This window comes from Rhinolophus ferrumequinum, chromosome 22 (assembly GCF_004115265.2).
Source record: "Rhinolophus ferrumequinum isolate MPI-CBG mRhiFer1 chromosome 22, mRhiFer1_v1.p, whole genome shotgun sequence".
Taxonomy (NCBI): Eukaryota; Metazoa; Chordata; class Mammalia; order Chiroptera; family Rhinolophidae; genus Rhinolophus; species Rhinolophus ferrumequinum.
This window is the reverse complement of record NC_046305.1, coordinates 5,605,874-5,749,226: the sequence shown is the minus strand read 5'-3', so window position 1 is coordinate 5,749,226 and position 143,353 is coordinate 5,605,874. Positions and strand designations below refer to the sequence as shown.

Sequence of the window (143,353 nt, the reverse complement as noted above, 5' to 3'; positions counted from 1 at the left end):
CCCAGCCAAGAGTCACTACCATCTAAGAACTGACTTCTTGCTGGATCTGAAGGCTTTTTTTTTTTTTTTTTGAGGTTGGGTTCTCATTTTTTTTTTTTATTAGTTTCAGGTGCACAAGACAAAGTAATACTTAGACGTTTATCATTTATATCCTTCACACTGTGTGAACCCCCCTGAAGGCATTTTTGAGGCTGTATGTCTGGGGGCTCTGTAAGCCCGACTCCCCTTTTATATCAATACAGGTTACCGGGGTTATGAATAGCTTAGGGAGGAAGCTCCACAGCTCAATGACAGACCAGGACAGAACTAATTGGTTAAAATGCTGCGTCTCCTACTATCAAGCTGCACAGAAAGTTTGTTCTCAGGCCAAGTGCCATCATTTGCAGGGGTTTCTCTTTTTCTGAAATAATGAGACCATCTGGTGACAGCTTATTACAGGAGAGATCCCCCCGACCCTGAACTCTCACACTAGTGGCGTACGACACGGAATATAAATATGGGCCCACTGGCTTTACAGAAGGGAAGTAGAGAGGTTATTTCCTCTCGCTTGTTTAACTTGTCCGAGGCTAATCCCACAAAAAGCAGGACCCAACGGTCCTGAATCTGATTTATATTCCGCATGTGTCACCACCAGGGTATCTCTTTGTTCTGACAAAGAACTTCTCATCTTCCCAGAAAGAAAACAGCACATAAAGGATTAGGTTCACTTACGGCGCATGGAATTCTTTACATCTGAACGTGCGGTCCCCAACCATTGCATTGTAACAGGCGGGGCAATCATCAAGGTCAACCAGGTCATCTCTTCCTCGCTAGCCACCAACACGGCCCCCAGTTTCTCCCCACCTCTCAGGGCACTGCTGGCAGGTAGGAGTCCCTGCCGCTGCGGTACATCCATCATCTTCGCTCCCACCCACCTCTTCTCATAAGTTTCTAGTTACACAGCATCCCTTCTTAGTCATTCAATTCCTGAGAAGAATGAAGCAAAACGATCTCTCGGGAAATGCCTGACCTGTAAAGCTAAGACGCTGAGGAGGACCCAGGCCCGACCCAGACAGGATGCTGACCTGTTGTCACCCATTGTACACCCTTCTGCTGAAGTACCAAGTATGGCAGTGGCGTATCCACAAGGCTACTACCACCTCTGATTCCTGTATGTAGTCTCAAAATGCTTATTAAACAGCGACGACTAAATGGCAGGTGCTGGGCTAGGTGCTAAGGAGTTAACAGTGAGAAAACTCGATGCTTTCCCTGCCCTCACAGAACTGATGGCCAGATCTCTCCCTATTTCCTCCCCCATCTCAGCACCCCACCCCTGCTGCCTAAAAGGTTACCGTCTAGTCTGAAACAGGGGCCTGGATCAAATGTCTCTGGAGGTCCTTCTGCACTGTGACAACCTATTATCTTGCATCTGACACAAAAAGGAAATGGGTTAGATAGGTGCATAGGCACAATTTAGGACACAACTGATTAATGACTAAATTCAGTCTCTCGGATACTTGGAGACTCTTCCTGCTCTGGAAAGATGATCTCTGGGGCTTCTCTGAACCTTGTGATCCTGAGCCAGTAGGTAAGATCCAATTAATCCCCCGCGTGTTTCTTTTCAGAACATACTATTCTTGCGAACTTCGCCAAGGCCGAGAAGCACACTCTGGATATTCTTCCCACGATGGCACCCAGCAGCAATGCTATTAGGCTTCTGGCTTTTTTCCCTTATGAAAGGTTTCTGCAGAGCTAAACTGCAAACAAGTCTGACGCCTCGGGATTAGGAAGACCGAATCATGCTTAAGAAGATGTGTAAGAGGGCTGGAACCTGAATCTTTGATCTTCTCGAAGGCTGCAAGATTGACCTGAATGACCTTCATGGAGGTGGCTGGGCCCTCCCCTCTCTGCCCGGAAAAATCCCACGGCACGTAGAGCTGACCTTCTCTGCACAGAGCCAGGCCCAAGCAGGTTTCTAAAGCTGGAAAAGCTGACTGCTCTACACCCAACCCTCAAATTCTCTTTTCTAAAATTTACTCCCGCCGTCAATCACTGACCCATTGCCCAGATTTCGTGTAACTAAATGGAGGCACACCATCCACTATGCGGCCGCTAAAAATCACATTGTGGAAAAATAGTCAGCAGCATGGAAAATGTTCAGGTATTTCCTCCAACTCCCCAACGCTCAATCAGAGTATAAAACTTACCAAATATTTCACTCTGGTCACTGTTTCCTGAGCACACAAACCATACCATTTCCTGTACTAAGTCAAAGCTTCGGGTCTTAGTTCTAAGAACTGGTACACAGGCAATGAACCAGAGTGCTTCCTGTTATAACAGCAATAAATAGACTATAATAGTTCATTTCTTTGAGACACAGGGAAATAGATGTTTACCTAGTCTGGCAAGCTCAGGAGGGGCAAACTTCTCCCTGAGGTTTAAAAGGTATCTATTGGGAGGTGACTGTTAGTTAAAACTATTGTTTTGGAGCGAGATCTAAACCCGGGCCCATCACTTTGTAGCTGGGATATCGTGGACATGTAACAATTTCTCTGGGGCTCCATTTCTGCACTGCTAAGATGGGGCCACAGTAATACCTACCTCCTAGGGTTAGTGGGAAAGTAAAACAGAACGTAAAGAACTTAGTATACGGTTTGGTGCTCCGTCAGTTCTCGATAAATGTCAGCCATTTTTGCATCAACTATGTCAGGAATTGCAGGCCAGCCTTGTATGATCCTCTGACTTTGTTGCCCCAGTCTTTCTCCCCCAGAAAAGGCAGTCAGAGGGGGTGTCCCTCCTCTGGGAGAGGTAGTAAGGAAGGGACATCTGGACGGGGCGGGGGATATTACCTGCTCAGGGTCCAGTCTTAGGGGGCTTTTAAATATACAGAACACCAACAGGTGAAATGAAAGGGAATAAAAGAAGACAGACAAGCCAGCTGAGCGCAGGGGGCCTTGGCAATCGCTGAAAGATGTGAGCGATTTGGAGAAGCAAAGGCGGGCCTGAGAGGGTGTCTGGGGAGTGGGTGGTAGGAAGGCCCCAGTGGGAAACCTGGTACCAGAGGGCGCTTCCCAGTGGGGAGCCAAAACTCCGCTAGGACTCGGTGGGGTTCCCCACCCACCTGGCACGTTGGCCAAAAGGACAAATTTAACTCCAGAAAGTAAAAATATTTAGAGAGAGAGTCCTTACAATGAGGAAAGTTGTCTGCAAGCACAGATACAGAAACGCAGACGAGTGAGAAATTCCAATACATCTGCTTTGAGAGCAGAAGGCAGCTACCCCTGCCAGTTCTCTCAGTCAGAGTGACCCCTGCTCGGCGGGAGGCACAGAGCCTGCAGGGGCACAGGGCAGGCAGGCCCGGTGCTTCCCCAGACATGTGAGCCTGGAAGAGGCTTCTGCAGGGACGACATGATGCCATGGAGCAGGGGGGTGTGGAAAAGGAGGGGATTTACAGCAAGGACGTCACCTTTCCAGTGCGGCTGCCACATCCTGGGCTTCCTGCCAGCTCCAACCATCACCTGTGCAAAAACCAGAGCGAAAAGCAATTTCCCTCCCTCGGACTCATGTTCACTTGTTCTTCCTTCTCTACCCTATTAGGTTCGGCCTCCCTTTGTACTTTCTGAGAAATTACTACCCTGGGCTCCAGTGGAACATGAGGACCCTCTGATTTCAGCGTGTTTACGAGGATTTTGGAGAATCTGAATGATGCACGTGCACTGTGGCCTTACGGCGTGTGGAGTCCCTTTCTGCCCTGCTCGGTGATTGGAAACTCTGCACCCACTGTGAGGGGTACAGAATTCCATTTCCTCCCAGCTGCTTTCAGATCACACTTCTCCTGGAAAAGCCTATACTCCTAGTCTTGAGGTCAGACTTCTTTGGGGTCACAAAGATAAGGCACTGTCTCGTCATGGCCCAATTACGTATGGATTCTGAGCATGGAGTGGGGGAAGGTTCTGCAGGCGCTGCCTGGACTCTATGCCAACTGTCACCCTGGACACCAGGGAAGAGTGTCCTGGGGACATGAGCCAGGAGATGGGGTTGAAGGGGTGCCGGGTTCCATCCGACAGGATTCAGTCCTTCATTCAACAGTCAACATACAGCAACAACAGGAGTGGCCGCTACCTGCCGAAGGCTACAACGAGGAAAGAGACAAGGGTCCCTGTCCCCAAGGAGACCACAGTCCACTGAGAGGGTAAGCCACCCAAAAGGCAAACATAGTGCAGTGCGAAGACCACTGCAGTGGAGAAAGCCAAGGTGGGGTAAAGACACAGGACGAGGAAGTAGCTCCCAGATGGGGGCAGAGAGAGGCCTTTGGAAAGAAGGCAGAGCCAGAAGTAAGAGGCCCATGGCCATACACGGCTTTCCCTGGGCTGGGTGGCAGGGAAGGGAGCAGAAGGGGTGGAGAGTAATACCTAAGACAGCCAGGACTTTATTTGCATTGCACCGAGAACATTCCATCTCTTTCTTTGCTTTTCTCTCCCTTCCAACTGCCTTTGATCTGCCTCCTTCCACCTGATTCGTACATCAAAGACCTTATAGACCTCCAGAAGAAAGGACCAACAGGCAATCTCAGTAAAATGGGCCGTTGCGTCTGCGTGACCTTGAACAAGTCCGCGGGAAGAGGGCGGTGTTCCCCGTAGACCAGCACCCACGAGGGAACCAGACACAACCACACATACACACTTCCCTCCACTTCTCTGCCTTCTCTCATCCTTGAACTTGGAAGGGAAGAGGAAGAAAACTGAGCAGAGAGAAGTACAGAAAAGGATGTGGGGATGAAAATGAAGGAAAAAGAATAGTAAGACACAGGCAGCCAGATGGCTCAGTTGGTTAGAGCGCCAGCTCTCAACAACAAGGTTGCCGGTTCAATTCCCACAAGGGATGGTGGGCTGCACCCCCTGCAACTAAGATTGAAAACGGCAACTGGACTTGGAGCTGAGCTGTGCCCTCCACAACTAGATCGAAGGACAACGACTTGGAGCTGATGGGCCCTGGAGAAACACACTGTTCCCCAATATTCCCCAATATAAAAATTAAAAAAAAAACATGAAAACTATAAAATAAAAGAATGGTGAGACAGGAGGCGTCCTGCCAATGGGCTCACTGGAAACTAGCCTCGGAAGACCGTTTTGAACAGGAATTTTCTCCCATCCTCTTGGACGGGGCAGCGTGAGAAAGGAAGGTCAACATAAGACACTTGGCTCAGAGACACTGAAGGTGGAGGTGGCTGGGCGAGGGGGTGGCCAAGGCCAGCTCTCGCCCACACTCCCCACCCCACCCCCAGCCCCCAACCCTTGTCCAGCACCTCAGAGGCCTGGAGTCCTCTAGCCTTTTGCCTCCCTGGGGGCTGGATGTAGAATCTCGGGGAAGGCCCGCTCCTCAGGCTCCAGGCTCTCCGTTATAACAACAGCGGCGAAAACTTCACAAAGGAGGCAGGTCGGTGTCACATGACACAGAGAACTAAATGGAGACACACATGTTCTCCTTCCTCGTCACAACAGTCCCTGTGGGTGGGGCCTTTCCTGCCGGCCTCCGCCTCCTCTGCTTCTGCCTTTCCCCAGCGCTGTGGGCCCACGTCTCACAGACACCCTTGTAATACCACCTTTGAAACATAACAACCATGGCTACAAGAGGGCCAACCTCTACATCTCATATTTCTGTATCTCAAAACCACTCTGCAAGGTAAAGGTTGTCACCTCCCCTTTACAGAGGGTAAAACTGAGGCCCCGTTTGTCAAACCGCGAAGCGTGCGCTCTTTCTTCTGCTCCGAATGGCTGATTTCCCCCCGTCAGCACACTGATGGTTGGGACTGTTGTCCTCCACTTTTTTGAACCCTGTGTAGCCTTCAGTAGCGCCCAGGACATAGGAGGTCTTCACAGATTTCTGCAGCTGATGAAAAAGCAGCTTGGTGGTGGAGGGCGGTGGGAGAAGGTGTTAAGGGCAGACACACAGCTGCCTGAGTCTCCGCAAAGCCAGCCTCCCCTGCCACGTAACAGTCGTTAGTAAGAGGCTACCTTTAAAGCCACGATACAACAGCCAGTTGCTAAACGAAGGCAACTTGGATACATCTCAGTCTATCTGCATTCTGTGCTGACAAGGCATCGAACAGCCCCAGACAGGTAGGAGGGAGAAAGGAAACGAGCTGGTGTCAAAGCAGAGCTGTGTTTCCCAGGCCTTCTCAGACAATGACATCCCCATGACCTTGCAGGGACACGGAAGTCACCAATTCATGGAATGGGCCTTATACACTGTCCCTATGCGGCAAACAAGCCTCAGGCTGAAGGGTACGAGGTGAAATTTGAAAAGGAGCTGTTTCTTATGTCTTTCAAAGTCTCTTCAGTAACATTTGAAGAGAAACATGTCAAATATAAATAAAGATGAAGGTCGGGCAAATTACCAGGCCACAGAAAAAGGGCACCATTCCCTGCGTCCTGACGCTGGCTGGCTTCCTGTGGCCGGCCAGCATGTCCTCTTGTATGCAGACATCGTGAGGAGCGGAGGACCAGGTGCCCTAACGGGCCCTGACCTTGACACTGGCCCTGCGCCCACGGGGTCCTCCCTGCACACCGGTCCACTGCCCTCCTGGTCTTCAGCGGCCACCATAGGCCTGAGCACTCCCTTAGTTGCCGTGTCGGAATCCCACCCAGCAGCGTCCAGCTCCAAGTGCTCCAAGTGCTCCAAGTCCGTCCAAAGGGCAGACGGGGGAGGGACTCAGAACCGGGGAGCGTGTGAAACCCAACTCAGCACACCCAGCACGGAGGGCATCCAGACAAGGTCAGGGTGAGGAGTCCTCTAGCCTCCAGATTCACAACCAAGATTTACCTCCCTTACTTAGGAGAAACCACATTTGAAATAGTCGGTGAGATTATTTTCCCTACGCGTTGCCCAACAGATGAAGCTGCGACCTTTTTCCAACCCCGGAATGGGCACACAACTCCCAAGCTGACATCCCAGGAAGTGGAGACAGGACGTGCCTTCCACGAGTTGGAGTGAAAGAAGGACGAAAGGCTGACAAGAGAAAGGGTGGGGACAGAGGGGGGCTCACAGCTCTTGTGCGGCCAAGTCCTGACTGCTCACCACGGGCATCACTGCTGGTGACCACAGAGACGCCCCACGACCCACACGGGACCCCTCTGGCACCGGCACACGAGGCTGAGACCGCCTCCTCGTGCACCATTTCACTGCGCTGTCCCGGAGTTTCTCCGAAACACCCTTCATGGCCCAGATTCCAATCCCACGTTCATGCATTTTTATTTACCCCTTTCACGACATGTTAAAATCTGTCTCGACACCTTGTCTTGCTTGACATGAGCTTCAAGGTAATATTTCTGGGACTAGAAGCCCTGAGGTTTTAAATTTTGCTGATAGAATAATGACTTAAACAAATATATCTTTCTTGTTCTGAAGCCTGTATAACTCAGACTCCCAATGTGCTAAGAGGATTTGCTCCTAGTCATCATTTAAAGCAGGGGTGTCCAAACTGCGGCCCGCAGGCCAACTGTGGTCCGTGATCCATTTTTTATTGGCCCGCAGCAAATTCCAACAATATATTCAGTTTACTTAAATAAACCATGTGAGGCAATACGTACTTCACCTCGAGTGAGTGGCCCAGCTATTTGTGTATTTTACCACATATGGTCCTTGGTGAAAAACGTTGAAAAAAGTTTGGACACCCCTGGTTTAGATCATCCAAACTTTTTTGACCTCCCGCCCCCATGAGTAAAAAATTGTGAGCATGTGTCTCCAAAATACCGCGGATGCCAAAACAATGTAGTACACATTTTAAGAGATGGTACCTACTTGTATGTATTACTTTTCGAAGTTGAATCACGGTAGCAATGTGTAATACGACGTCCGCTCAAAAGAGGGCGTTCATCAAATGAATGCCGGCGTCATTCGTTGTAGTAACAATTTTAATACAGTCTTTTCCTTTCTTAAAATGTGTATCCATTTTTCGGGACCCTGCATATCTACACTGACTTATAAATTTTACATATAAATCATTGTCGATCCATATAGTGTATATTTTAGAGCTCAATTTCTTTCTTATTTTAGATACGAATAAATAGAAATAGAAATTTGAATACATTTCTCCTGAACCACAACAGGTTATCACGCCAGAGGAGAGCTGATACCCACCTTGGAGGCTACAGGTAAAAGGACAGGGGACATACGTGTGAGGCCATCGTCATCTTCGCAGTGACAGCCCCACCTCTCCCACCTCGGTGGGGTCGTGTTCTGACAGACACATGTACAAGGTCCTCTGAACCAATAAACACACGGCTTCTTCAGCCTAATGTAATGGAAAGTCCTGTGCCACAACTCATGGCAAATTGTTCTCCTGGCCATTAATTTCATGCCCCGCCCCCTTTATTACACGTTTTCTGGAACAATCAAATTGCAGCAAACTGGCCTTGTTGGCTCCCCCAACCCCACCCCCGGCTTTAGCCCTTTACGGAAATGCTAACGAGCAGCGAAACAGTCCCACCGTCGCATGAGGGAGCAAGGAGGATGTCCATGAGCTGGGGAGCAGTGTTTGAATCACCCCAAGGCGAGGGTACAGCCAGTGTTACCCTCAGACCACACAGGGAGTGGACTCTGTCACCACAGCTCACCCCTGTCACTTGCAGGCCTGTCTGTTCATAAAAAGAGAAAGTAGATGAAAAGGCCTGTTTAGATCAGAAACGGGGAAGAGTGAGTCCGCACTGAACTATGATCTAGCCTTCTGTAAGTGGCAGATGCTGAAATGAAACAGACATGCCCTTTGAAGCAGCACTCTCCCTGCCGGTTCTCAACAAACATTAAATAAAGAACATTCTAGAGCGATCCACCCAACCACTCTGACTTCATGCTTCTCCAGTGCAGTGCATTAGACAAGACGCAAAGCGAATGGAGCAAATCACAGGCAGGGGCGTCCTGCTGCCAAATTTGGACCCTCCCTGTTAAAACTGTCATTAGGCCAAGGTCAGCCAAGTTGACCATTCAGTGTAGACCAACCATACCTCCTGGGGTACAGGAGGATTGACCTCGGTTTATGGGGCCACAAGGTGGACAGACCTTAGCCTGCCCTCCAGGTGCTCATAGCCTGTAAAGCAGCTATATACTTAAGAGGGAAAGGACACCGGAAAGGTCTCGTGGGCAGGCTCTTCCCGCCTAGCTCGTCATTCCCCAGGGAGCCGCCACCACACGTGCCCTACCACAGCTGGGCGGGCAGCAGCCATACACACTTAGGTAAGCTACACAAACTCAGCCTCTTCCAATGTCACCATGGGAACTCCTCTTATAATTATCAGGGTGAGAAAGAGATGATACCAAACCCATACTCGGAAGCCCTCCTTATCCGAGTGGGGAGAAGAGCCACTCCCAAAACGAGAGCCCGTGGCAACCCCACGCGAGAGAGCAAACCTCCCTTGCCGAAAAGCCTGCAGGAAAAATGGCTAAATGCCGTGAAAGACGAGGTATCGCGTGAAACTTGTCATTTAACTACTCTGTTAAGAAGCTCCCCACGGGGTCTTTCGGGTCTAAGGAAACAGAGCTGGCGGGTGGCAGGAAACACGGTCCCCTTGCCCACGGAGGCTCCTGAAAATGTCTTCTGTTTCTCAGGCCCCAGCCCGCTCAGATCAGGCCTTCTCCTCCCCAGGGAACCGTGCGTAACCTTGTAGCACATACTCCGTAAACAGGGTTTTGTCACTGTCCTGTACCCTGAGAACACAGGCGTGAGCAACACAGACACCCCCCCCGCCCCGCGTGGGGCTCACGTGAGCATATTATACAAATGGCAGGTGCTGCAAGCTGTGGAGAATGACGGAGTGGGAAAGTAGGATGGGCCAGAGCTGCCCGGAGGGAGGGTCGCCACAGCCTGCAGGGACGAGAGTCTAGGCTGAGTGGTGGTGACCTGGGAGTCCAGGAATTCATGCCAGGTGGGATCGAGGACCCAGTGAGGTCACACCTGGGGGTTGGTAGCTGTGGGAGGCTGAGTGAGGAAGAAGTGGAGACTTGCCAGGATACACAGAGTCCTGGGCCCCCTTTCACTTCTCCCCTTGCTCATGTGGCTGTTGCGGGGGTGTGGGGAGGGGTCTTATCCAGAGCACACAGAGACCTAAGCTCCCTCTGTATTCCTGAAAAAAGCTATAGGAGCCAGGGAGGAACCATTAGTGTCACTGAAACAACATAGGAACATGTGGATTAGTCACAGTGATCACAGTCTTCTATCGGAGGGTCCTTATTATTCGTCATTTCAGCAAGTGACAAGTGTCTGCTCAGAAGCACGGACAGACTTCCTCAGTCCAAGCCAATTCCTGATTGCTGTTTCCTCCCCACCCTTAGCTGTGCCTGGACAGCAACCCAGCTGCCCTGGGCTCAACGCGCCACCTGGTGGTCAGTGCCGGAAATGCCCCCCTTAGCATCTGCTCATGCGGGGGTATGACAGGCAGGATCTCCACCTATTACCAGTAAGAGTGCAGCGAGGTCTCCACAAAATGTCACATGCATTTTCAACTCGGGGTCTCCTTCTCTTGTGTACAATTCTTTCTCCGTTCTCTTGGGAGAAACAGAATTCACACTGAAAAACCACAGAGAAAGACTCCAAGTCCTTCCCCTGGCCTTTCTGCCTCTCTAACCTCACTCACACTGCATCTCTGCTGTTCCCTGAACGTGCCCAAGCACTTCCCTGCCTCAGGGCCTTTGCACTGGCAGTTCCCCAGGGGGGGATGCCCTCCCCCCACACACATCGACATTGGCTGTCCCCTTGCTTCTTCGAGGAATTCTGTCAGCAGCTCCTTTAAAGTGATTTTCCTTGACCTTGTATCTAAAATACAATCCCTTACCCATTTTTTTCTTCAAAGCACTGATCACTACTTGATAGTTTACATTAAATGTGTAAATATCCCGTACCCCATATAGAGATATATATCTGCCCTTCATTAGTTTATTGTCTGAACACCCCCATAAGAAAGGAATTCCTCAAAGGCAGAAACTTTGTTTTGTCCCCGGATGTGTATCCAGGGCCTAGGTCAGGGCGCGTAAGAGAAATTCTTCCCAATCTCCCTTCCCCACCCCCAATACTGTAAAATCTATTATCATAACCAATATACGCATAATATTGATGCTGGCGACAGCAGTACCAAGAGAAGGGAAATTTGTAGACTTTCAAGTGAAAATCAGATTTACAAAGAGCCAGTGAGTCCCTGCAAATCGCTGAGAAATCCTCTTCAGAACCTTCATACACCTCTTATCCCTTTTTAATTAAACGTATTTTCCCTCAAGCACTAGCATTCAAAATGAACACAGTTGAATTTCTTTTTTTCTGTTCTGCTTAATCTTTGGCATTGTGCTAATATGGTCTTAACTCTTTATTTCAAATATACTGTATTTCGGTTGCATTTTGAGTTACACCCGTCTAGGAACCTAATCATGGATAAGTGGACCGTTTTTATGTGAAAACCAGCCCCTTCTGAGTTCCAGACCTCCAATCTGCACGTTATCATCTGTCTGCAAACTGGGAACAGTGGTAAGGATGCCCTAGATTGGGGGACCCCAGGTTAATTTTGACGTGAACATTTCCTCTATACAGCAGAGGAAGAAATAATGCTCACCTTATAATCACGGCTGACACTCCACCAGCATCCCCTGTATTTTCTCCATTAGTCATGTGCACCTCGTGGTTCTGCCTCCCTAACACAGCAAAGCACGATGGTAACAGCTCTGGCTCCGAACTGACGTGGGTTCAAATCCCAGCCCCTCAACTTACAGAACAGGTAAAAGCACAGAACAATCGTACAGGGTGCTGTGAGGTTACACAAGCTGGCGCCCAGCCCGGAGGAAAGCTCTCGAAGTGTCAGCCACAGAATCCCGTGTTTCCCCGAAAAGAAGACCTAGCGGACCCTTAGCTCTAATGTGTCTTTTGGAGCAAACATTCATATAAGACCCAGTCTTACATTATATTAAGGAATCAGAGCACGTTCCTGCCAAACAGAACCCTCAACGGGCCGGCCGGGGGAGGCCATCTGGATACCGGAACAAAACACATGCAAAGACACTCCCTCAGTCTGAAAAGCATCCTTCCACTCCTGACCGCGTCCAGCCGTGAGCAGGGGGAGGGGGTGCCTTCTGCGCAGGCCTAGGCACCCTCTGTAAGCCCCGTAGCACCTACATATGCTTGTTTGAGCTGAAGGGGAAATGCAGACTCTGTTTTCTCTTGGCAAATAGCCGAGCTCCTTGAGAGCAAGGACTGGGTAGGGCTCCAGCTGCACCCCAGTGCCTGCCCACACACAGTAGATGCCCAATTAATGGTTGATGACCGAAGACGGTTGATGCCAAGCCAGGTAGGTAGGGGTGTAACTCTGCACTCCCCGCCCACCTGTCACCTGCCATGTCACCTCTCTCCTCAGCTCTAGCAAATGTTTCCAGGGCCCCAGGAGTAAAGGCAGACCTCGCTCTCTCTCCATGGGAACATGGTATGTTGAAGTTGCCCCCAGAAGCCAGAAGATCTGGGCTCTGCTGGAAGGTACATGGGTGTTCAAGCCACTAAATGAAGATCCCAGCGCGTGTCTTATATGTTGGTCACGGCCGTTCTGAGGGGAGGACCTCAGTTCCCAGAGGATGAAGGTGGCGTGGCCTCTTTCCCTGGGTATGGTCGCCGTGAGCTTTAATGACTGAAATGGAAATCCAAGTGGAGGGGTTTCCTCAGCGCCTTCTCCTGCCTTACATGGCGCTGGCCACTCTTTTCTTTCTCTGTCTCTCTTTCTCACTATTTAATGCGGTGCTAAATACATGCTATTTAATGCGGTGCTAAAAAACAAAACAAACAAACAAAAACAAACAAACAACAAAAAAAACACATTAGCAATTAATTACTGCTGCTGATGGAAGTGAGACTACCTAGAGGGCATAGGTCACACCACTAGTTACTGTCCCTGCTGGATTCCCAAATTACAGTCTGTGATCTTGTCACTTCCTCACTTGGTTAGTGTTTTCTTTTCCTTCATTTTGCTCACTTCTGTTTGATGTGTCTTCAAAGAGGATGCAATTTCTGACATGTCTTCAAAGGGAACACAATTTCAGGGTTTTCCTCTCTGAGAAGTTGCAGCATTTCCCAGGTAAAGCCCGGCTCCTCCAGGTAAGGGGCTCTTCCCGAATCCTGCCTCCCTCACATTCCGCAGGGGACACAGGCTCAGCCAACATGGCAGGAGAACCCGGACCATTCACCTACCCCTGTGATAAGTGATAAGTATGCTTGTCACACCCAGAGATGATGTGACTCATCTCTGTCACGGTCTAAAGCCCAGACATGTGCAGTCAGGGTTTGGGACACAAGCAGCTGCCCTAAGGTCATGGAGAGGGACCATGACCTTCTCCTCAGTCAGTGCTGCAGCCCCGAGCGTCCAGCGCGTGTCCAGGGGAGGGGACAGTCATGCCTGGGGAGCAGTCCTGACCAGCCATTTTGCCGCGGTGCCTTGGATGCCGCAGACCGCAGAGCTCTCGCTCTGCTTGCATCCCCTGCGCTGTCTGCCAGCCGGGCTGCGGACACCATCCTGTCAGGAGCAAGAGCGCCACCTGCTGTCTCTGGGCGCTCCCTGCCTGCAGTAATGATGTTTCACGAAAGGCGCAGTGCTGTTCTAAGGGATCAGATCACCCCCAGTGAGCGGAAAACTGGCACCTACACCCCAAGTCAGCCACGAACCAGCGGCCTCTCCTGGGATGTCCTGGCAGAGCCCTTGCAGCACCTGTCTTTCTCCTTCCCTGCTGTTTGGGTTCTCCCCTTGGACACAGAATGCAAAGCCTAGAGATTCCTCGTTCAGCTGAGTGTCCGAATGATAAGGCGACATGTACACAGTCAGAGTGGCCCCAACACAGACTTCTTCACACCAAGTATAGGTTGGGCTGAATGCATGCAGTTCAGATTTCTTTCTCTCTGCCTGCTGTAGAAATTGTGCGGAATTGTCTTCACTTAGGCCTGGCTGGTCTCACCAGGGCCGGCCCGGGCCACACCTCTCCCCTCCTGCATTATGCTTTGTAGGGCAGCTGGGCTGTTCCGAGTGTTATCTCCCCCAGCAGATCCCAGGGCCCCAGAAACGAGGTTCCACGTCTGAGTCCTTGCAGCCAGGAGGGCTTCCTGCCAGTTAAACATCAGGGGACCAGCTCCCCCAGGGCCACCTTCTTCCCTGGGCCTCAGGAACAGAACCCACTCTCCTGGCCTCTTAAAAGCTTAGACAGTAATCATGTTGCAATGCATAAATGTATCAAACCAACATGAGTACACTCTAAGCTTGCATAATGTTATATGTCAATTACCTCTCGGAAATAAAAATTTAAGCTGTCACCATCCACTTGTCTCCTTGGAGGTCCTTTACCCCCAGACTGACTGGTAAGGACACAGGCTCCCCAGGTTGTCTCTTACTCTCTTATTATTCACTGTGCTCTCCAATCACGTCAGCCCTTGTTAGGGGTTTTATTTCTAATCGCTCCAATACACAGATGAGAAAAAAATATGATTTTGCAACAGACAAAGTTGCCCCAAGATTTTTCTGCATGTTCACGTCTTGAAATAAAAGAACAAAAGATCCTGTTGTGAAGTCTACTTGTCTTTGCTCTCATCCCACCCCCAATAAGGACCTTGGAAGCAGAGCTGCCACTTCGCAGCCCCAAGAGAGGAAAAAAGCAAAATGCCACGATTTCTATCAAAGGAGGCTCCACAGCCCCGAACCTGCCCCGCCCAGCAGAAACGTAATGTGGGCCACACATGTCATTTTAAATGTTCTAATAGCAACATTGGAGAGAGTACAAAGAAACAGGTAAAACTAATTTTAGTAACGCAGCTTATTTAACCCAAGAGATCCCAACGATCAGTATCCCAACATGGATTACTGAACATCAGTGAGATGCTCTCCATTCTTTTTGTCACACTACGTCTTTGAAATCCAGCACGCATTGAGGGCGCGTCTCTGTTTGAACCAGCCACACCTCGAGGGCTCTGTAGCCACACGTGGCTGGTGGCAACTGTCACGGAAGCCACACCTCTAGGCGTGACCCACGCCTCCCTGAATCCTCCTTCCCAATTGGCAGGCTCAGGAGCCTGGGACGGAGATGTTTGGGCAGTAATCCCGCCTGTGGTGGAAATCTACGTCCTTGACATTTAGGAAGCTTCTAGAACCCCCACTCCTTTGGCACAGCGTGCTGCTGCCACTTGCTGGGAAGGTTCAGTTTGAAAATAAAAGAAATAAAAGCAACGGTAGACACATGTTTAACTCCATCTCTGCGCATACCCTGTAATTTCATGCTAAATCCAGCTCCATTGGGTTTCTGTGGCAACCGAGAGAACCAGCTCTCTGCAGCTCACATGCGAGATTTCTAAACACGGGGTGCCTGCGACACACTCAACCTCCCAAATGTCTGAACTCTGATGTGCCCAGAAGCCTCTGATTCTGAGCCTGGTGCAGTATTAAAATCTTTGCCCAACACAGAACATGTAAGAAGGGTGGGACTTGGGAGCTTTCGATCCTAGAAATCCTCCGTCGTGGGACAGCTCTGCATTGGTCTGGGAAAAGCTGAGAGGGTCTCTGTAGAGACAGAAGGAGGCCTTTGACCCATGTAGTCATTGGCAGCCCACGAAGCCTTAGCCGAGGTACCCATTCTGCCTAGGTGGGCCCCAGCAGCAGTCGCGAGCCCCCAAAAGCAAACCTGTTTTATTTGTCTCCCTCCTTTCAGCCAGTAGCATGCACAGGGGGCAGTGGGCTTATATCGCAGCTCCAGCAATGACAGAGATTCTTAAGATGCTTCTTCACCTCTAGGCCCAGAGATGCAGCACTATGCTAGAAAACCCTCTGTCATCGCTGGTCCCCCAAGCTTGGAGTGAATGATTTAAAGCCCCTCCTGCTTTAGCACTGAGCTTCTTCCCACTGGCTCAGAACCCCAGAACAGAGGTTTCCTTAGGCACCTCCAGACCAGTGATTTCCAGACTTTTTAACTACAACCCACAGTACAAAGAACGTGGTCCAGGGCACTGGTCTTCCCACATTCCCGAGTTCCTCCAATCAATTCTCCACACTCACTCTGTCCAGAACCATCTTTTCAAAACACACGCTGTAGCTACATGGAAGGCTTTGGTTGCCCCCTCGTTACTCTCAGAATAAAAACAACACCCCATTAACCTGGCTGAGGAAACCCCACCCCACCTGCCTCTCGAGCCTCGTCTGGCACTGTTTTCTCCGCGCCCTCACCTGTTCCTTCCCACTGCAGGCTCTGCAGGCTCCTCCCTCTTCCTGAAGGGCTCTCCCTACACACACACCTGGTTAACCCCTATTCATCCTTCAGATCTCAGCTCAGCCATCACTTCTTCCCCGATTTCCGGGCCAGATGCGATCTCTTGTTTATGAGAGCTAGATGTTTCTCCCTGGACACACAGGTCAGCGTTGCAATTTTGCATTTGTTGGCATGAGTATCTGAGTTAACGTCCAGCTCTCCCACTGAACTTTAAGCTTTGGAAAACAGGAGTATTTCCTGGTTTTCCCCAGCATCCTATCCTAGTGTCTATTACATTGCTTGGCATAAAGTAAAAGCTCAATAAGGATTTGTCACGTGAATGAATGAAGTTCAAGTGACAGCTCCTGACAACTGGTCAATTTTCGTGGAGAATTCTCTCTGCTGCAAAGAATTCTAATGCCAAGGAGACAGGGCTGTTTCAAGGAGTGTTGTAATCACTTGACAATGGCTCCCACAGGCCCCTGCCTAGTGGCGTGGGTCCTGCTCGTTTGCCCTCCGTATTCTAGAGTCTGATTTTCTTGGCTAGGACGACTCAGCAGTTTCCTTAGGGTGGCTACGTGCTGGAACGGAACACCCAAACCCACCCAAATCCTCTTGGCATTCCCTGGAGCCCCTCTGATGACTTTAGTTTTCAAGTTCTGAGCCTGAAGCATCTTTGCCTCATGAGCCCCAACCCTCTCTCCCAAGGAGATCAAGGCAAAACGGTCTGATCTGTACAAGACACGCTCCTGACATCTGCAGGACCAAGCACAGCAGGTCAACCCAGCTCTAAGGCAGGAACTCCACCCAGAGCGAAGAACAGGCCCAGGGGTGACCTCCCCACCCTCCATCTACCTCAGGCTGGACCAGAAACAGGGTCCCCACAGCCGATTGACAGGTCAGGTGTGTGTTCCAGCTACAGACGCAGCCATTGCATTATTTCGCTTGGGCTTGGTGGAGGGGGAGCCAAGGCTCTAGGGAACCTCTGCTATTTCCTGGTTGGACCGCGTTTCATAGGTTTTTCCTTCTTTCTTTACTGCTCTTCTCTGCTACCAGCTTGGCTCTGTCTTTGGGCTTCTGCAAAGCCCGAGTAAAGACAGGAAATGCCACCAGCAGCCCCCCGCTGGGACGATGACCAAGGACAAACATGCAAGTGCTGCCTGAGCCGCAGTCCCCCACAGAGGCCTGAGGGAGGTTGCTGTCACGTGGGACCACGGGCCTCCCTCCCTCTGTGGGGCCCAGTGAGGCCAGGCTCCCAGCTCCTCCACCCAGGTTGGGGTCCCCTTGCAGCCAACAGCTTTCTGAGGGCCATTTCATGGCTTTTACATATAACGGCCAGCCTTTTCTCTCCTACTCGGCCAATGTAGTCATGGGCCTTTTTTCCATGAGAATTTTTTAAAACTACACATTAGAAAAACACACTACAGGTCATCTCGAAGGTTGCCCGGCCTGGGGCCCGATACGCTCTGCAAATTCACCTCACTCTCTCAACACCTGGGAAGCACGTGCTACAATTAGTCCCGTTTTCAGGCCTGGATGGTTCGGTGACGGGACAGTAAAGGGAAGAATGGGAACTGGGACCCAGGCCCTACAATGCTGCATCCCTTCCCTTTGCAGCTCGGCACGTCTCCTCTGGCTGCAACAGTCCTCCCCGAAGGAAGCACACCGTCTGGGGACCTCAGTGGCCGGGAGGTCCAGCTGCGTCCCTGACCTGGGAGGGGGCTGGCTGTTACTTGTCGCTTGTTTTTGCTACGCAAAGAGCTGCCAGACTGGACCACAGAGAGCAGCAAAGTGGCAGCGGTGCTTCTCAGCGCCTGCTTGCTAACCCTTCCCCGTCACCCTGTCTTGCTCCAGTTTGTCACTTACTGTTTCTACCAGGAGTTCTGGGTCCCTACTGCGAGGTTATGTCAGGACGGTATCAGGGAAAGCGCTACGTTTCTGGAGCATTCTGTGAGATGCACTGGAGCACAGCCAAAGGAGCACTGGTTTCTATGGTCAGAAAGGCCGGAGTTTGCATCCTGACCCTGACTGTGTGACAGCCTCGGTCTCTTCACCTGCAAACTGGGGCCGACGCGGCCACCTTCGTCGGGTTCCAGTAAAGATTAAGGGGCTACCGAGCCTAGTTCAGTGCCTACAACCAAAGAATGCCAAACAAGTGCGGGCTTTGATTCTCCCCTCTCAGTTTTTCTAAACCTGTTTAGTTCAGCCCACGGTGCTCCTGCCACAGAGATGCCGTCACCTTGTGCTGCCCGGACAGAAACACCAGCCTTTCGAAGCCAGGATGTCGCCGCCCTCCATGTGCTGTGCAGCAGAGGCCACGCCTGGAGCGCGTGGAGTGTCTGTCTGAGCGTCCGTGTTTCCAGTCTGCCGAGTGTCAGCGTGACCTTCCCTTTCATGTTATCAACCCTTCGGGCAGGGGTCCTGTTTTCAACAGCTCGGAGACTTACTCACTGCTCCTCCCCACAGGTGGGCACAGGTGGGCACCCCACACAGGCAGCTAGTACTGTCTGCATAGGGCTCCCCCATGAGGATGGCACACAGGCCTTCGTCCCCTCCTGACAAAGTCTCTGAAGGGTCCTCGGCCAAGTCTCACCTGATCCCATGACATTCACCTGGCACAGACCCTTAGGCGTGTTGCTGGTGCCACCTTAGAAGGAACACCACGACGAAAACACACAAACAAATTCTGCAGGTGCCAGGCCTGAGACATGGCCCTGGGGACAGGACTAAAACTGCTGGAGTATCTCCTACAGATCAAGAACGTGACAGGTGCCCGTTTTATTTCATCTTCACGGCACTTGGACGAGTTACCCCAATTCTCCAACAAGTAAATTGAGTCCAACATGGGGTGAGTAGCTCATCAACGTGGCGGAGCCAGGGTTCAAACTGGGTTGATCTCACTCCCAACAGTGCTCTGCCAACTTCACTCTGCCTCCCCCTGGGCTCCAAAGGGGCCAGAGGCCTCGACTGTACCAGAAAAACACACAGAGTTCAGTTCACTCCTGTCCACTGAGCGAGCCCCTTGGGGAGGCCTCGTGGGGGAGGTAGGTGAGAATGGCTATTCTGGGTCCTTTGGTGCTGCCGCCGCTCTGCAAAGCCCCGGGTGACCAGGGACACTTTGCGGCAGTGCCCTCACCCCTGCCTGCAGACAAGAACTTGTCTGACAGCTGGCTACATCTGGCCTCTTGTCTGAAGAGTTCAGACGAACTTGTCTGCAACAACTCGTCTGGAGGTGCAGGCCTGTTCCTGGGACCCGTCAGGATGAGGGAAGTCAGGAGGCCACTGTCACGCCTGCAGGCTCATTAGGTCCCCTGCAATTTGCTTTCAGGCTTACCGCCTCTTCCACATGTGTCCTTCCCTCTCCACTTGGCATGCTCCTGATGTCGCCTGTAAGGCAATAGGATTTGCCACTCTGGCTCTCCAAACAGAATTCTGAGCTAGAGTTCCTTTCTTTGCAACTGCAGGGCTGCCAAGGCTCGCAGTGGTCTGTCAGCAAGCAGAACACATAAACATCTGCTGAAGAATTTATTTCTAAAAAGAATTAGGCAGAGATGATTAGGGAGTTGGGAGAGAGAGTGAGTTTATTTCGTGCCCGGCACTGAACTAGGCCCGGTAGCTCCTTAATCTTTACTGGAACCCGACGAGGGTGAGCGTTGTCCGCCCGTTTGCAGGTGAAGAGACCGAGGCTGTCACACAGGCAGGGTCAGCATGCAAACCCCGGCCATTCCGACCGTAAAAACCAGTGCTCCTTTGGCTGTGCTCCAGTGCTTCTCACAGAATGCTCCAGAAACTCAGCACTTTCCCTGAGCACGTTACATAATGGAAAATGAAACAGACACAAGATGGTATGTGAAAGGTATCAAGAAGACATATCTGGGATGGTATACAGAAGACGATGAATGGATTAACTGAGGTGGTGACAAAACATGCCCAGATCAAACCGACCCAAACGACTCTCCCTGCTGGTTTTGCCACCACTTGGATGACTGTCCCCTGCTTCTGTCGAGGGCAGTGAGCATTCCTCTTTCAAAAGCTTTGCTCCTGGAATTGGGACTTCCTCCCCGATTACAGATTCGATCCACCATAAATAAACCTACTGTACCATGTGAGAGTCTCAGGACACAACGTATGTGCAGATTAAGCAAAAGGCACGTGACTGCACATTTCTCAGTGGCCCCTGGTGCTGGTACATAAATGGGGCTTGAAGCTGGTGCCTGTTCCCTAGTTTAAATCAGAGCTCCTGGGTTAACATTGCTTGACATTTTTCAAAAACAGAAATTAAAGAACAAAGCTTACAGCTTGCTGTCTAGGCCTCGGGTTCACACACTGTCCTCAGAAGGAAGCTCCCTCCCTGCAACCAGCCAAGTCAGGCTGGGCCTTCCCTGTCCCTTTGGCATCTCTTCTCCTGGGGTCTTGGCTCCCAAAGCCAGGCCTGGAATGCCTCCTGTTCACAGACTGTTTTTTTGACCATTACACCATCTTTAAAAAAATCTCCTACATGGCCTGGCCATCACCCATGTTCCTTTGTAGAACAAGTCCCAACCTTCCTGCTCAGGGGATTCTCAAATCTGGTCTCATTCCAGGGCCGGCCTTAGCAGGCTTTTCCAACAACCACTCCAGAAGTACACACATTCTCTAACTATGTCATAGGATCGAAATACAATTTCAGTGGAATTAAACTTAGGAGTTTTCTGTCTATGGCATGAGTCTTTCCAGTCTGACAACTTTCTGCAATCCAAATTACTCCTGCAGCTGGAATCAGGGTGTCTGACGAGAGGCAGCTGTCACTTCACCTCCTGCAAAACGTTTCCACAAAAACAGCCCCCACATGCTAAACTCTTTAGAGAGAGCTGATTCATGGAATTTAAAATAGGATTTCTGTACAGCTGAATAATTCTGTTGAGGAAAACAGAAAAAGAAAAAACTGAGTCTTGACTTCTTCAAGTCTTTCCATTTGACGTCAGGGCACCGAGCCTCGTGGTCCCTGCATGACCAGTTTGGATAAAGGGGATGCTGGAGGTAAACTTTCCCAAGAAGAAACCCTCGTGGGTCCTGAAAGTGTGTCTCCAAAAATGTCCAGTTCCTACGTGTTCACTGAGGCATCTCCTCCCCAGGCAAGAAGTGTCAAGTTGGAAGCCAAAACCATAGCAGACCAGCCCATCAGAGACCAAAAGCTCTGTGAAACCCCAGATACTATCTGCTTCCGGCCATAACTTCAACAAAACATTTGGTGACAATGTCACCAGAGTCTCTTTGGGACACAGGTGCCTGGATCCCATCTATTCCTGCCTCCCCAGGCACTTTCCTTATGGGACACTCAAGGCCACCCTTCACTGACTGGCTTCCTGGCTGACTATGAGCCCTCTGCAAAGCACAAAGCAGCAGACCAGGTGGCACAGCTGTGCTGCAGGGGTGCCAGGGCTCACTGTCTGCTCACAGATGTACAACAGATGGTTTCCGGGCTCTTGTGAATCCTGTTGGAATGACCGCATGTCCTGGGGAGGCTGCGTACAGATTACCCTCCGTGCATTGAATCCAGCGTTCCCACTATTTACACTGTTTCCCAGAGCTGCTTTTTCTCTTTTGTATATTTCATTTGGAAGAACTTGTACCACTCTTGTTTTCATCTTCTTCACATCACCTCAGACCCGTTATCACTAATCCTCTAACCCTCCCGAACGCACCAAGAGGAGGGGCCACAACTGAATGGTCCTCAACGGACCCCAGAAAAAAAATGTGAGTCATGAACTGCTGTGAATCATTTATCTGCTGGAGTTTGCACAGTGAGTTAGCAGGCAGCGTGTTCCTCTCCTGACGCATTGGAGGAATTTCAAGGCTGCTGACTGGCAAACAGGGGAACCAGGCCGGCCCCTGACGTGGGCACAGTCCCCTAGGGAGAAGAAGCTGCTGTCTGGATCTTGTTTGAATAAACCTGCTGCGAAAGACATTTGGAAACCACTGGGGAATATGAATATAGACTGAGTATTTGCTGATGTGGGGAAATCAGTACTAACATGGTTAGATTAAAAGAGCATTGTAGTTACAGGAGAATATCATCTCTGAGATACATACGAAGTAAAGGATGAAATGAAATAAAATAAATTTAGGGATGACATAAAATCGTCTGTAATTTACTTCAAATTCTTCAGCAAAAAAGAGAAGAATTTGAGAGATTAAGCAAATACGACTAAATGTTAACAGTTGTTTCATTTCGATGACAGACAGATGGATGTTAATGTACTATTCTCTTTCCACTTTTCTGTAGGTTCAAACATTTCTTATACCAAAGCTTTTAGGAAAAGTTACATCATCTTTCTGTGGTAGGCTCTTCATAGACCCTTTCTCTTACCTTACTCAATATAACAGTAACGTGAAATATTAACCTGTTTTACAGATGAAGATTATGAGGCTTAAAAAACATTCATTCCGTCATCCAACAAACATTAAACAGACACAATTCCTGCCCTGAAAAGTCTTATTTATAATCTAGCAGGAACAAACAGCTAAGTCCTAACAACAACTACAGTGACCTGGTGTGACCAACACGGTGACGAGCAATGCACACGGCTTCACTGATGTAATCTTCCCAACTACCCTCTGAGATCAGTGATATTATCGTTCCCATTTTATAGACGAGAAGGCTGAGGCCCAGAGAAGTAAATCAAGTTCATTGCCAAAGGCCACACAGAGAGTACAAACAAGTGTCATGGGTGCTACGACAGGCACACACGCAGGACTCAAGAGGACACAAAGGAAGAAGTGGTCCTTCTTCCTGAAAAGGAAGCCTTCAGGGGAGGCAACACAGAAAGACTAAGTAACAGTCCGTGTCACGCCCAGGGACAGAAGTGGAGTGTGAGCCGTGTACACCTAACTCAGGGTGTCTAACTTCACATCACTCACCCTGGGGTCAGATAACGTGCTCTGGAGGCTGTCCTGGCTGTTGGAGTGTGTATAGTAGTGTCCCTGGCCACTACCCACTAGACGCCAGTGACAGCCTCTTGCTGTGACATGCAGAAATGCTTCAGACATCGCCAAATATCCCCGGGGGGACAAAATAGCCCCCCACTGAGAAATACTGATCTGTGTTACACCGAAAACTCCCAGTAGTCAACCCATAAACTACACTTTTTAGCTAAATATAAATGGGACCCCCCCCCCCACCAAAGAATATCTTATCAGGAAGCCCTCCAAAAGGACCCGTGACTTTTCTAACAGAAAAGATGAATGTTTAGCCTTGAATTAAATTAATCTCAATCTTTGTCTATAAAGTTATCTCTAGAGCTAGAGAAAAAAATCATTTCTACACAAAAGCTGCCCTTTGCCAGACTCCATTCCGGAACTAAGTTTAGTTTTAGTCGAATGAGAAGGTTCCAAAGGCATTTTGTCCCTTTTCCCTCCTGAGTTGTTATGATTCTGAGTGTTTCCCGAATGTGACAGGAAGATTCGAGTTGTCTTCTCACTACAATGTTGAAGAGGCCCTTTGGATTTAATCAAGAAGCCCTGACAAATTGTTTTCTGTGGATTCGGAAGGACTTTCCCATGGAATCAGACACCTTTTCAACAACCAGAAAAGGAAGAGGACCGAGAGATCCAGTTATCACTCCAGACATTGAAATCACGAGGATCAAATACACCCAGGCTCCCATCCTTTGTGTCACAACTCGTATTTACAGGGTACATACTCTTCAGACAAGCCAATGACCTTGAAAGCATCTTTCAGACAAGTTTGCAGATGACGTGATTGATAACGACAGTTCTGCAGGCAGGAAGCCAACATGACGCCCAGCGTCCCAGCCCCACCCCACTAGCCAAGCAAGTCAAACACTGGTCAGTCCTACTGTATTAATACTCAGGAGACCCTACTCAGTCCTTCGGAAAATATGGCAGGCAGGTAAAGATCTAGGAGAATTGTAAACGGTAGCCAGCCCATGGTGACTCACATCAAGGATTTTATCATCATTATTAGAAATACAGGTAAGTAGAAATAGGGCTAGAGAATATTTTTTGCAAGCCATCTGTCTCTGGAGGTGGACTTCATTTTTAACTAGCATATCTTTCATCCAGAGGCCTTATCAAAGCTGACACTGGGCACAGATAAGAAAGGAAGTGTCTGGGGAGGGTGATATCCACAGTGCTAATAAAGGACTTTGAAAACTACTTTTTCATCCCCTGACTGATCCCTGAACTTCCCTTAAAGCGTGATGATTCCTTTGGAGGAAGACGTTGGTCTCTGGCAAAAGGAAACCTAGAGGAAAACTTTCGAAGTGGTGACTGGGTGTTTCCACTAGAGTGTGACTAAGTTGCAGACGTTGACAGCACGTTTTGCTAAAAGGAGATACAGCAATAAGACTACATATGATTTGGGGAGGAAATACGTAAACCTGGCTCAGGACATTTTGCAATCCATTGTTTCCACCTCAGAGAAAACTACAATTACATACCAAAATAAAAAGTATATTCCAGATCATTGAAAAAAGAGATGTTGCTATCACTGTGATGGCTGGCGAGAGAAAAGCAAGGGAAAGAGGGAAAATGGTGAAGCACGCATCTCCTCAACAGTTTCTAGAACCTACTCCACGTCGCATAGCACCCTTCAGAGGCAACTTTCACCAAGAATAAACATCATCCCATGTTTAATAGGACGGGGATTTAAGACACACACCAAGAGTCATAATACACATTTTTTAAATCTTTTTTTTCCTCTCCTAGTCCAGACCCATTTGGTGCAGAAAGTATAATTTAAGTAATGATACTTTGCTATGGGCTAAATTGTACCTTCCTCAAAATTCGTACATCAAAGTCCTAACCCCCAGTAACTCAGAATGTTACTCTGTTTAGAGAGGGGTCTTTAAAGAAGTAATTAAGGTCAAATGAGGTCGCTAGGGTGTGTGCTCATGGCTGGGGTCCTGTAAAAAAAAGATCAGCACACAGATACACACAGAGGGAGGAGTGAGTAGAGAATCAAGGAAAATCAGCCATTTACCCTCCAGGAAGAGAAGCCTCAGAAGGAACCAACCCTGTGGACGACTGGATCTCAGACTTGTACCTTCCAGAACTAGGAGGAAATACGTTTCTGTTGTTTATGGCACCCAGTCTGTGGCATTTTCTTATGGCAGCCGTAGCAAGCTAATACAAACTGCAAAATGCTCGTCACCGTGAATTGACTTTATTTTTAACTAAGAATAATGGCCCAAGTTTATTTACAGGGGCACGTAATCCTGCCCCATTGTGTTGTGGTCTGAGAAGTTCATCTGAGGCGTCGGTCAGCAGAATTTCTCAAAAATTAATCAAATGAAATGCACAGAAACCAAACAGGCTAAAACCATCAAGAGAATTTATTGTAGCCAGTTGCTTGTGGAATTTAGCCAAAATGAATTATTTTTCAGAGGAAAAAAAATATCCAGTATTACTCAAGAGTTCCCAGACAAACTCTCTGAGCAGCCAAGTTTTTTGTTTGTATGTTTGTTTGTTTTGGGAGGGTTGGTTTTTTTTGTTTGTTTCTGATGCTGTTTTACTTCTAGAAGTATCCAGGCCACTGTTTCTCATCCATACTTTGCATTCTGTGTCCTTTATACTTTGTGACGTGAGCAAGAATTTCTCCCAATGATGCTTTCTCACACATCGCTGGGGGGAAAGTAAAATGGTATACAGCTGCTTTGGAAAACAGTGTGGCAGTTCCTCAAAGAGTTAAACGTAGAGTTACCATTTGACCTAGCAATCTCACTCCTAGGTAGATAGTCATGAGAAATGAAAACATACTTGTACATCTGCACAAAAACTTGTACACAAATGTTCACAGCAAGCAGTATTATTTATGATATCCAAAAGGGCAAACAACCCAAATGTCCATCAATTGATGAATGGATACACGAAATGTAGTCCATCCGTGCAGTGGAATATTATACTGCAGTGAAAAGGAATGGAGTACTAATACACGCTACCACATAGGTGAACCTTGAAAACAGGAGGCTACCTGAAAGAGGCCAGACATTACAGGCCACATATTGTGTGCTTTCATGTATATAAAATATCCAGAATGGGCAAATCCACAGAAACAGGAAGTCGGTCGGGGTAGCAGGGAAAGGAGAGTAATGACTAGTGGCTGCAGGGTTTCTTTCTGGGGTGATGAAATGTTCTGAAATCAACTGTGGTGAGGGATGTACAACTCCGTGAATATCCTAAAAACCATGGAGTCATACTCTTTGTGGGTGGAGGGTGTGTTATATAAATTGTATCTCCAAAAAGCTGTTCTGAGTAAACAATGTTTTCTCGTTCCCGGTCCCTCTGGCTGCTCTCGTCTTCCCAGACCAGCACATACAGCACAGGCTTCCCCTTTAACAGAGGCAACCCTAGGTAGAGACTGTGGAAGAGAGAAAGCAGGGTAAGCTGGTCCTCCACGGAGCGAAGGGCTGCAGAGACCACAGACCCGGTTCAAGCCCACCCCGGGTACACGGTCGGCCCCCTTTGCTTGTTTCCTTTATGGATTTCAGCAAACAATCAACACAGACGGTTTCCATTTTCCCAAAGGAGAGAAGGAAAACTCCACAGCTTTGGAATGGCTCTTGAAGGAACTTTATTGGTTCCTAGAAAAGTCAGCAGTGTTCCCCGCGAGCGAACACCAGTTCACAAAGATCAGGACCCGACCATTTCCCCTCCCTTTTTCCCTGAGAGGAGGACACCCCAATCCGGGAAATGTGGAGATGCAGCAAATCCGTCCTACCCCAAAGTTATCAACGTGGCCTTTTATGACACCCCCAGAGGCAGAACGGAGAAACAGGGGCCACAACGTAAGGCCGTTCTCTACATGCAGAATTGGCTACGTCTTCTCTGCGGAAACAATACAGATGCGCTGCCGTCTGGTGAGCCTTGCAGTGGGGCCGCCAGGCTCAGGTTTCACATTCTCATCGGTGACTTAGATTAACGACGATCACGCTTGTGGATGATGGACACTCAGAAGGGACATCATGCCAGGTGCACACATGCAAATACACTCAGAGGGGACCGTGGGGGGACGTGGGGGACGAACGACGCTGGGAAGCCAGGTTGTGGCCTGACCATCAGGGGAAGTGATGTGCTTGGAGCTTTGCTTTAGATCATCCATGACACTGTGAAAGGAAAAGACAATGAAATGGGGAAAATCAAAAAATATGAAAATACCAAAGTTAGAAAAGGGCACTGGACAGCGCCCAACACTGATAAGAGAAGAGACGCACCTGCTTACCTGATGGATGGAGGCGCGGCGCAAGGGCCAGTGGAAAAGAGGAGGCGTGACTGAGAGGTGAAATCTCAGGGAAGCTACGAAAGGGCAGGTGTATAGGTGACAAGAGTATAGGTGACAAACCGAAAAGCCAGACAATAGGAGAATGACTTAACATATGAAAGCAAATCATATACTAAAAGGTAATACAGTTACTGAAATGAGGGCTTCAAAAATATTTAATGGCATGGAAAGTGCTCTTCGTATAATGTTAATTTTTTAAAGTGGTATTCCAACTAATGGACAATAGAATCCCAATTTTCAGATTTTTTTTTTTAAAGCGTGCCTAGAAGAAAAATCAGAAAGACCTCAAAATCTTGACAGCAACTGTCTCTAGGTGGTAGGCTTGTGAGTAATTTTATTTTCTTCTTTTAGAGCTCCAGACTTTCCAAATTCCCCACAATGGATACAAATCACTTTGAAAATCAGAAAAACAATTTCGGAGACTAGATGGACGGGTTTGTACTTAGAAAGCACAAAGTATCGGTAAAGTATCAGCATTTTTTTCTTTTTTAAATGATCGGGAGTATACATTTTGTGACATAATTATTATTTCTAAGGTGGAAAGAATGGATTGCAAAATGTTCTCACATCAGACATGGGAGCGAGGGAAGAAAGGAGGGAAGAAAGGGGGGGAGGAAGGAGGGGCAGGAGTAGAAATACTTGGAGGAAGAAAGGAAAGCAGGGTCAGTGAGGGAAGTCATGCTAGACAAACATCTCAGTCAAACCAAGAAGTTGCTGTTCCTCAGAAAGCATTTCTGTAAAGAGGCAACTTTCCCCTTGAGGAAAGCAGATCTTTCATTGTTCATTTTAAATTTCGGCACCTTTGAAATGAGGAAGGTCAGGAGGAAACAGGCTGAAATTAACCTGCAGTCTGATTTGTCTCCAAACTTAACAGAAATTGTGAGGAGCCTCAGTGTCCTCTGTGGGGGCCAACAACCTGCCAATAAAGCAACGAGGGGTGGACCTCTCCGTTTTGCTGGTGACTAATCCCAGCCACCGTGACATGGGCTGTCCCTCATGGACGTGTGTCTGCCCTGCATAGTAAGCAATCAGCAGTATGAATAATAGTCCACAGCCAGCCAAGGGTCACATGGGCCTCAGCTCTGTCACCTGAAGGATGAAGTCATGCTCCCAAGGTCTGAGGGGAAGGCGGTAACGTCCAGATGGTGGAAACACAGAAATTTCTGACGGGCTTCCTCCGACAGTCTGCCATCCATCTAGGGAAACTGTAGGGTGTTTCCTGCTAGAACTTGGTGGTTTTCTCCATCCTCAACACCCTAACTTTTGTTCAAACGGTCTTTCAGGAGACCTGGGGGTCCAGTGCCATCCTTTTACAAGTAAGGAAACTGAGGCCTAGAAAGGTAACTGACTTCCCCAGAGGGTCACAGCCGGCTGGCTGGTGGCAGAGTCGGGGAGACAAAGCGCCGCAGCCAGCAGGCGGCCTCTGCTCACCTTGCCCCTTGTCCGCCTTTGGGAGGAAGCAGCCCCAGAACGGTGGGGTGGGCGGCAGCACCCTTCTTCCAGGCGGGGGTGGGGGGGGAAGACGCCCACTGAGATGACGACCACGTGCCCGGGAGAAGCAGGACCGGGGAGCAGCCCTGAGGTGCACAGCGAAAGGTCGTGAATCAATTCACCTACTTCCGAAACACCATTCCTGTCTTCAGCCTGTGCCACCTCAGGAAGTGTCAAGTGCCACAAATTTGCCACCAGTTCGACAAAATAATGCAGCACCACAGCTCCTTCCAGGAGCAGGCGCCCTGAGAGTATAAGCCGCAGAAAAGGTCCCTGGACACCCAGCGCCGACGACCTGTGACCCACACGTCAAGGCTCACAGCCCAGAGGGCGCTTGGCACGATCACGAGTGAGGACCCCGAAAAGCCTGCAGATGGGCTCAGCGGGGTCGGAAAGCGGCACGTCAGCGCGGGGTTAGCAGCAGACGAAAGGGAAGATATTATAGTGACGCTGATCTTAGCTGAGCGGCCACTGCCTCTGCAGTAAACGAGGAAAAGTAATGCTTTCCCTACAGGCTTGTTTTTTAAAATGAAAAGAGGATACATATGTTAACCACTGAGCATAGTAAGTATTCAATAATGGATAACCAGTATGACAACTATCGTGTTTCCCCGAAAATAAGACCGAGCCGGACCATCAGCTCTAATGCGACTTTTGGAGCAAAAAGTAATGTAAGACCCGGTCTTATATTATATTACATTACATTACATTACATTATATTATATTATATTATATTATATTATACCCAGTCTTATATTAAAATAAGACCTGGTCTTACATTACTTTTTGCTCCAAAAGACACATTAGAGCTGATGGTCCGGCTCGGTCTTATTTTCGGGAAACAAGGTATTGAGGGCAATATGTAATGGCATTAGAAAGACACAGAAACTGGTGTCCATTTTTTCTTCAATTTTCTATGATGTAATTTAATTCCTTCCAGGGGAAACTTAGTTACAAAACTAAAAATAACAACCAACTCAGGCTCATGCATCTGACTGCACTTGCCCTCAGAGTGGCCTGTTTCTTGTTTCTCTTCTGCACATGGAGGAGGGTGTGTTCCGGTGGCCTGGCCTTTACCTGTACCTGCTCACACCTTGCCCCGGGGGTGGCCGCTACCTGACAATCACACCTTGCCCTGGCCTTAGAGACCAGCCAGACCCGGAGGGAGGCAGGCACCACTATGTGCTGACAAGTGCCTTGCTCCTCAGTTTATCACAGAGTCTGGCTCCAAGTAGAACGACAATGTGGCTGAGACCCTTCCCCTGCCACCTCAGGAAGCCAGCCCCCCGGCAGACACCTTCCGCAGCAGCCTGCGGAGAGAGACACTGCGGCAAAACTCTGCATTGCACCTTCTACAGACACTGAAAGCGCTTTAGAAAACTGCTCGTTGTCATAGCAGGAGCTGGCTGACACCAGAGCCACACAAGTCGCAGGTCAATGGCAACATCGAGTGGGAAACGAAGATTATTGCCGACAAAACACAGACCAAGATATCCTGAACTATTGCGTTGTGGATAAACAACCAAATGGCTAATCTCCCAGCCTTCACTCCTGCGGCTCTGTAGCATGGTGGCCAGGTGACCCTGGTGGCCCTGGGACCCTAGTGGCCAGGGCACCATAGTAACAAAGCCTTGAAAGGAGCAGCCATCATGTGTCAGATGTTGTGAGACACATGACACAAATTATCTCACTTAATTTTCACAATAATCATACCAGGCAGGAACTACTATATCTACTTTAAAATTAGGAAATGGAGGCTGGCCCCATCACTAGCCAGGGGCACCGGATTCGAACCCATGCTGTCTCCACAGTGTCGCCTTCCCAAGGGCTAACGGCCACACCACGGTGTCTTTTAACTGATTCAACCAATAGTCACTGCAGCCAAGGTGTGTGTCGGGCATGTTCAGGGTGCCGGGGGAACGCAGAGCAGAGAGAAATGGACTCTGACCCCCACAGATTCAGTCTAGTGCTCCAGGCAGACATGTAAAGAAACACTTACAAGTTACAAGTCAGGATTTAAGATGGCAATGACAGAAGGACACTGTCAGTGGCTCTCAGACGGTTTGATCTCCAGCCCACTGCCTCGGCCAGTTTAGAATGCAGATCACAGAGTGTTAAGCCTTGGAAGAAAGCTGGAGATCACGTTGCCTGCTCTGCCATTCTGCAGGCCCGGGAATCAAGCCGGGAGGAGGACATGAACTGCGGGAGACATGCAGCCCCCGAAGGGCGCAGCAGTGACTGGACTCAGGTCCAGTGGTCTCTCCGGACACCAAGCGCCCCCCACCCCACGCCGGCATCACTGACGTGAACTGAAAAGACACTGCGGGAAGCACCCGTGTACCTGGTTTACTCTTTTCCATCCCACCCGTCTCCTCAAAGAAAAACTGTATGAGCCTTCGGGAGCTGTGTAAAGGACGACAACCTATGAGCGAAGATCAACTATCGGGGCGGCTAATATTTGAGGGGGAGGGTGGACGGAATGAAGGACGGAGAGCAGGGAGTAGGATGATGCTAAGGGTTCAGTCCATGCGCAAGCTTCACCCACCTCACCTGCAAGCCTTGGACGGACTTTCTGGCCTTCCGTGGAGGTCGGGTCTACACAGTTTGAAACAGTTTTTTTTCCGCACGGAATTTAACTAGTTTTTGTTAAATCACAGTTAGCACCTCCTGAGGTAAATGGTCACAGGGGTCTGTGGCCAGCAGGCAACCTTTGAAGCGAATGTGGCCTCACACACCTGTACCTTCAGGGAGCGGGGCTGGCGGCTGCCGGCACCTGCGTCCTGAACCACCAGTTTGCTCCCAGTCCCGGCGAGAGGTACTGGGTTCTTCTGAAGGCCGGCTTTGGCTCCAGGATGCTCAGAGGCCTTCTGGAAGCTTCCTTAGATGCGTGGCAGTCTAAGTCAGTCAACCTTCCCTCCCTCTCTCCTTCACTTGGAGTGCGACTTGCATTCTGATCAGACAGCGCTACCCTTTCGGGCCTCGTCCTCTTTCTTTCTCACCGGCATTTATTTCCTCTGATGAAGTTCTGGCACGTTTAAACCGGTCTTGGCATGTGCTTCTTGGAGGTGCCCGGAGTGCCAAAGGCAGGTTAACACGGGGCAAAGCAGGACAGCACCCGGTCGCCATGGAGGCCACAGGACAGCACCATAGAGCTCAGCGCCTCCACAGGCTGAGTTGTGTCCCCAGAAATTCCTCCGTTGAAGTTCTAATCAGCACAACCGCAGAATGTGACTGTGTTTGGAGACGGGGTCTTTTAACAAGGTAACTAAGCTAAAATGGGGTTCCTGGGGTGGGTCCTCATCCACTATGACTGGTGTCCTTACGAAGCGAGGAGATTGGGACATAGACACGCACAGAGGGACGACCATGTGAGGACCCAGGGAGAAGAGGGTGTCTGCATGCCCAGGCGAGAGGCCTCTGGAGAACCGATCCTGCTGACATGACACCCTGTCTCAGAGCCGTGACAACACCAATTTCTGTTAAGTCCCTTGTCTGTGATGCTCTGTCAGGTCAGCCCCAGACACACAGCCCCCTGGCGTTTCATGGCTTAAACTGGGAGCAGCCTTGCACGCTCCTGGGGGGACCATACTGTTTCTCCAGGCCTGGGGGACCCGTCATCCGCCTTCCACCTCTGGCACAGGGAGGACACAGACAACACCGCCAGCATCCTGGGGACAGGGTCTCCCAGCAAAGTGTCCTGAGGATCTTCTCATAATAAGTCAGGAAAATGGGAAACACACTGCCCACTACTCCTGGCGCTGAGGGGCCCACAGCGGAGCTCAGAGTGAAATTCAGCACCACCCTGGCGGAGAGCTTGAAACAGCAAACACACCGGGGCCACAGAGGCGGGATAAAAGCTGACAGCGGAGGAGCCGAGGCTCACGTGATGCCACACCTTCTGAAGAGCCACAGCTGCAGTACCCACGAAACCCCCCTACTGGAGTCCCAGGACCCCGGGGTCCCAGGGGAGCAGCAGAGCACGCGCCAGGGAAGGAGGGGCTCGCCCACCCAGGGCCCATCTCGGGACATCACCACTTTCCAAAATGACACTGCGTTCCGGAACCAACCCACACCTGCCGTGCAGACTATAATGAATTCATCTGAAATTTCGGCAAGGCTTTGGTAATCAGTTCTCCTGAAGAGTTCTCATTTTACTAAGGATCCTCTCGGCGTGAACGGATGACAGTTAATCTGTTGGGAAAGATGTTTGTTGTTTTTTTTGTCTCTTTCCCTTTTACATGAATGTTTTATACCCTCCCGCCGAGGTTCCCAGTGGCTGTCGGCCAGCAAGGGCAGGATGCAGGATGGAAACTGGGTTTGTTCGTGCCGCTTTCACCCCAGCCCTTCTCGTTTTAAGAGCCCCAACTTCTCATGACGCTGCTCAGGAACTTCTGTGCCCAGCTTCACATTTTAGCCACAATTCCAAGAGGAAAAATCATACCCCACAGCAAACACCATCCTGTTCCACCCCCAGAAACGGGGTGGTGTCTTCTCAGTGAAGATGAAAACATTCCACGAGGCACAGCGGTTATACGGCTCTCACACATACCGTCTTCGGTGCTCTTACTGTACAGACTGTCATTGGTGCATTGGCCATTTTCATTTTTTAATCTGCACTTTCTCATTTTAATGGTCTCCTCCCAGACCAAACCAAAGCAATTGCTTTTGATGCTTTAGAATTACAGTGCTTTTCAAATATGTATTATTTTCATACAATTACCTCCTGACTCTCTAACGCTAACAAAGCTCGCGATGGTCTTCGCTGGATGCCCCCGGGGGCTGAAGCCTGCCACACTCAGAACCCCATTCTCTCCGCCCAGAGTCTCTTCATCTTTAGCAGAAAGGCCGGTGAAAGAAAACCTGGACATGTCCTTGTCACTCTGTCAGTGTCCCAGGAGCATATATTTCGATGTGCTCCAGGCTTTCCATCTTTGGTAAGGAGACTCCATCGTAGCACTGACGCCCTGTGTCTACTCCCACGTCTCTCACCACCGGAGCTCCCACGGGCGGGACCCTATCTGCCTCCGCTGCACCCACATTCACTCACACACACGGACGACCCTCCGAGCTGCAGACTCACGTATCCACCCACCGCTCACCTCCAAGAGCACGTCTCAAAGACAGTTTAAACTCCAAACACCCCACTGGACTTAGGATGACCTAACTCTGGGTCCCCTTTTTAGTCAACAGTCTCTCTGGCCACATAAAGCAGAAATTGAAGCGCTTTCTTCAGCGCTACCTTTCCTCAGCCTCTGGCCCTTCTTCCCGTCCTGTCCCCCCACTTCCGTCTCCTAACCCTCTGAAATCTCTTTCTTTCTCCTTTCCCATCACCAGACAGCCGCCCACAGACCTGCCTGCATGGAGCTTACCCGTTCATCCATTTTCCACAGCAGCCACCACGATCTTTATAAAGAGGCAAATCTGATTCTATCGCTCTTGTGCCAAAAACGCTTCTGCAATTTCTCAATGATTTTAGGGAAAAGAACCCCAAATCCCTAAAAGAGTGTAGTAACAGGAATCCTATTCTGAAACATACATAGACCCACACACACTTTTTTTTTAAGATTTTTTTTTTTAATTGGGGAACAGGACTTTATTGGGGAACAGTGTGCACTTCCAGGACTTTTTTCCAAGTCAAGTTGTTGTCCTTTCAATCTTAGTTCAGCTTCAAGTTGTTGTCCTTTCAGTCTTAGTTGTGGAGGGCGCAGCTCAGCTCCAGGTCCAGTTGCCTTTGCTAGTTGCAGGGGGCGCAGCCCAGCCTCCCTTGCGGGAGTCAAACCGGCAACCTTGTGGTTAAGAGCCAGTGCTCCAACCAACTGAGCCATCTGGGAGGCAGCTCAGCTCAAGGTGCTGTGTTCAATCTTAGCTTCAGGGGGCAGAGCCCACCATCCCTTGTGGGACTCGAGGAATTGAACCGGCAACCTTGTGGTTGAGAGCCCACTGGCCCACGTGGGAATCAAACCGGCAGCCTTCGGAGTTAGGAGCACGGAGCTCCAACCGCCTGAGCCACCGGGCCGGCCCCACACACACTTTTATCCTTTGCCTCCCCGGGACAGCCACCTCTCCCTCGATGGCCAGAGCACCTGTCTGCTGGGAAAGGCTGAGCACCGCAAGGGAAGAATGCCAGGGGGGAAGGGAGTTCTGCATCCAGATTTTGACTTTCAAAATGGGGTTTTACAGCAAACCCATGGCGGTGCGAGGGAGACCTTTCTGCATGCTTCATCCTCTCTTTGGCTGAATTCAGAATCAAGACAAACTGCCCAGACCACAGGGCTCCACACAGTGCAGAGAGGGTTCCCCTTGAAAGGCCATTTGGGGGATAAGATAGACACACAGCAAGAGCTGGGGTGAGGCTGAATCATCCCGGGGGTCTCTGCCCAATCGGAGGAGGGGAGGGAGAGAGAGAAGGAGGGGGGGAAGACAGAGAGAGAGAGGTGAACGAGGGAATGGCCCGGCTACAGAGCCGACAAGCAGCAGACCACAGCCGGCATCATCAGAAGCACAAAGAGTGGCCAGGAAGACACAGGCCACTGATGCAGAGCCCCACAGAGCTGGAGGAGGGTGCAGGTCACTGCAGGGCTCCAAGGTCCCCTTTGTCACGGCTGCTTCAAGCACCAAGTGAGCCCAAACCCAGCCCAGCACACTCAGAAGCCATCTTGAAGGGTTGAACGTAATGGTAGCTAAATCGAAGCCTGTTTCAAAGGGGACTATTTCCACTTGTATTTCCCACTAAGCTTTGAAACTGAAATTTTTGCTTTTCGGCAGATGGAGTTCCTGAGAAAGACCAAATTAAATAACGATCCCCCCCACCAAAAAGAGGGGGGCAAAAATGAGGAGGCCGAGGCGCTGTGGGGAGGAGAGGGGGAGAGGAGGAGCCCCGGGAGGAGGAGGGAAGGAGGGAGAAACGTCCCCGCCCTCCCACGCCTGCCCTCACCGCTCCCTCTTCCTGCTGCTGGTCCATCGCAGGGCTGTTTGACGGGCCCACTGATGCAGCCTCCTCCACACACAGACTGCCAGCCCCACGCTGGCAGGACAATCTGCTTAGCTCACCATTGCAACGCCAGTGTCTAACATACCACAGGCATTCAGGTGGTCTGTATTGAATCAAGGAACCGCTCGACAAATGACTGACTACATGAACAATAAAATCTGGCCCAAAATGAAAGGGGCTGCATGTCATTCAGGCCCAGCGAGACGAGTGCCGGGAGGACGCTTTAGAAGCTACGCCTGCACTAGACAGACGGCAGGAGTGCAGCCCCTCTCGGGTCTCATTCGTCTCAGAGGCCTTGGGGCTCTGTGTAGTGATGTGGTGTGTGTCCTGAGAGCTGGAGGGACACGCTGTGCAGCTTCCTGTCAGACCTTGCGGCTCCTGAGACAGACGGGCCCCCCTCCGTGAGCCTGGGACCAGAGCTCCCTTCAGAGCCAGATGAAGGGATGAGCATCTGTCTGCACCGCTGGTGACCCTGCCAGCGGGTCACCGCAAGGTGGAGTGACAGCGAGGTGGGCCAGAGGGAGACCACGGAGAGAGCTGTCCTAGGCCTGAGACAGCTGAGCTAGCTGAAAAGACACAGCATTAAAGCTCCACGGGGTGCTCGCACCGGCCCCCGGTCCCCACAAAAGCATGTGTCTGCTTCACTTTGCTCCCTGCTGACTCTATGCTTGTTTGAGGGCACGTGGACCCTCCTCCCCCACAAACCTCTGCCCACTGCCCTGTCCTGCGCACAGTAGGTGCTTGATGTACATCCAATAAATAAAAGTGAGTGATCAGCCTTCATCCTGGGGAGGTGTTTTTTCCCATCTGCTGCTGCTACTGCTCCAGCAGGGGAGGAGGGCTGTATGTGTGCACATGCACGTGTGTGTACACACGTGCACACGTGTGACGCAGTGCGTATATATGAGTGGCGGTGGGGTACAGAACTGAGGCCGCAGCTTGCATCCAACACAAGCAATGTCTTAGGGCAGCAGCAGCAGCCACACAGGAGCAAGCGGCACAGCTGTGTGCAGAGAAAGAAAAGGGCCACTTACAAACAGCCCACCGCCCAAATCTGCAACTGAAAGGCTAAAGACTCTTTTCCTTGGATCTTGAAAGAGTTGGCGGAAAACCCCAGATTAAACTGAGAACGTCTTTGGAAGGGGAAGGTTTAAGCTTCTATTACTTCACTTTAGAGAGAGCATCGTGATGGATAATTATGGATGGAAGGGTCTGGAACATCAGCCCCCAGATTATGGGTAGGGAAAGGCTGGGCAAGAGGACAGCAGAGAGAGAGGCTGCCAAAGGAGAGCTTTGTCACCTTTAAACGTTACGTATTTGCACAATCTTGCTTGGGAGGCCCAAGCGACAACGGCCTCTCCTCCTGGCATCCCCTGCGGGTCTCCGAGATGAGCTCCGGTTAGCTCCACTTAGAGGAAGGCTGCTAGATTCAGGTCAAGGGCAAGAAGAGGATCTTGGAGGCCCTGTAGCATCCCGGCTGGCAGCCTGGCCACTTCCTGGTCGCTGAGAGATGACAGGCAGCGGCAGGTTGGGCCACACAGTACTGGTTCTCATACCTGCTCCAGAGAGCTCAGGACCCTGGTGGGCCCCCGCAGAGAACCTGCAGGGTGCAGGGTCACGTTTTGAAAGGAGCTGGGAAGGCGGGGAGGAGGGAAAGGAATGAAGGATGGAGGAGGGCAGATTAAGCAACTGGAAAATTACTGCAGGATCATGGCTTATTGTTGCTTCAAAGCCAGGATGAGTCACCGGTTGGTTGCCTAGGCAACGGCTATTTTCCTCCTGCTGCTGATCAATTTCATCTGCACAAATGTCCCATGACACTGTGAGCTGTGAAGATAATAAACCGGGAGTCACAGCAAGCCCTGCCAAACGAGGTTTACATTTCAAGTGTTCTGAGCCAGACCTGCGAATGTATGCCTGAGCATCCGCCTACGCACCCCACCGCCGGCTGCAACCCAACACGTCCCCAAAATTCAGCTACAGTTTTTCCTAAATATTTGTCTGAACTCAAAGCCTCTTTGCAAGAGCATGGCCCCAAATAACAGGACTCGGTCTAAAAACTGGGGTCATGTGGTCGTTGCTCCCAATGTCCCCAAATTTGAACTTATCTCCAGGCCCTTTACAAACCTAATTCCAGCAAAGCCACCAAGCTCGTGTCACAATTAGGAGCTCAGCCGTCTCTGCCCCCGGGGCCCTCCAGCCTTCACCCAGGCTGTGTGGGTCTGGGTCCCTGGAAAGAGGGAAGGAAGCAGGCAGTCATCCTGCACCCGACGAGTTCCTCACTACCCTGTTTCCCCGAAAATAAGACCTCGCCGGACCATCAGCTCTAGTGCGTCTTTTGGAGCCAAAATTAATATAAGACCCGACATTAGAGCTGATGGTCCGGCAAGGTCTTATTTTCGGGGAAACAGGGTAGAAGCAACTTCCTTCCTATCCCACAGCTCCTACCAAACCTTCTCCAGGTTCTCAAGTCCTCGAGCAGCCCTGACCAGAGGGGCTGGCTGGACCGTGAGACTCGGACGCTGGTACTGTGTGTGCTCCAACTTGACCTCAGCTTCAGGGCAAGCTGGCGAGCCCTGCAAAGGAGGCTGGTCAGCACCCTTTCCCCTTGTCTGATACTCCTGAGAACAGAAACTCTTCAAAAATGTGTCCTAGATTGAGGGAGAGAGGGACAAATGGCTGCATGTGTTTTAAATGTCAGCATCCCGGCTTTCATGTGGGAATTTGACAAGGAAACAGGAAACAGTGGTGGCAGGAATGAGTGAAGGTTTAAAATTTAAAATATCTACAAATGTGAGCTCTCCAGGTCATCTGGGGTGCTCATGATTCTGGGAGGACAGCCATGTAAATATCTGCATTTGACCGCAAGTTCCCTGAAGCCACAAGTCTCAACCCAAAGGTTGCTCATTTTGAAAAATGGCAGTAGGAAGAGTCTGCGGTTATTTCAGTTATCGCGACCTTGAAGTAACCTTGCAATGGTACTATCTATCTACCAATCTATAGCTCGGACTTTTGGCACCCAGTTAAGGGTTACTTCTTCAAAGAGCTTTTACAACAAGTACACGGACTCATGAAATAATAGTGGACAACGGCCCTGATGTGTCAGGCACGGTGCTCATGTCAGTGGACACCTTAGATACAGCACAGTATTTTACACAGATCAAAGAAGACCCACCCCCGGGGACCTCAGAACTCTTCATGTCTCCTCAATGCAGCTTGAAAGCCACTATCTAATCCAATGTCCCACTTTTCAAAATGAGCAAAGTGAGGCCCAAAGAAGGAACGTGATACCCAAGGACACACCGCGAGTGGTAAAAGCAGGATCTCCTCGCTTCCGGGGTCTTCCCCCGTGGCATTCTGGGGCCGCCTGTGTTACCTTCCCTTGTACACTGGCTGACCACTGGGAGACCATCAAGGCATTCTGACCCTGTGTCTAGGACACGTGTGTCACCGGGCCCCTGAAGAACAGGCCAGGTTCCTTTTCCCTCGCTGTCCTCTCTGTCTACTTCCTGATGGGAAACTTAGCATTTAGGATTAAATTCTCCAGATGAGCCAAGCCAGCAGTCACTGATAAACAATGGAGCTCAGCTGTGCCTCGGCCTCGTCCGGCCCCTCCTGAATTCATAAGCAGAGAGGGAGGCCTGTAGTTCCTTCACCGCTGGAAACAGGGGGCACAGCCCGAGGGGTGTGCAGGGCTCTCAGGAGAGCAAGCCCAAGTGCCAGTGGGGACTCCTTAGGCGACATCCCTTCCGTGGGCATCGACTGAGCGCCTACTGTGTGCCATCATCCTTTGTGCCTTGCACGGGGATGAAAAGACCGTTGGGCCCCAGTCCTGGCTGTCAGGGGCCTGTTTTGCCCTCTCTCTGCCCTTGGCTGGATAAACCTAGCCTTTCTTAGGAGTCCCACGGTCATCTCTGAGCCTCCAGACCAAGAGCTGACAGAACCAGAGACAAAAAGCGAATCCATGAATCGGGTGATTACGAGGTAAACCAGGAAAAATCTAGCTTCTCCTCTACCCTTTTGTTCCTCCTTTGCTCTCCCCTCCAGGGACCCGATTAGAGCTCGTACCCAACACCCCTCCGTCTCTCACGCTTGCCCTCCTTCTCGCTCTCTGTCACAGTGCTCTCCAAGTATGTGCTGTGTGTCTTTAATCAAGTTCCTTAACTTCTCTGAGCCTCCCTGCCCTTGCACGCAATAACAGTCACCGAGCAGGACTGTCAGACAGTGAAAGGAGCTGATGAATGAAAGGCGCTGACCACCGTGCCGGCGCCAGACCGGTCTCCAGTTGTCATTCCTGTTACTAACTTCCGTTGGGGCCGTTACCCCTTCCCATAATGATACTCCTTTCCCTGGGTACTTGCATTCTGGAGGACACAGAGAGACTGTAAATCCCAACAATTTGGGTCCTCATGGTGGAGCTTCAGACCAAGAGAGAAAGTGTGGGCAGGGGCCCTTTCCGGCGCCCTCCACCTCTCCCTGTGGGGAGCACCCCCGTGGGGCTCCCCGAAGCTGCTCTCCAGCTGGGCCTCCTTCCTGAGCTCCCCTGCATCTGCTGCTCTGAGCTGAGGGCCCCTGAGGCTCTACTGCTCAGCAGCGTGACACTGGTCACCAGGCCCCCGGTGGCCGGGCCCCTGCAGGGACAGGAGCAACGAAGCAGGTGCCTCTGCCCTCGGCCACAGAAGTGCCCCTCTGGCTGGCGACTGACTTGGTCTCCTGGCTCTGCCGAGTCCAGGACAGCCCAAGGTCAAGGGGACCTGAGGATTATACTGAGGCTGGCACAGGGATCCCGCCACAGCTGACTCAGCAGAAAATGCCTCTGGGGGTGGGAAAGCCGACGTGACTCAGCATTCTATCCACCTCCTCCCCACCCCCAGCTGCTGCCTTAGCCGGGGCTCCCCTCCCCAGGGAAATCATACACAATTAATATTTCCTACGTGCTTATTATGGCCAGGCCATACACATGTAAGTTTTTGCATGTCAGTTCTCATCCAAACCTCACAGTAACCCTACAAGTTAGAAATAACTTTTTCCCGTTTTATAGATAAGGGAAACTGAGGACTCTCAGAGAAACTAGCCTGACCAGACGCCCTGTGTCCTACGCCCACCCTGTGCCCTCCTCCCCGGCTGCCCTCTCACCCGGCCTGCTGCTGCCCACCAATAACCAGCGTCTCTGCCATGAGCCCCTCTCTCCTCCAGCCCATCTGCCATCCGCCCACAGGATGCCTTCCTAAAACGTGGATCTGACCTTGTCACTCATATACGGAAAGTCCTTCAAAGACTCCCCATTAAGTCCAAATAAAGTCCCGGCTCCCAAAACGGGCCGTGTAGACTTTGCCAGCGTTACTCCAACCAGCCTTTCGGTCCGTCCCCGCTCCCTCCCACATGTCCCAGCTCCTTGAAGCCACACACCTTTCACCTGTCCATCTGCATTCACACCTCCATCCTCCACAAACACTGTCCTTCTCTGGGGAGTGTGGTTCCCCAGTGCTCTGCCTGGCAGCCAGCCGTCCATACGTGAAGACCCAGCCAAGGTCACTTGCCGTGACATCCTCCTGAATTCCTTCAGACGCTTCCCTCAGCTCCTCCCTATAGGGTCCCCCAGCCCTTCCCACTCTTTTCACTAACCTGCTCCTGCTCTCTCATCGGGTTGTGTGTCATTGCTTTGGGGGGGTGTAGCTGCCCTGCACAGGCTGGGGGCTCTCCCAAGGCAGGGACCATGGCTTTTCACTTGTAGTCCCAGTACCTTCTCCAGGATACTTTACTGGACATTTATTGTACAGAGAGGTGGAGGAACCATTTACTTATACATTCAGTTAGTTTCTAGTTAGTTAGTTAAACATGAAACTCTCCTAAGTCCCATGGGCACTGCTGGGGCTGTCGGGAGGCAGAGATGAATAAAAGTAAGAACTGCTAGGGGAGTCCAGCTTTGATCTAATGCTTATATAACCAAGGGCTTTTATTGCTTTTTTTCTTGACTCTCTTCCCAGAAACAAATTGAATTGCAGAGCCTGCAAAATACCACCTAATTCCATCCTATTCAATCTGGACATAACTACCATCCATTTAACTGCCACACTGCTCACCAAAGAAATCAATTGTCAGGCTCGAATCACAGCTTGTGCAAATAACCAAAGTTAGTAGCTTACAACTCCACTGGGTTCTAAATCCATCATGATGTCAGTTCGTTAAGTTCTACAAATTCAATTAACTTTCCTGATTAATCATGGATTAATTAACCAAAGTGCGCAGACAGGGAAGTATTGAGGCGTAAGGCAGTTATGTTTCTAGAGGCAAGAGCTCATGACATTGAGCTGTGTCATTTCATTAGATCCAAAGTGAAATCTTTGCTCTCTGCCTCGCTGACTCATCTTGCCATTTGATAATATGCTTCTCGGCTCTCTTTTTTCCTGCATAGACAGACCTTATTTCAGGGAGACGATGATGACACTGGCACCATCTGGGCCAGGATGCTGTCTCTCTGTGATCCCTCCGCCATCAACCAGCACGTGCTCTCCTGCACACAGAAGGGACTCCAGAAGTAGAGGTGGAAGACAACCTGGAGATCAGCTCATTGGGAAGCCTCATCACACTGAGGAAGGAGACTCAGGGGCCATGAGGCAGGGCGGGACAAGCGCTCAGGTTCCCTGCACACAGTTCATGACGAGAGACACACAACAGCACCATGTAGTTATCGCCGTAAATACATGCTGATCTGTAGGCATCATGGGTCCAAAGGCTGAGAAGCTGAGAGACATAAAATCAAATTCAGGGCTCTCAGCAGCCCAAGTCTGAGGGAGCAGACCCCCCTGAGAAAAGCAGTGCAGAGAGGTGCTTCTGAATTCTGCCCTGCCCATGCTTTCCCGCCGTTGCTGATGTGCTAGCAGCAGGCAGAAACCATCGGGGAAGAGGCTGAGATACAAGGCAAAGACCGTATATGTGACAGGGCTATGGAGACAAAATAAGGAGTTCAGGACCCACCGAGAAGATTCTCTGGGAGCATCAAGACTTTAGTTTCCTGCTGCAACAGGTTGCCACAAATTTCATGACTTCAAACAGCACAAATGTGTGATCATGTAGTTTTCTAGGCTGGAAGCCTGACCCGGGCTCAGGGTCTCCCTGGGCTCAGACAAGGTGTCCACAGGGCTGCATTCCTGCTGGAGGCTCCAGGGCAGAAGCTGGGTCCCTGCTTCCTTCCTGAGTCCCTGGCTCCTAGAAGTTGCTCCTATTCCTTGTCTGCGGTCCTTTGTTCCATCTTCAGCACCAGCAAGAGCAGTCAAGCCCTTGTCACCCAACGTCACTCTGACCTCCTCGTCTGCCTCCCTCTTCCATTTTTAAGGACCCTTGTGATGACATCAGGAGAACCCAGCAGACCGTCCGTATTTTAAGGTCAACTGATTAGCAACTTTAATTCCATCTGCAGCCTTCAATCCCCTTTGCCAGGTACCCTAACCTCTTCGTGGGTTCTGGATGTAGACATCTTGGCGGGGGCGGGGGGCTTATTCTTCCAACACACCCTTGAAAGGTTATCTCCCAGAAGCAAAGGTGAATAAGAAGTAAACAGCCTTCAAAAAACCAAGACACTGCTCTGAATCAGCTCAGTCCCAAACACGGGGATTAAGGCAATGTGCCCCGGTGTCACAGCCTGCAGAGCCAAAATAAATTCTGTCTGGAGAAGCGGACATCATCCAGGGCTTCTGTAACTTCTCATAGAAAATGTCAGCGTTCAAGATCACCAGACATAGCACTATGCAAGAGCCGATGACCTCTTGGTTTCTTTCCGCTTCCCCCACTAGATTGCGAGCCACTCCCGCCTGGGAACAGGGACTGTGTCCAGTGGGTTCCACCCCACACCTCGCCGCAGGCTGTGCGTTCTCAGTAGCGGACCCTAGTTCCCACCATGGCTGCCCCTCAGTGGAAAAGTCAGCTGGCACCGAGCAGAGGTTTCAGAGCCGACAGGAAACTCTCTGAAATCCTACAGCCCCTGCGAGAAGCTTACATCTCCTCCAGGGCCAGCTTCCAAGCCAACCGAAACGCTGACAATAATCACAACAAGAAGGAAAAAAGACAACCAAGCGCCGGTGCTGCCTAACCCCAGCTCCTAAGCCCAGGTCGGGTTCCCTCCTGGGGAGAACAGGGGGCAGCCCCGCAGCCGAATGCACACCTGACTTCCGGTGGCGACAGCGGCTCAGCGTTTCAAGCCCCTCCACCTCTTATTCATTTTGAATGTTTTAATGTTTCTCTGAGACCTAACCCTTCCAAGATCCCTTGCAGGAAAACTGCTGAGAAATGAGAGAAGTGGGAGGTGAGAACCAGGGCTGCTGACGTCAAGGTGACGCCCCCAGACCAAGCCAAAGCCCCCCCCCCCCAAGCCTGCACAGGATGGAGGGGAAGCACCTGGTGGCAGTGTGGCTGCCAGCGGGGACACTTTCCTCTGATTTGCACAGAGGCCTAACGTGTGCTCGTGTCAGCCCTGGACTCGGAACGTTTTAAGAACTGTTCTAAATACCGTGTGTGGGGACAGAGCCCCAAAAGCAGTTTCCAGGCTCTCGGCCTCACATAGAAAGGTGCTGGCTCAGGTAGTAAATGGCCGTCGACTGTGATTGCATGGTCGTCAGCTGTGGCTAGTTGGCCGTCAGCTGTAACCAATGAGCCATTGGCCATGAATATAACTGCCGTGGCTGGGCTAGCAGTAAATGGGGGAGCTAGCAAGGAGATGGTGGCTGAGTCTGCAAGCGGCACAGTGAGGGGTGAGAATTGTGTTGCTCCTGGTTCCTGTGTCTCCAACCCAGCCACCAGCGAGAATGTAGTGGTATGACTCCCCTACCTATGGCTCCGTGGGTGTTCCTTTTTGGCCTCACCATGTCCTGGGTTCTTATGTGGGGAGCGGGAGCAGAGACCCCGCAGGCCGCCCTGTGTGACACATGGCGAAGTCGGCAGGATCCCCTGCACTATACCGTGTTTCCCCGAAAATAAGACCTAGCGGGGCAATCAGCTCAAATGTGTCTTTTGGAGCTAAAATTAATATAAGACCTGGTATTATATTAAATTGTAAGGCTTGCGGCGAGATAATGAGGCTATGAGAGTCAGGCGGGTTGACAAAGGCTTTATTCTGCGCCCCTGGGCGAGGTTCACCGGGTCCGCAGACGGGGGCCGGCGAAGTCGCGCCCAAGGTAGAGGGAGGGAGGCATATATGCGGTTTTTGGGGTGGGGGTTGGCTGAGTGAGGTGGCAGATGAGCAGGCCCCCCCAGCACAGATCGGGCGCGAGCGGCTGTGTCCGGAGTTGCTTATCGCACCAGCGGTCTGCTGCCTTTCCTGGGAAACACCAGGGGCCTCAGTCTCTGTCATGCGGGGAGGGGTCAGGGAGGGGTCTGACTTGGCAGAGGGGTATTTTTGGCTCCCGGCCGCTTTGACCATGCCCGTAGCTGACCTAACAATACTATTTTATACTTAGTTGTATATTATACTATATTATATAAGGCCCAGACTTCTAGTAAAATAAGACCGGGTCTAATATTTAATATTAATTTTTGCTCCAAAAGACGCATTCGAGCTGATGGTCTGACTAAGTCTTATTTTCGTGGCAACACCGTAAGAGAAGTTGCCATCATTTATTTGAATACCTATTACGTGCTAAGCCCTCTACATGTGTTGTGTCATTGATTCCTTACAAACCACGGGGCAGATATCGTTATCAGTGTACAGACAGAGATACTGGAGCTCAGGAAGGTTCATGGGTCAAGATCACACAGCCAGAAAGTGGCAGAGCCAGGGGTCAGTGTGACACAAATACGGGGTGTTTGGCCACCGCGAAACCCTGCGTCCCCCTCATCAGCTAGTTCTTGCGGCAGTCATCAAGTCCTCAGCGGGAAGACAGACTATGTTTGTTGAGGGGAAGCTGAGAATTTTCAGGCCTTGAGTAGGCATGAAACCCCTTCTCTACCACGCTGGCGTTAATGGTGCCCCCACACCCTCCAGCCCAGCGCAGGACTCATGGGTGATGGACCACCCATGAGATTTTTCACGTGAAACATGTGGGAGGGAGAACTGGTAGAGGGTGGGTTGGCAGTTTCCTTTTTGCAGAACACAAAGGTTTTCGTGTGAAAAGAACGAGTTCTTGGTCCCCTGCATGGCCTCCAGAATATGCCAACATTATCCACTCCCTGCGCTGTCGTCACCGACGGGTTGCATGAATACTGGAGAGTATCGCCTTGTGATTAAGGTGCGCTTTGGGGACAGAGAGATCCATTTTTAGCTCCAGAGTCCAGAAATCAGCCTGTGTGCCGGAGGCTTAGTTGCCAAGGCAACAGCAGCCACTTCTGACGTCACTGAGGGAGGACATCTCTGCAGGAAAGCAGGGCCCGGCTTTCAGATCAGGGCCATCAGCACTTGGCTGGCCTTTGTCAGCTGTGATTAATTCCCTGAGCGTCTCCAGAACTTAAGAGTTATGCTCCCTCCCTCCTTACCCACCTCAGCAAACACAGGAAAAGAAGGAGCTGCCTTTATTAAAAGGTCTTAGTCTCCCTAGTCACCTTCTAGCCAAATCATCAGAAAATAGTACAAAGAATCAGGGAGTAGGGTTGTGACTTGTTCCCAGGGAAATTTATCTGTGCCTTCTTTTTTTTTTTTTTTAAGGAGGGCGCAGCTCACAGTGGCCCATGTGGGGATCAAACCAGCAACCTTGGTGTTATTAGCACCGGCTCTAACCAACTGAACTAATCGGCCACCCCAATTTATCTGTGACTTTGCTTTGATACTGGGGAAAGAGGAAATGCACAGCAGCGAAGGAGACCCAGGCCCAGAGCAGCCAATGAGAGAGAGGCGAGGAGACGAACGTTTGGGGACAGGCTACAGGGAAGGCAAAGGTAAGTGACATTCTAAAATCAACGCTTCATAGATGAACAGACGGTGAGGTCCGTCTTCCAGCGGGGTTCTCCCAGAGAAGACAAGTAAGCGCTGATGGAAAGAAACCCACACAGTGGCCCACGTAAGGAAACATCAATACTTCTTGCAAAATGTATCACTTGAGTAGGTATCATCATTCATGTATGGATGGAATTTTCCTGATTTAGGAATTGACACGACCTATTTTGGAAGGCACTTTGGGTCTCCCTATTACATGTTTATAAATATTCAAAGCCTTGGATGCCGCAAGTCCACTTCTAGGAACTTACCCAACAAAAATATTCCCACTCTCGGAAACTGACCGAGAAATCTATAGAGACATTCACAGTTGACAGGTCGCGCATTTTTGAGTTGTCATTCCTGAGAAATTTTGTCACTTGTTTCCTGGTATGAGAAATGGTATGCATGTGTGAGGTGGCTGGTTAGGATTCAAGATGTCATCTGACCTCATCAAGGAGCCAAGACCTGGCCTTTTGTCATTTGATTCCTAAGCCAATCTCCAGCCTTGAGTCCCTTCAGGGCAGGCCCCCGCCCCGACCCCCGCCCCATCTTAGCCACTGTTCACTTTCAGACCTGTCGCAAAGCCCAGTACATAACGCCTGCCCAAATGCTGTCTCTTAAATGAATTCATGATTGAATGGGGCTTGGATTAAATCCAGGCTGTTGCCCTCATTAGCACCATGTTCTAGAAGCAGAGTCCGTGGAAACGGTCACCTCCTCGCAGCTGTGTCCTGTCTCCCCACTCCGTGTAGCTGCTGGTTGAGGAAGGGTAATGAAGGGGTTCAGGAGAAGGAAAGAGGAGAGCATGGCTGACCATGTAAGTTCTCAATATGAACCACGCTGGGACCTTCAGCTTGCTGTCCATACCTTGAACTTCCTGAAAGGATATGCAGCCCTTTTCTGGGGGAAGTATGCCTGGCTTTCATGAGCTTCTCAAACAATTCAGGTCCATGACAGTCCAAAAAATAAATGACTAAGAATCGCTGAAGGTAATTTGACTCAGGAAAGAATATGTTCAGACAACTTCTGCCAAGAAGTCATAAATACAACACAGAAGGCCAAGGGCATAAACAGACCTACCCGTGACAACAAAAGCTATCACGCTGATGTTCCAACGTTCCTTTCGCAACCCCTTAATACTGCAAAGCATGACAATTTAAAAAGGCATTTATTACAATACCAACCCAGCTCAGAAACTTACCTTAACATTGTTGTATGTCCTCATGAAGTGTGAAAAAGTATTTCTGACTTTTAAAAAACTAAGAGGGGGGAAAATATCCTCAGAAATGAACAAACTGAATCTCTAAAACATCACCTATAAAACAAAACATAACACGGGACATTTCTCACCGCCATTCACTTTGACACTGAAATTATCCATCAGACATTTCCAGGCAGGCCGTCAAAAGCAGTTGATTTGCTATGACAGCATTTCACTAAACTTAGCTCGGAATCATTTCGGAAGTAAGATGACGGCCATTCACCTGTTTCCTGAATCCTCAGAACACTGGCTTCTCCCCATCGACACAACCACTGTTATTCCACCTGAAGAGCAATACGATTCTGCCTCATTGACTTGCTTTTAGAAGGCTCTGCTCTGCTGCTTGCCACCTTGCTTACCTTCCAAGGTGTCTTCCAAGGTGTTCTTGATATTTCGTAATGAACCCAAGTTAGATTTAACGGAAGAAATTTGCCACAAGATGTAGTAAACTAACGACTGCACTCCCAACCCATCACTACTCTCTCCTTTATGTAACATGGCTTTTCCTGAGGCAGGCCGTCCTGCCTCCCTCCTCCTTATCCCTCCACCATCCCACCAGCTCCCCTCCCTACACTGGCCTGCAGGTTTACAAAGAGCTGTGTTTGCGGCCACCTGACCCTGCGCATGGGGAGAGGGTGGGATCACCAACACCACTTATAAGCGTTTACCTACTGGCTTCATCATGCTAAGTGCTACAAAGACCAAAGAGATGCACAGCTTGGTCTCCGGATGCCCACCAGTCAAGCAGAGAAAAACCTGTCCTTACACCAAAGCGCATCTGGGGTAGCAGACAGAGAACCGACCTGGGGGACGGGAGACCTAGCTGAGACATCGCAGTTTAGTTTTACACCAGCTAGGTAAGTGATGAAGCAGAGACATGAAGAAACAATAAACACACACATATAGCATCTGCACTTTTTAATACAGTAAGGCTGTTTCGCAGACCAAGCACCGCTGTGTAAAATGGAGGGCACCTAGGCCAGTAGAACATGTAGTGAATCAAACACTGGCACTCTGGATCACTCAGCTCCGAGTCCCTGTGTCCCTGTCTCCTCTACCGTTCCAGGGAACTTCATCTCTCCGGCATCTTTCCAGCTGACAGAGGCTAGAAAGGCCACAACCACCAAAGAAAACGCAGAGCCTACCCAAAGGGGTTGAAAACTTATGTCCAGACAAACACCTGCCTGTGCATGTTTATCACAGCTTTATCTGCAATTGCCAAAACCTGGAAGCAACCAACGTCCTTCAATAAGTGAGTGGATAATAAATAATCCAGACAACGGAATGTTATGCCGTTGGGCTAAAAAAGAAGTAAGCTATCAAGCCATGGAAAGACATGGAAGAGACTTAAATGCATAGTAAGGGAAAAAAAGACGATATGAAAAGGCTACATACTATATCCTTCCGATTAATGTGATTGCCACAAGAAGCCTAGTAATCTGTCACCACACAGAGGTATTACGATATTACTGACTAAATTCCCTGTACTGCACCTTACATCCTCATGACTTATTTATTTTCTAACTGAAAGTTTATACCTCTTATTCCCCTTCACCTTTTTCACCCAGCCCTCAGCCCCCACCCCTCTGCCAACTATCAGTCTGTTCTCTGTGTTTATGAGTCTGTTTCTGTTTTGTTTGTGTGTTTTTTCAGGTTCCACATATAAGCAAAATCATATATTTGTCTTTCTGCCTGACTTATTTCACTTAGCATAATACCCTCTATGTCCATCTATGTTGTCTCAAATGGCACGATTTTGTTCTTTTTTTATGGCTGAGTAATAGTCCATCGTGTGTGTGTGTGTGTGTGTGTGTGTGTGTGTATCACGTCTTTTTTTTTTTTTAAAGATTTTATTGGGGAAGGGGAACAGGACTTTATTGGGGAACTGTGTGTACTTCCAGGACTTTTTTCCAAGTCAAGTCGTTGTCCTTTCAATCTTAGTTGTGGAGGGCGCAGCCCAGCTCCAGGTTCAGTTGCTGTTTCTAGTTGCAAGGGTGCAGCCCACCATCCATTGCGGGAGTCGAACCAGCAACCTGTGGTTGAGAGGACGAGCTCCAACCAACTGAGCCATCCGGGAGGCAGCTCAGCTCAAGGTGCCGTGTTCAATCTTAGTTGCAGGGGGCAGAGCCCACCATCCCTTGTGGGACTCGAGGAATCGAACTGGCAACCTTGTGGTTGAGAGCCCACTGGCCCATGTGGGAATCAAACCGACAGCCTTCGGAGTTAGGAGCACGGAGCTCCAACCGCCTGAGCCACCGGGCCAGCCTATATCACGTCTTCTTTATCCATTCGTCTATCAGTGGACACCTAGGTTCGTTCTATATGTTGGCTACTGTACATAATGCTGCAGTGAACACAGGGGCACCACTAGGTTTGTTTGGTTACCTCCATTTCATATATTAGGAAGCTGAGCTCTTGACACTTTTATCCAATTCTCTGGGACCCATTCACTAGTCTGTGAGGTCCCTGAAGCTGGACTTCCTTTCATTTTTCTGCCCCCAACCTCCCGCTTGCACTCAGCAAACCACTGTTCAATGGCATGGGACTAACCAGCCAGAAGAGCACTCCATGCAGCCGACTCCTGATGACATCCAGCAACGATCCCGCTGTTCTGAGAGCCCTCGCTTGTTCACGTTCACACAGTAAAAATGGACCTGAATGCCACCTGCTCTATCAGTGGGCACATGACACCACCAGAGTTTTGCAAACTAGGAATGGTTAGAAATCTCACTCTCACCACATCTCCCACAGAACAGAGCCAAAAGCAATCATCTGGGGTTAAGGGGTGCACACACAAGCAGTGAGGACCCCTGCCAGCCAGGTCTCTTCCTGGGGAGGTAAGCTTTCAGCCTGGGCACTTAGAAAAATACTGCACACAGTATCTGCTCCTTCTGGCAGCCCTGGAGGCCTTGACAGCTGTCAGCTCTGTTCCGACATATCCTGAAGATAATGAGCCAATAACTGTCTTCAAGGTCTTGCCAAGGCCTCAGATCCCTGGGTGCTACCATCTGCTGGGGGGAAGACGCCCAGAGAGACTGATCCCGAGGCAGCAGCTTACAAAAGGATTTAAGCCCAGGGCTTATGCCAGACACACAGGCACTACGAGTCAGGCCTGACCTGTCACGGCAGGGTTTAGAATTCAGAGCCAACGGACCAAGCGCCCCCAAGGAGAAAAGCAAAGGTTTTCTAAAGACAGTGGGACCTGTTGTTCCTCTTAGGAACCCATTTTAAAAGGATAATAAAAATTATCATTAAAAGAACATATTTTCAACGATTGTCCCCTCCAGCAGGCTGCAATTCCTGTAACCGTCCGGGAACAGCTTTGAGCTCTGCCGAGCAGCTCCCACTCAAGACGCAAACTGTCTGTCACAGAGGAGGGTGAGTCAGCCTACAGTGGGGGGGTGGGGGGAGGGCACAGTCAGCCTGGAACCCTCCCCACCAGTCACTGGGCAGCTCAGCTGGGGCTTCTTGCAAGATAAGCTTTTAACCCAAATAAAAGGTCACTTCTCTCTGTTTCAAGGGGAGAGTAGCTCAGAGGCTTCCAAATGATAAGGGACGAAGCAACTGTCCCCCCACCCCCAGAGCGGGAATCATGCCCCCAACACTTCTCCCGTCTGGGTGTCCAAAATGCAAAACTCTGTATGCATCTTTGACCCCTATATATGTTGGTCCCTCATGTCTTCAACATCCCCAGCTACAAATCGGACTTCGGAGGACTTCCTGATGCATGACGCAAGTGTGCGTTCATTCGTTCGTTCGTTCGTTCGTTCATTCATTCACTCACTCACTCATTCACTCATTCACTAGTGCTGACTGAGCGCCGTGGCAGGTGACGGGGAATGTACGCTGTGAAGGCTGAGCACAGCCTCCTGCTGGGCCAGGCCCACTCGGCCACTCGTCTCTAGCTTCCCTTCAGCTAGCTTTCCTACAGCAACGCCAAGGGAAGCCTGCAGGTAAAAAGGCAGGCCCAGCTGGAGGAGCTCCTGCCCACCGCCTGCCTGAGCTACTCCGCCCCAGACACCCAGCTGAGGGTGAGGGCCAGCCCTGGAGCCGTGCTGCAGACAAACTCTGGACCGTCTTCACATGGGCAGAGCCTGGCAGAGCCCAGAGCCGTGCTGCAGACAAGCCCTGGACCGTCTTCACATGGGCAGAGCCTGGCAGAGCAGGCCCCATCTCCCCGGCCAGACGGGCTGAGGCCTCACTGCTGTGGACGGTCCGCACGTCCAGCTGTCCAGCTGAGAGCCACCCTCCCTGCTCTCAGTCCAGCCTGCGTTCAGAACCGCTGTCCACTGGGAGAGGCCTCTGCCCATGGAGGGTTTGTGGGCTGTGCCGTGCCCTCACTGCCTGCCCTGCCTGCTTGCTGTCTACCTGACTCCTTCCCACACTTTCCACAGGAGCCTCGGGAAGCACCCACAGATCCCCAGTCCTGACTTCCGGGGTCCACACTGCTGCTTTCCCCTAAGCACCCACAGCACGCATCTCTCAGCCTGCAACTGTCAAGAGACGCCACACCGCGCAGGGAGCAGCTGCCACCTCCAGATGCGGACACAGCCTGTGGGGCTGGCTGTGGACGAAAAGACCTTCTCCCCCTCGGACCGCTTTCAAACACGGCTCCTCACAGCTCATTTCCTCACCCGGCCCGACTCGGAAACTTCTGACCATGTCACCTCTCCGCTTAAAACCCGTAAATGAGGCCACACGCACAGCAGCTGAGGTCCTGGGTCTGGAAGCTGGGCTGCATGATCTCAAGTCCGGATTCTCCCATCACCACCTGGGCGACCCTGAGCAAGTGACTTAACTTCCCCGAGCCTTGGTTTCCTCAGCTGTAAAATGGGGGTAATAACAGCATGTGTCTCTTCAGAGTTGCTTGAAGGACAGACTGAGGTTAACATTGGTTTTACAACAATATCTGGCACCGGTAAGTATGCTTTAAGTCCCTGCTGAATCAAAGAATGGCTCCCCGCCACCTACCACTTTAATCCGAGCTCCTTAAGGGGTCTAAAAATGTCTTCACTATCTGCTCCGCTGACCATTCTGGTCTCGTCCCTCATACCCCTGCCAGCAGGCATGCTGAGCCACGGGCAGACCCTGAGGTACCAGGGTCCCCATCTCTCTCTCTCTCCCCCCACTCCCGCCTTTATTTGGTGTTTCCTTCTGCCGGGAAGCTCTTCCCCCAGCTCTTGGCTTCACTGTCCATCACCCTGCTAAACCCCGCCCACACTGGGGTCTGGGGCGCCTCCCTGTCCCCCTCGGGCTCCCCGCTTTTCACCTCCCTCAGGGCACTTCCTAAGCTATATCCTAACTGCTTGTTTTCCACTGGCCAAAAAATCCCAGTGTCTTCTTAGCATGTCGCACGGTGCTTATTCCCTGGTATGTACGCAATAAATATTTGATGAAAGAGCAAACGTCCAAGCTGTGTGACAAATTAGTCATCAGCCATATTTCCAACTCCCCAATTATGTCAGATATAATCCCTGTTTGGACTCAGCTCAGGAAGGTTTTTCTCTTACCTCTTCCAAGGATGTTCAAATCCCAGATGGACAGAGGGTGGGAAGGGAACAAGCCGAGCCTGGTTCCCCAGGAGTGGCCACAAAGAACGGACCTTCAAAACTGCAATGTCCCAAAGAGCACGGGGCCCTGACACTGAGGGACACTGAGGGAAGGACCCCTGCAGCCCTGGGTGGGATCAGAGACCACGGACTCACTGGACGGCCTTCTTGCCTCCCTGGGCTTCAGTTTCCTCACCTATAAAATGAGGGGCTTGACTGTTATGCTCACTAGATACTTCCAACTCTAAAAATACTTGGGTCTATTCGAACATTGACCATGATTTGATTCAAGCCATGGCACTTGTCCACGCCAAACATCTTCAGTGGCTCCCCACTGACTTTAGAATCAAGAATCTACACTCCACAGGCCAGCAGGACTGTGCTCCTGTCTCCCTCCCAGCTTCTCCTTCAGGGGGACGCATGCCTTTACCCGTGAAACAGCTCTACTGCCCGTTCCTCCTTCAGCTGGTTATTCTTTTGCCCGAAGTGTCTTCCCTCCTCTCTGCAAACCTGCCCTCCTCCCCGTCTCCAAGAACCAACTCACGTCTCAGCTCCTCCATGCAGTTTCCCAGCTCTCCCACCCCCCGGGGCCTTGACCTTCCTTGGACTGCCTCCGTGTCGTCTGTACACATGGCATCTTGCCACCTTACCTATGGTCTCAGACCTTGCCTCCGTTGATCCCTACATATTAGTGTGCTCTCCTCATTAGGAACGTGGGCTTCTCAAGAAAGAGACCCCATGCTCCTTTTTTTCCACACTCCCCTCTCACCCTGCCTCACACGCTGTTTGCCAAAGAATAGTGTTTAGTGACCACTGACTAAGGGTGACTCTGACTGAATCCCACCCCTTCTGAGTGTTCATGGGGCCGGAGCTCCCTCCCTCCTTCCCGTCCCTCTTCTCCGGCACATGCTTTCCACCGTGTGCAATAATCAGCATCATGAGCACACACCCCACCATCCACTGGGCCCCCACAGCCCTCGTTGCATTTCCCGTGCCACCCCTCCGCAGTGGGGAGCCCCCATCCCAGCACCCCATTCCCTGACGCCTCCGCGTCTACGTCCCTTCGCAGACCGCCACCGGACTTCCACGGACAGAGTGGTACAGAGAAGCATCCCCAACAGACAAGAGTGGCAGGAGCCAGGCAAAGTGGCGGGCAAGGGCCACGACAGGAGAACGGGCAGAAAGACAGACCCCAAACATCAAAGCGAATGGTTGGTCGAGAGAACAGGCCGCAGGTATGAACCTGTCTCTCCCTCTCGGGGTGTCATTTCAAGCTCGGTGTTCTCCTAGTGTCAGGATAAGGTCAAGTGTGGCAAGAAACACTGAGAGCCACACTTCCTTTCCCCCAAACCCTCGACGGTGCCATAGATGGTGCCAGATAGAGATGTCTTGGAGCCAAACTCAGTCTAACGATCTCGAGCAGTGCCCCGCAGGTGGCACCCCCCGTGAAGGAATCGTGCTGTTACTGTGGAAGTTGGTGTTTGTGAACTTAAAAGGCATTTCCCCATAGAATTATTTTTATAAAAGGTGTCTAGGTCGCAAAACCACCTGCAAAACCTTATTTCCACCCAAACCGCAGCTGAAATAGTGCACATCTGCAAAAAGAAAACTCACTATTGGGGGTGTGGGGGTGACGGGGGTGATATAAGGAATGAATACAAGAACATGATTTTAAATGATGAGTAACAGGAGATTTGAGAGCTCCTTGAGGGCACGAACGTCCCTTCTTCAATTATTTTTCTGCCTCCCAGGTCATAGCTCACTACCCATCACTAAATGCTTTTGCTCACTGCATTCCAGAGCTTGAGACGGAAGCAGGTGCCATTACAGGTGGAGGTGGGGGACCTGAAAACGAGTGGATGCTCTGAAACGACCTCCAGCACTTTCGATCCGGCCGCCCCCGTTGTCTAAATAATATCAGCTCCGATGTAGAATGTTCCTTTCCTTTACACAGATACATGGTGGAAATAGTCATGCACTTATTAAAGATAATAAGAATGCTTTTGGTTGTCTTTTGTCCACAAATGGACTAAATAAAAGAGAAAACAAAGGAGACAAAAAAAAAAAAAAGAGGAGGAGGAGGAGGAGAAAGAGAGATGGAGGGAGCTTTTCCTAAGGTATCTGGCAAAAGTGGGAAAAGAAAAGGAATATTATGAAGCTAGAAGAAGAAAGACAGCAAAAGGAGGGAATAAGAGAAGGGAGGGGAGAAGAGAGAAAAATCAAGACGAGGCGGGAAAAGGAGCGGGCCCCACACTGCCTGCTGTCCTTCCTGGTGAGGAGAGAAAGGCGTGGCCAGGCGGCTTCAGCGGACACTGAGCCGCCAGCTCTCGGGCTGCACCTGACCAGGGCGGCTCACACATGCCTGTGTGGCTGGACCCGAGGCCTGGCTTACATTGTGCCACTTTCAGGAGCTTCTTTATTTGAAAAGCAAAAATTGTGTTTAATGAACTTAGAGAAGACCAAGTTCGAGTCTAAGGATCTTCTCTTGGCATTCTGCAAAGGTGAAGGTGAGCCGTCCGCCGCCCCTTGCTTTTCCACCTGCAGGATGGGAGGAGAGAGCAGACTCTGAAGCTGGGCCAGGCTTCCCCATCCAGCTCCTACCCGCCCTTGCTCCGTGACCTTGGGGAAGTTACTTAATGCTCACCGGCCTCACTTGTCCCATTTATAATATGGAAAAGGTAACACCTTGCTCAAGGATGGGAGGATGGTGAGAAACACGACATGTAAAAGGTCAGGCACAGTCCCGAGCAGCTGGTGCACACTCAAACATGGGAGCCATCATTTTGTTAATATCATAGGACTGCTAAGAACATTACAAGACCACCAAGGTTACAGTGAGGGACTAACTGACCTCAAACCAGCCTTCCACTGTGGCCCACAAAGAGACACACTGCACGTCACCAACCAGGACCACACATCCACAGCACAGCCCAGGGCGGCAGGGCTGTCCTCCCAGCTCCTGGGGAAGATATGCATTCAGCAAGGGGAGCCAGGGGACACTTGCGCACTGGCCAAAGGTCCAGCAAGCAACCCACTTCCGATTCTGTGAGTCTCCCTAGGAGAAAGCACACCCCACCCACACTGCAGAAGCCAGGGAACCGTGTCACCCAGCATTATGACCGTGAAGCACCTGTGCTCCTGCCTCAGGCCCCAGCAGCCCACCTGGTCCCCACCTGGTCCCCACCTGCCTGTCAAGCCCGCCTCTCCAGCTCACCAGTGAGCAGCAAGCCGGAGTCTGTTTCTGTTATTCACCCCGAAAGGAGTCCTGGCTGGCACAGTCACTGGTTTCCATAGTTACTCAGTCTACTTCTTGCCGAGTCATGACCTTTGTCACTTCATCAGGTCACTTCCCTCCTCAGAAGCTGCAGAGCCCCTTGAATATCCACCACCCCACCGTAAGCAGAGAGGCTCTGTCCCCAGCCCCAAACCCAGGGCCACCAGCCCCCCCCCCCAAACCTTGGCTCAATGCCTGCACCATTGCCCCCACCAGACAGCCTTTCTGTTCTTGATGAGCTCTGGTTACAACAAAATAACATCTGGCTGCTTGAAATTTGTAACTCCTCACTCATCAACTTTTTAAAGAGCACCTACTTTGCCATAGAATTGAAACAAAAGAGAGTTCCTGCTTTTAGGGTTGTATCTTCATGTGGTGATAATAAAAAAACAAGAATAGAAAACAGTAACTGGGAACGGAGGCAGCCACGCTTCTGGGCTCTTTGCAGAAAGGTATCCACTGAAGAGACTGTACCCCAAGAAGCAGATACAGTTATTGTCCCCCGTTTCACAGATGAGGAGATGGAGGTCAGAGAAGTCAACTGGTTGCATGCTTAGAAAGAAACAGGACCAGGATTCGAACCAGGGCAGTCCGACTCTACAGCCCAGCATCACACACCAAGTCATCCTGCTTCTAGAAACTGCCCGGAAACACATAAATATCATGGTGCCGTTGCTAATATGCAGCATGAAGAAAAACTCGATATGGAGAAGAGGGAGTTTAAAGAATGAGTTCTGGCCTTTGATGCCACCCAGATCTAGTCAGTCCCGCTTTTGTATGAAATCTCTTTCAAGCCTTAAAATGATCTCGCGCGTCCCCCTTACTCTCCTCTCCTCTTCCTGAAAACACCCCCTTTTTTGTGTTTTGCTTGCTGGAGGCCTGCTCTGACCACACTGCTGACTCACTGTCAGCCTTACAGGTGGCAAGTCTGCAGTGGGCCCAGTCCCAGGTGGGCTGGCCCGGGGTCCTCGGGCAAACGTCCTCACACGTAAACCAGGCCCTGCACGTCTCTGCGTTCTCATGATGCCTTTATCGGCTGTCCCTTCTTACTCCTTATCTTTCCCCAGGAACCATTCTTGTTCCATATTTCAACAACTGCTTTTTTTAAATCTATGAAGTTTCCACTTCATCACGTTAGTCTCAGCCGATTATCTCAGGCCACTAAAATTATTTTCAAACCCTGGTCTTATCATCGTTACTAGGGTCCTCTAAGCGTTGTCTCACCCGCTAGATTCTAAAAGGGTTTCTTTCTTCAATCAAGTCATGGTTACAATTCTTGAACAGGACAAAGGACAGAGGCCTCTTCCTCCACCAGACTCCGTCCCACAGGCTGAGGAAGGGTACTGTTTGTTCCAACAGGTCTCCGTACATCTGACAACAGTGTCCAAATATTATATATACTCTTCTCCACTGAGATAGTCCAGAACACACTTTCCTAAATTGCCAGGCAGAAAGGGTAATATACTATTTCCCTGAGCTTGCAAATTAATTGCTCTGTGTTTAAAAAAGTCGAATGATGCCCACTTCCTGTATTTTCTTCCTGTAGGAAGCGATCCATTTCAAAATATTCAGAATCTCTAAGAAATGGGATTTTGAATGTGATCTGTGTCAATAGCTTGCTTCTCTGCCTGCAGCTCTCTGTGATGTCTCAGCGTTTTCTGCAGAAGCTCTAAAGTCAAGCCTAAATATTTCTTCAGCAAAGCCTGTCACTGCCTCGCCCAAGTGGAAAGGGCCTCACTCTTTATACTTCTCTATTCTCCCTTCTGGAGAAAAGGAAACTTGCGTCAGACCCTTTTGGAAACACACTGGGGGAAAATGAGCATGAATAAATACAATAAAAGAATCACAAGAGAAGATTCGTTTTTTCAATCTTGAATCAGCTTCTGTACAGAGTGAGGATTTCTGGATCCAAACAAGATTTCAAAAACCTTTTCTATCATGCTGAGCAGTTTTTGGAAGCCCGCCCTGCCTAAGACCTGTCCTTTCCCTACCATGCTTTCTCCTAGGGGCTGAGGATAAGATTCTTTCCTTGTCGTTCAAAGCTCCTCTTGTAGGCAGCACCCAGAGTGGGGGTGCCACTGGGGGAAGCTCGCACAGCAGGTGCCAGACCTGACTTCTGCCCGACTTGGTGCTGGTCTATTTTGAGTCACTCTGCAACCACGTTACCCTCAAATCCTCCACCATCTCACCCACCTTTCATATATATGGTCTGTCTTCAAGGAACTTGTTGGAGGTGTTAAAGCAAAGGGATGATATGAATCTGAGTCCATGGCTGAACATTTCCCCTCAACTTAAGGGTGAAAAAACAAGATGCATATTGTGGTGAAGGAAATAAAAGACAGTATAGTTACCTGATTAAGAGACCCCTGCCATTATGTAAACACAGCCTGAGAGCAGGTGACCTAAGGGGAGTATATCCTGCTTTCTCCCCGCCATTTCAGAGTTTTGTGGGAAATGAAATGCTGCCTTTGGGGAAAAAACAATAAAAATAAAAAAAGATAATGCTTGTGGGCATATGGAAAAATTAGTGTATTCATTTGTTGCTTGTCACCAGATAAATTGGTACAATCATTTTGGATGGTTACTGCAAAGCAAGGGTAACAAATTCACAACTTTGGGCCAATTCTTCCCTTTCCAAGGACGTTAACCCTGAAGAAACAATGAGAAGAAAAAAATATACAGGGGCAGAAAACTGTTCACTGCAGCATAAATTGACAGCTTTGCACAGTCCCACGCATATATTATGCCTTCAAAAATATCTGCTAAAAGCTAAGTCCAATGGTCTCATAATGGTGTAATCGTTTTTGGTACATGAACAAGATGGGATATTACACAGAAATTAAAATTATAATAGAAAGTCTACAAAAATATGGGGGAAATTGCACAGTATAGAATTAAATAAATATACTACAGTGCAAAATAATGTTTGGATTGATTGCTATTCAGCAGATATGTGTCCACGCAAGGAAGATAATATGTTAAATAAAAATAATGATGCCAAGTGAGAGGATGGAAAACAATTTTTATGATTTTATTAAATCTTCTCTAGTGCTGTTGTATTTTCTTGGCCACTTCAGGAGTGGCTTTCTACAGACAGAAAAATATACTGCCTGTCAAGGCAAGAAACTACAAAGATCTTTGGGATTCAATGTAAGCCATCATCTTGAAAGCCATGTTAGACCACTTGGAGAATTAAACTGTCAGGGGAGTTTATGGCCTTGGCCCCAGTGGGGGACATGGAGCATCACTTAGAGCTACGTAACTTCCCAAACTAGAGTCCTTCTTGAAACTTAAAGCGACTTGACTTGTCTCTCCATAAAACTGCATCCGGAGTATCTCCTTTGCCCCTGGATTCTCATCCTGTTTCTGAAAATCCAAGCCCTCTCTTCTAACCCCCTACCTTCCTGAGCTAGTTCTCCATGTGCTTAGCAGGACTCTTCTTCCCTTCCAGAAGGTCACAGAAAGGAGTGGTTCCTGTCTGACACATCACTGAGAGGGAGCAACCCGCCAGGCAGGAGGGACTGAGATCACATACCTCTTGGGCGAATCCGCCGTGGCTCTCAGATGCTTTTTCCCGTGAACTGGGCTGCACGCACAGTACACACCCCTTCCGCCGGCTTTGGGGCTGGGCCCATCATACACCACCTGCATGGCCTCCGGGGAGGGGGGAGCCCCTCCAACCCCACCCCCAAATCGCCCTGAGGCAGCAGCTGCAAACTGGCCAGAGCCAGACTGCGCGGGGAGCTGATGCACGATGGGACCTGAGGCTTTTCCAGAGCCAGGGCTCCAGGTGTCCCTCGTGTGAGGATACACCTGCGGGCCCACCAGGCCCTCCCCCGCAAGGCCGCTGAATATCCTCTAGACCAACCCGTAGGGGAAATAAGCGCCACGGGGTAGGTCAGGGATTGCAATCTGGAGATGCCAAGTTCACCCCAGAGACGGCGCCATGGCCTGGCCTCTCCAGACCCCGGCCAGCTCCTTCCAGGCCCCTGACGACACGGAAGTTTGCTGCCCACGCAGTGCAGTACTCACCCTTCCCGCAGGTCCCTGAGCTGCAGCCGGGGACCCCAAAGCCTCCAGTCTCCAGCACGGAGGGAGCCAGGCCCGCAAGTGGCCCGACGCGGCAGCCACCACCGTGCGTCTCCACGCGGCCATGCCACCGGACGGGCTCTGAGGCGCCCATAGCGGAGGACACGCTGGCCAGGCGCCCGGCGGGCCCGGCAGTCGGTTCTGTCCCGCTCTGCTGTGGGCACAGGTGCCTTGGGTAGTTCAGGGCTGAGCGTCAGGCAGCTGCCCGGTCCCGCAAGAGCCACTCCTGTGGCCCAGCCGGCAGCACCTGTGACCCAGCCGGCCAGACCCTCGTACAGGGAACTGCGCCCCCGTGCACGCGCCGACGCACCGCCCGCGTCCCGGGCACCTGGGCCTCCAGGTGTGGAGCTGGCGCGGATCCGCACAACCTGTGCGGCGGGGAGGGCGGGGGGGGGGGGGGGGGGGGGGGGGGGGGCGGGGCCTGCCCCGTGGAGGAGCCCAGGTCCCTCAAGCTGCTCACAGGCCGCAGCTGCGAATGGGCCACAGTCAGTCCCCATTTGGACTTTATATATCACTGGACCTGGGGCTTCTCCAGCAACCAGGGCCCCAAGTGCCTGTCATGGGGGATCCTCAGGCCAGCCGGCCCGGCATCCCCCTGGCACGGCCATGGAGGTCCCTCAAGCCCCGCCTTCAGTGAGAATATGTGCCTTTGGGTAGGTTAGGGGCTCGGAATGAAGCAGATCCTTTGTTCCCCCAAGAGTCCCAAACTCTGACCAAAACGCTCATGACCCCTTGGGGAGGTTCAGATCCTGGCTACCCTAAACCACGCTGAACCCCCTGGCACAGCACACATCCCGTCAGCCTGCCTTGCGCAGCCGGGGCCGTCCAGGCCGCCACAGCTCGAGCCAGGCCGTCCAACTACCTGCGTAGCGCCCCTCCCGGCCCCGCCCCCCACCACAGGTGCATGCCCTCTGGCAGGAATAAATCTGGGACGCAGCACATAGAGAAAACGCAAATGATGAGCAAAGCTAGCATAAATCCAGTAATTTACCAGGCCGCCCTTTAGATTGTCAGCAGAGAAATTAATTTCAGTGAGGTACTGTGTGAACATAGAATTGTAGCCTTTGATTGTAGGGGATTCATCAGCTGACTCTCACTCATCAATTAAGGAAAGCTTTCTGAAGCAGGAGGGATTTCAGGCAATGCATAAATATTAGCAAGAGAAGCCTCAAATGCACTTGTGTGGGATACGTGATCCACGGACCTGTGACGGCAAGTGGATTTATGTCACCCCTTCACCCAGGCTCCTAAGACACAGGGCACATGGCCGTGTCCCTGTCTCATTGAAGCCACAGGGAGAACTTGAAAAGTGAAGAAATCAACATAGCCCCATAGATGGCAAATCTGTGTTTCTTATTCTCTGTAAACATACAGCTCTCAACTGCCCTCGAAATTCAGGGCTGCTTAGGATGATGGAGAAAGAGAAAAAGAAGAGGTGTCTGACGGGGCCGTCCCCCACCCTCCCACCTTCACCCCGTGCTCTGATTCTGGCTTCCTCTCCACAACTTCTCTCGTCTCCTTGCCATCTCCACAACCACCGACGTAGTAGCTTCCAAGCAGGCTGAAAAGCTCATCTTCAGCAAGAAGATCGCTTTTGCAAGTGTAACAGCTTCAGCTGAACACAGGCTGGCATTTTAAAGGACTTTGACAGCACTCTGAAAAAGAAAATCCTATTGAAGTAGCAATGTTTTGTGGGCGGGAGTGGGGAGCAGGGTGGTGGGGGTGGGCTGACTAAATCCTAAGAACCAGTTGGTCTTTGGGAGACAGGACTCAAATGTTCAGGACCGCGGAGAGTGCTCGTGTTTTCACCGCCTCTTTGTCCCCCACTTGTCCTTTACGTGCTTCTGGGATGCAGCTTGCAAGACGGCTGTCATGCAGTGGGTCCAGTCATCTACTCTCTGAAGTCTCTGCCTTAGAAGCAGATGGATTCTTCCTCCCGAGCTCATCCTTGTCGATTAGAAAGCCCCCAGCTGAGACCCACACGCTTTTTTTTTATCTACAAGACGCTCGTTTAATACTGCAGGGCCTACAGGCAGTAAAGCAGGACTGCCTCCTCTAGAGCCAGCTGCCAAGCTGCCAGGAGAAAGGGCCTCAGAACCACAAGCTCTGGCTCCGAGCACTCCTCCATCGCTAAGTATCAGCTCCGAAGTATCAAGACCGCATGCATTGTGTTCTCAGCGGTTTCATAAAGGATGGCTTGCTTTAGGGGTTTTTTTGTTTTTTTGCTTGCTTGTCCTATTTAGAAGGCAGCTTTCGGCCTGATGACGTCCCAGTTATCGCTATGGCTCCCCTTGGAGCTGCCAGCCTTGCATGGGTAGCTGTTTCTCTAAAAGGAAAATCTGCAACATCACTTTTTTTTCTTTTTCTTTTTTTTTAAGTTCTGCGTCAGAAGACGGCCAGGGCGCAGCGGGGACGAGGGGCTTTGCTGCCACCTAGTGTCGGGCCTCGAGGTAGGTGCGGTAAAGAGGCCGGGACGCTAGCAGGCAGGGATCTTCAGACATCCCAGTCGGTGGTCCATAGGCTGCGGGCCCAATCCTGGGTCGCAGTTGGCTCTGAATCCTTCAGCTGCAAGGCTCTGATGCAAGGTGGCCGACCACACTGACAGACGGAAAAGCCGAGGCTGGCGCCTGCTCCTTTCCAATGATTTCTTTCTCCCTCCTGAATCCCATTCGGGGGCTTCGCCCATATCCTCCCCTGGTGAAAAACTGGAGAGGAAGGAGGAGGCAGGAAAACATAAGCACTGTAATTTTCTCTGGGCTCCTCAGTCCCCCGCAGAGAGCTCTGAACACTAGCGCCAGGACAGCTGAGGGGGAGAAAGCGATCTGAAATCCACACTGAATTCTCCAGCAGATGTGAGTCGTCCCCAAGGTCTGTGCATCTTCCATGAGGAAGGGCTCAGAGCACCCTGTGAAGCAACTACAAACACGCTCAAGGCAAAAAGCTAACGCTAATTTCACTGAAATTACCTTTTTTAAAGGACTTTCAGGGTTCCTATGGGATAGATTGGAGGGAGGGGAGATGGAAATTGTGTTTCCTTTTGTATTTGGATAGAAATAAGAACGGAAGCACCACCTTGAGCGGGCACAGAACCAGGGAGAGACTTTTCTATCCTGCTCACTTGTAAGTGCATTGCATTGAAATATTTATGCTCGCTGCCTTGCAAATACATGGAACCAGATAAATGCTAAACTCATAACATTATTTATTCATCTAGATAGATGGCCCTCGGTGTCCCCAGGAATCCCAGGGAGTCTGTCAACAACAAATAACTTTTTAAAAATACACAGCAAGATAAAATAATGAAGTCAGCAGGAATGAATGGATGCTTAAAAAGGACAGAAGCATGAGATCAAAACGGGGGGGAGTTCAATTCAGAAGCAGTCGCTGAGCCTCTCCATGTGTCACATGTATTTGTGTCAGTTGCTAGAAAAACAGAAATGAAAGTGACACAGCCACTGTTCTTGGGGAGGTTCATCCAGTGAGGAAGAAAGATGCCTCAAAAAATAAAACTGAGGCAATGATAGAAACCGCAACCTACGAAACGCTGCAGTGTCAACGTCGGAGGACCTTGGAAAGTCTACCAACTGACACAGGAAGAATTACATAGAAGGTTATCCATCTTCTCCTGGGCTCCGGGTGGGAGAAAAATTCTCCCTTGATAGTTCAAAACTTTGAACTAGGACTTTGGATTTAGCGTTGGTTCAAAATCTGGGGACAAGAAAATCCTAAGTTGAGACATTAATATTAAAGTTGGTCCCGGACTGCTATGGCAGGCTTTTTTTTTTTTTTTCAAAAACGGCCACAAAAACCTTGCCCATACCACATGCTCTTCGCACAATGTGACGTTGGCACACTTACTATCAAAAGGTAAAGTCGGCATCCCCTCCCCCTTGAATCTGGCTGATCTGTGACAATGACAGGAGTCACGCTGTATGACTTCCAAGCCTGCGTCATAAAAGGCAAGATGGCTTTTTTTAATACTTTTTTTAGAGCAGTTTTAGGCTCATGGCAAAACTGAGAAGACAGTGCAGAGATTTCTCTTATGCTCCCTGCCCTCACACATGCACAGCCTCCCCCATTATCAGGGTCCCCCACCGGACGGGTGCATTTGTTACAGCCGAACCTACACGTCCATCTTTATCACCCAGAGTCCACAGTTTGACCTTAGGGCTCGCTTAGTGTCATACATTCTATCGGTTTGTACAAAAGTATAATGACGTATATCTATCATTAGAGTATCATACCGTAGTTTTGCTGCCCTAAAAAAATTCTTTGGGCCCCACCTCTTTATCCTTCTCTCCCCACCACAATCCCTGGCAACCACTGCCCTTTTAAGTGCCACACAGCTTTTTCCTGGTTCTCTTCAGGATGTTCATTCTGAGAACCCAGCCAGCCATGCCATGAACCAAGCAGCCGCAAAAGACGCCACATACAGGCATTCCAGCCAACTAGTCCAGCTGAGGTCCCAGCCCACAGCCAGAGTCCACCACCACACACGTGACTACGAAGCCTTCAGGGGATTCCGCACCCACTTTGGTCCTTCTCAGCTGAGGCCCCAGGTGTCCTGGAGGCCAAGCCCATCCCAACAATGCCCTTTGTGAATTCCTGTCCAATAGACTCCACGAGCATTTCACAGGGTGGTGGTTTTGTGCACTATGCTTGAGATTCTTAATTATGCAGCAGTAGTAACCAGAGCAGCTGGTGAGAAGCCAAAGGTACAAATGTGAACCTTCTTGAACGACACTCCCATGACTCACACCAACCAAATGTACCAATACACAAGGATGAACTCTCTCATGGGTGCTAGTCCGCCGACTCGGTAAACTGGAGAATTAGACCCAAGAACTTGAGCTAATAATAATCAGGAAAGGCAATGTAAAATAAGCATATTTTAAATGATTTAATTTTTTAATAAAAAGCCATGGTAAAAATTAGGAATAAATGTAGCTGCTACGAATAAGACAAAACCCAAAATAACGGACTTAAACGAGACAGAAGATGATTTTTTTTCTTTGTAAACAAAGCCCAAAAGAAAGAGGTTTAGGGCTGATGTGGTGCTTCAAAGAGGATGGTGAATTCAGACTCCTGTCTTGTTCTTCCATCTCATGGCTTCCACCTCATGGCTCTAGACAGCTGCTTATGCTCCATGTATCACATCTGCATTCCAGCCAACAAGTAAAAGGAAGGCTAAGATGTTCTCACCTGCCTCCCTTTAAGAACACTTCCTGGAAGTCATACATGACAGTTTGCTCACACCCTGTACTGGGTTGAATAGCATCGTCCCCCAAAATTCATGTCCACCCAGAATGTGACCTGATTTGGAAACAGGGCCTCTCTAGATGCCATTTGTTAAACTGAGATCGTACTGGATTAGCGTGACCTCAAGACGAAGAGAAAACAGACACACAGACCGACCCAGAGAGAGAACACACTGTGATGACGGAAGCAGAGTGGAGTGACACATCCACAAGCCAAGGAATGCCAGCAATTGCTAGTTCCCATCACAAGCTAGCAAGAGGCCAGGAAGGGTCCCCCTAGAACCTTCCGAGAGAGCAGAGCCCTGCCCACACCTTGATTTCAGGCTGCTAGGCTCCACAACGGTGAAAGAACACATTTTGGGTGTTTTAAGCCACCTACTTTGTGGTACTTTGCTACAGCACTCCCAGGAAACTAACTCCACATCCCTTTTAGTCACACGGGCACACACGGATGCGAGAGGCTGCCAAAAAGGACATAGTTGTATTAACTGCCTGCATTTTTTTTAAGCTACATACTCTGATCACCTCTTCCTACGGTGATTTTTGTAATGTTATTTTCTGTAGAACAATAACTCAGTCTTTTCTCTAACATAACTGATCAAACTTTGGTGTCATGGGGTTTTTCTTGGGGGGGCGGGGGTACTAATAGTGCAGGGCAGTTTATTTCACCTTCACAACTAGCTATTGGTCATTTGCTGTGAATTTCTCTAATTGTTAAATTTTGGAAAACTTACATCAAGTTTCCTTGACATCTGAGCCATTACACATGTATCTGCTGTTTATAGTATTGCTACAGGTTTGTGCTTTACAAACCCAGGAATTCTAATACAGCCCATTTTACAGAAGCCCCATCAAAAGGGAAAGCGTGTGCTGCGTTTGTGGTTGTATTTGCTGCTTTACTCAGTTTATTTCTGGCAGGAGACAATTTCCATTTTGACAAGGTGTCAGCGATCTCTGAGGTCTCCGCTTCCAGGCCTGTGTGCCTCATGAGTGGATAAAATTTCTGCACAGCAGCTTCTGGGCGTGTACGTTTCGATCTTGTTCCTCTTCCGTTACCCAGCTCTCCTGGTGCCAGGTGCCACAGGACATGATTGTATCCCAGTGCAGTCTCTGCCACCACGTTTTCATGTCATGCGCGGTAGAATGTCCCCAGATGCCATTTCTGCAATGGGAGGACGGGGCAGCAATAAGATGGGCATGACTGAGAGTCCCATAAATATACTATTTCACTAAATCCAAACGAAATGTATTTTCAACTCAATTTCCCTTTAGTCAGATTCCAAAAATGCCCAACACCACTCAACACAAAAACGAGTGTTACAGAAGGGGAGTGGGAGTGGAAAGAAAAATTGGTCTTCACCAAACTGTGTTAAAATAGCTTACATTTACAAATTTTACAAAAATAGACAATCATAAGAACATATTGCAGCTCCCTCTCCCAGGTTACTGAAAGGGGCCTGGACAAGCAGGGAACCCTAAAGCTAAGTTTCATAAGCTTTACCGTAGACCCACCCTTTACCCACAAAGAAACCTGTAAAAGAACCTGTAAAGCCTAGAACCTGTAAAGAAAGACAAATTACTCATAAGAATTAAGTGCACAGAAATAAAGAGGTTTTTCATAGAGAGCCCACATGGCCAAATACTAAGAAAAGATATTCTACTTCAGCAAAGATGAAAATTAAAACCGCCAGATAACATTTTGTATCATTCAAATTGAAAAATATTAATAGCTCAGTAATACAGGATGCTAGCAAGATTGAAAACACATATTCCTACTGGGATTGTAAAACGATAAACCAATTCAAAGGACAATTTCATAATATTCACCAAAGCTGAGCTGCAGATGTCCTCACACACGCTCACGAGAGACATGGCCGCGCTTTTTATAACAGAAAACAAGTGGAAGTTAACTAACTGTCCTAAGTAGGTGAGTGACATAGAAACTAAGGTTTATTCATAAGATGGAAAACTATCTAATACGTGACGATAGAACAAATAAAATGAATAAACTGTAGTTAGGTTTGTAAACATACATATATTTTAAAACATTGTGGAGTTTAAAAACAAGTTTCAATGTGACTTGTAGAGATTGATATCACATACCTATAATTTACGATACACAAAACACAGGGGCACTTCCAGAATCTTCTCTCCTTTCGCCAGTGGAACCTTCATTCCAGGGTTCCCCTTTTTGACTCCAAACTCACAAAGCTTACAGTTGTCTTCGGAGACACAAAAGATTAGCCTGTATTTCAAAAGATATTCCGATTCGGCCTTCCTTCGGGAAGCAGACAGGTACCTGAGGGGTTTTTCCTCCGTGAAGGTAAGAGGACACCGGGCTATTTAGTGTGGTTGACATTTCTGGCTCAATGAAGGTTCTGGCAGTTGGGATTGAGAGAAGAAGGTGGTCGAGTTGAATCAAAAGGTACTTCCTGAGGTAACATATACCTGAGGTTAGTCAGATGTGGCAGATGAAAGAGATTCTCCGATAACTCATGAGTTTCTGGTGTTTAGTACCTGAGTGAAGGGTGACGTTCACCTAAACAGGGAATGTAGAAAGAGAAGCAGTTATTAACTTGAGTTTCCATGTGTTGGCACGAAGGCACCCACAGGACACGGAAGTGGAAATATCCTGACAGCAGGACAAATGTCCTGGATGGGCCTGGAACCAAAAGAAGAGGTCTGTGCTGGAGAAATTTTGCATCATCCACACATACTCGTACTTTGAAAGTTGAAGCCATGGGCGGACCCATCGCTCCATAAACATGGCCTTACCTGTGGGGGTGACAGATCCGATTGGCAACCTGGTGAAAGCTATGGATCCCTTCCTCTTACCCCAACCCTCCACCCCACCCCGCAATGTACAGACGCATACATTTCTGTGTACACCAAAGCCCCTGCTTAGAGTTGCTGATACCCCAGGTCTCTGTGCAACGCTGGGGACCTTCAGGGAAGTGCCCCACCGGCTCTGACCGCACCGGCAGCGACCTCTTCGGGACTCGCAGGGAACCAGCCCCACGTGGCTCTGGGGCAGGAGAGCAGGGCATTGGAGGAGGCTATGCTCATTCTACTGTCCCTCCCTGGGTAAACCCCCAACAGGGTCCCATGTCCTCAATGACCATCTACTAATTGATCCTGGGCGATTTCATTAGCACAAGGCAAGAGGCCCCTGTTGAAACTCCTGGGGTTTGAGCTGGTGACAAATCCTAGTCTATACTCGGGAGTGCTGTCAGCCCGTGTGACTTACCAGCTCCGATCCTCGATCCATCTGTGGAACCTCACCAGCTCTGGGCCACGCGCCAAGCCTGGAGTGTCTGCAACAAGCCTGAGAAGAAAATCTTAAGACTGAATGCAGCGTTTCTGGATCTCAGACCCTATCAAGCCCTTGGCGGGGAGACACTCGATAGAGCTGGGCAGACGTATAGGTTTGTCTGTCAGGAAACGGGCAGTTGCTTTGACTGCATGCTACACTTCCAGCATCTCTCAGCAGCAGTTTCTTGCTGTAAATAATTGTGTTAAGCAACAGATCCACCGACAGGATGCCAGGGCAAGCAGAGAGGAGGCATTAAAGCCACAAAGCAGGGTCTCACACACCTCAGCCTTGCTGATCCTCTGCTCATCCTGCTCCTTTTCAGGAAGATGGTCACTCTCCACGTGGTCCAACGAGCATGCCCACTGGCAGCCCAGGAGCCTACGTCCCACGCTGAAGGCTGACCAACTCATCCTGGGCAAACCCATGGCGTCTTGTTCCAAACTGAAGATCCCACATCCCAGGAAACCCCTGAGTCCCAGGCAAGCCAGTGTGGTCACCTTCTGAGTTTGCCAGTCCTGTCTCCCAAGGACTCACTGACGTCTCTCCAGGACAAGAAGGTTTGGGGGCGAGTGGCAAACACCTACCAGGCTTCAAATATCTTTTATTGGAAGTTTTTGAATAACTGATCGTCTTCACTCTCCTCAGATTACCAACTCCCCACCCTTTCTCCCCAGTTCTAGGAGACGTCCACAGTGACAGGGAACCAGCAGTCTCCTGAAAGCACCCGGCTTAGGTGTGGTGAGCAGAGGTGTTCGGTGACAAGGCTGGCTCACCTGCCGAGGGGAGCGGTGGTGAGGCCATGTAGACCCCCATGAAAGCCCCATGAGGGGTGACACTTTCAAATAGAGCAGGCCTCAGGGAGAGTTAAAATCCCCACCATCCGGCTAAAGGAATTGTATTAACTCTTTCTATTCAGGTGGGGGTTACGTTTCTCTTAAATTTCCTGTGACAGGACTAACACCCTAAAAGTGGCACCGTTTTTGTTTATAATGGGCTGGGTAATGAAGATGCGTGAGCAGTAAAGAGTATGAAAGCCTCCCAAGTTTCTCAGATACATCAGAGACTCCGTCGTTTATTCAACGGACTCAAGTACTCAGGTGTGGTTTCTCCCAATGTGAAGTCAGCCGCAGACGGTCTGGAGAAAACCCCAGGACGTGTGTAGCTCTGGCTGCATGCTAACACCAAACAGAGACCCTCTCTGCAGAACCGGCCGGCACGCTCGCTGTGTGTTGGAACAAACATGGCAGTTTCCAAGCCGAGCATCCCGGAAGATGGATGACACATACCTCCCCCAACTCAGCTGACGCTTCTGTGTTCTCTCTGTAGAGGACCCCATTCACCTGAGCAACAGAAATGAAAAAACAGTGAAGGCCACTGGCTTGTCTGTGCTGGGCCTCTGGGCCTCGTCTTCCGTCTGCTCCAGGCTGGAGGAGGTGCAGGAAACGCGAGACTAAAGACAGGTCCTCCCAGGCCTAATTGCTTTGGCCAAGGATGCTGGACTAAGAGGCCTTTGCCTGACTTCCAACAGAACAAGAAACGGGGCACCTTCTATAATTTAGCCAAATACCATCTTGCACAGATGCTAATGTATTAATATCTTAATGGCATCTAATGGCATCACACAAGGTCTGGGGAACCAGAGTCCTGTCTCAGGGGTGCTGACTCAGCAGCTTTCAGAGAGCAGTCGAGTGAGTAGATTGTTCTGCCATCACTCACACCGATGAGGGACCCGGAGCTCTGGCCAGGCAGCGCTGAGTGCTTCCCGGGATACCATGCGGTCCGAGAGCCAGAGATCCAAGTCCACAAATGGAATGGCACAGAAAGGAGGAACCATACTTGAGTGCTTACGTTGGTTTAGAAAATGGAGTCTAAGATGTAGTCAAGAAACTTGGGAGCCTTTTATATGCTTTCCTGCTCGTGCATCTTCGTTACCCAGCTCCTAGCCGGTGGCGTTAACCACAGAGTGTTAGAGGACCCTTCCCTGTAGAAAGCAACAAGGATTCAACAGCACCATGTTTGCAGGTCGCAGACAAGGCTTGGCATGGGGTCTGCTGGAAGGGGCTCAGCTGGTAGAACAGTGGTGGGAGCGGCCGAGCCACTGCCAGGCTCCAAGTGGAACCTGATTCCCTCCATCACACCCGAGTGACCGCTCAGGTGGTGCAATGGGACGTCACGGCTGAGAAAACCACTCATTGCCCAGGTCTGGGAACCTCGCTTTCGGGGTTATCCGCACATCCAGCAGAGGGTAGGAGAGGCAAAGGAAACCCACTGAAACAGTGATTTTGCTCATCAGCTATGGCAATGACCTTGGCTGAGGCAGAGGTTGAAATTTTTATCTGAAATGAGGTTCTAGAGTATTTCTCATAGGTTCTATTTCTTTATTCCAGGCAAATCATTTGCAAACGTTGACTCTGGACCATTATCTGGAGCCCTTCTTTGAAATGCAGATCCCGGGACTCCAGCCCCAAAGAGTCTGATCTAATCGGTGTGCAGTGTGCCCAGCAATCTGTATTTCTAACTGGTGGTCCGGGTGGTGCCAGCCCAGGACCAAAGTTTGGCAGTAGCTGCCTTGGCCCAAACCGTCTCCATATGTCCTCAGTCACCGGGAACTGGCTGTCCCAGCGTGGTCCTGGGCTCCCACACAGACACGCTACCCTGTCCCGGACACGTGTCTCTGAGCGCTGCCTCCCAGCGAGTTCCATCACTGTCCCTGTAGCACACGCACTTCACACCAATTCAACTCAGCCATGTTTATTGGGCACCTACAATTGGCAAAGCACACACAGGATCAGGAGCTGTGGGTACAAAGACAGGACTAGACCTCACCCACAGGGGGCTTACAGTCTAGTGGGAGAGAGACACACACGCAGGTAAGGAATATACAGGCAGAATGAGGCAAGCATTCTGACAGGCAAAACCGGGGGGACAGCAGGGAGCAGGGAGACCGTGTGCCGGGCAGGTCGGATGTTGCATGCAGGGAGTGGTGCTTCGGCCGGTCCCCGGGACACGGGCAGGGTTAACACAGGTGGGACTGGACAGACGAGGACAGCTCAGGCACAGGAGAAGGTCTAGTGGTGTGAGAAGCACACTGAATGTGCAGAGAACCAAGGCAGCATGCCTGCCCCGACTGAAATACAGGACGCTAAAGGGTCACAGGGAGCTAAAGCTGGACACGGTTTGAGGCTGTCCTGGGAGTGAGGAGATGTGACTTCATTCCGCAGGCACCGGCCGGCCATCGAAGGTTTCCGAGCACGGGAATGAGACGGCCTCATTTCCTCGGTCCCAGGCACACTGCTCCAGCACAGGATTAGCTCCAGTTTTGTTCATTTCACACTCGAAGCAGAAACCCTGGGGCCACACATCCTTTCCAGGCTGCGCAGAGCTGCGAGGCCGTGACCTGAGGCTAGGTAAACGCCATCCCTTTGCAACACCTCACGGAACAGGAAGTACAGCGTTCTGGCATTATTTCAGAGCACGGGGCAGGGCACCGGAAGGTCCTCAATGAACTTGTGTTGCCTAAGCATAGCACGGATAAGTTGCAGAGAAAACGGAAGTACAAAAGGAAAATTCCAGAAGAGCAGCAAGAGACATAATGAGCATCATCCACACTAAAGAATCTTCCAGGAGACTTCTGGTCGAACCCACCCCACCCTCCAGCTCGCTGGGTGGGCAGACCCCGCAGTCGGACGCACTGGAATCATAGATGGGGTTCCTAAGTGCCCTACACACACAGGTTCCCTGCTGACACCTTCCCTAGGCGCCTGCCTAGCTGTCCAACGAGGAGGGAGAATGGCGTCCGGCCCCTCCGGAGCCACCCCAGCCCGAGAAGGGATGCGAGGCCACTGCTGTCCAGGTGGACACCGCAATGCTGGTCAGTGAGGGCTCCCCCAGAACCTCCACACCAGCAGAAGGGGGTGCCTGGGTGGAAAGGGGTGAAGTCACAGTGGGGTTGCCCAGGAGAAAGGCCCCTGGGGACCCGGTGTGCACCTCTGGGCCTGAGCCTGCAGGAGCCCCACCGCTGTTGCTGATGGTCCACAGGCACGGGTAGGGGCTGCAGAGACAGAGAGAGAAAGACAGACAGGGGGCTTGATGGCACTGCCAGAAAGGACAGCCACCTGTCAAGCACATACAATGTCAAGGGGCATGGGTCTGGGAGGGAGCTCTGGCACAGGCTGGCCCTGTTTCTGCAGAGGAGCCTAGAGAAGCAGACACAGGTAGTCGACATGCATACGACTAGGTGTCCTGAGACCCGGCCCTACCCCTAGGAAGTTGTTCAGGTTTGAACACGGAATTTTGTCTCTGGGCCTGTCTCCCCTGCAGCCTGTGTACACGGGCAGGGGAGGGAAAGGGGGATATTTGGACGGTATGATCTGCAAGGGAGATGTCTCACTGGCCAGGGGAGGCCACGTGGCGTAATAACCAGGACAGACTGGGGTCAGAAAACCTGGGTTTGAATCCTAGCCCTCCCACTATTAGCTCTGTGGCCTTGGGCAAAGTATTGAACGTCTCTGAGCGTCAGTTTCCTCACCTTCAAGATTTGGAGTGATCATTATACGTGACTTACAGCTACTGCTGTGAGGATTAAATGAGAAGATGAGTACGGGATGCCTGGCACACCACACTCAGTCAAAGCTGGCTGTCATCCTTAATTCTCCCATTCCTGGTCCCTCCCGGTCAGCTCTGGCCCCTGGCAGAAAGGCCGCGGACTGGACCGCTTTCTTGGACGTCTCTTATTCTAGAGCACTGCTTCCCAAGCGTGGCTGCTCGTTGTTATCACCTGGCGAGCTTTTTTGTTTGTCGGTTTGTTTTTTTAATTCCGCTGCCTGGGTCCTCCCCCCGCAGACTCCGATTTCCCTAGTCTGCCATGCAGCCTGGGAATCGGGGTTTTTAAAGCCTTTCCCGTTGGTGTTAACGTGCAGCAAATTTCACGTCTTAGCAGACTGGGGGAACCTAGATGGAAATGACAGCAGTAGGAACAGGAGGAATAACCTGCAGCGCTCAGAGCCTTCAGTCATCCGCGTGTTCTGGCTTCTCAGAGTCTCTGCACGGCCTGAGGCCGCACTGTTTGAGAAGCGGCTCGTGACCCAGCGACTAGCAACATCTTTATGGAGTCAGGAATGGGTTAAGCATGCCTCTGAGGAAACCAGTACTGCGCCCTATTTCGATACCACAGACCTCCCTGGGCCACAGGGAACTGCGGAAGCCCACGCCCTGAAGCCCACGCCCTGAAGCCCACGCCCTGACTTTTTTCTTTTTTTGGAGCCAGCTCAGCTTGCTAGGATGCTGGCCCCAATTTCTCCTACACTAATCGCTCAGCGCCGCTTACTGATGCCTCCTGGGCCCGTGGGAAAACCATAGGCTCGGAGCTAATGACTTACTGTGTGACCTTCATGACGTTTTTAACCCTTCTCCACTTTAGCTTCTCCGTCAATAAAATAGGAATTTTGATACGGGCCTTGAAGATAGCTTTGAACACTATGAATGACTTACACCAAAGGTCTAGGACGGAACCCAGCACGTGACTGTGTAATATCGTCAAGGCTCTGCGCTCTCACTTCCTACCACAGCCCACACCGGCGCATTTCCCGGAGGTCCTCCAGTCACGCGCTGTCCCACTGAAATGCAATATGAGCCCCACAGGCCGGGCAAAACCTCCCAGTTGCCACATTTTTAAAGAGAAAAAAAATGAACTTATTGTTAGTAATAGTCTACGGAACTGAAAATAGTTAAAATGTTACCATTTCGCGTTCAATGCAAAGAAGAAAACCCTGACTTTTTTATCCTTTGTTGCGTACCAAGTCCTCTAAATCCTGTGCGTGCGCTACACTTACAGCACATCTCGACTTGGACGAGCTGCCTCTCAGGGTTCGGTGGCCGCAGGTGGCTGCTGGACTGGCCAGGACAGTGCCAGACCCCTGTAGCCACAGCTACGTCATTGTCAAGGTCATCAGATCACCATATATAACAACGTCAGCAACACCTGGAAGCTGGCAAAAAACGCAGAGTCGCAGGCCCCACCTGTGCATTTTAATCATATTCCAGGCGATTCTAATGCACCTTCCGTGTGAGACGTGGTGCCGTCGACCAAAGCCTTACCTTCTGCTACCTTTCATAGACCTACAAATCACTAGTTATCTGACACCTCCCAAGTCCCGTCTTTTCATTTCGAATCCCTTTTGGACCTTCTCAAAACTCCGCATATCTCTTGAACATAACGACTGACGTGCACAGAGAATATTACCACTTAGCAAAGCATTTTAATGCATTTTCTCATCTTGGTCTCATTTTAACTCCACAGAATAGCTCCCATTTCCATGTGACAGACGAGAAAGCTGAAGTTCAGTGAGGCTAAGAAAATGGCCCAAGGTCACTAAGCCAGCAGAGGTAGAGCTGAGATTCAAGCCCACGTCCATCAGACTCCACGCTCCCTTCCCTTCCACTCCACCACACTGATTTCCAGAAGTCAAAACGGAACGCACGTCCCTGGTGTGAGAGTTCCACAATGGGTCCCACCTGCTACACTTAGCCCTGTGACCTGGGCGGTGGGCCAAGAACCCACAATCTGTCCCCGTTAGGATGGGCAGCTTAGAAGAATGTGGACAACCAAGGGTCTTGAATTTTCAGGGTGTATTTACACTTTTCCCCTTCAGTTCCCCTATATTCATTATCTATCTGCTACCACCACAGTGTGTATAGTATTTCTGACAAATAATCCCAGGCCATAATGCAAAGCTACCAAAGAAAGAGTATATTACCAAGCAGGTGCTTTCCCACCGCCCTTTCTCCAGGAGGGAAAGGTCCATCCTGCTGTTACCTTCCCTCCCCAGTGGCTCAGCAAGCAGGACAATAGCTTGGACCAAGCCTCCCTAACGAATGCACTCGAGCCCCAGGGCCCACGTACATACGCCCCAGGGCCACTGAGCAAGCGCTGGTGCTGTTCTCACCTGGGCCCAGGATTGATAGGTCCACTGGTGTGGGGTACAGACAGGAGGCTGGCGTGGGGTGTGGAGGACACGGACGTCCAGCTGTCAGCTCCGGAGAAAACTTGCAGATTATTGCTGGAACTCTCTATCAAATTCACTTTGGGGAAATAACAACAGTTCAGTTGCTGGAGCAAGTTCCTGGGTGACGCCGCAAGCCCAGGACATAGAGCTGTCGCTACACTATATGAGGAGGAATGATTTATGTACCCGTGGAGCCCGCTGCTCCTCCAGGGAAGAACCTCTGCTTAATCACCTTCCATCCCCACTGCCAAAAGGAGAGCACAGCACACGCTCAGAAGAGGTGCTTCGTGTGCTGACCACGGAAAGACCCAGGAAGCAGGGTGAGAACACTCCTCACTGAGGTCATTGTTGCCAGAAGTCGCGGGCGAATGGACCCAGGGACAGGTACTGGTGACCAGCAAAGCCCTCTGCAGATACAGAGCTCGGGGCTGCCTGAGCTGCAGTCTTCACACCCCCTCCATCTCCCGAGCCATGGGCTGTACTTATTTAATATCAAGCTCCCTATGTGGGAATAGACTCTCCGAGAGGGTGGGGTACTGGTCCATCTTGTCCATGGGCAGAGCCTGGGACACAGTGAGCCCTCGAGAAATATTTGTTGTATAAATGACGGAATAAGAAACAAACCCTTGGCTTCCTTGCTCCGTTCCTTCGTACAAATAACCAGGCAAGGTCTGGGCTTACACAAGGGAGCAGTCCGTGAGCAAGAGAGCACGCGGCAGTGTCAACTTAATAATCAGACGGCAGAAACGATCGAAGTGGGGTTTGCACGCCTCCGCCTGAGTCAGACCCGAGCCTGGATGTACGGTGACGCGGCTCCCCAGGGGCCTTCCCAATGGCTGCTCGCCGCTGGGACCAGTGCAGCATCACCGTAGGAAAGGGCCACGTGATGGTGATGAGAGCTGGGCCTCAGACCCCATGACCTACCCTGGCTTTTAGAGGCACAGCCTGGAACTGCTCAGGACACCAGCGCCCCGGAAGGAGCCCTTCCACACGCCTCAGAGGCCGGGAGACTCAGTGTCTTATGCAGGAATTACACAACACTAGTAATGTTATAAGGACGGAATCAACCGTCAGTCAATAAACGAAAACATTAAAATAGTGACATACAGTAATATCACCTAGGTTAGATGAAAGGGGTTCCAGCTCCAGACACTGCTTTTCACTAGCTGTTCATCCATTTCTCTCCCCCACTACCACCCCACCCACGCCCCCGAGAGTGTAATTAGCAGAATCACGCACCTGACGGAGAATGGTTTCTATGCACATACGCAGAAGGGTAGGGGGCCGGCCGGTGTCCTCGGAAGCCAGGATAGCGCTCGCAGCCATGGTGGGTGTGGGGCGCGGACAGAGGCAAAGGGGTCGCATACTGGTAACTGGCATTTCCTGCTGTGCACACTCCATCCGGACTGGAAAAGATCCAGCCTCCCACTGGAAGAGACAAGAGGAAAACACAGAGACTGACACCAAAACTCAGGCTACCAGCCACTGGGCATAGCTACGCGTCTGTGTGCGCGGCACTGAATGTCTGCCGTGTGGAGACAGGTACCAGCGCCCCCGCTGCCAGCCCTGCCACATTAGCAGCTACGTTGGCTTCTTTGAAGAGGGATGACAGGTCCTATCCAAGTTTGGGAAACCTCGTAAGGAACACTGGAATCATAGCTATATAAAAAGGCTATTTGCACGTATGAGGTAATAGAAATGCAAAGGTTCAGTTGCTTCTGAGTTGAGTGGATTAAATCAAGTCAGTGTGAGCAGGAGGTGTTAGCTGTGTGTGTGGCTCCCTGATCTGCAGCTACGAGGAACGTTTGCTGTGGCTCCACAGAAAGACTGAAGGCCTCTCTATTTCTGCTCAGTGGGAAGGGTCGCACTCCAAGCAAGAGGAGACCTGATGCCTCCCACCACCAGCCCACCGTCCTGAAAGCAAAAAGAGAGGGAGCTGGCTAGCGCGCCTTCACAGTGAAGAATCTTGTAGACCATTTGGGAAGGCTGCAAACTATTGCACAGAAATTTGTTTGTGAATGATCATCTCCCTTAAAAAAAAAAAAAAGCATTTGACAAAATTGAACACCCTTTCATGATTTAAAAAAAAAAAAAAACACTCAACAAACAGAACAGAATCGAAGGGAATTGCCTCAGCATAATTAAGGCCACACACATGACAAGCCCGCAGCTAACAACAAACTCAACAGTCAAAACCTGCAAGCTTCTCTTCTAAGATCAGGAAAAAGACAAGGATTGCACCCCCACCCCCCACCACCCCCACTCCTATTCAACATAGTACTGGAAATCCTAGCCAGAACAGTTAGGTGAGGGAGGGAGGGAAAGAAGGAAAGAGGGAGGGACGGAGGGAGAAAGAGGGAGGGAGAGACAGAGAGAGACAGAGAGAGACAGAGATAGAAAGACAGAGAGAGAGAGAGACACCGAGAGAGATAACGAGCCAAAAAGTTTGCTAAGAAGACGGCAAAGTGTGAACTTGGAAAACATGCAGTTCTGCACGTGGTCCAGCCTGTACAAAAACTTTTTATCCCAGGTCACTTTAAAAAGTGCTTTTCTGAGAGCTGCTTCTCCGTGTGGCTATCCTGCCACTTTGGCAATGAATGGAGGGATGCATGAAGGTTTAGGGGTAGAAGAGAGTCAGGAACTCCTAGCTGGGAAACTGCACAGGGCGTCTGAGCAAACCACTGGGATCCATGTTGAAGTGTGTCAGACACCAGGGCTAATTCCTCTGCTCTCATGTCACTGACCTGGGGTTACTGTTGCAGCTTTACATGCCATGCGGTGGCGACCAGCTTGAAAACGAGCAAGTACTAAGAACAGGGGAAATCCAAACTGGAGAGGCGAGAGCGAAGAGGGAGGAGACACGCCCAAAGGGCACTTCTGAGCACTCTTAGCCTCACCAACGCGAAACTGTAGAGTCTAAGAAATTCATCGTTTCCATTTTTATGTCCTGCCTAAGATTGGCTGAAGCTCCCTGGGAACACAGGTCATCTCCAGGAACTCTTTCAAGGGCATGGACTTGTTCTGAGTGGAAGAAATAACCTGCTGGGTCTTGATAGATTTGGAACAGGCCTTAAGCGGTCACAACAGGTAAAACGTCTGAGGGGGGAGATGGCTGCATGTGTCCTCCCATCCGGTGTCCGCCCCAACTCACAGTGAGAATAGGTCACGTGCTGGCTCTCAGCGATAGCTTCTGGAATGTCTTTGAGGTGATTCCTGGAAGAGTAACGAAACGTATCATGGCTGTGCAGCCTACCACACAACTCAGCACAAAGTCTGCCCCGAGTTCTCCTTGGAGAGCAAGCGATACATTTCTTGGAAATCAAACACCTTTTTTTCTCAAACCTTCTCTCTTTCCCCCATTCTCCTTCCTCCAGGGCACTTTGCTGACTTGTGCAATTGCTCTTTGAACTGCAATTTTAGGGTGACTCCAATTCGCCCTATTTACAGCTATTCCTATTTGATTCGATCTTCGTGATCTGGGCTCACTGCTCCAGCCTGGCGAAATCCAAGCAACGATAACCACAGCTAAGACTTGCAGAGGACTTCCGGGCAATTTCACATCTGTGATGGGCTGGACCCACCAGTGATCCTGTGAGGGGAGAAACATCACTATGTCCACTTTGCCGATTTAAAAAGTGGATGGATCTCAGAAAGGGAAACTGACGCAGGCCAGATCAAACGGCCAAGAAATAGCAAAGCTCAGACTCAAAGTCAGGACCTCTTACTCCAAGCCCTCAATCATTTTCATTATACCACCCTACCGCCAGGTGAACCTGGAGTCTGTCCCCTCACATATCAGGTTTTCTTTAGACCTGCAGTTATCTGAGAAAGTTATGTATCTTCTAGGTCATTGAAATTAAGTCAAATATTGATGGACCAATTCCTGTGGTATCACTATAAACATCAGAGCGTTTCAGAAGAAAAGGGAAGATCAGACAGGGATGGGTGGTATCAAGACAGACTTGAAACTCAGAAGATAACACCTGACCGCTTTGAAGGTAATCACATTTATACTCTCAGCCCTGTTGATGGAATCAAGGATAAGTACCATCATTCTTTGATTTTTTTTTTTCCCCTAGAATGGAAAGTAAAGATATAGAGACGTGACGTCACTGGTCCAAAGTGGCAGAATTATCATCCGCACCCCAGAAGTCTCTGACTTCTGTCAGACCTCTGAGTAAGAACCTCACACGTGTATGAGTGATTCACAATTCCCAGGCTAAACATAGTTTAAAAAAAAAAGTTTTTGAAACCATACTATTCAGAGATAAACGGGAATGGGCGTGGGGGTGGCAGAGCGAACTATGAAAGATCTAAATCAATTATTTGTTTTAAATGCAGTTGGGCTGCTTTCAAGAATCTATAGTAAAACAGCGGACAAACCACTGCCCGTGAGAGGTTCTCCTGGACCTGTATTATAAGGGACAGATAATTATGAGTTTCTTGGATTTTGTTGATCTTGTTAAACATTAAATTGAACATGGAGAACATAATTCCACCAAAGGTAAAGCAAGTGCTACTAGTCTAGCTTCATCCTGGATGATCATGAATTTCACATTTGTAGAAGTCAGTTCACAGATTTTAAGTGTCTGCGCTCACCTTTCCTTGGCGTCCAGGAAGGCTTTGGCAAAGGGATTGTACTTGATTTTCAGAGCTGTTATCTTGTGTTTACAAAGATAAGAAGCGTTAGTGAAAGCAGAACACGCAGGAGCAGACAGAACCCTTTCTCTTCACCCGTGAATTTCTGCAAAAGCAGAATAAATTTTACTTGCTCTTTTTCTCCCTCCCCTTCTTTCCTTGCTTACATCTGCACGAAATCACTACTGCACTGCGTCTGGCAAAGAACCTTTTAGTGTGTCCTGTGGTGGAAATGACAAATGCAGTGCAATTGAGCAAAGAAAGAACAAACATTAGAAAGGAGCAATGCATGCATTCTTTCTTTCATCCATCCATCCATCCATCCACTGCTTCAACAATTACTGAACACCCGCCACGTATCGGTTACGTCTGTAATCACTGGGAACACAGTGGAGAGTCATACACTAACATCCCACCCCCAGCCCCAAGAGAGTAGCCTGGCACCTCCTCCCTAAATCTTAAATGATCACTTACCCATCGTCTGTTTAGCACAAAATGCAAACTATCACCACCCACTGTCACTCTTTGTCCCCCTGGCCTTACTCTGCTCCATTTTTCTCCAGAGCCATCTGACATATAGATCTCATATGTAACACATGATACATGTTTGGTCTCCTTGCTGTAGACCCATGTTTGGTTCCACTGGGCTGTACGTGCCTGAGGACACATCATCACTGCACTATTCCCAGCACACAGAACAATATCCAGATAGAGTAACAGTCAACAAATATTTGCTGAATAAAGAACGAAAAGAACGTTTCTGTCAGCAAGGGCCTGAGCCACGCTGCTCTCTGGTGGAAGGAAGAAAAGCACAACGAAAGCCAAACTCTTTCTGGCCCAGGAACCACGGGTGGGAAGAAACCTGGAGAAAGAGGGAGGAGGGCTACAGAGTCAGATGCATGACCTGGCCTTTCTCCTTGCTTAATGTTAAGTGTTACAGTGTGTTATTTCAACACACGTTCTGTGCATATATATAAATCTATATTCTCATCTATATTTAAAACAATTGTTAAGTTAAATGAAAAGGAATCCAAGCTTCCCCAGGTGCTTCCCCAGGCCTGGGACCCCCCAGAGTAGAGAATGGACCCAACACCCTGCCTGCATCTGCTTCACAGAGGCCAGCCCCCGGCCCCTCAGTGAGGCTCGAGCCAGGCAGGGAAAGACCTAAGTACGCCCACAGAAACTAACCAACAGGACGGACAGGACAGCGCACACCCCAGGCCCTGTTCGCATGGTCTGGCTTCTGTAGCAGGACACACCCAGCTCTGTGCACACCGGCCCTGGAAGCAAAAGGCCCCTGGGTTTGTGTTGGTTTTACTACAGCGCACAACCTGCCTCCTGGTACCCAGAGAGGAAGTGCTGCTGCCCTTTGGCAAATAGGCTGCCTCACTGTGGACCGGCATCTCCACCGAGTGCGTCTAAATCCTGGAAAAGCTTTCGTCCCAGCTGGGTCACGGCAGTGCAAGCCCCCCAGCGGGGCCCCCACGCCCTCCCAGGTGCCGTGGACAGACTCACCTCCTCGTTCTGATAGGCCGTCACAGCTATGAACTGGGTCTCAGGGAAGGAGCAGTTCATCACCATTCGATGGGCCCCCCCCACACGCACGATGTGAACCTGGGGTTCGTATTTATGCAGAGAATTCAACATTATCTGTAGAGGTGGAAGGAGACGAGAAAGACAAGAATGGGGACTCAGAGGTGATAGACCCGCAGGCTGGTACCCACCCAGTCAGGGCCACACTTCAAATCCTCAGTCACCTGAGCTGGAACCACATCTCCCTAAGAACTGAACGTGGTGGTGGTGGGTGGGGGCGGGTCAGAAGCTCCCAGTATCGCTGGAGCTTACAGGGGGATGAGGGTGGGTCGCCAGGGAGGAGTTGTAAAGTGTTCAGTTTTTCTGCCCAAATCCGGGCTTCCTTGTTTTTTTTTTTTTCTCTCTCTATGTTCAGCACAACAGTGTGGATTTTGACCCATTAGGACATATTGTTTTTCTTCATAGGAATCCTAGTATTTCGAAATGCTAACTGTGGCCACATTTCACAAGGGACAACTACCTAAAGAGTAGTGACACCTGATATCCGCTGCGTACCTAAAACCCACTCTGGGCTTCAAGTGAAAGGTCTGTTGAACGTCTCGGGTTGTGAAATCCGGGAGGCGGCAACAGTTTACTTTTCAATTTCCTGTTTTAATCAAGAACTGGAACCTTCTGAGCATTGCAAAGACTTGGGTGGATTGTCTCGCTCTCCTAAAACATGAAACTCCTCGTCTCAGCTAAACACGGAGAGAGAGCAGGGAAGGGAGCCGACAACTGAGGGTTAGGTGGCTCACCAAAGCGAAATATGGGGGAACAGACCTTGCCCCCCCCCCAAACAGTGTACCTTTTACAAGGTAAATAACCACCTTACACAGTGCACTAGTATTCATAACCCTACCAGAGAAAACAAAAGAGGAACAGGCCCCCGAATCTTGTTTACTCTAATAAGAGACCTAAAATAAAAACCTTCCTTATTGGAGGTTTGTTTGGATTTTTGCGTGTGTTGTTTTTTTTTTTTCTGAAAACCCAAGCTGATTCAATTTCTATTGATAATTATCCTAAAGCCCAAGTGGAGGTAGCAATTATTTCATTTAGGCGCAGCTTTTTATTAAGGGATCTGTCCATTGCCAACATACCACTTACACCGAAAAAGGGGAGAGGGAATAACAAAACGTGGTACCCACAAACCTCTCCCTCCCGGGCGGGTAAAAAGCAGCACACACAAGACGGGACTCTGAAAGGGCCCCTGATGATTAAGTGAAGTACAACACTCACTCTTAACATCAGGAAGTCCATTAAAAACTGAAAGCACCAATTAAGAGCTGTTTATTCCTCTTTACATTTGGACTCCAGGGGATGACTGGCTTCTGTGAGAGAAGAGGCCTGCGAGGACCCCTCTAATTGCCTAAATGCACTCTTGATATTTCTTGATTGGCGTTGTGGGGCGGCCAGCGGCCGGGTGACCCGGTCATACCTGCCCACCTCCGTTGAGCTTGTTGGTGAGCTTGACTTTGCTGAAGGAGATGGGTGCCTTCATCCAGTGCGCCCCGAAGTTGGGGGAGTCCGGGTGGATGTAGACACAGCTGTGGCTGGAGACCTCCGGTTTGCCCGCGGGCACCCACTCCCCGTTGACGTACTTCCAGCGATGACTGTCCGTTGGGACAAAGTCCAGCAGGAGGGAGTACATAGCATTGGGATCCAGCCCCGTGACACTAATCTTTAGAACGGGGAACATTCGTCTAGAAGAAAAGGCAGGAACAGCCCCAGGAGGGATGTTAGCATGTTAGGGACACTGCCCCGCCTCGTCCAGCCAACTGTCCACTGAGGGGACTTCTCATGATGTGCCTTAGGGGCACAGACAGTGCCCAGGAGAGGCCACACAAAGAGGGACAAGGCCAGCAGCCCCCTTTCCAACACAGCCCCTTTTCATAAATGCATGTTATATTGGGGTTTCACTTTGAACCGTTGTGCTCCATTTTTAAAGTCTGAGAACCACTGATCTAGTCATTTGATGGAGGAATCTGGAGCCCAAGGTGTATAGTCACGTGCCACGTGCATACAGAGAGCTTTCTTCCAAGTCTTCCTCCTGACATACATCAGATTCTCACGCGAATCCACAGAGCAGCCCTTCCCGGTCTTACAAACAACCCCAGCTCTGAGTAACGGTAATAGCACTGATAGTGAAAATGGGGTTTCATGGTCAAATAAGTGAGGGGAACTCTTGGCTATTCAGTTAGACCAGCTCCTGTCCTGCAGGACTTCTCAGAGCCTTTACTGGACTGACGTACACCATAAACCTTTGGGAAGGACGAATGAGACGGTGCGTATGCTGAACTCCAAAGACAGTACAGCCATCTTTTCACTGAGCATTTTGAGGGAATCTTTGCACAAGGAATATCCTTTGTGACACGCTAACCTGAATGCAGTGGTCCTTCTTCTGTCTCCTAGGAAAACACCGGCAAGTTTGCTCTCACAAATATTTGGAGATGCTACCTCACCGGGCTTCCGATTCCCTTTGGTTAATTTTTCCTTCACCAAACATTCTACGTTGCTCCCATCTTTCCTCGAAAGACCTGGTTTCTGGATACATACCCCACCCCTACCTGATTGGGCCAGGTGCTGTCTTATCTGTCAGCGCCGCTGGTACCCTCGGAACCCCCAAATTAGGGCGCTGAAAATCTAATCTAGACAGTCGTGACTCACAGTGGCCCATGAACCAGCAGCATCAGCTGGAAGTTTATAGAAATGCAGACCCTCAGATTTCACTCCAGACCTACGTGCTTTTTCAAAAGCCCCAGGGGAGTCACAGGAACATTAAAGCTTAAGAAGTACTGCTCTAGAGTATCTTTAGCTTTTAAGAAGATAACTAAGGAGCTAGATAAGGGAATGGGGGTGGAGGGAGAGTCACTCATAGGATTTGTGCTTCTGATGAGCTGGCAGGACGAGGAAAAGGAAAAAGCTGCAATGGGCCCACTGCTAAGAGAAGAGGCGCGAGGACGCCAGGGATGGAGTTGAAAGCAGGGACGGGCCAGGTGAGCATCTGGAGGGTCACCAAAGACATGCTGTGTGCCCTCGCAGAAGGGGAGTTGCCACATCTAGGAAGAAAAGGAACTGACTGACAGACGACAAGGAACAGATCCGGAGAGCCCAGCCTTCCAGCCTCCCAGTCTCCTGAGGGTAAATTCCAAGACCTCTTGAGCTGTTTGGACAGCAACAGGTTTTTTCTCCTTTGGCTCACCCCACCTCATCAATATTTCCTTTTCAACTCCAGGGCTGGCTCCGTTTCCAAGTTAGTCCTGCAACTATGCATACAGACTAGGGTTCTGTTTTCACCCCCGCCCCCTTTTCTAAATGCCTTAGAGGCCCCTTCTAATCTCTTCCCGGAAGAATAGAAGGAACCTGGGGACCTTACCATCAGAGGGACCAAGGTCCATCTCTTTGTCCAGCACTGAGGACGTAAGTACTCAGTGGCTAGTACCTTTCACAGGCCATACGGATGGGTGATTTTGACTGTAGATCCCGGTTCCGTTTGCCTGGCTTCAACTCCCACCCTTCCTGAACATACGGCCAGAAGCTGCCCTGCTTAAACTCTCCGACCTCCAATTTCATCATCCCTCTCACCCAGCTTCATCAAGTTGTTGCAAGAACTCAATGAGCATAAACAAACAAACAAAAAATGTAACTAAAAGAACGCAGTAAGCTAATTCGTGCGCAATGCTTGTGTTGGTTCTACTGTTGTTCCATCCAAGCCCTTGACCTGGCCCAGCTCTGCTTGTGTTCTAGAATCTTACCTTGGGCAGCGACTTTGGAAGTTGGAAACACAAAGGACATCAACTCTGCCTCCCTCCTGCCCGGCTCACGGCAACCACTTCCCTCTGCTTTTCTCTCTGGAGGTTAAGAAGTCAGGTAGAGTGGGGAACGACTGCCAGTGGCTGTGGGGTTTCCTTGGGGTGAAACGTTCTGGAACTAATCATGACTGTTGCACAATTTTGTGCATATTCTAAAAACTACCGAAGGGTACACTTAAAAGGGTGAGTTTGATGGTGTATGATTAGTTCTCAAAAAAGAATAAATGAATAACTTTCATACAACCTCAATTTTTATTCTCCAGCTGAATCGCAATCATTTGCAAAGAGATAAAAAATTGCAGACCCAGTGTCTTGTTCATAAACCTTACATTTGAACGGAGAAGTCAGCCAACCAAAATGTAAACAGGTTTTTGGTTTTGTTTTTTTTAACGTAGAAGATCATTTTAGATTGCAAGAGTGCCGTGAAGGAAGTAAAATGGGGGCGTCACCCAGGGAGATGAAAGAGTAAGGAGCTATGCCACATGGACTTCAGTAGGACCAGGGGTGACGTTTCAGCTAAGACCTAAATAATGAGAAGAAATGAGTCATGCGGATGCCAGAAGTAAGTGATGCAAACACAGCTACACGCGAAAGGAATTACAAGTGCCATGGCCCTGCGGTCCACTGGACGACTGAGGAAAGAGAAGGCCAGTGTGACTGGGGCAAAAAGGAAGACGAAACTCAAATTGTCACTTCCGCTGCTAATGGATCCGAGTACCCGCCTCTCTCCTTCAACTGTCCCTCACAAAGAATGTAGCATGACCTTAATTCCAGAATGAGGTGTGTGCTGGCTTCTCGCCCACACTCCGTTCAGGAGCTCCACCTGAAGTCCTACGGACACCACAATCACAGGAGGAGATTCTCAACGTCACCAGCCAGAAGGGAAATGTAACCCAAACTGTAGTGAGATACCATGTCCCATTCACTGGGGTGGGACGGGACGGGGGAGGGCTGTGTGCAAACAGGTGGGCAGCTACAAGCACTGGCGAGGCCGTGGAGAAACTGCTTGGGAATAGAAGAGGTCCGACCACTTTGCGAAAGAGTCTGGCAGTTCTTCAGCCTCTTAGATACAGAGTTACCATATGACCCAGCGATTCCAGTCCCAGGTATATATGCAAGGAAAGCACACATCCACGCAACACATGGATGTTCATAGCGGTCTTCTTCATAACAGCCCCAAAGTGGAAACACCACATATGTCTATCAACTGATGGATGGAGAAACAACGAGGGGTGTATTTATACAATGGAATGTTATTTGGCAATAAAAGGCTGCAACATGGATGAACCTTGAAGACATGATGCTAAGTCACAGAAGCCGGTCGCAAAGGACCACGTGTTGGATGATTCCATTTGTATGAAATGTCCAAACCAGGCAAATCCACAGTGAGAGACAGAAAGTAGATTAGTGGCCGCCAGGGCTGAAGAGGATGGCGGACGAGCAGGTGAAGATTAAGAATGCAGGGTTTCTTTGAGGGACCATGAAAATGTTCTAAGATCATCTGTGGGAATCTATGCACAACACTGTGAACATACCCCAAACCACTGTATGGTCTGTGAATTATCACAATAAAGCTATTAACAAAAAAAGTAAAGAAGTGAAGAAGCCCCAGGGTCCTGCTCTTGGGACACATCTGAAAAGTTGTAGAACGGCTTATTGCTTTATTCTCTTCGGCACTTCATTTGCCAAGAATTTCATAATTATTTTTATCACCACAAATGAACTGAGAGGTGCTATGTATCTTCTAGTCTCCATTACGCCAATGAGGAACCTATAAAAGTCAGTCAACTTGCCCAAAGCCTGGCAACAGGGCCTGGCGCTCACCTGCCTCTGAGCCCAGTTCGGCTCCTCCCGCCTCACGATGGCCAGGGTGCTGTGGATTCACTAAGGGCAGCGCTCGGGACCAGGCTTGTTTTCAGGGATGAACTGCACTTCTAATCAAGTTGATTTTACCCCCTTTTCTTTCCAAGGTGTAGCTAACTACAGACGTGCGCAAGAGTCTGAGGAGCTGAGAGGTACCGTGTTTCCTCGAAAATAAGACCGAGCCGGACCATCAGCTCTAATGCGTCTTTGGGAGCAAAAATTAATATAAGACCTGGTCTTACTAAATTTACTATAAGAGCCGGTCATATAATACAACATAACATAATATAATACAACATAATATAATATAATACAATATAATATAATACAATACAACATAATATAATATAATACAATATAATACTGGGTATAATAGAATTCCCTGCCTTATTTTACTGTAAGACCGGGTATAACATATTGCTGACAATTTAATCCGTGAAACTAAGAGATTGAGAGTCATTCCAGACCAAGCTCATGCATTATCAACCACATCGATCTCTTAGAGACTCGTCTTTCTTCTTTATCTGAAGTATAAAGGGAGCTTCCTATCTCCTGGCAAAATAAATCTTGACCCAAGGTGGTGGGGGGGTCAGAGCCCTTCTGAGACTCTAGAAACGATTCAGTCCAGTGGAGGGAGAAAAGCCACGCAGGTTCATCGCCTGCAGTTCACCTCCACAGACAGGAAGAAAAGCAAGTGGACCACGTTCAGGCTTTTCTACAGGGAATAGTTTTCGCGTAGTTAATATCAAATGGTTTTAAACATGGAAAGAATTTCAAATTTGAAACATGGAGAAAAAATTATGTAGGTGCAAAAAGGCAAGAGAAAGTACTTGCCAATATGACAACATATTATTAAACTGAAAGTTACAATGGTTTCAGAAATTTATTTATTCCTTATTGACAGAGATGAACTGCACTGTTACTTGGTGATTGTACTTCCTTTACATCCCTATATGGACACTCTGACAGCCCAGTAGACGGTATGAGGCCAAGTATTACTGCAACTACCACAATAAGAACAAAGAATAAGCAGAAAGTTCTACCTGCTATCGGACATCGTAACATTTGACAATTGTATCATCCCTCATCTTTGACAGGAAACTAAATCCAATCAGGAAAGTAGGGTGATTCTTTGGAATTGAAAACATGTTTTATGTCTCTTTCTTCCAAAACCATGTGCAATCACTACAGATCATGAGTAGGAATGGGCGTAACTGCAATTACAGATATTAAAAGAAATAAATCGCATATATGATATAAGTCGGGGACCCGTTTTGAGAGAGAAAACGTAAGTATCAAGCAAGGCTGCTATTCCTACTTCTCGGAACCATCAGTGTATTGAAATGTCCTCATTTCTTGTACACCTGTCACTCTTATGCACTCTAATGTCACATAACTGCCCTTGAGTCAGTCATCCTCCCAGACAGACAAGGAATGGTTCACTTTCTACACTGTGCACTTCCTTCAAACGTGGAAAAGCGAGGCATCAGGAAAGGATGCATTTTGCACAAGCACAAGAGCCTGCCAGAAGTTCAGCTGGCCTTGACTTTTCCTCTACTAGAGAGCAGAACTTCTCTCAAGGGTGACAACCACACTCTTGCCAAAACTAACCCTACTGAAAACACCTTTCGACGTGTTGTCCTTTTGTGACCATGTGAACCCACAGCTCAGCTGAATGCTGGGAGCTGGTGTGGCCAAGCAGGGACAAGTACAATTCTCTCTCAAAACGTCCGTGTCTCTTCTACTAAGTGAAAGCTTCTAATATTACCTTGACAGCCCCTTAGCAGACTAGATTTAATAGAATCCAAGAAATGCCAAGAGAGATCAGGTTCTGTTCATCCCTAATTTGTTGCCATGAGGGGGAAAAGGCATCCCCCCTCTCTCAGGCAGTTCGCTGTGGTCTCATTAACTATAATTACGTCTCTCACATCACACTCACACGGCCGCAAACACACGCCACAGACACACCCCAGGTAACAGACGTAGTGACAGGCAACGACTAAATTTGCCCTTTTGCTCCCCATCTTCAACTAGTCTGAAATTTCCGGCAAGTTTGCTATAGTAGAGAGAAAAGCATCCCGCTTCTAAATAAAGTTGACTTTCAGCTTACCTGAACAAAGCTGGGGCTCAGTTCTGCTCCAGGATATGCCGTCAGCCAAAAATTAGTATTTTCCGACATTTGAGCACATTTCCTGAACCCCTGGGGCACGTCCCCCTGTAGGCTCACTTCCCAGAATGTCTCCATTTAAAATACATGCAAGACAGGTGGTCCCATCCTCTGATGGACTCAGAGAAATTAATTACGTTGGCCGGGGGAGCGCGTGTGACCATTGTTGTGAGGGTATTTCATCGGCCCCCTGGGCCCCCGAGGGAAGAATGGCCTCAGTATCCCCGGGGTCTCACCTGTCTTGCCAAGCCCTGCCAGCCACAGCAGGGCTGCAGATGGACTCACCTGCCATTCTTGGTCACGATCATTTCGTTAGTGACTTCCTTGAATCTCTGCCAGAGAGGGGCGTCCTCCAAGGTGATCTGCAGCTCCTTCTCTGTAGGGTCGCCTTTTTCCCTCCCTGCCTGCAGCTCTCTTTCCACCACGTTGAGCAGGCGGGAAACGGTGCCATCACCAGTCTTCTGCGTGCCCAGCTCACTCATGGCCCCAGGCCCCTCTCAAACTTGCCTGACAAACGTTACCTACCTTGCCTGCTTCCACGTCCCTGCTCCTCTTACTCGCCTGTGAGAGGACAGTGCCTGGCTCTTGCCTAAGCTCCTAGCATGACACCCCTTAAAGTCTCCAAATTATACCACCAACCTGTTAAGCTTTAGTTGGGGGGGTGCAGGGAGGGGAGAGGGGGAAGAAAAAGCCCTCTCTTAATTACTCATTGGATCAGGTGGGAGAGCCCGGCGTCCCCATTGGCTGCTGTGCATAGAGTAACCGTTTAAGAACGGTACTCCATCCAAATTATCAGGCTTTTATCTTGTTGTACCTGAAGAGGTCTAATCGGTGTATTGAGGACCATTTTCCCGTTAATTAAAATTGTTCCAGGCCCAGACTGCAACAATCAGGCAAATCATGTTTGTGTATAAATCATGGCATGTGGCACCTATAGGGAAGGGGTCCTGGGAGAACCAACGAACTTGGTGCCAACACGAGCGAGCATCCCGACACCCTCCGCCGTCCGCCAGCCCAGCGGAGAAGAGCACGTATGGAAGGCCGAAGGCGCCGTGCCAAGGAACAGGGCCAGGGAACGAAGGAAGGGGTGCGGTGTGCCACCGCGCACGGGGCAGAGATCAGGAGGAAAGAGGAGCCAAGGCCCTCGGTCCCAGCGTGTGCCCTCCCAGTGAGCTCTCTCCTGAGGGACCCTCCACACACACACACCCGGCTCGCCTGCCACAAACAGAAGAGCTCTGAACCTTGTCCTCCCTCCCCAGAATCCAGGGCCCCAATTTTTCTTATCTCCAGCCCCAGCGAGAGGGAGGAAAACAGTAATGAGCATCGTTACTTGCTGTCCCTTAGGAAGTCCTGTGCCCCAGTGAGTGACAATACCCTTTTTCCATTATTACGCGGGCACTTGTGATCCTGGGTCCAGAAAGGCACTCTGGCTTTCCCTTTAGACAGTCCGTGGCCCATCTGGCATTCTGGTGTGAATCTCCACCTTTCCTGGGAAGATACCAGGAGCAACCTGGTTTCGTGACCCCCGACACACAATACAGACTAGGGAAGGACGGGACCGGGCAGCTCTACCTGCTCCGTGCTGCGTAGATCCTGGGGGTTACAGGTTCTTCTCTCGCTACAACAGAAAGTCAGAAGATCACAACAGAAGGGAAATAAGAGCAAAAAGGGAAGAGAAAGTCAGGCTAAGGATGACACTTAAAATGCATTCAGTGCCTTTTAGTGCCAGGTACTAATGAAGCATCACATCCTGTGACAAATGACACAAACGGCCGCGTCTTCCCGGAATTCAGAACCGGAGAGAGAAGATGAACAGTGTAAACAGGAACTAAAAGATCGTGGAGAGTGAGAAGTGTCTGACGGCTACGGAACAGGGTGAGGTGTTGGAGCACATGTGCCCAGCAGGTCGGGGAGGATCCGAACGCATCGGGGTCGTACGGAAAAGCTTCTCTGAGAAGGAGACAGGTCGGCTGAGACCAAAAAGGTGACACGGACTTGTCAGGGAGGGGCTGGGGGCAGCATTTAGGCACAGGGACCACATGTGGGAAGCACAACCTGGGCCAGTTGGAGAAGTAAGGGGGAGTAGGGGGGTACAGCGGGGCCACACAGGTGGTAAAGAGTCAAGGGAGACGGCTTCGGGAGCGGCTATCACAAACTGCGGTTTATGCAGCATGACAGGAAACTACTGGAGTACTAAGCAGGAAAACAGCACGATTTGCTTTGTGTGTTTAAAAATCTGGCTGATTCACAGACAACAGACTAGTAAAAGGCAAGAGTTGAAGTAAAGAGACAAATGAAGGGACCATTATAGGGGTTCAGGCAAAAGATGGTGGTGGCTGAGCCTAGAGAGGTGGCAGCAGCCACAGAAATGGTGACTGGACTCTAGATACATCTTAGAAGTAGATATGGCAGAACGACATGAGGGACTCCGGGTGGGGGTGAGAGGGAGCGAGGAGCCAGTGTCCGAAGTGAGTAATTAGCAGGTGGAAGGGCCACTGACTGAGACGGGAACACCATGGGGTGTTTGTTACAGCAGCAATAAGAAATTAATACAAACACCACGAGACACCTAAGTGGAGATTTCAACAAGGCACTGCTTAGAACTCTGGCACAGGTGTAGCTCCCGAGCTTCCTAGCAGCCAGTGCAAAGAGCAGGAATAAAATCTGGCATACAGGACACTGTGTCCCTAAAATAAAACCAAGCCATTTGCCCCTGAGAAATTTCTCTCACAAGTCTTTATAGGGAAGACACTGTATGATACGTGACCGCTTCCCCCAACGGTACACAAATGCCAGTAGGCTAAGGATCCCTGACCTCATAGTTTAACAACCCAGGAGGGAGGAAAACGCATATGCCCAGGGAATTCCAGTACAGAGACGTGCGCAGTGTCTTAGAATTACCAATAAGGAAGAAAAGGAGGAAATAACACTGTTTTTTCTTATCAGTGACATGCAAAACAGTATGCTCCTGAAAACTCAGTTAGCACATGAGTCCCTTCAGCCAGTGGGCCCAGGAGAAAACGGTTCTCCGAGAACAGTATATACAAAGGATACGGGCAAACTCCGAGAGAGTGGTCTCGCAATAACAAATGGTTTACACTCTCGTGACCTTGAGTCTGGCCTGTGTAGACAACGACTCCACTCCACTTTCCAGGCTCTGTCACTTCCAAGGTCTGCATTATACATTTTAGACTGAACCGTGTGGAATTGCTAATATGCAACCTTTCTTGTCCCTAAAAAAAAAAAAAAAAAAAAAAAAAAAAACCAGCAATTTCTTATGATTCAACCTAATTGTTAGATTTGAGTCTAACAGAAAATGCTCTGACTGATACATCTATATGATACCATTCTACTTGAATGACTGTTTTCTAGTTACTAAGTATCTTGCCATAGACGATTTTGAAAGATACCAGCAGGAAAAGAAAAACTGTCCATATTCTCAACACCCAGAGATGGCCTCTGCTAACAAGCTCAGCATATACTGACAAATACATCCACACTTTTTCCTTTAAAAAGATGGGTTTTGAAAATGGTGGCGATTAGGCAGAGCAGACCGAACACGCTTAAGAGCTCCTCTCCTTCAAACCCTCTAACACGGCACCCCGGTCACATAAGATGTAAACCCACAAAGGTGAAGAGTACAGAAAACAGCAGCAGATAAGAGATGTCAACGAAATTTTGGAAACTAACAAAACAAATGGCTGAGTGGCCGCAGATGGAGCAGATCAGAGAACGCTGGAATCCAAGCCGGGGTGCCCGATGTGTGTGCAGAACTCGGAACCATCTCGGCAACTGGAAAGGAAGGGGCGGGTGTTTCTGGCTAGGACCAGATAGGGACGTATCTTGAAATGTTATATAAGAAACAGTTAACTTTTTTATTAATTTTCTAAAAGATTTTATTGGGGAAGGGGAACAGGACTTTATTGGGGAACAGTGTGTGCTTCCAGGCCTCTTTTCCCAAGTCAAGCTATTGTCCTTTCAGTCTTAGTTGTGGAGGGCGCAGCTCAGCTCCAGGTCCAGTTGCCGTTGCTAGTTGCAGGAGGCGCAGCCCACCATCCCTTATGGGAGTCGAACCGGCAACCTTGTGGTTGAGAGGACGCGCTCCAACCAACTGAGCCATCCGGGAGCTCAGCGGCAGCTCAACTCAAGGTGCCGTGTTCAATCTCAGTTGCAGGGGACGGAGCCCACCATCCCTTGCGGGACTCGAGGAATCGAACTGACAACCTTGTGGTTGAGAGCCCACTGGCCCACGTGGGAATCGAACAGGCAGCCTTCGGGGTTAGGAGCATGGAGCTCTAACCGCCTGAGCCACCGGACCAGCCCCAGAAACAGTTAACTTTTGAGATCCCACCCCTCAGCCAAGCAGCTGTTCCTCTCCTTTACTAGCAGCAGAAAACAAGAGACTGACTTTCAGAAGAGAATTTTTAAGGATTTGTACTCAAGAGCTAGCAGTCACAGATGGGGGCAGGCGTGAGGACCACCGTGAAAACAGAGGATTCAGATACACTCCTTCGGGAAGAGACTTGATTCCTCCGTGAAATGGCCCTCCCCTGATTACCAGAGACCCCGGTCAAACGGGCAAAGCCCTGCCCTTGCTCATAGCACTCCACCGGCACGTACGGACCTCACCCTTCAATGTGACCACACAGTAAAGGACCGACCGTCAGACATCAGACATGGAAGTCAGACCAAAGCAAGATATATATACATATATATGGATTAAGAAATTCTGAGGACACAGAGACTAGGCAAGGAGAAGATAACAAAAGAAAAAGATAACTGTTCAACATGATCACTTCAACATAAGAGAAAATACTGCATCCATGAAATAGACAAGAATATCTGAAGGGACGGAGGGAGAGTTTTCTCAGAAGCTACTAGAAAATGTCCTTAAGTGAAGCAAGGGAGTAAATCCACAAAAGAGAGGAAAACACGAAGCCCTGGAAACAGGAGACTTACCACAGGAGGGAAGTGAAGAAAAGCCCCTAGAATGACAACTGCGAGACCATCGTACGGACAAACATCCATGACAGGTTAGGATTTATGAAGAAACCAGAGACTGGGACCACTTGGGTCAATCAGGGTGTATTTACCCAACACACACGGTGGGGAGTGGCCACACAGAGCGGACAGACTGTGAACATCTGTCTCCGAACGTCCTCACCCGTCGACGTAGTTGTTGTTGATGAGTTTGAGGAAGGAGCCCATCAGATCCGCCCGAAGCCCCAATGCTCCCACCTATACATGCACATGTGGAGCAGAACCACACTTGCACACCTGAAGCCAGCTCCTGGGGCCAGATACCGCCAAACGCTGGAGGTTACGCGATTATTTCGATACAATGTGCATCGTGCCACACATGCACTGCACACAGAACCCTCCTCTGAGGCCCTCAGCACCTCCAGGCTGACAAAGCCTCAACGGTGCACTGTGGGACGAGAAGCAGGTTTAGCTCCCCAACACCTGTGAGTCACACAAAGCAGCCCCAAGAGGCCCCATTCTACAGCCGTGCAGCACGTCAGGAGAGCAGCCAGCCCACACCCACCGGAGAACCTAGAAGCATGTCTTTGAAAAGGGGAGTTGCTCAATGACCTGATGCCCATGACTTTATCAGGAGGCATTTGTAGGTTTTGGGGGACAGTTTGCAATTGAATTAGTGATAGGTACATGTATTAAGTTTTCTATCGCTGCCGAAGAAATTACGACCGATTTCAGGGCTCAGAACAACATCCATTTCTTATGTCCTAGTTTCTGTGGATCAGAAGTACAGACACAGCACCGCCAGGCTCCCTGCCCTGGTCCTCACGGGCCTCCATCACCTCAAGCATTCATTCATTCAGCCCACATTTTCGGGTGCTGATCTGTGCAGGCCCACGTGTGACTTCGGGGAGCTCACAGCTGGGAGGAAACTGACGAGTTACCTGCAGAGGGAGTTCGGGGGGGGGGGGGGGGGTCGCCAAAGGAAGCACAGAAAAGGGACAGCCAGGAACACCTTCCCAGAGCAGGGGACACCAAAGCTGAGTTTGGAAGGGTAGAAGTTTGCCTTGGGCGCAGGACGAACTGCATTCCAGGAAGAGAGAATATTCCACGACAAGGTCAGAAGGCATACAAACACTGACTGCTCCAGTTACATGGAGGAGTTCAGCCCGTGGAACATGAGACGAGAGAGGAAAGGACAACAGCGTCTGGATGCTCAGTAGGTACCTCCAGGAAACAACTGGAGGTGGCACCTGGGCCAACGTGGGTTATTATTGTAACAGTGATGCCAGAGAAATGTAACTAGCATGTGAAACCCTGTCGTGAAGGATGGAACTTCTTAGCACAAAGGAAAAGTAAGACAGTTAAGTATAGATAAGGCAGTAGTGGAGGTAAAAGCTGAACATCGCCAAAGTGGCAGGAAGATGACGGAAGTGGAGCAAACACTGCAGGTCAGTAGGAGCCACCGAGCCATTTTGAGCAAGTAGACAACCTGACGAGGAGGGCTGGGTGCTAGGGGCCAGCGAGGCAGGTGCCAGGGGGAAGAGAGGACGCAGAGCTGTGAGAGCCGTTCAGAAGGTGGGATCCGTGGGGGCCGGTCACCACTGGATACGGCTGTTAAGGGAGAAGACGTGTGATGATACAGCTCAAGCGTCTGGCTGGAGAACCGGGAAGGTGGCAGGGCCGTTCTCCGGGTCAGCAGACACAAGAAGAGAAGAGCAGGGAGGAACAGCAGTCCATGCTCATCATGAGCAGAATGAATTTCTAAGAACAGTCTGCAGTTCACAGGCTGTCTGTGAACCACCGTCCGGACTTCAATATCCGCAACTGGGGGGATGCCCAGCTCTGTGACCTCTGGCCTTGACCACTGAAGGGAGCGAGGCTCAATGTTCTTCTGCCTGACGACTTAATGAAGTTTTACCTTACCAGCCCGCCAGCTGCCCTGCTGCTGGTTTGGGGGGCAGGGGTGGGGGCTATTAATTAAGGTGTGCGGGCTAGCCGACACCTGATAGTACCGCTGTGTCCTCTGGCCCATAGCGGCCCACGTCTGGGACTTAAAGGGCAGACACTGAAAGCCACACAAGCTCAGGCCCCCCTGCCCAGGGCCCGGATCTCTGGGCACACACCAGGCAGAACCCATGTCAGCTCTTGCAGGCTGCAGAAACCTAACACTGCCTGACCCACCCCCAGGGCCACCAGGAAATTAATGCTCACCCAGATACCTGGTCATAATTAAACTGAACAAAGACACAGCTGCTCTACCTTTCTTTTTTAATCACCAACATGCAGCCCTGGGGATTACTAGCTTTGGGGTGATTTAGGGGAGGATTACTCTTTCATTAGTGTCTGGGGTCAGTTCCAATACACTGTCTTAAGAGCCCTGTAAGATACCTTCCCACGCCCACACTTCATCCCACTCCAGGTCGGAAAGGTTCCATTATACGAAGCAAGCTATTGGTCAGACCCCCAAATATCAGATTTTTCACCAGAAACATCATCCAAAAGTGACTTCTGCCCTGAGTTTCTGGGTGTCTCCGAGAATGTCACTCTAAATCTCTTTCCCTGAGATGAGAAGGAACGGCTCTGGGGTAGGAATATGGCTGTCCTCCACGTTGACAAAGAGTCTTGACTTCCCTCCAGCGACCACGTCCTCGTGCAGCTCACCCAGGGACACACACACACTGACCGTATGCTGAAGTCGGGGCCCTCCAGGCTGCGGAGATGGAAAGGCATGTGCCCCGCCCAGAGGCATCAAAAGACAGGAAATTGTAAACACTGTGCGGCGGTAAACAAAACTTGTCTGCAGGCCAGAGTCCTGCAGAGACCTCCGCTATCTATTTATACTTTAACTCATTCAGCAAATATTTCTGAAGTGCCTTCTCTCCTCTATGTGGCGTGCTCAGCACTGGTGGAGGGGGGAGGATATGGCAGTTAGCAAAAACAGACGCTGCCCTCATGGCCCAGGCTGCGAGGGATAACACGCTGATCCGGGAGGGAGGGAAGGCGTCCCTGAGGAGCGAGGCAGGGTACGCAGGAGGGCACTCGGCAAAGAGCGGAAATACAGGGCAGACGAAAGAGCAAGTGTGAAGACCAGACGGTGAGAGAGAGACAGCATGACAAGAGAGATCAGTGAACTCAGAGTGAAAATGAAACGGTAGGTAACGGCCAGACCGTACGAGACTACATAGTCTTGGAGGTCACAGTATGAAACGTTGCCTCGTCCTAAAAGTAATGGAAAATGTGTTTTTCAAAGACCACTCTGGTTACAATGACGAGAATGTACTGGAAGATGCTAGAATTCATGTAGAGAGACAAAGTACGAGACACCGCCGTTAGCCTCAGCGAGGGGTGGTGGTCGGCTGGACCACCTGTACCGCCTCTCAGAACCACAAATGCCATCTCTACTCCCTGCTGCATGGTGGTCGTTTGAATCCACAGTGGCCTCCTTTAATCTTCAAGGAGTAGCTCTAGTTCTTGGACTCGAGAATTTGGTGGCACCAACCTGGGTTTGCTTTCTGATATGACTCCCATTCTCTCCATAAGTACAGTCTTCACGTACAGCCTATTAGCTGGCTTCGTTTTTTCTACCCTAAAGACGTCAAACCTCTGTACTCTGACCCTTTTCAGAAGCCCTTGGGTTTTGTGAACCACTTCTAGCTCTGTCACAGCTTTCTCATCACAGGGGAAAAAACCCTTTTTTTGGATCTACGTGAAACAATTGACGTTAACTAAACTTAACTGTGGTAGTCATTTTGCAATATGTCATTCAAATCATTTTATTGTCCATCTTAAACTTATACAAGGCTGTATGTCAATTATATCTCAATAAAACAAAGACAAAAATTCTGGAGAGAACCAACAAAGTGACACTATAAAGTCAGGAATAGTGGTAATCTTTGTGAAGGAGATATACAGGACGTAATAACTGGAAGGGAGCACACGGGAACTTCTGAGATGTTGGTGATGTGCTATTTCTTAACCTGTGTGGTGGTTTTACCATCACTTTGCAATACCTCATTGAGCTGTACATGTGTGATTGTCTTACATTTTGTTTCTGTCTTTTATTTTTCAAAATGTTTAAAATAAACCAATTATAAAAAGACTGAATGGATAAATCCAAATTATAACTAACACGTCTCTCTCCATAGTTTATAGAAGTAGACAAAATCAGAAAGGTTAGAACTTCAACAACACTATCAGACAATTTGACCTAATTGATATTTATAGAACACTCCACCAAACAACTACTAAATACACATTCTTTCCAAATATACATGGAACATCCACCAAGACAGAATGTATGCTGGGCCAAAACAAATCCCAATAAATTTAAAATTAGACTCATTTAGAATATGTTCTCTGACTACAATGGAATTATAAATCAGGAATATTTGGAAAATCCCCAAGTGTTTGAAAGTTAAACACAGTTCCACGTAAGCAATGAGTCAGAGAAGAAATCACAGGAAAATAAGAAAATATTTAAAACTGAATTAAAATGAAAACACAACATATCAAAATTGGTGAGATGCAGCTAACGCAGAGCTTAGAGGGAAGTATGCAGTATTATATTAGAAAAGATGAAAAATCTAAAATCAAGTATTTAAGCTTCCACCTTAAAAAGCTAGAAGAATAAGTTAAACCTAAGTATAAGGAAAGAAATAATAAATGTAAGAAAATAAATCACGTAAATGAAAAACAGACAACCAATAGTGAAAATCAATGAAACAAAAGTGCATTGTTTAATTGTAAAATATATCATACCACAAAAGTGCACACACACAAAACATACAGTGCAATGATTTATCAGAGTGAACACCTTCTAAATACCATTTGACCAAGATATAGGATATGACCAGCACCCAGAGTCCCCCTGTACACAGTGTCCCTTCTCAATCACTAACCTTCCAACCCTTCCTAACTTTTATGAAAATAACTTCCTTGCTTGTCATATAATTCTACCACCTACGAATGCATCTTTAAAATCTAGAATTTAATTTTATCTGGTTTTTAATCTTCATATAACAACACAGTATGTGTTAGATGCGTTTGTTGACCATTCATGTATCATTTTTTTGTTCTATGCCTGTTCAAATCTTAACAGAGGTGTCTTTGAAACGATCAATAAAATTCATAAATCTCAAGCTAGACTAATCAAAATAAAGAGATGAGACACAAATTGCCAGTATCTTCAATGAAAGAAGGGACATAACTACAAATCCTACAGACGTGAAAAGAATTTCAAAAATTATGAACAACTTTATGCTAATTAATTTGACAATCCTGGTTTACGCAAAGTGACCAAACCAGCTAGGTGTGCAGGAATATCCCAAAATAAACACTTAAAATTTCTTACCTTTCAAAAACCTTCAAAACTGTTCTTAGATTCATGTTAATCTCTAAGTCATCTGAAAGAGAGGACTGCATATCAATTCAGCTCAAAACATATCTTTAAGTGTCTACACTGTGTGCTACCCATTAAGGATTCACATTAAAGACATGGTCTTATGGTCATATAAGATTTAATTTGGTTTAGTGACTCCAAACAAACATAAATAAGAGACAACACTAGATTTATTAAAGATCATAATGCTATCATTTATTAAAGAAGGGGGAAAGAAGCAAAAAAAAAAAAAAGAATTGGTTTGTGATATTTGGGGGAAAACACAGCTTATCAGCAAAATTCTTTCTCTAAAATGAGTCAGTAGAAAGAACACAGTCTTCATTGTATGAAACAGAGCCTCCAGGTAGGAAAAGTAGCACACAAGAATGTATTTTTGAATACAAAAAGTTCAGTTACGCAATCAACAGCATTCAAAATCAGCTGACTGACTGTACAATTACAAAAGTGATTCATGTTTTAACAAAGTGTTTTCAAAGCTCATCACATCACAACAGGCACAATGGTCTGAAGGCACAGAAACTCCCCGTGTCGCCCCCAACTTCACAATCAGAATTTACAAAAGCAGCAAAAAAAAAATCAGAGTTCAGGGTTTTGCTTTTGTGTTGTTTTTTTGCTTCCTTTGTTCAAAGTGGCTAGGTCAAGCAAAGATATTGAAAAAGGCAAAATAAACACTTTTCATAGCAGGAAGACCCCAAGACTGAGTGAGTGTCCCCTAGGACTCACCTTGAGGACATTGCACAAATACAAGCTCGTGTGTACTCAGGGCAAGGTCAGTGTGGGACCCTCCACAGGCAGAGCACGGCACCTGCCCATATACCTGTCTGGTCTCACAGGATGATGCACAGGACGCCCCGTTCATAGCAGGGAACCTTTGTCCATGACCCTTTCTCTGGTGCTGTTCATCACATGTAGTGACATTACTCTGTCGTGAAAGCATACATCAGTATTTTATTACAATGCTACGGACTGATCTCGGCTTCAGCCAGCCGAGTTTCTCCCATCTAGAGAACTCACTCTTTCCTGCTTTCAGCTCGTCAATCTACAGAAAATCCTAGTACATGTCTAAGCCTTGTATTAGTTTGTCAGCTCCTGCTAGGAGGGATGTAACTGTATCGTCCCTTTACTTTAACTAACACTGGCTCTGCTGCTCCCGGTCCCTCTCACGAGCCCTGGAGTGAGGTCTGGGAGGCCGGGCTACACAAACATGAGCATCCAACAGCAAAGCTTCGGTGTTCCAGGGATGTGGGAGGGCTCCCACGTATTTGGAGTAGAACTGGAAATAGCCAGAAAGTGGAACTAAACACCAAATCTCGAGTGAACTAGGATGAAATAAACTGTACAGCACTTTCCTCTTTACTCAGCTACAAACTCTCAAGATCTCAGAATTTCATAAAATTATGAATTGCAAGGCACTTTAAAGTCATACAACTTAACCATCCAACCAACTTTTTTAATAAGAATTCCCCCCAAAAATCTGTAAGTCTAAATCTAAATTCTTTTGTTAATTTCTTACCAAGAGACACACAGATATAAAATCGGTATTTAACTTCAGTGGAAGGTCTACTAACTTTTCAAAAAATGACATCTGCCAAGAAACTGCACATCTTTAAACATCAAAAAATTTTTAAATTTTAAAATTACAAAAACTATGGTAAAAATCTAGCAAGGTGGCTTGATAACCCTTTAAAACACTGATCTGTTGTTGATGTGTTGAAAATGAAGCCTAAGGAGAGGCTGTGGGTTTTTACGTATTTGTAACTCTGCAGCTGAACGTAGTCACGAGTCACCCGAGGAAAGTGGACACCAGCTGCCCACAAAGGGATCCACAGCCACGGGCTGCGGCTCAATGTCCTAATTCATTCCATGAAATCTCTCAGCACTGGGGCGACAGCGCTTGTGGCGCTCACAAAATCAGAAGCAGCCAAATCAGTATCCCCACTCCCCTCTTTTGAAGGTATAACCCACTTAATAGTTTCCTAATGGAAGGATCCCAAAGTCCTTTTATTTACATGCATTTTGTGCTTTTGTGCCTTGCTCCCCGAGCACACACTGACTAGGGTGGAAAGGAGGTGGCACTCAGGAAAACAGTCCACAGAACCGCCCTGCACGAGTGACAGAGAGAAGCTGCAACCGCCTGGGGAGAAGGCTCCACCGGGGAGAGCCCCGCCTGCCCTAGAGATGACAGCCCCAGCCCACCTGGGAGATGGACAGCAGGCATCTCCAGCCGGCGCAGCCCAGCCAGAACCAAAGGGGAAGTGTCTTACAGTGAGACAAGAGGAGAAGGGAGGCAGTGAGTTAGCAGATACCCCCAGTCTCGGGGCGCAGGGAGGGGAGATGGCCAAGAGCACGGACCGGCCCTCCAGGTGGACAGCGGGGCTGCTCCCAGCACGGCTATCAGAACCAGCAAGAGGCGCACGGCTCCATGCAGCGGGAAGTGGCACCGCAGGTGAGCACATTTCCAGTCTGCAAGAGTCACCTCCAAATCAGAAACACAACGGCCTGTCCTCCACCCAGCAGCCACCAGAGCAGGATGCAAAGGAGGGGAGCAGAAAACGGAGACCACGACCAGCTCCGGGGTCTACAACCCCAACTCTCCACTCACCTCCCCGCTAGGTTGCTTGGTAACAGCTTTCAGTGGATTTGAAATGGATTTTCTCCCACAGTCCAGCAGACGAAGACAGGTCAGGAAGCAAATAGAGAATAAGGTGGCAGGAGAAATTTAGGAGTCTGAAGATCCTGGAAGGAAGAGCTGTCCAAAAGCTGCCCAAGTGTCCTGAACAGAGCCATGTGAACAAGTGGCCACCGGGCCACCAGAGCTAGGGCAAAGCAGGCGCTTTTCTGCAAGAACCGGCGCCCCTTACGGGTGAAATCTGGCACACACGCCTTACCCTGACTCTTCCTTCTTTATATGAATAATGGAGACAAGACCACTAGCCTGCAGTTATTGCGAATATTCAATGAGATCATGCATGGGAATATCTACAGTTCCAGACACAGAATACGAGATAAAATTTTCTTACATAATCTAATGGCCAGACACATTCACCCTGTCACCTTCAAGGGTCATCCGTTATTTCTGGGATTAAGCAGCAGTACCGACCTTTTACTGAGTTACCATTCACCTGTGCTGGGCCCTGTGCTCAGCACCTGACATGTATTCCATTGACGTCCTGCAACAACCCAGCAGCAATTGTTTCGTCCCGTTATTTTGAAACAGATGAGCAATCGGAGGACCACAGGTGAGGTGACACGAGTGTGTGCTACGCCACGTTCACGTTCATGCAATACACCCTGGTGACATCTCAAAAGGCACCCTAGAGCCCTTCGGAGATCTGAACCATCTCCGAGAGGCACCTGGGAGGTGAAAGAATTCCATGAAAGCCAGAGGGCAGCATTTCACTTCCATTCCTGGCTGAAGGCAGGTTGGGAACGCAGCCTAAGGCAAGATGCCCGTGAAGGCCAAGAAAGGACCTGGACAGACTGGCCCCACACTCCGCCCATAGGCCTGTTCACACCTCCCCAGCTTAGAAGGCCGGCCAGAGGGAGCAAGAGTTCAGCAATCAGCCACAAGCAAGGAGAGGACAGGGGACCACTGCCGGTGTGTGGGAGCCCAAGTGGGCAGCTCGCCTGGTGAAGAGCAGAAAGGAGACTCCATCTTCCTGTAGGAGGCCTGCGGATGCCAGCAGCGCCACGGACTCTGGCAAGGAAGACGGGCCATTGTGGTGGCCAGGCAGCCAGGAGCTCAAAGCACACAGAGAACAGAGATCCTGCAGGTCCAAGAGGACGCTTCCCAAAGGGAGACTGGGCGGGAGACACGCAGTGACGTAGCTAGACGGGGACCAGAAAAGGCACAGGCTTGGCTGATGCCAACAGAAAATAGTTACAGGAGGTACCCCAGAGGTACTGTACAGGAGGTACAGGAGGTACCAGGAAACGTGGGAGCATGAGGTGAAAGCTGGGGCACCAGGCTCTGGGCTCAGTTCTGCCACCAACTGTGGCTTTGGGTGGATCTGGTGATCTCTGTGAACCTTGACGTCCCCTGCTTCATCACAAGGCGGTGCCAGGACCAGACAAGATCACGGACACAAAAGGATTTTGTCCACGGTTAAGCATCAGGCCGAGATGTGACCACCCTGTAGTCTGTCACGTCTCGTCTTCTCCCAGTGCTTCCAGCACAGGCTCACGTGTCAACGCCGGGACGTTCGAAAGGTCACCGGGAAGATGTGCCTCCTTCCTGCTGGCCCCACAGGGGGCTGCCTTCCCACCCACTCTCCCTTGGCCCCACTCCAGCAGAGAATGGAAAATAAAATCCGTTTAAAAGCAAACATTTATAAACAATGAAGAAACAAAATAGAGCAGAGAACATCAAACATTTTCAGCTCCTATAGGCTGTTCTCCAAAGGAAAAGCACCCTTTTCTCTGTTGCTTTGTCCCCTCTCAATCTCGTTCCAGGACGTCATGAGCACAGTTATGTGGACAGAGGAGGAAAATAAGACAGAGAAACCCGAGAGAGAAAGAGTACCCTGATGTCAGCAAATCTGTTCCACAGTCAGGTGCGGATCAAGAGCCAGAGTGCCGAGGTTCAGACTTAAACAGTACCTGTCACCAGAAAGCCTTCCTACCCTCCCCGGCCAGGCTCTGCATGGGCTCGTGTGCAGCTGCCAGGGCAGGACCACCTGTCCCCAGACGCCAGAGCAGAGGCATGTCCATGCCACGTGGGGCAGGGTGACGGTCTCCAAGCCGAGGGCCAAGTCTACAACTTCCTGTTGAACCCCAACTCCGTCCCTTACTGCTGCACCCCAGCCATCTCCGAAGGGGCTACCTGGGGTCACCTGGCCATCCCTGCCTCCCAAGGCTTATGTGCTGCTCAACACGGTTGTCATTTATGAGAATTCAGTGGGACACCATCCAAAGAGGGAAGGGATGCAGGAGCGAATTCCTCCCCGTACCACCCAGAGCCGACCCCTCCCACTGTGCTACAGACACATGGGGCTGGGGACACATCACTGCCACGAAAAGCAACCCATGAATGTTCATACGGCGAGAAACACACTGCTGCAAGACGAAAGGCACATGTCTGTGAGAGAGGTTTAAAGGTATGTACAAAACTGTCCACCAGCTTCCATCCACAGGGCCTCCCAAAGCTTTGCACAACTGGCCGCGCGTTATGCAAGACACGCAGAGAAACACTTCTTCACAGCATCCCTAGGAAGGAAAAAACACAAAGATCAATGGGAGATCACCACCCAAGGCGCCCGTAAGTGGCAAAGACCCTCCTGCAGATTTCCTGGCACCCGGGGTAGCACGCTGCAGAGCAGAAAGTCCCCAGACTGGGAGTCGGCCCACATCTGTAGCTGGCTTTCTCCTGCACAGGTCACTTGTCTAGTTTGAGCCGCGAATTTCTCATCTGTGTCAGGGGCTGTCCCTCCCCACTTACCCTACAGACCAACTGTGGGAATCAGTGCATTGAACAGAGCAGGTATTTACAAAATGGTAGAGATGACGAAAATCAGAGGGAAAGATAGGAAGAAAGCAGAGGCTGTCGGAAACCAAGAAATTACTCAGGTCCTTGTACTTTTTATCCACCAGAATCAAAGAACACACTCAGCGCAGCCAGTGACATCGTCACTCGGGCCTGTCTCCCTTCTAAGCAAGCAGCACCGGTGTGCCAGGGAGGGCCCGGCACCGCGGGGCTCTCGAGCCTGCAGCTCCTGTACTGCCCTCTCCATCCCAGGTACCTGCTCCTGGCAAGTCAGCGTGCAGCGTGCACGGAACGACAGTGCCCCACGAAGCACTGTTCGCCCACCCCCAGCAGCACGTGCATCTGTGGGCCCCAGCCGGGCTTCCTGTGTTCTCAGCTGCACGCGAGCCCAGGGCACTGGAGGGCGCAGTGAGTGAACACAGCTCCAGGGGTGGGCACTGTGCTTTACTTTCTGGGGCCCCAGGAGACACTCTGCCCGAGAAAGGCTTCTGTGACCAAATGAGATCCGTGAGGGCAGCTGAGAGCCCAGATTATCAAGGGTCTGGCAAGCTGGCGCCCATTCCGCAAGCCGCCTCGCCCTGAATGTGACGAACGGGGTGACGCCCATCCCGTCGGCCCCTCTCCAGCATCTTCATGCCACGGTCAGCGGCAGACGTGTAAGACAGGAGTCTGCTCCGGCCCCCTCCGCTCACCCACCATTTCCCATTTTCTCAACACAGTGAAGGAAAAGCTCCTACTTAGTAACAGGTAAAGACAGAAAAGAGTAGACGCTAAATGGAGACATTAGAACAGAGGCAGAAGCAGAGGTGGCTCCACGTGCTAATTTCAGGAGGTTTGGCGTGTCAGAGCCTTGGCGAAGGGGCCGGCCCGCCCTAGTTACTGATGAAGCCTCTGAGGCCACACTGTCATCAGGCAACCCTGGCCCTGCCCACTGTCCCCTGATAAACTCTTTTCTGAAACATTCCCATCAGTGGGAATCTGCAAGAAAACAAGCATGAACTCAGACCCCTCCATCTCTTGCTCAGTGATATTGAAGTCACATCCACCTTAGAGAAAATCTCCTCAAAGCTACAGATTATACGGGTGACAATGTGCACATATGTACCACATATATCACAGCACAATGTTCATGGCACCAGGAGGTGGTGGGCCTGGGTCAGTGTCCATCACCGGTTGTATAATGAGGGGAGAGGCAGCCTTAGTTTACTAGTCTATAAAATGGGTATGCAACATCTGCCTATTTGTCTCAATGGACTTTAGTGAAGATAAAATAACACGCTCTCTCTGAAAACATCCATACTAACAGGCCCTGGGGAAACACATCACCACCGCCAAACGACAGAAGTTACAGTTCTGAGTACAGTCCGTCTTACCTTGCAAATGGTATGAAGGAAAGGCTATACCTACAATGAGAAAGAAACACAAAAGATCAAATCAAATGAAGGGCGTAGAGGACTACACAGTGGAATGGGCTTGTGAGCTGTGGGAGCATCTGCAGTGGTTTATCAGAGCCCTCTCCCTGCTCAGGGTAGAGGGTGCATGCACACGCACGCACACGTATGCACACGCGTGCACACACACAAGTGCACACACAGGCTGTGCCACAAGTATGACTGGGGAGGAGATAGGAGTGTCATGTAGCCGAAGGAGGAAGGTAACACGACCAGATGGAGACAACCCGTCACCTCAGACTCACAGGGCTACAGCTTTAACCAGATGCACCAACAGAATCACCTAAAACAGGCAGATTCCAGGTACGCAGGTGGCACGGAAGCCCTTTTCTGAACATCAAACTAAATCCAGACCAGTTATCCTCTAATTAATTTTACAAATCTTCAACAGACCATAACTTCTACCCAATTGGGATACATTTTCTGTTCTGCTCCTAGTCATTTTAAAAGAAATCTATGATCTATGTCTCTCCAAGCCCAACAATATCCTGGTGACACAGCTCGTCAACCCCCTGCCGAGAAGGGGACCACAGAGGGAGGGGGCCGTCCACAAGCCTAAGGACCGGGTGTGGTGTGTCAGGCGGGCGTCGTAGGTCGGCAGCCCTAAGGAAAGCCCGCCGTCAGGACACGTCACTGCCGGAGGGGATGCTGCCCTCGCTTGAGCCCACAGGAAAGCTGAACCTTTGAAAACTGGCTTCGACATCGGTCCACAGTCATTCCCCCTCACCCACGGTTTTGCTTTCCGTTTGCAGTTTCAGTTACCTGTGGTTGGTCAACCATGGTCTGAAAATATTCAACGGAAAATTCCAGAAATAAACAATTTGTAAGTTTTAGATTGCGTGCCGTTCTGAGCGGCGCGATGAAATCTCACGCTGTCCCACTCGGGACGTGGAGCCCCACTTTGTCCAGCGTCTCCATGCTGTAGACACTGCTGCCTAGTAGTCACTCAGGGATCAGCTCGACTGTAGGGGACTGTGGTGCTTGAGTTCAAGTCACCCTTATTTTACTTAATAACAGCCCCAAAGTGCAGGAGCTGGGATGCTGGCAATTGGGATACGCCAAAGAGAAGCCACCAAGTGCTTCCTTTAACTGAAGAGGTGAAAGTTCTCAACGTAATAAGGTATTTTACCATCTCACACAATCCCAAGAAGTACAGTAAGATATTCTGAGGGAGACCACATTTGCATGAACTTATAGTCTATTGTTATAATTGTTCTACTTTGTTTTAAGTTGTTATTAATCTCTTGCTGTACCTAACTTACAAATTAAACTAAAATCGTAGGTATGTTATGGATAGGAAAAAACATAGTATATAGAGGGCTCGGTACCATCCAAGGTTTCAGGCTTCCACTGGGAGTCTTAGCATGTACCTCCCACGGACAAGGGGGGGACGGCTGTAGAAGCAAAGACAGGCATGTGTAGGTGGCTACAAATTTCTGCCCCCAAAAAACACAAACATAAGCCGTACACCAGGCCCTTTCAGTTCCCACCAACAAAATGTGCGTGTCCTATTAAAATCGGGCCATTCCAAAAGGCACTGGGAAACTGCATTTATTCAGAAGTCCAAAACTACTCAACGAAGAGATGGGAGCTAAGCGGGCAGTCTTAAAACCCGTTTCTACCAAGTAAGAGTGTACCCGATCCTCGGACACTTGACTTTCAGTCCCTTTTCTAGGCATTACAGCAAGCATTTTTTTCCAAAGTGTGTCGGTCAGAGCTCTACTGAAACTGTTCAGAAAGGGAGGCACACAGCATCCCTTGACAAACTCTGCAAGTATCTACAGAAATGCCTCAGAAGCTACAGATTCCATAGGTACCACCACCCTCTCTCTTTCACGTTGGAACGGTTCGAAAGGCGATGAACCTACAGCCCCATCTGTGGTTTCAAATAACCTTTTACTAACGTGTGGCCCGTGAGTGACACTCCCCTGGCCGTGCTAACAGGCCTCCAGGGCATATGCGCGTCCGACAGCCCACGGCCACCGTTTCCGTTCCGTCAGTCACTGTTCCTCGTCTCCCCTGACAATTCCCGTTGTCCTTCTGCTGAATGATTCATTCCATCTCTCATGCAATGCTCATTAGTTTTCTTACCACGTTCCCTTTTCTTTAATGTCTTTTTGACTCACGGCCCCTGTAATACTTCATTATCCTTGCGCTTACGGGACATGAATGATTCAATAATATGTACATCTCAAAACCAACCACAAGCCCAGGAAAAATGCTGCAGCAGGCGAACACCCGCCGAGGCCACTCAAAACCCTCATGCCGTCTCCTGGCAGCAGCCATCTCCTGACAGGCTTTTGCTCTGGAGCCTGACTTCACCTCCATCGCTGAGAATCCTTGCACCGGACAGCTTCCATGTTTTCCTAATCCTCTCAAATCCGTGCTATCTAGGATTTGATGGCCTTTGGCTGCGTGAGTCAGAGAGCGATGTGGGCGGGGACTATTTCAAAGGGTACTTACCACGTCAGGGCCAAAGACTGCAAAATGCAGAAGATGAGTGCAAGCCCTTTGTTATGCCACTGAAAGAAAAAGGATCGAGTTCCGTGAACGGGATGAGCGCATCAACCAAAAAGGGTAAGGAAAACGAAAATACACACTTACCCAAAAGGCAGAACACAAGGTGAGCGCAAAACACAACTAGAAAGAGAAGGACATGATGAATTAATACGATGACCAAGACACCATGGGGAAAAAAAAACCGTGAAGACTTATCATCCTTGGCAAACTTACACTGATACGTATCAAGCTGCAGTCATCAGACGCTGTGACTGCCCTAGCAGCCAAGAACACCCCTCATGTCAGAGCGTTTCACCCGCCTGAGTGCATGAAATTAAACTAGCCGACAAGAATTCATGTCGATTAAAAAGAGAAGGATCTTCTTCTACGTTTAAATGTTCCCAACGTCTCTGTCTGCCCAGCAAACAAAAATCACATTTCTGGTCCAGCCGCTTGCCCACCCATCTTTCCATTCAAACATGCTCAAGTAGGTTTCTCACACACGTCTGTATTTTAACTTCTGCCCAAACTCTAGTGTCGGGCGTAAAGGGCCATGCGAGGACAAAGGTTCACATCAGCTGTCCGTCTCACAGTCAGCAAGTCGGCTCTTTGTTTACATGTCACCTAACACTTTCCTTAGGTCCCTTCTTAGAAAGTTCTAGAATTCTACGAGAGACTTGTCCGGGCCCCCATCTCCATCGGGGACAGGCCAAGAGCCCCTGGTGCCCACGATGGCTGTCGTCAGCTTGAGCCTGTCATCTCCATCCTTCCATAACAGTAATTTCTCAAGAAATAGGTTCTAAGTATTTGCTTTGTGTCCAGCAGTGGACCCAAGGCTCTGAAAGGACACAAAATAAACAGCACACATGGACATGGCTGAGAGAACTGACCTATTTGAACAAATAAAAGGTACACAAATGAAACTGAAAATAAAAGTACATTGACCAAGCTCCAAGTGTGGCCATACTGATAATGACAAGACGAGGACAGAGAGTGTGGTCTGGAATGACCTGGATGGTCGCAGGGAAGAGAACGGGAGGCATCCTGGGTTAACAAGACGGGAAGATATGACAAGACCGAAGGAACTACCGTCAGAGCAGGGAACACAGTGGATGGGCCTCGGGGAGACCGGACACACCACAGGAAGACTGATGAAAACAAGTGTGATCCTCTAGTCAGAGAACATCGAGGGGAAAAGCGCCCACCCTAGGAGACTGAGCCCCCCTCTAGAGAATGAACTGTGTTTCCGAGTTATTCCCTCCCAGTTCTGCCTGTGTGTGGCTTCGCCCATCACCGGGAGGGTGTCCGAGCTCACTCACTACACTTTGGCCAATTGGACAAGCAGCGCCCCCTGGGGGCGCTTTCTAGAACTGGCAGTACCTTACCACCAAGGAACGGAAACACAAAGCGGGGGTAGCTATTAGCGAAGAACGCTCCTGTCCACCACAGTGCTGGCAGGCATCTGGTAGTCAGTCAAGATGAAAGAGAAAATGCCACAGAGCAGAAAGAAAACTCCCATGTGAGGAGCCCAGCCGAAAGGCAGGCCTTACCAGCACCAGGATAGTTGCGATCAAACGTGTGGGCTCAAACATTTTCTTCAGCTGTTTCATGGGTCCCATGAGGAAGACAGTGCTACGAGGCAAATGTGCACAAGCCATTCAGACCAGAGCAGAACCACGCGAGGCACACCAAGTTGCCTCCCCCCTCCCACCCGCCCCCAAGATTATCTGTGGCCACAGTCGCCGTCACACAGCTAACATCTGAAAAGCTCTTACGTTGGCCCTTTTGCACACTAGTCTCATTTAATCCATCAACAACTTACGAGGTTGATCGTGGGACAATTATCATACTTGTTTTACAGATGGAGACACTGAAGCCCAGACCGGTTGGTTGCTACCCAAGGCCACGCAGCTGGTAAATGGCAGAGCGAGGCTGAAAGTGTACGTAGGTCTGACTCCAGGCCACCTCTAGGTGAGAGGACCCCTCTCTCCGAGGGGCCACCTTGCCTCCTTCACAATCTACCCATGGAAACCAACCAACCAAAAAGACTCAGGTAATTTAAAAGACAAACCGTATCTTACAGGCTTGGGTTGTTTATGTTAAAAAGTAGAACATTTCATTCTTCCTAATCTGCAGGAAGTACGCCTAACGATGATGATAACATTGGAACTACACCTGGGAACTACTGCATGCTCGCTAAATGCCAGATATCACACACTTGACCTCACCTCATCCCAACAACTCTGTGAGTCGAGTGTTATTCCACTTATTTTAGAGATGAGCACATGAAGCTCAGAAAGGTTAACTGACTTACCCAAGATCACACAGCTAGGAACTTAAGGAGCTGGCACTCAAACCCACATCCGTTAGATTCCAAAGCCCCAGAAGCCATGCCTGGCGTGCCTTGTGCAGGGATGGAACCTGACAGGCGGCTAGTGAGAGACTGCACAAATGATGCACAGCCTCACGCTTACCACCCCATGTGTCAGGGCTGGCTTCGCGTCATGTTTCCTGACTCCTTCCAGAAACGCTCCATGTGGCATCACCCAGGGGTCGCTTGTTAGAACCAGGGTTTAATACAAGCCAACCAGCAGATAACATGAGCTACTGGGTGTTCAATAAAAACAAAGATTTTAAAAATAAGTCCACCTCCCTTTGCGGTGTCGTTAAGTTTAATCTTGAACTCAAGGCTGCAACCTCAGGTCAAGTGTCTGAGCTGAGTATACTCTTTAGCCAACACTGAACAGAAGCAATAGAAAAGACTGGTGTCAAAAATTAAGTGCAGCATGTACACAAAAATATGAGCTTATAGGTAAAGCCAGCTAGGAAATAACAATTTGTTCCCTTGTTATTTCCCTGGGCAAGGCTGCAGAGAGGCAGCTCCATCAGGATTTGCTAGTAATTCTTTCGGACTAAATAGCTCACCCATGTATTATGCTCAGTCTACATTCCACATTATAACCTACACGGTCCGCCCAAAGCAAAATCCCCCAAAAGTTAATACATGAGAACTTTCGAGGCAAGCGTTGACCTCTCTGAGGGCCAGCATTTCACTATCATGATCTTTAATAAATTATGATTTAAAAAGGTGGCCAGTCATGCAGGCAATCATTTGGTTAACATTTCCAGCCAGAACCAGAACTAGGATTGGGGACGGTCAGGGACAAGACAGAGGTACAGCCCTTGTCAAGCAGTTTACAGACTTGTAACAAGGTAGTGTGACAAAATGCTAAGTGTGGTGTCACAAATATATATGGGATATGCAGAGGCCCATACAAAAAGGAGGTCAGTGATTCTGGACGGGAGGAGGTAATTCAGAGGCTCGGGGACATGCAGGAAGTGCAGCCTGGCTGGGGGTGCACTGGCGGGGGAGGGGGGCGGGGGGGTAAAGGCAGCCCTCAACGGCACCTGCAGAGGGACCAGGAGCCACTAACGGGGTTCAGCAGGGAGGTAAATGCCTGGCCTGCAGAGGGGTGATAAAGGAGGCAGGGAACCCGCACAGGACGCCTGCAGTGGCTCGCAGGAGAAGTGAGACGGCCAGCGCTAAGAGCAGCTCAGACAGCACCTGCTCTAGGAAGCCCTCCTGGTCCCCAGCTCCAGGCACATGCCTCTCCCTGAGCAGCTCTCTCTCCACATCCTACTATGTTATCAGTTCACATGTCTGTCTGTGAGCTCCATCACCACGGAAACCAAACCACACTGGGCTCTGAATCCACAGAGCCCAGCATGGTGCAATCCAGGCTCCCCATGGGGCACGTGAGTCTGTCACTGAGGGACAGCAGCCATGGGGACAAAGAGGTAGGAACCAGCAGGGTTGGCACCAAGCCTCAGTGAGTAATGACGGGGGAGGGGCGTGGGCTCCCAGGACTCTGCAGCCATTCACTGGGACACAATGGAAGGGGAGGAAGAGGCCAGTCCAGGCCCAGTGGGCCCTCAGGGAGGAGTCCGCGCCCTCAGGGAGGAGTCCGGGCAGTGCGCCCGGCTGGCGGCAGGACTGGAGTTGTCCGCACGCCCTTGTGGTTGAAGCCTTGGAGTGAATGACCTTGACCCGGGGAGAGCGGGAGCAGGGGGGCATCTGTGCGCCCACAGCTCGTGGAATGGGCTGCCCACACCTGGGATTGCTCCATCAGTGCCCATGCCGGTCTGAGGTGATCTTACAGAACACGTGTCAGCTGCAGCCACTGGCCCAGGGGCCTTTCTGAAACCACTGCCTCCGCCTGCGGCAGCCGGAAGACCAGAGCAATGGAGAGGGTCGTGCTGGGAACCTGGAAGGCCATCCAACCCCCCCGGGGCCATGGGTCCCTCACTGCAGAATCACAACCATAACATATTTCCTGCCTCTCACAACGGGATTTCCAAGATAAACTAAAAAAACAAACATATTTTGAGGTGACAGGACATGGATGGAATGTATTTTAACTACCTCTTTTCTCCCCAAATCTTTAAAAGTACTGAGGCACCCTCCTGCACCCCGCACCCCCAAGCACCATCCACATCCATTTCCCCATCTAATAATAACTGGCTGGGATTAGATGAAAAGCTGTTACCTCCCGATGGATGCAATGTTTCCAAAGGTGTAAAACACTGCGAAGAGGTACAGCCCCTTCCTGGGCACCCAGAGCAGAAGAGTCCCCTGGAAGATAAAGCAGAGGGTGTCGGCCGGGACGGTCCCCTCCCACCAGCCACACAGCCAGGACGCACAGAAACCTGCACCCCTGCCCGCCCCCTCAGCTCCGTCTCCTCTCATCCACACATTTACGAGAAAAGGAGGTGGATGAAAGGGGAAGGGGAGAGGGAAGGAGGCGGGGGCAAAGCCAGAGGAGGGGCGGGCATCTTACCAGCAGTGAGCAGAGAATTCCTGTGCCAAAACACACCACGAAGCCTTTGATTCGGGTGTTCCAGCTTAAGGAAGACGCCTCAGACACCTGGAATTTAAACAAACCGGATCACGTACATGCAGACGCATATTTAGTCACCCAAACCAAAGGAAGCACATAATTAAACTGAGAAGCAGGCTGTGGACTGGCCCTGAGGAAGCTGGGAACACAACCCCACGGGAGCCCTCGGGAGCATCCGTCCGTGAATCGTCCATGCAGCGCCGACCAGAGGCTGGACACCTCCAGAGGTGGCGACTCCGCCTCAAACACAACCCACTTCCCAAACAGGACGGCAGCCCTGGCAGGACGAGGCCCAGACCGGAAGGGCGTGAGCTCGGCCAGGCAGGGGCCCAGCACGTGGGGCAAAGAGCGGGACGGCCCTCAGGAGGTTGTGGCCACGGGGCATGGTGTCCTGCGTCCCCCAGCCAAACTGCAGCGGCGCTACTGCCACCGGAAGGCAAACCCTCCTCAGGACTGTCACCGAGAGATTCACTGCTTGATGCCGGCATCAGCCAAGTGACCCAGGTGGGAGGCACATCCCGGTGATCAGTGACCGCCCTGCCATCCTGCCTCTCTGCCACCGAGAGCAAAGCTCAGAGGAGGCCATGACGTCCAGAAACACTTTGCGAGGAACGGGGAGTGAGGAGCTCCCAGGGGCTTTTTCCCACACGTCCGCACCAGAGACCGGCCTGGTCTGCCACCTGCCGCAAGTGGCCATGGCCGCTCCAAGCTGGGCACAGGCAGCTGCCACCGAGACCAAAGGCCTTCCCTGCGCAGCCAGGGCAGGGCAGCAGGCCGGTGACTGTTCACGCAGGATCAGCTCACGTGGACAGCACAGTCTCCATATGGCAACGTGGGGAGAGCTTCTAACCAGGAATTCCCAACGGCTGATGGAGGAAGGGAGGTGGTGGCAGAGGCTGCGAGGGTCCCTAAGCTGGCAACTCCCTCAGCCTTACCTGCTCCCAGCTCAGGACCTGGTTTCCACCGTCTCCAAACTTCCTGTCAAACCAGAAGCTCGAAGAGAAGGACCAGAGGCCCCGCCAGGTGTGGCAGGCATTGCCACAGAGGGCTTTGTCTCCACTCAGGAGTAAGGTATTTAGGGCAGGTTACCAAAAGGGGTTCTCCTCCTTCCCCATATATTCACACACTGCAAGTGGGCTCACGACACTGCAATCACCCCCAGGTCCCCCAGGAAAGACAGACACACACACACTGCAGCCGCAGGGACATATGGCAACACATGACCCTGTTCGCGCAGGACCAGTAACACGCAGTGGAAGCTGGGTGTTAGGACCAGAGAGATGGGCCACCTGGTGCCACGATAGGAAAACCTCTCGTCCAACACGAGCCAGCTGATACTGTCATCAGGCTGCACCTGGCACCCAGACATTGGGTTAGACCCCCTCTGACTAACCTGTTCAACCTCCTACCAAGAACAGGATTCGCTCAAAAGCCACCACTCCTCCTAGTCATGCAAGAACCAAAGAACTTACCTTGCCAAGGTGGAAGAAAGCACCGGGCTGCATGTAGGGGGAGAAGTGTGACAGCAGGATTGGATGGGGTCCGCTGACTGCACCACCCTCCCCTTGGCACCAATAAGGAGATTTAAAAAGATTCAACCTTTTTTTTTTTTTGAAAGAGGATTAATGTTAAGTATCAAATTTGAATTGACCCTGGTATTTAGGGTACTAAATAGTCTCAACAGGACGGTGAGAGTCCAGCCCTTAAAAAAATCAAACTCACTGCCAGTAGGAAGCAGTCTGCTTTCTACCTTCAGAAGGAAGTCGACACGTTGGTTCTACAAGTCTCACAAGCCAAATTCCATCCAACTGTCACCCTATTTGCCAAATTGGGGGTTGGAGCGAGATAACTTTTCATCATTGTGTTTTTCCACTCTATGTGGTTACAAGGTCACGGGCAGGGGGACGCTGGTTTTCTACTTCTTTTAACTGGTCTCAGGGAAAGCTAAACACTTCTTTCTGCCAGTTTATGAAAATAAACTCAGTGGACGTAAGAAGTCTCTCTCAGTTCATGGTTGCTGGGAACCGTGTGCTTTTTGGAAATTAGAGTCGCTGAAACAGTACCTGGAGAAAATCTGGAGGCAGTATGTGCGCAAGCTGCCTGACTGGCAGTTAAGCACAAAGGGCCCTCTGATTCTGGGATTCGGAGCGAAGAGGGGTTCTTGCCAAGGAGGAATAAAGCTAAGAACTGTTCGGGAAGCAGGGCTGGTAACCACAGGTGAGAAAGGAAAACTGCCTCACTCCTGCGCTTTCCAACCAGGTACCATTCATACCTCCCTTGTTCCTGGAATCTTTTGTAGAAACAAAACCTGTACTTTTAGAAAGCAGCCCACTGACATTCAAGATTAAAGGTGTAGTCACGAAGATGAAGTATCAGAAAACTCATCACGAGGCTACCTGTGATTAGACATGGCCGGGCAATTTTTATAATCACCTAGTTCCCTATGCAGGAGAAACAGAACTAGTCATGCTTTTATTGTTTGCATCAAAAGAAGAACAGTTCTAAAAAGCACTCGTTTCTGGTGACACTTCTGACAGCTTATACACTGCATGACGGGTATAAACAGGAATCCACCCGTGGAAAGAGGCAACTGACAGATTTTAGAACAAAAGAAGCATCTACTCTCTAAAATAGATTTACTGCATGCCTGAGTTTCCGACACTTTAAAGACCGTGATTTAAAGACTGATTGTATTCAACCATCTTAGGTAAAAGCCACCTCAGCATTTAGTTTTCCGTCTGTACTACATCATCCACTCTGGAGGGTCTGTCCACTGCTTCATGATTATTTTCTAAATATGAAATGTCTGCATCACCCGCTGTCAACACCCCTCCCTTCTAGAGTCTTCAGGAAGAGAAAGTGTCCCCACTGGACTCCCAGCTGCTCATAAAAGCTTATGACAGTCTATGTATGAGACATAAAGCTTTAGAGAAGCAGGACTGACAACCACCCAAGTTTTCTTAGGCCCCGTCTGAGGTTTGACTTGAAGATTCATCATCGAAGCCAGAAATCAGAACAAAGAACTCGTGAAATTACTCCTGAGCCTTGACCAATTAATTAATAAAAGCAATAAATGAAAAAGAACCCACAGAGATGGTTTGAAATGACAAAAAAAAATTGTTCGCATCAATTTCTACAATACTCGATTCCTACAGTGTCACATCTTCAAGGTGAAGATGCAGAGTATAAGTTCTTGGGTTCTGAGATTTCAGCGGGGCAGGGTATCAGCATCATACAAAACTCAGAATAAAATCAGCAACCCCAAGAGTGGGTGAGAGAAGCATCCAGAAAACCACCAGCGGCGCTTATTAAAATGAGAGGAAAAACCTCATTTTACAGATGGGGAAACACACACCACAGAAGTGAAAAGACATGCTATTTTGTTATCCAGAAAGAAAAGACAAAAACAAAAGCAAAAAGATAGGAAAGAAGCGTTCTGTGGGGCTCTAGAACACAGAGCTTTCGTGCCCAGATTTCAGCGCGACCAAAACCTTTCTAATAAAACACAAACATGCAGTCAGTCTCGGGCCTCCTTCGTTGTCCGCAGAGTCCCGTGCAGACAGTGTGGGCAGAGAAACCAGATGGGGTGCCCGCCCTCAGGAGTTTCGCGGTGGAGACAGTTCACACAACAACAGGACACGTGCACAGGCCGGGTGGCAGTGTCACACCCACAGCGTCAACTACCAGGTAGGAACGCGGCGCGGGGCACCCGGGCGACGCCACCAGCCCCGCGGCGCGAAGCAGGAAGAGCCCCCGGCCCAGGAGGTGGCCCCGACCCTCGAACGCCCTCTCCCGGGTCTGCAGGGCCCGGGCCGTCCTCCAAGCCCCGGGATGCCGCCTCCTCCCGCAGAAGTTTCGCTCCAGCGCCGCCCTCTCTGTGCGGGGGGATGGGGCGCAGAACGCAAGTCAACAGACGCCCAGGGCAGGTGCCCAGAGCCGGGGCCGGGCCGTGGGGGCTGCGCAGTGGGAGCAGGGTCGGCGCGGAGCCCCGCCGGGGAGGGGGCGCGGGGCGCGGGGGGTGGCAGAGCCGCTTTCCAGGAAACCCTGGAAGTCCTGCTCGGCTTCCCACGACCAGCAACCGGCGCTCCCCAGGCCCCCGCGAGGCTCCGCGGAGGCCGGGATGGGGGCTCACTCACCTCGGCCAGGCCGCCCCGGTCCTCGGTGTCCTGCCCGCTCAGCACCTTCTTCAGTTTGTCCATCCTGAGCCAGTCCGCGCCGCCGCGGCCCGTCCGCCGCCGCCTGTTGCGCTGCTCCGGCCGCGGCCCTTCCGGGTGCGCGCCCCGCCCAGGTGCCTGCCCACCTGGCCGCCGCTCGCGCAGGCGCCTGGCGGGGGCCGCCTCCGCCTTCGCACCGCCCGCTTTGACCGGCTTGTTTGGCCCAGGGCGTTGGGACCGAAAGGAGAAGTGGGAATGGAGGGACGACGAGCCTGCTAAACGTCAATTCCGTGTCCGGCGCCGCGTCCCCAGCCTTCCCGCCGCCCTCCCCCGTCTCGTTGGTGCAACAGACCCGGTGTCACCACGTGCAGGAACCCACGGCGGAGCCTGGCCCCTCCACACGCTCCCTAGTTGGGGTGGGTGCAGACTTGTGCTTAATCCGCGTTCTGATTGGTGCCACGGTGAAAACAATTTGGTGAAAATCACTGGAGGCCAACCGGAGTAAATTCCATCTAGAACAGGCTTTGTGGAAACATGAAAAAGAGTAATACTCATTCCACCTGGAGATGCATCGGGAGGTGTGATTTCAACAGAAACCCGAGGCTGGGGTGCATCCTGGGTGAGGGAACACAGGAATATTAGATTGGCGTTGTTGGTTTCTTTCACTGACCTCAAACGACCCCAGTGCTACTTAGTCTATATTGGAGAATGTTAGAATTTGCATTGGAGTCCATTTTACTAGTTCTACCATTACGCAAGTAGTTATGTTTGGGGAACATTATACATGCGTATCTTAATCAATCTATTCTTCATTCGAAAAACACTTCCTGAGTTTTATGTGCTACGTGCTGGTGGAGAAATAGGCAGTTTCTGCTCTCAGAGTGGATCCCGGAGAGGGTCTATCGATACACGTTGCGGCTTCTCCAGTGGTAACTGGTGGTCCTTGTTACCTAGTGCTAGGCTGACGGTGGGCACGCGCAGGTTTTCGCAGTTGACCTTGGATAGCCTGGGCTTGGACAGGCTCTGTGCCCGGGCTTTAGAGGTGTGGCTTTCTCAGCATTCCTGCCCAGTGTCCCGTGGGAGCCAAGCTGCCTTAAATCTACTGGGTCTTGTGTATGCATTCCATGCTACACCCCCAGTGGTAGCACACCTATTTTGTTTTCCCGTGGGACCCTGGCCCCAGCTTTCTCTGTCCCTCCTCGAAGGTCAGAGGGTATTTGCTTGTACTCCTTCTCTAGCAGTAATGGTACTTTGTGTCCTGAAGGCACAGCATTTCCTACTCTTCCTCCCCCAGAAATAAAGGATTTTTGTCTGAGCCCTGGGAGTGATAGGATTTGTTGTTCCTCCCCCGGCCTCCCCCCTCCACCCCCGTCCCACAAACACAGCAGCCTGAGACTTTTGCATCGTTCTCAGACAAGGGTCTGGGGAAATTGGGCAGGGCTTCTTACCTCACCCTCATACCTCCGGCCCTGACCCAGTGTTTCCTGTGGGCACTTCATGTAAATCCTTGAGGACTTGTGTATATAAAGACCCCTTATTTGAGACTTTCAGCCATTCCAAACTGATGTTAGCACACACTTAGCATTTAAGAAATGTAAAAATTTTAGCTGATTTTTTTCTTATCTGCTTGTATAGTGGCCATCTTTCTCTCATGTTCTGAGATCGAGCAATTTGTATGTCCCGTCTCTCTTCGGAGGATTCATCACTCTGGGATTCAGCTTACTTTGTTTTGCAACCTCAGCTCTCTGAATTCTGTAATTACCAGACTTTTCTCCTTGTTAAGTTAGGAGTGACATTCTCTTGAGGCTTTCCACATTCTCTTCAGAAACAGAACCTCTACTAAAGTTGATCTTCTTATTCTCTTAAATCAGTGTTATTTCCATCATTGCATTTATTAAAATTTGTAATTACTTTCTTTTGTCTCCTCCATTAGACTTTAATCCCATGAAGACATATACTATATCTCTTCATTACTGTAATCCCTCCTAGGACTATATAGGACACAGTACTCAAAACTAAATGGAATTATACATATAACAGGTATTTGTATTTTCAAAAGCAGGAAACATTAACCAAACAATGGAAAACACTGGCCAGTTATAACATCCATAGAAGTACTGGGGTGGGAAGGGGGGGGCAGAAGGAGAAGAGGAAGAAGAGCCCAAAAGCTAAACGGGAGAGGGGGGAGTGGGTTATATTCGGAACTACCTATTAGATTTTCACTTATAATCTGGAGATAAACACTACAAAGTTGACCAAGTTCAAAATGAGAAAGCTATACCAAACCATTCTTTAAGCTTCAAGAAAAAAATGGAATAAATGAAATAGCAAAACAGGTCAGTAATTCCTTATTGTTTATTCTCCTTTTACAAAAAAACCACTTGGGACAAATAAATATAAAATGGTATATGTCTTATTTAGCAATGGGCAAATACAGGTTTTCAGTATTCTCCGCAGGAATAAACTCACGAAATTTTCAGAAGTACATTGTTCTACGCACCACCCACTCTCTATAAAAAAAGGTCAATTCTTTCAATTCCCTACAGTTTTTAACAATGGATTCTCAAAATAAGTAATCTAAGACTGACTCAAAGATTAAGACATCTCAATCAAGTTGAAATATATATAGACGTATATATACATATATGTGTGTGTATATATATATATAAAATGATGTTGCCCAGAAACTTCAACTAATTAATATTCTTACAAGTTTTTCATTTCTTATAATTTGCATGAATAATAAGCTGTTCTGTTCAAATTTGCATGGCAAATAAAACAGAAAGCTGAGTACAACATACACACTTGCCTGTCCTAAGAGAAAACATTAAATACAGGTATATTTAATATACAGTGAACATGCCACGTTTTTGTTAAGTCAACAAAGTCTTGATTTCCTATCCCATGCAGGTGATAACAACAGAAGGCAAATGAATACCAAAACCATTTGTGACCAAATTTAGCTAATAAAATCAGCTAAACAACAACACGCACAACAGCATACCAGAGTTTGAGTAATGAATGAATATCTAATTGTATTGTTTCACTAAAATTTATCTTCAAGCTAATATCTGAAGAGCTTTGCTAATACTTTTTAATTAAATATTCTTAGTTAATGCTTTATCCATCAAGTGGAAATATGTACAACAGTTATTACAAAACAGAAAAAAGGGGTGATATTTTTTCCCCTGCCCTTTAAAAAAATCATTTTTAAAAATCCATTTCAAGTAATTCTTTACTTGGTCCTTTGTAACCACTTTCTACTTTATAAAGACCACTTAGAAAGGCAGAAAAGAATACCAAATGTTTAAAGGGTCATCATCAAAATAACCAAAGACATTTTAAATTCATTTTTGTGTACTTTCTGTACTGCCTACTCTTACACTAATTAATTACATTCTACTGGATCCCCTATAATGTTAAAAACATGACTCTTAAAATAGAAAAACTGGCTTTTGTATTTAAAAATAAGCCCCCTCCTCTACAGCTACCTCTCAAATGTTTTAAGCAGAGAATTAATCTGGTTGTGTTAGGAGTCAATGTCACGTGTGTTAAAAACAATCCATATTACCTCTTCAAACTTTTTAGGGCCAATACCAACTTTAATATTCGATGAGTTTATCCCCTCTGGAAGACAGAAGTAAAAAATGTCAGTACGAGGAGAGCCACAGAGAAGAAAAAGCACGCAGAGGTGGGGGAGACAGCCCTGACATATTAGTTGTCAGTGGCAAACATGCCCATGTGTTTCCACAGACACAATAGCTTAAGTTCTCCAAACAACTGGGCTATTTGGTTCTATGTCTGAAACTTCCTCTAAACTTCAAAAGCCAATTTAAACTTAGGGGGGGAAACATATTTTTTTTTTAATTTGTGGGTGAAGATCATTCAAGTTTAAGGTCAATTTCTTCGGAGGCAAGTCATGACTCCAGAAGTGCGAAGAAACGTCACAAAGCCCTGGGTGAAAAGCCGGTACATCAATGTGCACGGTCAGCAACCCCATGAAGGTCACGGGAGGTTCAGAGATGACAATGAACCTCCTCACGGGAGAAAAGTGTTTCATGATGGACGCAGATTATGCCCACTGCTCATAAGACACACACAGATCCCTACTGGGGACATCTCACTTTGTGACAATTTAGAAATCCAAATCTAACTCTAGGAAATATAAATTTGGAATATGAATTTCCATGAAGGTAGACAGCACAAACAGCCGTTGAATGGAACCTACCTGCAACAACCTTTTATTGTTTTTCCTTTAAGGCTACAGAAAATCTGCACATAGACAAGGCAATTAATTCTCATAATAAAAATATCCCCGTCCAAATAGCCAAGGTCTCCAGTCAGATTCCACGGTGAGTATATGGTACATCACATTCTATTCCACAGGTGTATTTTCTTGTGAGTCTGTGGGGTTATGATCAATTTTTTCTGGAAATATTAGCTTCTCATAAACTGCCTCCTTTATCGGTAAATGCTGTGATATTTCATTAGGTTCCGTGAACAGGGAAGGTGAAACATGCTAGGAAATACAGACATCGTATTAGCATACATTCAGTTATTGCATTGATACTTTTTAGAAATGCTTTGGTTCAAGCATTCATAAAGCATGCACATTTTCAAACGAAGTGCAATGTATGTAGATAAGGAACATCATTAAGTATTCCTAAAATACCAGGTATCTCTGGTTACTGATTCTTCAGCTGTCATTGGATGATTTCCTCAAAGATCCCGGGATGGGGTGTGTACAATGCTCCCAAAAAGGTGCTGAGAACTAAACACATCTTAATCCAGTCTCCTTTCCCTGTTGTTTTTGTTCTTTGAAAGCAGTAGCCTTCAGTTAGAGCCCAGTGTGCAGCCTTGAGTGCAATCTCAGTAACCCATGGATACTGGGCCCAGACAGAAGGAAGCACAAAGGGTGAAAAAAGAATACCAAGTTTGCAGGAAAGTATCACTTTTTAAGCAACTCTTTATAGAATCCTAAATTCCAAGGAAGCCCATTACAAGGCCCACGGGAGCAAAAAATAAAGAGAAATTATGCCCAAACCAACAAGTCATGGTGCAGAATTACCACTTTCAGGGGGAAAACGGAGAATGAGTAGAAAGGAATCCTAAGGTGGCAGGTGGTAAGTGGAAAGAACGTGTGTTTGGTGCCAGCTGCGGCTCCACCGACCAGATGTGTGACTCACCGTAATTCACACGTCTGGGTCTCCGTTGTTCCAGAATAAAATGCGGAAGCTAAACTGGATAATAGCTAAGGTACTTCTAACATACATACATTCCTGGATTTGTTCCTGGATTTGAGGTAAGCTCAATAAAGTTATACGGAGGAGGATTTATCCTATAGAGCCCTTTAGGTGAGTTAATGAGTTTAGGGATGCAGATGCGGGTGGATAGGTGTCACATGGGGAGATATCGCATTTAAAATGAAACATAAAAATACAATGTCCAAAAAGGGATCTTTAAATACTGTACCATTAAATTAGCAATTTTGCTCTCTCGTGATGTATATTCTCGTAACATGTAGGTCTTGTCAGCCTATGTTTAAAAATAAAAAAAGTTGCAACAAATTTATATTGATTTTATAATCCTTTCTATTAAACAAAACTGCTTACATTTTAGGACAGGTTCTAAAAGTAGCATGAAGTCTAATAGGACTATCTTATTTTTCAGTGAGATAATTGCTATTTAACTCTTACCAGTAATTCTGAATTATTAATTCCAATCCCTATGAATCACAGTAACACCAGCTATCAACATGTAAACAGATTTAATAATTACCATGTAAGAGAAACACAGGCAAAGGTTTTACTTTCAAAGTAAATACATATATAAGTGAAATATGCAAGAGATTTTAATATTCAAGTTTGTAACTACATCTTTTCTTTAGGGTATAAATATTATCAACTACCTATATAACTGTGGCTACTTTTATGTACCAAAAAAGAATTGAAAAAAAATTATATTCTCTCCCATTTCCACAAATTCTTGCCAAATTGCTTATTTAAAATCACTTTCTTTTGGTACTTCAATATTTCCCATTTAAGATTTTTTTAATTTAGGTTTTAAAACAGCAATTTATTACAATTTGTTTTTTGGGGAAATACTTTTCAATAAAAGAAAACCACAAGATTATACTCCCGAAGGTTTCAAACTTTTATGTCAATAAGGACAGATTAGTGCTCCTTATAAAAATAAAAAAAGGGGCTGGCCCAGTCGCTCAGGCGGTTGGAGCTCCATGCTCCTAACTCCAAAAGCTGCCGGTTCGATACCCACATGGGCCAGTGGGCTCTCAACCACAAGGTTGCCGGTTCGACTCCCACAAGGGATGGTGGGCTGCACCCCCTGCAACTAGCAACGGCAACTGGACCTGGAGCTGAGCTGTGCCCTCCACAACTAAGACTGAAAGGACAACAACTTGAAGCTGAACGGTGCCCTCCACAACTAAGATTGAAAGGACAACAACTTGACTTGGAAAAAAGTCCTGGAAGTACACACTGTTTCCCAATAAAGTAAAAAAAAAAAAAAAAAAAAAAAAAAATCAAATATCATAAAGTATACAGAGTATAAATCATCAGTAATCACAGCTCCTATAGACACTATCCTTAACATTTAGAAATCGCTACACAGAATCTTACATAATCTTATGCCCATCTTTCCAAATCAGTTAAATAGAACTCTCTGCCATTAATGTTAATGGTTGTATGTTTTTCTGCTATATGGATATAGAGGAAACGATTTACTCAGTGCCCATTCAGTGGGCAGTGAGTTTCTTTCTTCTGCCATTTCGGATTATAAACAACATTGCCATGGACATCCATATATGCACGAGGTGTGATCGAAAAATACGGTGAATGTTTAAATTTTAAAAATTATTACAGTAGAAGACACATGGCCATTAATCCCCCTCAAAATACTCCCCCTTTCTTTGAACACACTTATCCCATCATTCTAACCACTTTCTGAAGCAGTTCTGGAAGTCATCTTTCGTGTCTTTACTTTATCCTCCATTACGTATCCTCCATTACGATTTGTGACTCTGTGTCACAAATCACTTCTAGAATATGGCAATTTCTGTCAAATAAAAATATGACGGTGTTTCCTAGTTCACCTTATTCACCGGATCTGGCACAGTGCGACTTTTGGCTCTTCCCCAAAGTCAAAATGACCATGATAGGAAAATGTTTTGAATCAATTCAGGACGTCCAGGCAGCAGCCACAACAGCGTAACTAAAGACACTCACATAAGAGGACTTCCGGAACTGCTTCAGAAAGTGGCAAGAACGATGGGGTAAGTGTGTTCGAAGCGAGGGGGAGTATTTTGAGGGGAATTAATGGCAACGTGTCTTTTACTGTAATAAATTTTTTTAATTTAAACATTCACTGTTATTTCTCAATCACAGCTCATACAACTCTCAGCAACCACCTAATTAATATTTGTGGATTACTGTATATTAGAATCTTTTAAGGAGAATTCTTTAAAAACACAATGTTGTTGAGTTAAAAACATAAGCATAGTTATAGTCTTTCTTTAGCTCAGCTATGAGACAGAGATCATAACAGAGTTTATTTCCTAGGGTGTTAGAAAGGTAACCATTGCTACGCCTACGCTAACTGACCCTGGAGGTCTCTTCTCTAAGTCGTCCTTCTGCATGATCACCAATGTCAAGTAAAACATTCACTGAAAGGACAGGCTGCGATGAAGCTGCTAGAAAAATTTTCGATTTAAGCTTGCTCCTGTTTTTATCACTTTATTTTTTATACACTTCGTTTGTTAAAAGTTCCTTCAGATGGAGCACGGAGCTTTCAGACTTTAGAACAACTATCTAAATAATTAAGGAATACAAGTTTCAGGAGGCCATGTTATTACTGTTTCTAATATCAGGACCTTATATAAATAACACTATAAACACAGGTCTAAGAGTTAAGGGACAGTTTTCTTAGACACAGATTAAGGACATACAAGAGTTTTTAAAAGCATCAGACTCTCCAAGTAGGGAGTGTCCTGTAGAGAACATTTGCAGCTACCAGAACTTTTGGAAAAGAAGATGTAATGTTTCAGTAACTTCAGTCAACAGTGAATGTGAAACACCCAATCTTAAAAGTTAGAAAGATTGCCATATAACGCATTATTTAATTTCAAATTCTCAGACAATGAAATAACATGAACAGGCCCAATATCGATTATTATATTTGTTAAATGACAATAAATACCTCGTGGTAAAGTCTCGTGTCATTCATTCTGATAAGCACTCCATCAATTCTCAAGAAAAACCGCAACAGCAAGAAAAAGCTAGACGGCATTACTCTCTTTAAAAAAAAAAAGAAAGGCACATTAATACTTAATGAAAATTAAGTATTTTGTTACTTTGCAAAGAGAAACAAAAAGGTTTTAAAGCACTGGAGGAGAGCTGAATGAGCAGTACACAGAGATCTCTGAAGTAGAGGTTCTTTTTCCTAGCTCCCACTAAGACTCCAAACCTTGTTTATATCATATCATTTAACATCCCGGTTTGTTTCCTACAATAGAAATGTATTTTTTCTAAGTCAAAACACATTGAAGTTAAAAAGACGTAACACATACCGAAATAATGTGAAATTATGCTCACTTTAAACAATGGTCGCTATTCTCTCGCAGGACTCCATTACGAAGGAGCAGGCCCCCTGAGGTGTTTCCTTGCTTAAAGCCCATTCCCCCCTCTGGATGCCGGCTCCCCGATGCGGCTCCCAGATGCGGGGAATATCTCTGTGCTCCGCACGGTGTCCCCAGTGCCTAGAGAAGTAACTAGCACGCAGCAGGTGCGCACGAGCTGTGGGCTGAGTGAAACGGAGGCTGGCTCTCTTTGCTAGAGAAAGAGCTCGGCCACACGGCACTGGAATACCGCTCGCAGCCACAGACCCAACGAGAGAAGAGCTGGAGGAAGACCTGAGTGACGACCCCTTGATGTGCCACAATGAAGGGATCTGGAAACACATCAATACCTGACAACGCGCTAGTTATAACTTATGGCAAAGATTGATGCACAACATTTCTTCAGGTTTCAAAATTAGTTATTAACGGCGGCACGTGACAACACAGGAAGCCGGTCGCTGTGCCATTTCAGCACGGCAGTGGGGAGGCTAGGATTTGGGAGGTCCCAGTGCGTCCCAATTCTACCACAATACACGGCTGTATGTTATAAGGCAGTAGTTCTCTCCCAGGGGCGTTTGGACATCGGTGATGATGAGCAACCAACAGTAACATTAGCAATTAAGGACCAGAACGTGCAATGCTCTGTAACGCACAGGAAGCACCTGTACAACCACGGCCAACCCCACATCCCACAGAGCTTCCACGCATCTCACCTGGCGTTCCTGTAGGTGAGAAAAACGACTTTTAACTATCTGACCTGAGAACCTAATTCCATTTTACATATAAATACAAAAGTCACTCCATTATCCAGAAAGACAATTGCCTTGAAAGTCAAGGAAACATCATACTTTGTTTTATTTGGAATTTTACTAAGAGTTGTTCACCACTTTGAAAACGTACATCACCAATGGCAGCGCCGGACTGTGTTATTTGAGTCGCTGACATACCTGGCATCTGTCAGCCTACACTTGTAACTGTCACATCCACAGTCATTCAATATGCAAATTCAACTACCTAATACTTCATTATGTCTTAGTGTAATCACATTATGCATTTACACATTGAAATACATATCACTTTATTCTAAATCAATTTGCTTTTAGTTCATAATTACGACTTATACGGTTTATGGGAAAGCAGGAAGAGAAACGTACACACCTAAAATCAGATGAGGGACCCCGACCCCACTCCTCTAAAAAGCCTTTCCTCACCTGTTCCCGCCTCTTCCACATCTGCCTAGCCATCAAGCACACCGAGTACACTAAGCATTGTCGGGTAAGAACTAGTGTTTGGCCTACAATGTTAAAGATAACTCAATACCTAACCTGGTAACTGACAAGCTCCAGGTGTGGGCCTCACGGGAACGGAGGCAGCCTTACTGATGTCCTGCTCCCCTATGCTCCCGTCACCATGGGAGAAGCGCCGCCTGTCCTGTCTAAAGCTAAGCCTGCCAGGATCTGGGTCCTAGCGGATTAGGAATAAGGGCCGAGCGGTGAACTGATTCGCTGTGTGCGAAGGGCATGTCACAATGTCCGTGACATTACTCCTTACTCTGCTACATGCATAATATACTGACGTCGTCCCCTCTCCACCAATTTCATCCACAAAAGCACATGTGCTCCCCACATACCCACCCGTGTACATCATAGATACACCCACCCATTTGGATACACACACCCAAATGTACATACTCATAAAGAACATTCAACGTCGTACTTTTTTGTAGGTGGGTAGACAAGTGGAAAGGGACATGACTGGATGAATCTGAGTGAACAAATCTAAATGACACAAGATCAACTGGGGGAGAACTGTAGGTGAACAGGGAGTAAGGCGTTAAAGAAACAATGATCTAATACGAGAATAATGATATATATTGGTTCAGAGAAAACTTTGTCACTAATTAGTTTCACAATCTTAGACAAAGTAGTCTTTTAGGGCCTTGTCTATAAAACACGGAGGCCTAAAAATTCATCACAATTCCAAAATCCTCTGATTCTACAGAAAACCTTGACCTTAAATTTAATGCCGCTTCTGATTTGTTTTCATTCTTTATTGTTTACAAAACAACACCTGCAATGATTACGCTTCAAGAACAATGATTCTGGAGCCCATCTCTGACAGACCTTGTGATAAGTGCTACAATGGAGCGGTTAACTTACAGGAGTGTAGAGAAGGGATATTTGACTCTGCTGCGAAGGCCTCACGGAGGTGGTGACATTTTATTTTATTATTATTTTTTAGAGGAGCAAAGATTTTTATTAAAGCGAAAGTACAGCTCTCTTACGAGAGGGGTGACCTGAAACTGGGATGCCCCAGGAGGTGACATTTTAGTTGGGTCTTAAAGGATACGACATTTAATAAAAAGTTTCAATTCAAGTTTTTCTAGAAAATGTTAGAAACCCAATTACAATCTAATAATAAACAAATATGAGTAACTGCTAGTGGCCTGTTTATTATTCTTTTAAGGCATGTTACACGAATAGCATGGTTGTTTTTTTTTTGTAGTTGTTGTTTTTTGAATAGCATTGTTAATGGAAGTAGTTTGTCTTCCCAGGAAATTAACATTTGCCAATTCTGTTTCCACTTCTGTGCTGGAAACTGAAGAGTAATTTAATAGTGCACTGAAATTCTGACACACGGGTCAGTTCTTTAAATGACATCCACTTACCGTCTGCAGAGCTTTTCAACATCATTTTTAATTTAAAATGTGAACATTAAGTCATAGTTTTTATTCACATTAAATAATAAGCAAACAAACTGCAAAGTTGCCAAGCAGGTCGTTAATAAATGCTGCCTGAACTAAAGTCTTGACAATGCACTAAGATTTTGTGACTTTTATAACGGCTACTGGTAAGATGTACCCTAGACCCAAGTGAAACTTCGCATGACGTCATGTTAAGATGGTATGATCCAAAGTGAGTCTTATATTTCTGACCAATGGTAGGAATGGAAGAAAGAAATTTTACACGAAAATCGTAATACTCACAATTTTCACGCTCAGGCTGGAAACGCCATGATCATGAAGCTCATCTTCAAATAGGAGCACTTCTTCAAAAAACTTAATCTGTTCTCTGGCTTTCAGTTTCTCTGTGTCTATGTGGTCTGTTGTAGGTACAACCTGAAAGACAAAATGTAAGGCGCACAGAACATGTTTTAAGGAGCTAGAGACACAGGGAAGTGGCTGATGGTACCTCAGACCCTCCAGAGGCTTTCCCTAAGTCAGCCCACAAGGTCGTCATCATCACTATTGGATCAGGTTAGAATAAGTTCCTCTCCTCACTCCTGGCAACGAAATGTCAAATGGCCTACGCCGGTCTGCAGAGGTTTTCCATCAGGAGTGAGAAGACAGAACATCTGTCTGTGAAGTGTTTATTATAAGGGATTTATGGGACCTTCCTCCCCCAGTGGACTGTAAAGGAGGGGTTCTTGTCTGTTCTCTGCTAATCCACAGTTCCCAGGATTAGTGCTATCACATAGTAAGAGCTCAGGAAGGAAGGGAAGGAGGAAGCGGGGTGGGGGGGAGGCAAAAAGGAAGGAAGACAGGTTCTCTCAAAACCTGGAAGCAGCACAGAAAAATACTTAAAGCTTGGAATGGAGGAGCGGCAGAAACTGATGGTAAGAATACGTTCCTGCTGTGAATGTCTACCTTCCCAAGGTTCTAAAAATCTTTGCAGAGACAAGAACCCACGCACAACCCAACCTCCTGGACATTTCTGCCTAAGCACCAACATATGACAGAGGGCCTCCAGTAACCACTTTTAATGTAAATAGTTACACTGAAATTGCGTTATCTGTAAGAGAGCGGGACAGTTAGAGACTGCAACCTAAGCCGAATTTCCTTCACTTCAGTCACACTGTAAGATTTCAACACACAGCTCAGCTCGCAATGCGAGACCTACGGACCCCACCTTCCTCGTGTCATCTACCGTGATAAGCAGGGCTCAAGGGATACAACTTAACAGCAACACACAGCTTCGGAATGAACTGAGAGCTTTCCCACAGCTTATCTCGTATCAGAACTCCGCTATGAGGCAGATATTTCTGGTTACCCAATTTACTAATAAAGCAGACTCAGACAGACAAAGTAATGTGCAGGTTCACACATAGTGCAGGCAGGACAAAAACCTAACTTGTCTGACCAGAAGTCCTCTTTGCCCACATAGCTGATCTGTCTACGTCACCTAATAAATTATGTCAAGGACAGATACATGTTTTAATGCTTCTTCATAGTGACAAATACAACATTAAGGCAGTTTGCATTGCTATTAATCATACTTTTAAGAATAAAAATTGTTGCACTGTTTTCTTCTTTTATTTCCTGCAGATAATCAATAAGACAATCCACTCGTATTAAGGGTCTGAAGCCTCCCACAATAAAAAGTAAGTATGTGTTTCCCCGAAAATAAGACCTAGCTGGACAATCAGCTCTAATGCGTCGTTGGGAGCAAATATTAATATAAGTCCCGGTCTTATTTTACTACAATATAAGACTGGGTCTTATGCTAATTTTTGCTCCCAACGATGCATTAGAGCTGATTGTCCGGCTAGGTCTTATTTTCGGGGAAACACGGTAGGATGAAAGTAGTAGCGAAAAATAAGCCATTACTAAAAAGTTCTAATGCTAAGACTAAGACAATTAGTGACTCATAAAAGCAACAAGTAAGATTTACCTTTAATTTGAGTGATTCCCCGAGTAACGTGCCCTTATAGTCAGTTGTATAGGTCCAGTCGTACGGCTTAACAACTTCCTTGGAGTGTTCGCCCTCCGTCCTCAAATACCAAAACGAGAAGGGTCAGATTCAGTGACGCAGAATATAGGTCTGTATTCACACATGACACACACTTACATCCTACAAATAACGCAAAATGTCCTACTAAATGCATGTACTTGTCAGAATTCCCCAGTACCAGACTTCCCTTTTTTCTGCACTTATTTTATGCAACCTGTCATGTGCTGATGACAATCACGTGTGCACTGCCCAAGGACATGGTGTAAAGGCCCACAGTCCTTTGCATCCTCCAAGGAACCTAGTACATAACAGGCACGAGGTAAATAACTGCTGATTTGATGATCGAAGAAAGTTTATTTTTCTGAATTTCAAAGCTCCACAAATTTTCAACGCAAAACATAAACATTCTTCTTCCAAAACAGGAACATTCAAGTACATGGTGTACTGCCGCTTCACTAAAAAACCCTGAAAGCTCAAAAAGTAAACCCTACATAGCTCAGCTCAATTGTAATTCCATTTAACTCCACAAGTAGTCAAGTTGTGGGGTGACTAATCTCTGTTTTATGGATGAAAAAACTTAATTCTAGGATGATCCCACTATCGAGTTTAATAATACTACTGGCCCTTCATTCTAATCAAACACACGTATAATGACTGAATATGTCTTTCACCTCTTTGCTGTTTCACCTGTAACGGCCCCGATTCTCACCTGCCTTCCCTCCACTCTTCAGCGCAGGCTACTTTAAGCATTCCTTGGTAGTTGTTCACACATCTTAACGCATCTGTAGCATTGAACTCAATCCCAAAGCCAGAACCGTGCTGGATTCTTAAAACGTTGTCTCCAAACATCATTTCGGGAAGAGCTGGCATATGCAATTCATCAGCTAACCTATGCATAACCCAAATCAGGTAGGATTATTTTATGTCACTGTTAGCACTTTGGTTTCCTTTTGATCCCAACAGAATACTTCCTACATTACTAAATGTTAAATAATATATAGTTTAATAAACATGACATATTTATAAAGTCGAAAGATGCTTTCATCGTCCGTTGTCCAATCATTATGGCATTGTACCAGGTAGTGGGCTAAGTAAGACAGATAATAAACAAATATAGAAATAACCAAGCAACCTGAAGCATACCTAACACAGAGGTTCCATGAAAGTGAATTTCCCAGTTACCTTATGTAACAATTTTTTTATTTTCTTCATTTTGGAAAGCTTTCAAAATGTATTATAGACTTTTCTATGCTCTCTTTGTTTTTTAACAGATTTTTATGAGGTTGGTACAAAAGTAATTGCGGTTTAAAAGGTTAAAAATAATTGCAAAAGCCGCAATTACTTTTGCACCAACCTAATATTAAAATATAGCTAACATATAATATTATGTTAGTTTCAGGTGTACGTGATTTTTCTGCGTTCTTAAACAGAAAATATAAAATATTATTTTACCTTTTCTTGATGGTTACAGATCATCATATTTAACAATCTTGTAAGATAATGCGTTCAAGTTCAATGAGTATGTACCTCTCTGGTAGTTCTACGAACTATTCTAGTTATAGACGTAAAAGAATTACTGTCACCAACTTACACTGCTTCAAATGTTCTAAATTCAGAGTTATCTTAACACCATTTCTAATGCCAAGCTTTGCTCTTAACAAACAGGTATGACCATTTTATAAGGCAGAGAAGCCAGGAAGCTTCTATGGGATTAAGATGCCTGAATTCATTAAAGGAAGCTTCCTTAACCCAGTAATTCCCGTAATCCATTTATTTAGCATCCTAGAGATTTTTACACCCTAGGGCAATGCATCACAGAAAAATTTAGGACATGTGAGGGTAAGCCTTTCTTTTGTCATAAGAAGGACTAAGTATACTCAAGCAGATCTATTTTAGAAAAAAACAAAGAGATGAAAGATCTGGAATTTGATTCCCTTTTAAAAGTCTCCATGCATCCAGCACCTCTTCAAGAGTCTGTAAGTAAATTATAGGGTAAAAACAATTAGAAGTTGACTGCTTTATGTGTACCACAATTATATGTATATGGTGCAATATGTAACGGAGAAAGTTATATGGAGAAGAAAACTCCGAGGAACTCAGTCTTTTTTTCCTTTCTTTTCTGTATTTCCCTAATTTTTCTTACTGAGTCTGCAAGAATGTTGTTTTGTTTTGTTTCTTACCAGGCAGCTAAACGTCCTTTCATGACTCTCCTCTCTTCCCCTTCCCTAAATCTTAAAATGCTGGTGTTCTCTAGGGTTCCATCTCACGACCTTTTCTTTTCTTCTGATGGTTTCTAGATGATCTTCATTCACTCCCAAGACTCCAGGTATCAACTGTACGCATGATTCCCAAACCTAGACTCATGGGCAAGTCTTTTCTAAGCTCTGAGATGAATGTAGCCAAATGCCTGCTGCCGGTGCACGTGATGACCCACACACAACTCACATTTCAACAAACTAAAGTCACTTCTACCCAACGCCTGCCCCGCCTGCCGGGTTTCTCACTTTGTTCAATGGCAATGCTTCCCATGCACTAGCCCAAGCCAGAAATCTTGCCATCCCGATAGATTTCTCCTTTTCCCTTCCGCTTCCCATGAAATAGCCAACAAATGCAGGGACTTAATCTTCTAAAACCTCTCCTGTCCTCTCTCCCCTTCTAAGCGGTCCCCTTCACCCAGTCCTGCAGCCCTCCGACCCAGCCACCTCATTACCTCCAAAGAGACCTTCCAGAGCGTCGCTCCTTTGTACACAATTACACGGAATGGTAGTCAGACAAAACTGCAAACTCCTTAGCCTGGCATGGAAGTTCTCGCAGTCATCCCTCCACTCCCCTGGGCCTACCTCTCGCGTCTCACTGCTCCCCTTCTAGAACCTCACGCTCCAACCACACGGACAAACAGTTCTACCAAATCCCGGCTCTCCCCCTCCCTGACCTTCCGGCTTTACGCGCGCCCTCTGACCCAGCAACACTTTAAGATCCAGTCCAGGCAGCCCAACTTCTGGATGCGCCGTCCCCCCTCCATGAGCTCAGGGAACCCCACGTACACATCTGTACGAAGCAGCTCTTCACACTGCATTACAACTGTCTCTCCCACGAGACTGTGAATTCCTGGAGGCAGAGGCTGTCTTTCCCTTTCCGTGTCTCAAGTGCCTGACGTGCTAAACACCAAGCATGTACATCATCTCCATCACCAACCCCAAGGAAACGGGGCAGAGCCACCCCGGAAGAAACGGGGGGAAAGGTGGCGCAGGCGGGGCAGGTAGGGACCCACGGCGTGCGGAGAGCCCCCAACAGTCATGCGCGACTCCAACCCGGGTCGAGTGACAGTTTCAGGCAGGCGGAGCGCGGCGAGCCGCCCCCGGAGGACAGGAGGAGCGACACGACTATGTACGCGCGTTGTCACTCAAAGGTCCGGTCCTCAGGGCCCGAGCCCCCGCCCCAGGGCAGGGTGGGGGCTGCGCGGAGTGGCCCTGCCTCCCGCCCCGGCCCAGCTCCCCGCCCGCGCCCCGACCCGGCCCCGGAGCCTCACTTCTCCACGTCCGCTGACTTCATGATGTGGGTCTTGGACGCCGTCAGCTTCCAAGGCCCGAAGGAGAAGTCCTGGTGGCTACTCTGGAAGCCGTGGATCATCATGGCTGAGGCGGGGCCCGCGCGGCCCGGACGGAACAGGCTGGAGCGGGAGCGGCGGCGGCGGCGGCAGCGGACAGCGCTCTCCCCAGCCTCGCTGCGGCCCAGCCCCTCGGCTTCAGAGCCGTTACCATGCCCGGCCCCGCCCAGCCCCGTCGCCAATCCGCACGCCCGCCCTCCTTTCCGCCTTCTTCTCCGCCCCTTCGGCTTTTGCTTCCGGGACCAGTTACCAGTGTTGCGTGACCCACGTCTTACGTCACGACGCCCCGGAAAAAAGAACGCCGGAGAAAAGAGTAGGGGCGGGGCTTCGGCCGCAAGGGGTGTGGTCAGGGACGCACCGCCCCCCGAACTCATTGGATGACGTCATCTCGGGGGGCTTGTACCGTACAGGTGATCCAGGATTTGGTCGATGGTGGGAAGAGCCAGACGGGGTTCTGCATGGCCCCACAGGATGAAGGCAGGGGTTGGGCTGGATTCCAGAGATAGTTGGTGGGAAGAAGCCCAGAAAGACAGGTGCACCCCTCAGGAGAAATCCGTGAACACAGGGAAGGAGCAATTCAGGCTGAAGATCCAGCCACAGATCTGAGGACCAAGAGCAGGACTCTAGTTCTACAGCAGTAACAGGAGGGCAGAACCCCATCCACAGAAAATGACAGTGGCGGGCAGAGAAAGGTGTCTAAGCACCCAGTCTAGAGGGAGAAAAGAGGGGTCCATTACTCAATGCAAAGTCATGAAGAAACAAGAGAAGAACTTAGTCCCTGCGCACTGGGTGCTCTTTCCTTTTTCTTAGGTGTATCTTTGGATCAAGCCTCCCCCCACCACCCGTTCCCGCCCCACCCCCCAGCTTGAAAAACCTTCGGGAGTCTGTTCTGTACAACGAAAGAGCTCAGTGGAAACAAGGGGCCACTTTCAACATCTCCTTGAGTTCTCCTATACCCCAAATATTTACATAAAACATATGAGGGAGGCCAAGTTCCATGGAGGGGAGGGAGGCGAAAGAGCGAACAAGAGAACTCAGACTGGGGAACTTAAAAGGGGGGAGGGGGCAGGCGAGGGATGAGAACATCAATATTTCCGCAGTGTAATGGAGTAGCGAGAGCGGGTGTAGCAGAACCATAGGATTTGAGGAGCCATAGTTGCTTGCATCCAAATTTATTTTTAAAAAAGAAACGTTGCCTACTCTCACTTGTGGTGTGACTTGGAAATAAAACCAGACCATTGGTAACAGAGAAAGAAAAACCAGCCACTACAAACTCTCAGAGTTTCAGAGAAATGTATTAGCTGACTTAAGTTCCCGAACAAATATACTTCTTACAATATATAGTTTTATACACACACATCCATACTCTTCCAACATATACATTTTCACTTATTGCGATATTTCCTTAACAATACACATGATGAAAAAATCCTTCCAGATCAATCGATATCACGTGCCCTCTTTCTTATTTAATAATATAATCCTTAATACGGCTATTCTAGTTTTTACAACCTTTCCTCTGTGGATGGATGTTTACTTTGTTTACACTTTTTGCCACAACCGAAAATGTCCCAATAAACTTTCTTGCATATGTATATCCTGTGTTGGTGCTTTTATTTCTATGGTAGTAGTATTGTTTTTATTCTCAGGAATAGGATTTCTGTCTCAAAGGGCATAGATTTATTTTCATTTACAAGATATTGCCAGGGTCCCAGTTCTAAGTGCTGGCTGGTATGAGGACAATCCACCTCCAGAAACGATCGCTTAGTAAGCGTTGGAAGGGCCCCAGGAATCTGAGTTTTTTCCAAAGCTCTCCACATAATAAAATAGGAAGTAATTTGAGAGTCACAGGTTCACCTCACTGCAGAATTTACCACAAGGAAGGAATAAGGAGCAGGGATCAGGAGAGCCATTTGACTGGACTCCCTTCTATAAAGGGTCTCAAATTTAAACTTTTCACGTTATCACCAAATACCATTATAAGTAACAGGGACACTCGGACAGGACTGAAAAAAGAAAATATGAATAATTCAACCTTAAAGGTGTGTCTCATTATCTGCTCACCCCATTGGTAATGTTTATCTCTTAATAAATTTTTGCTGTTCGCACAATCATATGGTAGAACATTGCCATCTGTGATGGAACACTTTAAATTCAATTAAGTCTATAGTATGACATATGGCCAACATTCAAACAGTAATTGGAACAATTCTTTCAGCGATATTATTTCTCTGTAAAAACTCCATCCTTTATATCAATCAAAAATATTTCAATATTCTAATTTTTCTGGGTAGAGAAATTATTGCATTGTATTGTATAAGATTATTAGAAGTACTTATTTGCTAAAGGTAACTATTGAATATACCGCATGCTTTATAATCCTGTATTGGCATTTCTGCATTCTTGTCTTTTCTATTCTCCCCTCCCTCCCAATCTCTCCCAATCCCCCTGGCATCTCTGTATCCTTCTCCCTCTTTCTCCAGTCTCCCTCCCTTTTGCACAGGTCCACCTCTCCCAGGCCCCTCTCCCAGAGCCACCAGGTTCTCCGCTGAGAATACTGCAGCTCCAACATTGGCCACTAGGGGCCCTCTGCTCCCCTGGCCTGAAAGGAGAGAAAAATGTCTTTTCTCTTTTCCAACTTTCGTTAATAGAAATACCGTTAAGTCTCATGTATATTTTCAAAAGAACATCCCTTAAAAAAAAAACCGAGGGAAAATAAAAAGAAATACAGAAAAGGTGCTCCAAACAGCAAGCAGTGATTTCCGACTTTAAAGGACTAAAACCTCCCAGCTTCAGCGGGGACTGCTTCTCCCTGACAAAGCTCTTAGGAACACTTCTCAACAGTTCCGCGGGCGATGACAACGGTATTTCCCCCCGTCTCCTCAGTCCTAGGGGAGCTAAGGACATTCTGATGCCACTTGTCTGCGGGAGTCACAGCCCGGGTTTGTTCCCTTATCTTTTGCCCAGGGCTGTGCAGGTAATTTCTTCATTAAAATCTCTCTATTTGAGCTGTTTGGGAATGAATTCTGATTCCTGCCAGGATCCTAATTGTCACATATTCCTTTGTGACATGTTGCAAATTTTTCCCAGTTAGCTTTTTTTTTTTTTAATTTGCTTATGGTCATTTGTCATGAAAAATTTTAAATTGTATAGTCAAATGTATCTTTCCTATTATTTCTTCAGGGTATGGTGTCATAGGAAATATTTTCCTACTTCCAGGTTATAAAGGAATTAATCTTCATTTTCTTCTAGAATTTATTTGGGTTTCATTTTTGACAACTAGATTTATGATATATTTGGGATTTATCTTTTACACAAAGTCTTAAATCACCTCCTGAGCACAAACTTTATTGGTTTGGTATATGCTATTTGCTGGGAGAGTCATAATAATGGTGAAATAATCATAATCTCTGATATTCCCAGTCAGGACATTACAGTTTAAGACAGATTCTAATGATAATAATAATAATAATTAAAAATGATGGTAATCGCTAACTTTAACTAATTAGAGCTTGCTAAATTCTAGGCATATTAAAAGCATTATGTCATTTAATCCTCATCACTAGTTAAAAAACAAAATTCAATCCAGTATATTTGGAGATCTAATTGGCTTTATTAAGTGATTCGTAAACCAGGCACCATCCCACCTAACAAGTACATGGTGGCTCTGAGGGGTTGTACAGAAGAGGTTTTTATAGGAAGAAGAGTCAGACAAAGAAGCTATTAACAAAAGAAAAGAAAGGATTATTTTGGGGCCACAACATCTTTGGGGGGAAGAGAACTGGAAGGGATTGTATGCTGCAGACTGCCTCTTCTTTCTAGGGGGGACGGAGAGAATTTCAGATTGGTTGACAAAGGTTGTTCCTGGGGAATGTGACAGGGCCACCTAATTTGTGTTGGTACATCTGACACCACAGTGACAGTGTTTGCAGTGATGAGATTTTCCAAGATGGTGAACAGCTCTTGGTGAGGTTAGAACAAATGAAAGCACCCTTTTCCCTCAGTTACACAGTAATGGCATCCCCGACAAACTGGTGTGTAGCGCAACCATGCCCAGGAATTTTAGCTTTTTTGTGGGTCCTTCAAAAGGCACGTGTGAGTGGGACTGCTTTTTGTCTCAGACTGTCCCATGCACTGCAAGACGTCTGGTATCCAGGGGCCCCACCCACCAAATGTCAGGAGTGCCCACTTGTTGTTGTGACAACCAAAATTTCCCCCCCAGATTTCCAAAATGTCATGTTGAGAATCACTGAGTTAGATGCTTTCTGTTCCAAATAACAGAGAAGCAAACCCGTATAGACTTAATAGAGAGTATTTATGGGCTCCTGTAACTAATCAGTCCCAGGGAAGGCTTCTTCCAGGGGCATCACACAGGTTAGCCAGCACCTAAATTCTCCTATTTCTCACTCCCCCCACCCCCTTTCTGTACTCGGTTCCCTAAATGTTGGTTCCAGCTGGTATTCTCAGCAAATCGTCCCTGGAGGCTTCATTCTGCCCAGTCTCCATTCCTGAACCAATCACGTGGCTGAAAAGGCTGGGAAATGCTGCCAATCAGAGCCCACCTCTGGAGCTGGGGGCAGGTCAATGCTATGCAAAACCCAGGGCTGATCCCCCAGGGGGAAGCAATGGTTTCCTAAAGGAAATTTGAGGATACGCTCCCTGCAGGAAAGGAGTGGATGCGGAACAGCAAACAGCAGCTCACCACAAGGTCTGGGAATGGGGCCTGAAACTCAGCATTTTAACAAACTTCCCTAAAGATTCCGTTTATATCGGAAAACAGCTTTTATCAAGACAGTTGAAATCCCAACAAGGGCTCTAATTTCTCACACCTCCCACAATAGTTGTCATTGCCTTTTTTACTTAGACCTTCCTGGAGGGTTTTGTTCTGATATGCAGTTCCCTAATGACTGATGATGTCCACCAGATTTTCTGGTGCTTATGCCCATCTATGTATCTTCCTTGGAGAAATGTCTGTTCAGATCCTTTGCCCGTTTAAAAAGTGGGTTGTTTACCTTTTTGAGTTGTAGGAGTTCTTTCTATATTCGGGATACAAGTCCTTTATCAGATACATGATTTGCAAATATTTTATCCCATGCTGTGGGCTGTCTTTTCATTTTCTTGATGGTGCCCTTGGAAGCACTAAAGCTGTTAATTTTAATACAAGCGGACATATCAAACTTCTCTTTAATCAATTGTGCTTTTGGTGTTGTACCTAAGAAATTCCAAGAGATCCTTATATAGCCCAAAGTTTGAGAACCAGAGGCCCTTGAAGATGTACTGCTATTTATTTTCATTTCTTTTCTTTAATTTATTTAAAATGTTTTATTGGAGTAGGTCCTGGTCCTATAGTGGTGAATAAAACAGATAGGGTTCCTGCCCTCATGGAGTTTATGTCTACTGGTGGAAACATACTAGAAAAGAGGTAAATAAAAAAAAAAGGACAAATATCATAAATTGGGATGCACTTTATATAGAAAAAGAATAAGGAGCTCGGAGAGAGAGCAGGGCTTAGAGGATCTCTTTCAGATTGGTCAAGAAAGGCTTCTCTGGGGCGGCCGGTTAGCTCAGTTGGTTAGAGTGCAGTGCTCATAACACAAAGATCGCCATTTCAATTCCTACGTGGGCCACTGTGAGCTGCACCCTCCACAACTAGATTCAAAACAACAACTTGACTTGGAGCTGATGGGTCCTGGAAAAACACACTGTTTCCCAATATTCCCCAATTGGAAAAAAAAAAATAAAAAGACTTCTCTGAGGTGACATTCAATCTGAGATGTGAAAGGTAGGAGGGCAGTACTGGGGAATCCTAGGTTACAGAAACAGACAACGTACTTTACGAAAATTAATTCTTGCACAAAATCAATGTTATGGTTTTCATACGACTGTCACCTGTACAACGGTATATAGTGAAATCATCACTTCAATAATAGTTCTTCTATGTTTTCTCTGCGCTTGGCCGAATACTGCTCACAGTTCAACATTAGCTCTAGAAGAACAAAAACCCAATCTTAAGAGAGCAATTTAAAAGATGGATTTGTTGGCAGTAATTTGTATCCTAGAATGCGCAGTAAGTTCTGAGCTCACGAGCTATGGGAAGAAAACTCCTTGCGATGAATAATATATTTGATAATGGGCAGCAGGAGAAACGAATGTTTTCAGTTGAGTTCAAAATGGAATCAACTAACCATGGGAAGGAGTTTTTATGTCATGGGTGGATATGAAACCCAGAGCCATAATTCTAGGTGTTCATTCTCTCCATGCCAGTCCATATATTTTCAGACTTGTCTTGAATACCAACTTTCAAAGGGGCTTCGTTCTCAGGTTCTGTAGCCCTCGGTGATTTACTAAGTTTATGTGCTTTTGAACTCTACAGATAGTCGGGTATGAGTATGCTTATATAATCATATGAATAAGCCGCGGTTCAGAAAGGTTAAACAACTCCCGAAGGGTCACAAAGCTTAGCCAGAGTCTGAGTCAATGCAAATTAAAAAAGTAACTAGGGATTTCACAATAAAAGTATAAAATACTCTGGAGAACAGACAGCTTCAGGCTCCTTCAGCACCTGGCTTCCTGGTGACCTAGACTCAGAGGAGACTCAACTTCCAGTATTTGACCAAATAAAGCTCCTGTCCCACCAGCATATTAAGGCCTCCATTTATTCTTTTTCTCCCCATTATCCGGCTTGTCCCTGAAGACAAGCTGGGTGTTTGGCAGGTGCTAGATAGTAAATTTTGTTCTAAATGGTGCCTAAGTGGCCTAATAATAAGGAAGCAGCTCCCACAGTGCCAACTGTAGACAGGGAATAATTAATGCATTATCAAAGCAGATGGATTTCTGAGGAATT

General features: G+C 48.6%; 3 protein-coding genes across 5 annotated transcripts; all 3 read right to left on the bottom strand.

Annotated features, from left to right (window-relative positions):
• Positions 1–72,374: 72,374 nt before the first annotated feature.
• TBX19 (T-box transcription factor 19) lies at positions 72,375–91,344 on the bottom strand. The gene is made up of 8 exons (XM_033092022.1): positions 90,967–91,344; positions 84,278–84,542; positions 82,786–82,920; positions 81,232–81,293; positions 79,784–79,845; positions 77,872–78,060; positions 76,573–76,708; positions 72,375–73,679 (listed from the first exon to the last, which is right to left on the bottom strand). The coding sequence occupies exons 1-8, from the start codon at positions 91,161–91,163 to the stop codon at positions 73,394–73,396; spliced, it is 1,332 nt and encodes a 443-aa protein (XP_032947913.1). The 5' UTR covers positions 91,164–91,344; the 3' UTR covers positions 72,375–73,393.
• Positions 91,345–101,654: 10,310 nt separating this feature from the next.
• SFT2D2 (SFT2 domain containing 2) lies at positions 101,655–119,672 on the bottom strand. Its single transcript, XM_033092591.1, has 8 exons — positions 119,526–119,672; positions 115,330–115,416; positions 115,039–115,124; positions 112,042–112,123; positions 110,597–110,632; positions 110,456–110,514; positions 107,915–107,944; positions 101,655–106,264 (listed from the first exon to the last, which is right to left on the bottom strand). Exons 1-8 carry the CDS (start codon positions 119,586–119,588, stop codon positions 106,225–106,227), a joined length of 483 nt encoding a protein of 160 aa, XP_032948482.1. The 5' UTR covers positions 119,589–119,672; the 3' UTR covers positions 101,655–106,224.
• Positions 119,673–123,517: 3,845 nt separating this feature from the next.
• Positions 123,518–136,776, bottom strand: TIPRL (TOR signaling pathway regulator). Of its 3 annotated transcripts, none has more exons than XM_033093514.1 (7): positions 136,432–136,776; positions 133,612–133,791; positions 132,843–132,942; positions 131,159–131,290; positions 127,755–127,850; positions 125,016–125,078; positions 123,518–124,062 (listed from the first exon to the last, which is right to left on the bottom strand). In XM_033093514.1, exons 1-7 carry the CDS (start codon positions 136,533–136,535, stop codon positions 123,919–123,921), a joined length of 819 nt encoding a protein of 272 aa, XP_032949405.1. In that variant the 5' UTR covers positions 136,536–136,776; the 3' UTR covers positions 123,518–123,918. The 3 variants fall into 3 exon arrangements, with proteins under 3 accessions (XP_032949405.1, XP_032949406.1, XP_032949407.1); XM_033093515.1 differs by lacking the exon at positions 136,432–136,776 and adding an exon at positions 135,947–136,348; XM_033093516.1 differs by lacking the exon at positions 136,432–136,776 and adding an exon at positions 135,613–135,766.
• Positions 136,777–143,353: the final 6,577 nt, after the last annotated feature.

What these genes read in the sequence shown, in the direction of transcription:
- SFT2D2 (XM_033092591.1), bottom strand. Translation starts at nt 119,588, where the DNA reads ATGGACAAACTGAAGAAGGTGCTGAGCGGGCAGGACACCGAGGACCGG. An exon ending in GAATTCTCTGCTCACTGCTG is followed by an intron (nt 115,125 to 115,329) that starts GTAAGATGCCCG and finishes TTTATCTTCCAG; the next exon opens with GGGACTCTTCTGCTCTGGGT. An exon ending in CCTTGTGTTCTGCCTTTTGG is followed by an intron (nt 110,515 to 110,596) that starts GTAAGTGTGTAT and finishes TTTTTCTTTCAG; the next exon opens with TGGCATAACAAAGGGCTTGC.
- TIPRL (XM_033093514.1), bottom strand. Translation starts at nt 136,535, where the DNA reads ATGATGATCCACGGCTTCCAGAGTAGCCACCAGGACTTCTCCTTCGGG. An exon ending in GGGAATCACTCAAATTAAAG is followed by an intron (nt 131,291 to 132,842) that starts GTAAATCTTACT and finishes TTTGTCTTTCAG; the next exon opens with GTTGTACCTACAACAGACCA. An exon ending in GCAAAATTGCTAATTTAATG is followed by an intron (nt 124,063 to 125,015) that starts GTACAGTATTTA and finishes TGTATTTCCTAG; the next exon opens with CATGTTTCACCTTCCCTGTT.
- TBX19 (XM_033092022.1), bottom strand. Translation starts at nt 91,163, where the DNA reads ATGAGTGAGCTGGGCACGCAGAAGACTGGTGATGGCACCGTTTCCCGC. An exon ending in CGGCCTATCAGAACGAGGAG is followed by an intron (nt 81,294 to 82,785) that starts GTGAGTCTGTCC and finishes TGTAAACACAAG; the next exon opens with ATAACAGCTCTGAAAATCAA. An exon ending in TAGAAACCATTCTCCGTCAG is followed by an intron (nt 76,709 to 77,871) that starts GTGCGTGATTCT and finishes ATTTCCCCAAAG; the next exon opens with TGAATTTGATAGAGAGTTCC.